Genomic DNA, 144,179 nt, shown 5'->3' with positions numbered 1-144,179 from the left:
TTTTGAAAATAAAAAGCTAAAATAAATAAAATCAAGTCAAGGTGTTGAACTAGATAATCTCTAAGATTTCTGCTGGCTTTGGTGCCTGTTAGTCCACATAATTAAGAAAGACAGTCTGCCTCCGCTAGATAGTACAGTGGAAAGAACACTGATTGTGAAGTCTGGAGAACCTGAGTTCTCAGACACTTAATACTTACTAGCTGTGTGACCTTGGACTAGCTACTTAATCTCAAGAAAGAAAGAGAATTTTGCTAATAATAAATAGCTATCATTTAAATAATGCTTTAAATTTTAAAAAGCACATTGCAAATGTTACCTCTTTTGATCTTCACAAGAACCTTGAGACATAAGTACTATTAATGTCCGAGTTTTAAAAAAGAGGAAAATGAGCCAGACATAATAAGCGACCCGAAGTAAGTCCAATATGACACGGCTGATATATCTCTAAGGCCACATTTCAATTGAGGCCTTCCTGACTCCAGGTTCAGTTTGCTCTCCACGGCACTAGCTTGCTACCTTGAGAATCTGTGACTGCATTGGCATGAGTCCTGCTTCAGTATAGATAGCAATTCCTCTTTACCTTAGTTAGTTGATTAGCATTTAAGTGCCTATAATGTGCCAGGCACAGTACTAAATCTACATACAACATACAAAGGTATAAAAAAACACCTTACCGAATTAGAAAACAAAAGCTATATACACACAAGATGTATACAGGATAAATTGTGAAGTGGGGTGGTGGTAATGTGTATGTTGTTATGCCACAGTTTCTTTTAATTGTTCTGCCTCAGTTTCCCCAAATAGTCCTGCCTCAGTTTCCCTGAATTGTTCTACCTCAGTTCCTTGAATTGTTCTGCCCCAGTCCCCCTGGTTGCAAGCCCCCTTTCTGAACATTAGGATTGATATAAATTAGGACTAGGAGGCCTGACCACTAGCATTCCATAGAGCCATAAACTGCAGATGGTTAATCTCAGATGGGGAGATATCTCCTATGTCAGACTGAGGGGCTCCTAGTTCTCCCAACTTATCAGGATTTATGCTCCTTCCTTGCCCCCAAACTGTCAGAACCGAATTATGGTCTGCTCCTGGAAGTTCCCGCTCATCAGAGCTCATTCCCACCCTGCTTTGTTCTCCTGATCACTGGAGCCCTATAAGAATCCCTGGAATTCCTCACTTGCTGCTGGATGCTTTGAGACACCAGTCCAATTCAGCTTCTGGGGGTAACATGGATCCTGTTTTGCCCCCATCCCAGACAATCTCTCCCTCTCAAATAAAATATTAAAAACTCTAATTTCTATCTTGCTTCAGTTTCTCTGGCATTATAGTGTGTGGATTCCTCCTTGAATTGCTATAGTTAAAAAGTCTTCATCCAAAAGTGGCCACAGCGTTGATGATGAAGCTTTCTGCACTTTAGCTAGGTTGGTCTTCAGAGGGAAGATATGCCTTCTCCAAGGGGGACTATCCTTGAAACCTTTCCAGCTTCATAGAACCTGCCAAAGCTAGGCTTTTTCTGGCATAAGCTTAAGAACACAGGGTCACCTCCCTAGAATGATGAAGCATTATAGTAGGACTTTAATATGAGAAAAAAAAGTAATTAATTTTAACAAATGATTGAACTTGACAGAGAATGATAGAATACTCATAAATGTGCTAATTCATAAATGTCCATACTTCAAAATCTTAAGTAAGCTAACAAATGATGGTGTTTAACATAAAATACAAAGGGGACACTAATGATTAAGTTATCAGTTCTTACTTGTTTTATATATATAATGAAATTATTTAGACACACAGTGTGTTGAGTAATTGAAGAGGAATTAAGGAATTTTTGACTTTTTAAGTAAACTAGTTTCCCCTCCCCTTCCCCCCCCCCCACCGCTTTTTTTTTTTTTCCTGAGAAAGGGAATCATGTAAGAAGAGCCAGAGAGGGAGGAGTTGTTTCTACCATTAAAGCAAATGTTCTTTGATATGAGGCATTAGATAAACAGAATGATTCTATAAAAGCTGAATTGTAGTTAGTCTCCATGCACAAACTCTTAATAAATATTCCTTTCTTCAGAAAATTGAAAGGATTGATGGTTACAAAATATTCTAGTAAAGTATTTAAAATTCTGATCACAGCTATTTAAGGGGTAGCTTCCATCTGTTAGCTCTAACAGTTCAATTTGCTTTACTTCCTTCAGTGACTCTTAATAAGGACTTTGAAGCCTCACCAAGAGAAAAAATATTTTTTATTTTCTTCCTTTTATTAAAATATCATGCTTACTTGCTTCAACATAATAAATACTGTGTCTCTCTTTCAGGATGGAAAAATGATCTGTCATACAACCTAAAGGGTATGTGACTGTTTTATTGCTATAATTTTCAAATCCTGTACCAAGAGTGACACTGGATATATATCATTGGGTTATTTGCTGGTATCATATAGTGTCATGACTTCTCTGAAGAATCTGATTCTCTGGACATGATGTTAATCTTTGAAGAATTAAAGTACTCTTACTTTTGGACAAATCGACTAGCTTAGTCAATTACCAATTCAATAAGCATTTATTTAGTGCATACTAAATGCAATCCCCAAGAAACAAGAAGAAACTGTTCCTTCAAGAAGTTTACATTCAACAACAAACAACATGTGCATATATTTCAAATCAGCTAACATAAACAAAGGGCTTTACAAACTTTAAAGTCCCTGTAAAAACCTATATAAAAACTAGCTATTTTTTTAATTGTAAAGCAACCAGGAAAACAGAAATTAGAAAAAATATATATTTGAGAATTTGAGGATTTGTTATCATATTCAATGTCCCAGAAGTCTTAGTGTAATTTTAAGTTTTAGTATCTTATAAGTAGCACAAAATATATACTAAATAAATATGAAGTATTGAGGGTTAAGGGAAAGCATTTCTTTTTTTTTTTAATTTAATTTTTTTTATAACAACTTTATATTGACAGAATCCATGCCAGGCTAATTTTTTTACAACATTATCCCTTGCATTCACTTTTGTTCCGATTTTTCCCCTCCCTCTCTCCACCCCCTCCTCTAGATGGCAAGCAGTCCTATATATGTTAGATATGTTGCAGTATATCCTAGATACAATATATGTTTGCAGAACTGAACAGTTCTCTTGTTGCACAGGGAGAATTAGATTCAGAAAGTAAAAATAAAGGGGAAAGCATTTCTAAGGGTGGGGAAGGAAATCAGGAAAGGTGTTGAGGCTAAAGTAGCATATTAAACAAATGAATACAAATAAATGTAAAGTATTGAAACAGGTTGTTTTGAACAGCTCATAAAAAGATTCTTATGATCATTACCAAAGAGGAAGTTTAAAAATGTTCTAAGCAGGGACAATACAAAGAGTAATAAGTGGACAGCTGCCCCAGGTAACCACTTTGAAAAGTAATATTCATTTGGCAACAGCAGTTCCTCCCATGTCTTTGCTAAACATGATTAGATCATTTTATTGTCAGGCCTAATACACCTGTTTTGTGTATGTAAGCTATTTACTACTTTTTTATGTGGCAATAAAATACTTTCATACTTTAAAAAAATCAGAGTTTTCATTCTCACATATCCCTAAAAAAGTTGCTAAGTTTTTGTTCTAAATAATCCATTGTGTATGTTTGCTTCATTCTCTCTTTTAAATTGCATGAGGTGGGTTTCCATTACTCCTTTTAAAATGAGAAAGTCTTATTTAAAGTTTAAAAAAACAACTGTGTGAATCAGAACAAAATGTGCCAAGTGTTCAGGGGATGGGAATACCAGATCATCTTATTTGTCTCCTGAGAAACCTGTATGCAGGTCAAAAAGCAATAGTTAGAATGGAACACAGAACAATTAATTGATTTAATATTGGAAAAAAAGAATGACACAACTGTACATAATCACGTTTTGTATTTAACTTCGCAGAGTACATCATGAGACACTAGAGGCTGGATAAATAAAAAGCTGTAATTAAGGTTTCAAGGATAAATATCAACAATCTCAGATATGCAAAACACTTATGGTAAAAGAGAAGGAAGAGTTAAAAAATCTCTTCGTGAGGGTAAAAGAGGAAAGTTTAAAAACTGTCTTGAAGATCATAGCTGTCATTTCCTGGCAAATAGAAGGAGAAGAAATAGAAGCAATGTCAACTTTTTTATATTCTTGGGCTCAAAAATCACTGCAGATAATGAATGCAATGAAGAAATTAAAAGATGCTTTCTCCTTGGAAGAAATGTTATGTCAAATCTGGGCAACATACTAAAAAGCAGAGACATCACCTTGCTGACAAAGGTTCATATAGTCAAAATTGTGGTTTTTCTAGTAGCAATATGTGGCTGTGAAAATTGGACTATAAGGAAAGATGAGTGTTGCGGCCATCAGATGAGCACTACAGAATTAATTCTTTGGAACTGTAATGCTGGAAAAGACTTTTGAGAATCCCTTAGTCAGCAAGGAGATTAAATATGTCAATACTTAAAAAAATTAATTCAAACTATTCATTGGAAAGTCAAGTGCTTAAGCTGAAGCTTACATACTTTGGCTACATAATAAGAAGACAGAATTCATTGGAAAAGATACTGTGGTTGGAAAAGATTGATGGCAAAAGAAGAGAATGGCAGAGGATAACAGTGTAAAGGAAAAAATACATATGAGTTTGAACAGACTTCAAGAGATAGTAGAGGAAAGAAAGACTATTATCTATGGGGTCACAAAGAGTCAGACATGATTGAATGACTGAACAACAACAATTTTTCAAAAGTGCCATATAAAAGCACAGGAACAGCAATACTGATTTGCTATGATTTGTTATATGACTTTGAAAAATATTCTTTTCCTATACTTAAGTAACTCTGTAAAATAATGTTTATTTGTAAGACACAATAAATTCTCAAATGAAAGATGATAATTTATATCAGTACTTTAAAAAAGAGGTGGGGGAGGATGTCACTTTTTACATGCTAATTTAGGACAATTTTTGGTGTGTACATTTAATACATAGGATTGTATTTAAAGATGAAGGGGGCCTAGGATAAATCATATGGAATTCTCTCTTTTCTGTTTTCGCTAACCCAATAGTTTCCCATTGGTGAAATTAAGAGTAGTTAAGGGGAAAATCAAGGGTAATCTTGAAGGTTTGAAGAAGCTACCAAAAAGCAAATATGTTGTTTGAGGGATTATGTATAAAGGTCTGAAACTCTTGAGGTGATGCACTTAGACAACCGAGCACTTAAGGCTAACTACTGATTGGACAATACTCTATAAGCCTATGCTTGGAAAATGGCCCTTCCCACTATCCTGTGCTGGCTCAATAATTGGTGTATACAGAGAATTGTAGGAAGGACTGGGGGTGGAATAAGACTAGCCAGGGTTACTTCTGGGCAGGAGACGAAGAGGAGAGGTCATGGAGATTCAGCTTCCATCCAATTCAATCCTACCTCTAAAGACCAAGAATAAAGACTGAGGACTTTTGCTTATCCTGACTCCAGCTGATTCTAAGGTATCCAGGGTGCTAGCTCAGTCTTCACATTTGGTGCCCAATATGTGGACCAAGGACCCTAATTTCACTGAAGAAGTCCCTGGTGACCAGGAAATAGGGTGAGTATTTAAATAGACAAACAGGGAACTTACTTTGTTAAGGGCTAAACTAGTAACCTTTTCTAGCTGAAATGGGGCAGATGTTAGGGAAAGATTCTCCCCCAGCCCCAGCCCCATGCCCACCTCCACCCCAAGGGGTCGCTATAGAAAGCATGTTTAAATTGATCAAGAGACAAGGCTTAATTATAACTTGGGAGCAGATCGCTGGACTTTTGGGTACATTAGAATGCATGTACCCTTGGTTCTTAAAGGAAGATCTAGGGGCAGATAATTAGAAGCTGGTAGGAGATCAACTATGTGAATACTACAATGATAAAGATCCTCATTCAATTTGCAAGGAAACATTCTATATATACAACATAATACAATTGGCCTTAAAAAATCCTGCAAGTTATAGAAAAAAGAAAAATTCTAAGAACAGCCAGATGAGAAAAAAGAGGAAGACAAAGGACAGATTACTAGCTGTATCACTAGAGGGCATGAGGAGTTAAGTGAGGATGAAGGGCATGGTGAAGGGCGTGGTGATTCTCCCTCTTACAAAGCAGTTTCAATCTTACCTAAACCGGAACTAGTTCTTGACACGCCCCCATCAACTTCACCTTCTGGGATGGAGGGGGGGAAGAGTAATGGGAGGGGCGGTGACACCACCAGCACCTCCCCCAGAGCAATCATCCTCTCTTATGACTAGATTACAAAAGGCACTACTTAAAGCCACAGAAGAAGGGCAGGATATAACTGATTTGAAACTAGAAATGTATCCTGTGATTCAACAGTTTAACTCTTCAAGTCAAGAAAGTAGATGATAGGCTCCTTTTGATATAGAAATCCTCAAAGACCTGAAAAAGGCTTGCACTCTTTATGGGGCTACATCAGCTTATGTTAAGATGTTACTACAGAATTTGGCTTATGAAGTCTTAACCCTTAAGGACTGGAAATCTATAGCAAAGACATGCTTAGAACCTGGATAAAACTACTTGTGGCTTTCTGAATACAGTGAGCTCTGTAGGATACAAGCCCAACAAAATCGTCATAGTGGAGTTAATCCTCCAATCACCTATGACCAACTAACAGGTGTAGGTTCTTATGCAGAAATTTCAGTACAGATTAATTACCCCTTAGCAGCATATGGGCAATCTGCTGCTGCTATCAAAGCATGGACTTTGCTTCCCAATAAAAATGACAAGGGTGAGACCTTCACAAAAATAACACAAGGGCCAAATGAACCCTTTGCTGATTTTGTGGGACGTTTGCAGATTGCTGTCATATGAACTAATGGTGAAAATGCAGTAACAGACATTATGATAAGGCAACTTGTTAAAGAAAATGCTAATGAGGTTTGTAGAAGAATTATACTTTGACTACACAAGGATGCTCCTTTAGAGGAACTCATAAGACGCTGTGCCACAGTGGGCACAAAAGCCTTTTATAGCCAGGCTACGATGCAGACTTCCCAAAATCCAAACATGGGGAGACAGGGTCCCTTTTGGCAAGGGACTTCCAGAGAGACTCGTCAATGCTTTCAATGTGGTAAAGTAGGGTATCTGAAAACTCAATGTTGGCATAGAGACAGAGTAAGAAAACAGGGTAGGAGAACAAGACCCAATACCCCATGTCCAAAATGCAACAGAGGCTTCCATTGGGCATCAGAATGTAGACAGATTCAGGGAAATGGGATGAGGGGCCCAACCCCAGGGCCCAAGGAAAAAAATACTTGGAGTATGATGGCAGCCAATGGTGCACCCATAGAATACCTAGAAGTTCAGTACCCAGACATGACCAATCATCCAGGAAGCCATATGATGGGAGAAGGGGATTATACATTCAACCAGCCAGGAAGCAACCTGATGGCAGAAGGGAATTACAATTGGGGAGAATAGAGCTGTATGCAGTTGGGATAACTGAGGTACCCCCTGGAGAGGTGAAATCTGTTCCTCTCCAGCCTATGGATCCCTTGCCTCTTGGCACAATAGGCTTGATCATTTCACTTCCTGAGTGTACTTACAAACAGTGTCCATCCACACACTGATGTGGGAAACTGGGGAATGTGTAGATAATATCCCAGTCACTAATACAGGTAAACAATGCATCACTTATCAACCAGGAGAAGTAGTAGCATCAGGTTTACTCATACAGAATCCTAATAAGCAGCCTGGTGATAGTCACCCAGATTCTGACTCCAAGCAACAAAATCCAGGCATATACTGGACAGCAGCTGTGACAGCTGACCGACCTATGCTCACAATCTATATAAATGGCCTACCATTAGGATTGGTAGAAACAGGTGCAGATCGTAGTCACTAGAGGTGCCAAGTGGCCCAGTCACTGGGCAAAGATCAAGGCAGACACCTATATGTCTGGCGTAGGAGAATCAACAGCAGCTGAAGTTAGTGCTACTCCTTTGAGAAGGATATTTGAAGGTGAAACAGGAGTTTTTATTCCTTTTATAGTTGAAAAAAATCCCCATCAATCTGTGGAGAAAAGACATTTTACAACAATTAGGATTAAAAATGAATACTTCGGTTTTTTTTAGGCAGGGCTGCTGTTGAAGGCCTGCCTGCACTTTCACCTGTTTCCATTCAATGGAAAACTGATACACCAGTGTGGATAGAACAGTGGCCCTTAGGTAGTGATATAATTCAGGTCTTATTAGATATAGTACAGGAGCAACTTGCCCAAGAACACTTACAATCTTCTCTAAGTCCTTGGAATTCCTCAGTATTTGTTGTAAGAAAAAAATCTGGAAAATGGAGGATGTTGACTGATTTAAGAAAGGTAAATGAACAGATGGAAACTACGGGAACTCTTCAGCCTGGGCTTCCATCTCCTATTCAATTGCCTAGAGAATGGCCTCTTTGGGTTATAGACATTAAGGATTGTTTCTATTCTACCCTCTAGTTAAGGAGGATATGATAAGATTTGCCTTTTCAGTGCCCAGAGTTAAATTAGCTGAGCCTTATAAAAGATATGAATGGACAGTTTTGCCACAGGGAATGAAAAACAGCCCTACTATGTGTCAAATGTATGTGGCTGCTGCTCTTACTTCAGTAAGAAAAGCATTTCCAAAAGTAATGTTATTACATTACATGAATGATATATTGGGATGTGCACCTGAGGAACAAATGTTAGAAGCATCTATACAAAAGACCATGGAAACACTAAGGAACTACAAATAGCATATAGCTCCAGGAAAAATTCAAAGACATGCTTCTTTTCAATATTTAGTGTAATAGGCTGAAGCTCGAGTTGATGTACTGAGGTCCCAAGCACGTGAGGCTAAATAGTAATTGGACCATACTCTATTAATATATATGTTTGGAGAAAGAATGGCCCTGCCCACTCTTTGTGCAAGTCCTGATGTGTTGTATAAGAAATGATGATTTTGGTGGGTGAAGGTAGAGGGGCAGATAGAGAGGTGGAAGAGACTACTGGCTGGTTCCTGTCACATCTGCTCACATTGCTAATCCCCCTTCACCTCAAAAAGAATAAAAATTGAAGATTTTCCCTTAACCTGAATTCCTGACTCTGGATGATTTTAAAATACGCAGTCATCACAATTTAGGATATAAAGTATATCCTAAGGTGCTTACAGTACAAAAACTTTCCTTAAGAACAGAGAAGCTAAACATCTTAAATGACTTTCAGAAATTGACAGAGATATCCAATGGAAGCGTCCAGTTTTAGGCTTGACTACCTATCAATTACAACCATTATATGACATTTTAAGGGGAGACAGTGCTTTAAACTCACCATGCCAGCTTACAAAAGAAGCTCAAGAGGCTTTGAGAGAAGTTGAATCGGCTTTATCCAATGTGGTTGAAAGAGTCACTCAAAAAACCCTTGGAAATAGCAGTTTTTGCTACTCAAGAGGCACCCACAGCAGTCATTCATCAAGGAGACAGTGTGATAGAGTGGGTGAACCTCCCAACACAACCAGAACAAAGCCTTACTCCTTACCCAGTGCTTGTGGCTAGAATTTTATTAAAGGCCATTAAGCAAGCAGTACAATTATCTGGGATAAGACCTGACAAGATACACAGCTTTTATACTAATGCACAAATTAATGTATGCTGTGAAACCATCCCAGAGTGGCAAATTTTATTAGTCATGACTCCAAATTTTACACATGGGTCTCCATTAAAGATAACCAGATTATTACATAATTGGCGATGGATTCTTGAAGAAAAGGTTTCTAAAGTTTTTCTTAAAGGACCAACTATCTTTACAAATGCATCCAAACATAGTATTTGCGCTGTATACTCTTGTGATTTAACTATAAAGAGAGTAGTCAGAACTCCCCAGTGGAGAGAGTCCACTTAGCAGAATGAATTGTATGCAATCATTCTAGCTCTTACTTATTATCTAGGAGTATAAATATAATATCTGATTCAGCCTATTCAGTAGGTGTAGTACTAAGAATTACGACAGCCCAAATAAAATTTGTAGCCTCTAATATATATCAGCTCTTTAAGGAACTTCAAGAGCAAGTGAGAAAGCATCCAGGTAAGATTTATATCTTACATGTCCATTCTCATAGTGAACTTCCAGGTCTAATTTTTGATGGTAATTCAAAGGCAGATAGCCTTCTAACCATGTTGGCCAATACTCCTTTATTTCAGGAAGCCCAAGAATCTAATTTTAAATATCATCAGGCTGCCCGAGCTTTATGTTTACAATTTGGAATAACAAGAGAGGAGCCTAGGAGCATAGTTAAAGCCTATACAGTTTGCCTTCCTTTCTATGTTCTTACACTGCCTCCAGGGAAGAGCATTTGTGGTTTGAGATCCAATGAAATTTGGCAAATGGATGTGACCCATTATAAATCTTTTGGTTGTCTGTCTTTTATTCATGTGTGGTAGACACCTTTTTAGGATTCACTTTTGCAATACCAGCAGCAAAAGAGACAGCCCGAGTGGTCACTGAATTCCTTATACAAGCATTTGCAATTATGGGTGTGCCACAAGAAATAAAAACAGACAATGGTCCTGCATATACTTCTAAACATTTTGCATACTTTTGTGCACAGTATAAGATTTTACACACCACTGCACCTTTTAATCCTCAAGGACAGTCAATAGTAGAGAGGAGAAACAGAGACATTAAGATGCTCTTCCAAAAACAAAAGAAAAGGGGAGCCACAGGTAATCCTAGAGAACTTCTAAATCTAGCACTTTATACTATTAACTTCTTTATTTTTGACAAAAATGCACTGGCTCCAGCAGACAGGTTTTATAACCCACTGGAAGGGCAGTGTCCAGTGAGAGTAGCTCCATTATCTTTAGATAATCACGAGGTGATGTGGAGAGATCCAGAAAGTGGTGAATGGAAGGGACCACATAGGCTAACTGATTGGGGAAGAGGATTTGCTTGTATCTCTACAGGTGGAGAAGAAATCAGATGGGTGCCAACAAGCCATATTCGCCTTGTCCATTGGAGAGAGATGGAACAGACCTTTGAAACAAAGAAGACCCAAGAAATATCGGGTAGTTCTGTTGCTGACTGTGCCCACCACTGAAAGAGCGTGGCAGTTATGGTATTTGACTCATGGACATTGAAAACTGTTAAACTTCAAAACCCTCAAGAATCATTGGAATTCCTGAAACATGATAAGATTGTTGTAGGACTTGAAACCCTCAGGAATCATTGGATTTTCTGAGAAAAGATAAGACTGTTGTAGGACTTAACCCTCAGGAATAATTGGATTCTCTGAGACATGATATAAGACTATTGTAGGACTTGAAAGCCCTCAGGAATCATTTGATTGTCTGAGAAATGATAAGACTGTTGCAGGACTTCAAAATCTGCTGGAATCATTGGATTGCCTAACACATAAAAAGACTGTTACAGGACTTCAAAAACTTGCAGGGATCATTGGAGTCCCTGACACATGAAGCAATGGACAATAGATTGGTTTTGGACTATCTTTTGGCTGCTGAATAAGGCATATGTGTGACTGTTGTTTACATATCCTCCTTCTAGGACTTCTGGAAATCTTTTTAACACCGTGTTGATTCATATTGTTTGTTATATCACTACTTGCATGTACAATTCATGTTCATTACACCACATTGAGCCTGCACCAGCTGTGGGGAGAGTCATCACTAATAGCTTGTGCGTTATTACTATGTGCTTGTGTAATACCCTCCCATGCTGATGGGTTTGTACATACTTGTTTATAATAAGACCCTTCAGCCCAGAAACCTGCTAGCAATCCCCACTTCCCTTTGGTGCTTTTCATCTCCCTTCCTGAGATTTCAGGGAGGACATGATCATCTATGTTTCTGTGGAACATTTTCTACAAAATTATGTAGCATATAATATATGCTATATTAATTGATTAATCTGATGTCATTTTCTCAGTTCTCTTCCATTTTACTTTTGTTCCAGTTTTGACCCTGTTTATCACCTGTTCTTTCTGCAATTATCAGGGTTTGCACTTGTAACAGTCTCCAACTTGACTTTCTTGTTCCAACTTGACATCTTATCTCTCTCTGATCTCTCTGCCATATAGTTGCCAAAATAATTTTCCATAAAATACAGATCTGATGACATCCCTCCCCTTATCAGCAAACTACAGTAGCTCTCTAGTATTTCTAGGACAAAACAAAACTTTCTACTTAGCCATCAAAGCCTTTCACAGTCAGGTTCCAGTCTACTTTTCCAGATGTACGTCCTATTATTCTTCCTCACACATTCTGCATTTCAGCCACACTTACTGTCATATATCCTGCTTCTCTGTGCCTTTACTCAGGTGGTCTCACATTCCTGGAATATATTCTCTTCACCTTTGCCCCTCAGAATTTCCTAACTCCATTTAAAGTTCACCTTCTGTGCCATCTGCTTAGGAATCTCTCATTGTTGATGTTAGTCTTCCTCTTCAAATTATCTTTAAATTACTTTATTTGTGTGAATGTTATGTATTCAATAAAATGCAAGATTTTGAGAACAACTACTGGCTTGCACTTTTCTTGGAATATCTTCTGCTTAGCATAGTATACCATATACATTGTATAAATATATATAGTATAAATAATTATTAAATCAAATTGACTGTGTGATCAGAAAAGGAAGTCATGTAGCAAGAATGAGTGATGAGAAATCCTTGTATTTCATTAGTATGAATGTAATAACAAATCTTCTAAAGCAACCAACATTTATTAATCTACCAAGAATTTAATGCTTACTATGTGTATTGCACTGTTCTTAACACTGGGAATACAAACAAACAGAAAAATAGATGGCTCTTATCCTCAAGGAGCTTACAACCTAACGGGAGAAGATAACACTCAAAAGGAGGCTGGAGGAGAGACAAAAATGGAGGGAAGGGGTGTTGGAGAAAGACTGGAAGGGTCTAGAGTGTTCCTAGAGAGGAATGAAGATATGAATGTCTTTGTTCTTCTTAAAAGGAAGGCTTTGGAAGTGACCAACCAATCAGAGGGAGAGGACACAATTCAGAGGATACTTTCAGTGAAATCCAGAAGTAGAGTGAACTTTCAGGATAAAGAGGTTTCTGAGGTATATAGAGAAAATCTGGAAGATCTAGGAACATAGCCAGGAAAGAAATATTCTTTCCATTTGATTTGGGTTAAGAAAGATGAAATCATTTGCCTAAAGATGAAGTCACCCAACTAGTAAAAGCATGTACTCTTTGCACTACTCTTAGAAACCTCCAAGAGTTCCTGGCCATATTCATCTATGTCTAGAGTCATTTTTTTCTCACTCAGCAGTTTTTAACATCTAACAACACTTATTTCTTAGTCTTTCCCTTTCTTGGTTAACAGGAGGAAAAAATTAGGAAAGAAAAAGATCTTCACTTTGGTTCCTTGCTCTTAATTTTCCTGCCTTGTTGTCCTTAAGAAGCAGGAAGGAGGAACATGTCTTATAATTTTCCCTATATATGTATATAATAAATATTAAATAATGTATTTCCCTAATAAGAGCTCAAAAGTCCTTATGGCTACTCTTGTTCAGTGCTCATTCATTCATTCCTAAAAAGGTACATAGGTCCTCTCTTTTGTTTTCATTTTTGAGTGAGAAACACACACATTCTCTCCCCTGACCTCTCAGAGCACTTTGAACCTGTCATGCATTTATCATAATCTACTGGATAGATTTATTTACGTCTCTGTTTTTTTCTCATTTACTAGGTTGTTAAGTCTTAACAACCTTTTAAAAATTCATCTTTGGATCTCTAGTGTGTAGGCCAATACTTCATACATAGTGGATGCCCTATAAATTTTGAAATGAAGGTGTCTAGGTGTCTTCTTCTTATTATTTTATTTTAACTAACTATGAATGCCTTAGTAACAAACAGCCTGCAACTTTTACATATTGTTTTTTGGGGGGGACTAATGAGTTTAATTTTTTTCTAAAAGAGCCAGTATCTCTTTAGGAACTAATATTTCACATTAATGTTTTTTAAAACAGAAAACTCAATAAGTTTTTAAAACAGTTGTTGTTTTTAACTATACCTAATATAAGCAGTGGGGCCAAGGATCCAAAACCAATGGAACAAAAGGGAGTTTTGCCAAAGGACAACCCTTAAGAAGGTTACAATTTGGGGGGGAGTAGGGAAGTATGGCTTCAACATATACTCAGATAAAAACAAATATTAAAAGTAAAAATGAAGTAATTTTGGTAGGTGGCCGAAAACACCAGTGTTAATTCTAAGAGCCAACTCCAAAATCTGAAACAGATTTAGAAAGAAACGAATTAGATTCTTTGGTAAAACAGGAAAATTGTAAGAAGGCTCCCTCATCAGTTTCAGAAAAGTTTACATTATAAAGGTTTTTATAGGAGTTTCACATTAAATTATATAACTAAGAATTAAACTATTTTTTAGAGGGCAGGGTTCAAAGACAAAGTCCATTTGGGTTAGGGTCTCTTTAAGAAACTGTATTTCCTATTGATCTGTGATTCCTTTCAGATTCCCAACTCCTCCTGGATAAGGCATATCCTCCCCAGACAAGTTGTCTTTCTGGGATGCCAGAGCCTTTGATTCAATTACAAATCCTGGTCAATAAGCATCCCTTTGAATTCTAATAGAAGATCAGGGCTTATCCCAGCCCCAACTGGGTCTGAGCCAATTTGGGCTCTCCCAATCCCCACTGGTTCTGATCTGCTTGGGCTGTCCGAACCCCCCACCAAGACAATAAAATAGCTTCCATCAACTAAGATCTTTTGCAGATGGACCTTGGCAGCTCCATTTTCTGCCAGGGCCTTTTATCCACTGAGAACTGCATTCTCAGTGCAAAACTCCATTTTCCAGTAGATCTGCCACTATAAAAGTCAATCTCTGGTTAAACTGATTTCTATCTAACAATAAACTTTCATTTTGCAACTAATATTTGGGAATGAGTGAATTTTTTCATTCCTAAAACCAGTGGCCTATTTAATGAGGATTCTTAATAACTCTCTTATAGCCACTAACCTCTAGACCACTCAAACAGCATCACATTGAAATATATAATAATAAGCATAAACATTCAAATTAAGGTTGATGGAGATGGAAACATTAAAATTTGAGGAATTCAAAATGCAAGCATGGGATGGGCCTAAATATTCCCTGCAGCCATCTGGTTTCCCTGAGATCAGGATGATCTTTTTTGGGATAAGCCATTTCTAGTTGCATTGAGTTGGTTCAAATAATATAATAACAAATGATAAATAATCAAATACCAGCAAATGAAAAGAATAGGAAAGATCTTGTTTAATAGGTAAAACTTGAACTGAACCTGAAGGGAGTTAGGAATTCTGAACGGCTGAGATAAGGAGGGAGAACATTCTAGGAATAGGGATAGCCAAAGCCATGACCTAGAGACAGAAAATAGGATTTGGTAATAATATACCAAATAGTAAATTTTGGCTGAAAAATAGAGTGGATAAGGAGAATGTATTGAAAGATAGTCTGAAAAGATACTATGCAACCTAATCACAAAAGCATCAAATGACAAAATCTTTTGTCCTAGAGGTAATAGGGAGGCAGAGAAGCTTCTTGGAGAGGAGAATGATAGGGTCAAAATTGTCCCTTAGGAATATAAGTAAGTGGAAATAGGATTGGAGAAGAGGGAAATTAGATATAAAAGAGATCAACTAATAATATATTCTAGAGATGAGAAGAGGATGAATTAAGATAGTGGAGAGAGAAAGGGATGAATGCTTAGATAGATAGTAAGAAAACCAGAAGACAGCAAAATCAGGAAAAATGGAGACAGTATTCACAGCAAGTGGATGATCATATTATCAAAAGCCATACAGAGATCAAGGATGAGATTTAAGAACAGATCATCAAATTTTCCAGTTAAAAGATGACTTTTCAATCTGGTGGTAGCATGAGAAATCTAATTGCAAAGGAGAGGAAGAGGATTCAATGAATATAGATGGTTCTTTCTAAGAGTTTGGTTGTAAAGGGAAGAGAAATGAAGGATGATAATTTCTGCTTATTAAGACAAATAAAGTATAATCCTTGTTCCACATGCAAATTCTTCAAATACCTCAGTCTTCTCTCCAAAGGTCAAACAACTTCAACTGATCATATCTATACCATTCCTAAAATCTAGTGCCCCAAATGTGATTCTACAAATATAATCAAATCGGGGTTTAGTAAGGTGGAAGTATCATGCCTAAATTTCATGCCTTTTAAAATTCAGCTCAAGATCACATTAATATTTTTTGATGGGCATATCATATTGTTGGCTTATGTTAATCTTGCTGTTTAATAAAACTTCTGCATATTTTTAAAGAACTGGGGTCTAGTTATATTTCTCCCATCTTGAGTTTATAAAGTTGATTTTTAGTACGCAAATATGGGACTTTATCCCTATTCTTATTTATTTTTTATTACTCTAGTTGTGCCACAATTCTCTTTTAATATCCTGACCCAGTTTCCCTAATTGTCTTATTCAGTTACTCTATCTCAGGTTATAATCATTCCGTTTTAATGTTTGTAGGCTAAAGGTCTATCCAATGAGAAGGCTCGAGTCTTTTGCCTTTTAAACCCTGGACAAGCCGGAAGCTAGCCAGATTCCAAGAGCACTTGGTAGAGTTGAGATGGCTCCCAGGTGTGTCTGGGCCTCTCCCTGCAGGGATTAAATAAATGCTTTCTCTTTTCACCTGATGATGTCTCTGATTAGTTAATTGGAAAGGGGGTCTTGCACCCAACCTGTCCCACACAATCTCTCCTGTCATCTTTATCTTTTCCAATTCTCTTTTAACTCCTTTTTAATGTGTTGTCTTTCTATAATAAAATATAAACTCACTGAGGGCAAGGACTGTACAGGCAGTTTTTACTTTATATAAGTGGACCTTTTTACAGACTTCTACATAAAGTGATTTTTGTGTAATATGAATTTCCCATGGACATGGGAAAGGGAGGAGCAGGAAGGGGACTAGAGTGAATGGAAAAAGGAGGAGGCTGCCATAGAGTTCAAGTACATAGTAGGGCCTGGAACAAAGAAGTGAAAGGGACACATAGGGTTCAGGGGCAGCCATGTGGAATCTTGATCAGAACCCAGACATGGACAGGATAGCAAAATGCAGAGCCAGTAAAGGACACATAGGACTGGAATGAAAAGGGACAAAAAACATACAGAGATAGAGGGGAAGATAGTTGGGAGGAATGAGATAGATCTCTCTAAGCTAGAAGTGTCAAGCCAAGCCATAGTTTTATTTTTCTGCTTTCATTTGGAGAGGTTTTTTTTTTTTTTTTTTTAATTTTTAATTTTGTAGGGAAATAGAACAGAATATTAAATAAGGAGCCAGGAGCAGAGAGAGAGATCACAGTACTGCACAGTAAATTAACATAGATAGTTTTTTGGGGGAATACAGATATTTTTTAGAATTCTTTACATAAAGTCAAATTTGTATAATGTAAATTTACATAAAAAAGAATCACTTGTATTTCTCTTTCCTTATATATATGTATTATTAGTACTTTAGCATAGCGCTTGGGCATATAGAAGATATTTTAATAAATGCTTGTTGATGACTTGACTTCTTTGTATGTAGTTGTTTGTATATTATCTCTCATCCATTTGATTGTGGATTCTTTTTGTTTTTGTTTTTAAATTATACTTTTTATTTTTTGCAACTTTGGGGGATTTTTGTTTTTGTTGTTTTTTAAATTTGTTTTATTTAAAAAAAAACAATAAGTTAGGCATAAAGAACGAGATCATAAATAAATTAGAGGAACATAGGATAGTTTACCTCAGACTTGTGGAGGAGGAAGGAATTTGTGACCAAAGAAGAACTAGAGATCATTATTGATCACAAAATAGAAAATTTTTATTATATCAAATTAAAAAGCCTTTGTACAAACAAAACTAATGCAAACAAGATTAGAAGGGAAGCAACAAACTGGGAAAACATTTTTACAGTTAAAGGTTCTGATAAAGGCCTCATTTCCAAAATATATAGAGAATTAACTTTCTTATTTAAGAAATCAATCCATTCTCCAATTGATAAATGGTCAAAGGATATGAACAGACAATTTTCAGATCATGAAATTGAAACTATTTCTACTCATATGAAAGGTGTTCCAAATCAGAGAAATGCAAATTAAGACAACTCTGAGATACCACTACATACATGTCAGATTGGCTAAAATGACAGGAAAAAATAATGATGAATGTTGGAGGGGATATGGGAAAACTGGGACACTGATGCATTGTTGGTGGAGTTGTGAATGAATCCAACCATTCTGGAGAGCAATCTGGAATTATGTCCAAAAAGTTATTAAACTGTGCATACCCTTTGATCCAGCAGTGTTTCTACTGGGTTTATACTCCAAAGAGATACTAAAGAAAGGAAAGGGACCTGTATGTGCCAAAATGTTTGTGGCAGCCCTGTTTGTAGGGGCTAGAAACTGGAAAATGAATGGATGCCCATCAATTGGAGAATGGTTGGGTAAATTGTGGTATATGAATGTTATGGAATATTATTGTTCTATAAGAAATGACCAGCAGGATGAATACAGAGATTTGGAAAGACTTATATGAACTGATGCTGAATGAAATGAGCAGAACCAGGAGATCATTATATACCTCAACAACAATACTATATGAGGATGTATTCTGATGGAAATGGATTTCTTTGACAAAGATTCCAATTGACCAATGATGGACAGATTCAGCTAACACCCAGATTATTTCTTGGATTATTGTGTCAAGATCCTTTCTTTGATCACAGCTTTCAGGCAATCCAATTATTCTTATTTCTTCTTGATTTGTTCTCCAGATCTGTTGTTTTTCTTATTTTTCATATTCTGTTCTATTTTTTCATTCTTTATAATCTGTTTTGTTGTGTTTTATTCTCTCATAACTTCACTGGCTTCTCCTTGCCCAATTCTAATTTTCAAAGAGTTATTATCATCTTTCAGATTTTTATCTTCTTTTCCAGTTGATTAACTTTTTTTTTGTAATCTTGTTTTTCTTGGATTTTTGTTGTTGTTGTTTGTTTTTAGTTTTACCTCAAGGTCTCATTGATTTTTAAATTGTTTTTTCAGTTCTATAAATTCTCTCTGGGCAGGGAGCCATTTTACATTATTCTTTGGAGGTAAAAGCTTTTTTTTTTAACTTCAGTATCCTGCTTTGAAGATGAATCCCAGTCTTCCCTGTTACCATAATAAGTTTCAATGATAAGGTTCTTTCTTCTTTGCCAATTCTTTTTTTTTTTTAATAAGAGGTATTGTCATGTGGGAGAAACTGAGGTAAGATAAGGATTAGAGAGTTTTAATATTTTATTTGAAAGGGAGAGATTTACTAGGACCAAATGGATCCATGGTTTGGTCCCAGGGCTGAATGAGACTATCGTCACCAAGAATCCAGCATCCAGCCACTGATGTGAGTTCTCAATGATATATATATATATATATATATATATATATATATATATATATATATATATATATTTGCATGTGGCTTCAAGCTATCAGGGGGTAGACTGAGGCAGGGGCAGAGTCAGAGCACTGAGAGCAGGAACCGTCTATCAGTCAGGTTCTGACAAGGTGGGGGGAGGCAGGGGACATTCTGATAACTTGGAATCAAGAAGAACAATGACAGAATGGAGGGAGGCACCAGACATTTTGATAAGTAGGGAAGATTTGGGGTCATGATGTCTAATCCTTAAGTCATGCAAAGTCTTGCTGATTATTTCTCTTACAAGCATCAGAATTTGGTTTATGTCTCACCATATAAGGACCTAACCTCCCATTGGAGGCACTCAGGTTAACAAGATATTAGATATAGGACTAGTTTTATTTAACCTAACAGAAAATGTAAAATGAACTCATAAAAAAACCCCTAGACAATTTCAAAAACTCTTCTTCCTTTTCTGAGAGGTGTTAAGCAATCTTTCCACCTTCCCTTGAGACTAGTACAATCCATAAGACTCATTCAGGTACTTACTATTTGATTTTCAAAAAAAATGGGCCAGAGATATTTTAAAGTAGCACTTCTGTTCATTTAGTTTCTTTTTTGGTTTTGAGCAATTTCCCCTATTAGGTTCCACCTTCTCAAGGGAATTATTCAGTACTCCTGATTCTCTCAGGTTTTAAAGATTGAATTTCAAAGAAAACAGGCTAGAAACCTTATCTTTTAAAGAAATCCTTTCATTCATTTAGTGAGATTTCTTCAGTCTAGCCTTTTATTACCATTCCTTCAGTTGACAATCCATTTTCCTAACTTCTTTCCACTTTCTTTTCCTATTAGCCTCAACTAACCTTTCCATGGTTTTATGACTTTGGAAATTCATCAGTGATATGAACCAGGGTCAGAAGATGGGCAGATTCTCAGTTGTGACAGGGACTTTGGAGAAAAAATTAAATAGATCTGGCTAATTGAATCCTATGATTCTTTAATGTCTTGCCAATGAAATGGGTAAAAGTCCTGAATAACATATGGCTATCTAAAATCTTCACTGTCACAGAGTTTTATATGCAATTATTCAGTAGGTAGATCAAGCCTTGACTATATGAACCATAACAAAAAACTCACATTTAAATAGAACTTTATGGTTTACTGGACACTTCCCTTAAAATAAGCCTATGAGGTATGTGCTTATGCAATGAGGCAAGTGATGTTATCGTTTTCAAGAAGAGAAATTGGCTTAGAGATGAAGCAACATGCTTATGCTCATACAACTAATAAGGACAACCGTTAAGTCTTGAACCTAATTTTCTCTCAATTCTTTCTTTCCAGAAAATCCCACTGAGTTTATATATGATTCTTCCCAACCCCCAAAGAACTGAAACTCTTCCAACTTCATGGAATTGACTGAAGGCTTTCTAGTGAAGGGGAAATCCAAAAGAGGTTCCACCCAGTATATTTTAGCAGAGGCTATAGAGAAAAACTGAGAAAAGAACAAAATTATAAGAACAAATATAGACTGGTGGCCAAGCATACAAGTCTTAGAACTGCAAATATGAGACATAACTATGTTTAAAGTCAGACCCTAGTCAGTAGGCAGATAAGTAATTATGATGTTAAAGTAATTATAATTCATGAACACCACTATCAACTAGGGGAACTAGGGGCCTCTATCTCCTGTCCTTAATAGTTTGAAAGACCTGAGTCACCAAGTAATTATAACAGTGATATATATTCATCCTTCCCAGTGGTATAATGAAAAGTTCCTTAAGAGGAGAGATCCTAACTCTCCTAAGATTTGTGTCTTCTCCTACACCTAGCATAATGTTTTGTATATAATAAACAGTAATGTATGTGTGTTGTATTTAGATACAAACTTTTAAAATTAAATTTTATTTTCAACTTTGAATTCTCTCCCTTCTCTCTCTTCCATTGAGAAAACTAGAAAAACAAAACAGTGTATAGTCACACAAAACAGATTCCATGTCCAAGAACAAAAACAAAATATGCTTCCATCTGCACTCTGAATCTATTTTCTTTCTTTCTGAAGGTGGAAAGCATGTTTCATTATAAATCCTCTAGAACTGTGGTTGTTTTTTGCATTGATTAAAATTCCCAACTCTTTCAAAGTTGTTTGTCTTTACAATGTTGTTGTTATTACATAAATTATTCTGGTTCTATATACTTCATTTTGTGTCAGTTCATTTAGGTCTTCCCAGGTTTTTCTGAAACTATTCCTTTCATCATTTATTACAGAATAATAGTATTCCACTTTACGATACAATCTAAAGGGATTTGGGAAAGCAATCAATGGAAGAGAGCCTCTCACACTTAGTTTGGTATGTATGCTAGAACTGAGTTGTGTTTTTTTGTTTGTTCAATATACCTGCAGCTTTCCAAAGAATCACAAACTTGTTGGGGCACAGGAGGATGGTATGACTGGTGATCTACCTCTGTGATATCTTCATTTCCTGGCATTTTCTTAGCATTCACTATTGGTCTAGGATGCTCCTCTATCATATAGCACTAATGGCTATTTTGGAGACGTGTCTATTTGAGAAGAAAGAGATAGAATTTCTGGTATACATAAAAGACCACCAGGGACTTGTTATGGAACCGAATAGAGGGGAAGCCATGTTGTAATGTTTTCCCACCTCAGAAAAATCCTTCAGTTTTAGTGGATGTTATTCTCATTTTGACTTTATACCTTCTACTCTGACATCATATCTTAATTGAGCTATTTAAACACTTCAGTCTTCCACTTGTCACTGGAGGTATAAGAAACACTTTCTGATCTTAACAACTAACTTACTCTGGACCTACAGAAACAGTTCTTAGTTCAGTATACCCAATAATATCATAAGGGCCAATCTGTCCAGTTGCACTGCCCTTCTTTCCCTTCTGGTAGTTTTTGCACATTTCCCCTGAGTTAAATACTATGCAATATGGAAGAAGAACTACCCAAAGTCAAAACCATGTTTGATATATGGGAATAACATTTTGAAAGTATATGGCCTTCCAACATTGTCTACATTGACTATAAGATCTTAGAGCACCTTTAAATTATCTGAAAACTTAATCTCTAGATTAAAAATAAAATATTATTTTATTATATTAAATTCTGCATCACTACACAAGTCACCATAATCTGTGTATTAGATGTTCTATCATGGAAAGCAGAATTTGAACACCTAAGAGATCAGCCATACTGACAAGTGATATTGCAGACCAAAAGCTTTGGCATGACATGACCTTGATTGTGTCCCTTCAATTTTATTAGCTGTAGAAATGAGATACTATGACCAGTTTCAGATGTCTTATTTGCAGATTGGTAAAATACCTATCCCAAAAGAAGTTCAATTTCCAATAAACTCATATACTTATCCTCACGTCTATACATTTTTTCAAGTGAGACTAAAAAGGCAATATTTCTAATTTGTCCTTGTCATAAGATCTCAGTTTATATCAGTAACACTCCAAGGCTGGAATACATGGATCTGCTCAAAACTTTACCAGTATATTCTTAGGACTTTTAATGTCTTTAAGTAAAATATGTCGTCTCTAGTCTTGGCAGACTGCCAGACAAATTTAGATAGATTTGCTGAATGCTTCATCTAGAGCTAATTGTAAGTATAGTCAAATACTAAAAAAACAAATTATCCAGCAAAACAGGTCAAGTCAAATCAAGTTCACAAGCATTTGTAATTGCCTATTATGTTCTAGGTATTGTGCTAAGAACTAGACATATTCCATTACATCATGATTTAGCTTCCAGAAGAGAGCTAGATAGAGTATTGCTGCCTCAGACTTTTACCATGTGATCCTAGTTAAGTCTTTTCTGTAAATTCTCTATGCCCTACTTTCCTTATTTCTAAAATAAGAAGATTGAGGCCCCTTTCAGATCAAAATCTATTCTTGTATGATCCCGTGGTATTATTTTACCATGATTCCTTATCCTTTCTGGAAGCAACAAATTTGATGATTGGTCATTCTGACCAAAGTTGGTCCTCAAAAGTCTCTTGGCCCGCTGGAAGATGCTCACTACACTTCTTAATAAGAGGTTATATCCCATAAAATAAGGATGGCCCTGTAGAAACCTAGCTTTTATCCCAGAAACCTGGGATAAAACAAAGGCATCAGTGACCTACCTTGTAGAGAATTCCTACGAATGAAAATCTTTGAATAGTTTGTAGTGAACTAGAAAAACTTGAAGACCTTCCATTAGCTGGAGATAGAATTTGAACTGCCTGTAGACAAGACTGCTGACTCTACACTCATCCAGGTGTTCTCAACTTTTTAATTTCATGGACCTCTTTGGCAGTCTGGTAAGATAGACTCCTCAGAATGATGAATTAATAATTGAAGGAAATGCTAAATTTCAGGGACAGTTTAATGAAAATAAAGATGTCATTTCCCCCCATCAAGACCTTCTAAAATCTATTCAGCGACTACTTTGGGGTCTTTGGACCTCAAGTTAAGAATTTCTGGCCTGTATTTATCAAAACAAATTTTTATTAAAGGATTTATTTAAAAATTTTTAATTAAATTAAATTAAAATAATAATAAAAGAATTTATTAAAGGATTTAATAAAAGAATATAAACTATTAGCGGTACACTTACACCCAGGGTTTCAATCTTGTTCTGGGGCAATTTTAACTCCACAAAATTAAAAAAGTTTTTGCAAAGACACAATGCAGCTTATATTAGAAGGGGAATAATTAACTGGGGAAAAAAGTCTTTACAATCTGTTTCTCTGGTAAAGTTTTCATTTCTAAGGATATGTGAAGAAACAATTCAAATATATATGGATAGGAACAACTAATGTTTGATCAATGATGAGGACATTTTTCAAAAAGATATGAATAGGATATTTTCTCTTTTTCTTTTTTTTATTAAAGCTTTTTAATTTTCAAGAGATATGCATGTATAATTTTTCAACATTAACTCTTTTTTATTATAGCTTTTTATGGACAAAACATATGCATGGGTAATTTTTCAACATTAACCCTTGCAAAAACTTCTGTTCCAACTTTTCCCCTCCTTCTCTCCACCCTCTTCCCTAGATAGCAGGTAGTCCCATACATGTTAAATATGTTAAAGTATATCAACATTAACTCTTGCAAAACCTTGTGTTCCAATTTCCCTTCCTTCTCCTCATGCCCTCCTCTAAATAGCAAGTAATTTAATATATGTTAAACATGGTAAGAATATATGTTAAGTCCAATATATGCGTACATATTCATATAATTATCTTGCTGCATAAGAAAAATCAAATCAAAAAGAAAAAAATGAGAAAGAAAATTAAATGCAAGCAAACAACAACAAAAAGAGTGAGAATGTTATATTGTGATCGACAGTCAGTTCCCACAATCCTCTCTCTGGGTGTAAATGGCTCTCTTCGTCACAAGATCATTGGAACTTATCTCATTGTTGAGAAGTGCCATGTCTATCAGAATTGATTATCATTTAATTTTACTGTTGCTGTGTACAATGATATCCTGGTTCTGCTCATTTCACTTAGCATCAGTTCATATAAGTCTCTTTAGGCCTCTCTGAATCATCCTGCTGATCATTTCTTTAAGAGCAATAATATTCCATAACATTCATACACCATAACTCATTCAGCAATTCTCCAACTGATGGACAGCCACTCAATTGAAAAGGACATTTTCTAAGGAAGAAATCCAAGTTATCTATAGCCATTGGTGGGGGGGGGAGGGAAGCTCTAAATTATTAAGAATTTAAGAAATGTAAATTATCTCTGAGGATTCTTTTCTCACCTATGAGAATAGCAGAATTGATGAAAAGGAAAGTTACAAAAGTTAGAGGGACCATAGGAAAACAAGCACATGGATACACAGTGGAGCTGTGGGTTGAATAGTCATTCTTCAAGACAATTTGAAACTGTGATTAAAAAAAAAAAAAGTTTTAAAATGTACATACCTTAGGAGGTCATATGCCAAAGAGCTCAAAAACAGAGGAAAAGCCTTATATGTACAAAATATTTTTGCCAGTCCCTTTTTTAATGTCAAAAAACTAAAAACTATGGGGAGAAGCCTTGCTTGGAAGAATTGTTGAACAAATTATTGTGTATGAATGTAAAGTTATATCTTTGTGCTGTATGGGATGATGAAAGAGATGGTCTCAGGGAAACCTGGGAAAACTTACATGAATTGTTGGAGAGTGAAATAAGCAGAACCAGTTGGACAATGTACATTGTGACACTATTGTTGTAAATATGAACAATTTGAAAAATCAATGTAATGAGTAATCTTGATTCTACAGGACTGATGATGAATAATGCTACCAACATCCTGAGAGAAAAATGATGGACTAATACAAAGAGTGAGATATGCATATCTGAACATAGCCCAATGTGGAAATTTGTTTTACTTGAAACCACCATGTTTGTTATAAGGATTTTACTTTCTTCCTTCCTTCCTTCCTTCCTTCCTTCCTTCCTTCCTTCCTTCCTTCCTTCCTTCCTTCCTTCCTTCCTTCCTTATCTCCTTCCTTCCTTCCTTATCTCCTTCCTTTCTTCCTTCCTTCCTTATCTCCTTCCTTTCTTGATAGACAGAAGTGGGAAGTTGGAAAAAATAAATACTTGACAATTGAAAAAAATAAGTTTAAAAAGAAGACATGTATATGAGCATTTGTCTCCCTGCTTTACATCTCACTTGGTGTCAATGCTCAGTAGTAATTCATTGATCAAAGTAACTCAGGTAGTCGCATCTGACAGAGTCTTCGCTAATTGTTACTTTTATTGTGAGAAGAGGGATCCTTTGTTTAGAGTAAAACCATTGAGATTGAATTTTATTAGAAGACAACATTTTTTTCAAAAATAAATAAAAAAAGCAATAAATCCTATTCAATCTCATGTGCCTTATTTATCTCAGTTTTGTGACCATAAAAATCTGTTAAAAATAAAAAACAACAAAAAACCCAAAACAATCAAAAAACAAAAAACCCTTTGGCCAAGTCCTTTCCATTCTATTTCATGGTTTCAACAGTGAGAGCATCAGTGCTTGCATAAGCTTACAACAGATTAGTCACATAATAAATAAGACTCATTAATCACTCAGCATTCTGATCTCCATCATCACATTCATTATTGTACTTAAGTGCATGTGTCAATTATTATTTGGCATTCATGACTGTACCCTTAATGGAACCTCCCATTTATTCCAGATTCAGTCTCTCACTGCCTCAATGGCCTTATTGAAGCAAATATTTCAATAAAGTTACAGCAAAATTCAGGAAATAATAAACACATGTATTACACAAGATGATGGTCCAATAACTTCCCAGTTCTAATTGTCTAACACAGAATAAAAACAAAACAAAACAAAACATGTTATGCTGGAATCTGATCTTCTACCCTTTAGCCTCTCAAATTGCAATCAGGGATTTTATTTCCTGACATTTACCCCCATTTCCTTATTTCTGCTGTAGTCAAGACAATGCAACAACAGATGGGTTCATGACACCTACTAAGGAAGCAGGTCATGATAGAGCAATTAGAGACTTAGAGTCAAGAAGGATTGGTTTCAAATCCTACCCCAGATACTTGATGTGCTCCTTAGGTAACTCACATAGTCTCTCTGCTTCTGTTTTCTCATCTGGGCATTGAACTTGATGGTCTCTTAGGCTTATTCTAGCTCTAAACCTATGATCCTATATGATGATTCTATCCTACCATGATCCTTTGCTTTTGGAAAACAAATCTAATGATTGCTCATCCTTGACCTGAGTTAATTATCGAGAGTCTTTTGCCATTTCTGGAAATGCCCATCTGTATTCCTCAGTGAAAGAGAATGTGGCCCTTACAAGGTGAAGAGAGCAGCCTGCTCTTAAAAATGAGATAAAACAAATCCCACCTAGGCTTACAGCCTGCAAAGAGTACTTAAACAATTTTCAGTGGCCTAGAAACCTGTGGGACTGGAGTCAATGGGTCCCAAAGTCCTTTCTCATTCTCAATCTATTCTCCTTTGCTTTCTGTACATCCAGGGGATCAATCTCTCCAACAATAGGCCAATGGCAGATGCAACAATGGCCTTCTCTGCCAGAGTCACTGTTGGTCCCACAGGTGCTGGAAGGTCAGGATCAGGCTACTGAGGCTTCCCCACTGCATCCTTTGTGGGGCACACCCTGGCTCAGGAGGGGTGAAACAAAGCAGCCAAAGAGTAGGCTACACAACTGGACATCCCTATGTCTGTTATCACAGCTACAATAATTCAACCAGACTGGGCTACAGTGTCAATAAGTCACCCAGAAATTGGTCTAGTACTGGAGTTCCTATGAAAACACCATCTCCAATGGGTACGTTCCCCCCAGACCATTCTTGAAAGATTATTTAGAGATAACAAAGCAAACATGGAGGGGCAGGAGCTGCTAATCCATCTTGGTCATCCCTCCTCCCCTTTTGGGGAAGAGACAAAAGTACTTACTGTGATTTTTAACGTTTTGTTTTGGGAGTAGATAATTTAAAAATCAATCCTTGAGAACCTTTATAACTTTATTATCCATATGGATAGCCCTATATCCATAGCAATATAGTACAGAAGGTCTAAAATCAATGAGAAAACCTGGGTTTGAATTCTGATTCAATCACCAAATACCTGTGGGACCTTGAGCAATCATTCAAACTCAGTTTACCTATGAAATAAAAGAATTGGAAGATAACCTCTAAGATCCCTTCTAGCTCTCAATTTATGATCCAGTGACACTTCTGTATGTATTTGAGCTAGCTAAATGTTTCTTTTGACTTTATCATCTTAAATGCTATTTCCCAGCGGCCTATATGGCACATTAGGTACAAAGGTAGCAGAGCAAAGGAGTCAAGTGTGTAGCCCACAACACTTTTGAATGAGGCCCAAACCAAAATAAAATATGGTTCCTATCTGATTTTAATGCATTGTTATATTAATTTAAAAAAAAAGAAATACATAAACATTGGTGGGTTCTCTAAATTACTATGTGGCCACAAGGTTCCTTATGTACAGTTTAGTGGCCCCCATTTCTATTTGTTATAGAGTCCAAATATGAAGGCTCCATTATTTTTAGCCCATGAAAATAGATCTTTATGAGAGTATTGGCAAGTCTTCATTTTTGAGACTGTAGTCTGAACCCAGACCACTACTCAACTTTACCTCTAAGCTATAGAATTCAAAGTCAGACTCATTCCTCAATTCCATAAAATTAGTATATCAGTGACATAAAACACCAAATCTCTATCTTTTTGCTTCTGGTTCTTTGCTAAATTCTTTTGGAATTTAGCCCACTTTAATTGGCATTACAATTTATAATAAACTTTGCCCTTCGATTTGGAGATGAGTTTGAGTTTGCAAATTCTTTTGAGACACCTCCCACACTGTTCTGGAACCCCAACCTTTTTGGGGTCTTTTTCAAACCCTAACATTCTGGCTGACATTCCTTATCTGTCAAATGAATTGGAGAAGCAAATTACAAATTACTCCAGTATCAAATGGGGTCAGGAAGAGCCAGATACATCTGAAATGACTGAAGAACAACAATCTTCTTTTTTAAATCATCCTTATAGGTTAGCATTTCCTGTGACTTTTACCTTTGCTAGCTAATTTAGATTGCATGCTAACAATGGATTCTAAAATAACTGATAAAATCTAGCTTGGTACAATGAAAAGAACACAGCCCCTGAAGTTAAATTCCACGTATTTATTACTTTTGTGATTTGGGGTAAGTTAATCAGCTTCTGTTATCTGTTAAGATAAAGTCAGTTGACATTTTTTGGAATCATGTTTGGTGCTCACCACATCTAGAATCTCTTGAATCTCATGTTAATGAAAGTATTCATGCTATATGAGTGTGAAAGTATGCTATACAAGTAACCCATAATAAGTCTTTAGACTCTTATCTCAGAATCTTGAATCACATTTTTCAAGTTCTCACCATCTATCCCAGTGCCCATTTTTATGTTGAAGTCACCAAATACTAAAGTATATTCTGACTTTTCTAGAGATTGTTTGGTAAAATTTCTCTTTTTTTTTTTTTTTTTTTCATCCCTTGCAACTATCTTCATGGTGGTTTTTTGATGACACCAAATGTGAAATGAAAAAATATTGTTTTTTTATTGATTTAGCTATTTTTCTAATTTTCTTTGTTAAGGAAAGTCAATTTTGACATGGTTTTGTTCTACTAGTAGATTATTACTTTATTGGTAATTGGAGAAAAGTAGTTAAGAGTATCAATAATTAAATAACTTTTAGATAGGCTATAAAAATTGTAATTCTTTTTTTTATTAAATCTTTTTATTTTCAAAACAGATGCATGGATAATCTTTCCACATCGACCTCTGCAAAACTAAATTGTCCCCTCCTTCTCAAAACTGTATTTCTTAAAATCTTTCACCCCATTACCACCATCATTGTGAAATCTGAAAGAACCTTTATTTTAGCTGGGTTGGGGTAGCTCAAAAATGTAATTCTTTTGGTCAACTTTCTGCCTTTCTCCTTGGACAGTAGACTCACAGTCTGTTATCAGGAATATATTTGAAATCTTTCAAGCATAGTAGAACCCACTTCAGGGGTCCTCAAACTTTTTAAATAGGGAGCTAGTTTACTGTCCCTCAGACTGTTGGAGGGCCGGACTATAGTAAAAACAAAAACTTTGTTTTGTGAGCCTTTAAATAAAGAAACTTCATAAGCCTGGGTGAGGGGGATAATCATCCTCAGCTGCTGCATCTGGCCCGCGGGCTGTAGTTTGAGGACCCCTGCGATTTTTATGCCCCATATAGTCTTTGAGAACCCTACAGTAGAACTTTTGCAGAAAATGAGTGCCCCACATTTCATTTATAATGGTGTGATCACATCTAATCATAATATTAGGATTTGACAGGAATCTCCATCAAAATGTATTCAATTATATTACAGTATTGCATAAGTGTGAGAAATAGGGTGCTAGGCAGTTACATTAAAAACATAGCAGTGTGTATATTAGATCAGTCTCTATGACTGATAGTTTTAGTAAATTGGCTTCAGTTTTTGAACCATTCAGAATACCTCATGCATAAATTCATTTCTCATGACTTAATTGAAGCATAGTCATTGTAAAAAGGAAGTGAAGCCACTGGATGGCTTATATCTTCAGGCCCATCATTCTTGCCTCTGTGTAAAGGGGTTGTTTTGGGGGCTTTTGGATGTTTGAATGGGGAGGGAGGTGTTTTTAAAAATAGGACTTACAGCTAGAATTTTGAATGTCAAAGTACCATTTATTAAATATAAATAAAGTTTTCAATATTATTTTTCCATTGGAGAATTGTTTGTTGATGTTTTGTTAAGGGACAGGTCAATTCTCCAAGAGCTTCCATAGCTGTGGATCATAACAGCTGAAGGGATTTCAGGGCAGCTTTTGCTGACACAGGTGTTGTGGACTGGGAATGAGATAAATTGGAGGCAGAGGGAAGAGGAGAGAGATCAGACAACGTAAAGGCCTGTCAGTCAGAGAGGTCAGAGAACAGCCATGGCCCCTTAGTCTCCTTGTATCATCCTCTCACAAGAGAAGACCCATTCTGCAGGTCTGGGTTGAATCTCCAGCAGCTACTGTCAGGTGGCTTCCATGTATTCCAATAGCTCCCAGTAGCAGAACAATGGATTTGTATTTACAGAGAAATAAAATTTTTACAAAAAAAAAAAAAATTAGGATTCCAGTAAATATCATACTGATGAAAGTTTTGAGAACAACACCAAAATTGCACTTTTTTTTTTGAGATGGTTAGTGCTGACTACTCTTTATAAATGAGGAAACTGATATTTAACATGGGACTTGTTGGAAGAGGCTTAGGCATATGAAAATACATCTGGTATTTGGAATCCAGAGAAAAAATTTCCAGTTAAGACTAATAGCTTCCGTCCAGAAACATTTTTTGGGGGGTAAAACTCTAGTGAGCAAAATTTGACTCTTCTTCATAAGACAAAAATGTTACTTAGTCAAACTTGCTCATTCTTTAACAAACTATATTTTTAAGACATAAACATCATAGCCATCAATCAAAACAAAATGTAAAAAGGGCTGAACTACTTCCCCATACTCCATAAAAAGGCATTTTTGGTCCTATCAAAAATCTACTACTGAGGAAACTGTGTCTCGAGTCCAGGGGCTATCTTGTATCAATGGTAGTGGTGGTGGAGGGAGAGAGCAGAAAGAATGGAGGTTGACTGTAGTTTTCTGACTAAGAAGAAATGGAATATCCACGTGGAGAGATCGAAGTGCTGCTGTACAGAAACTTGAGTAGCCTGACCTTCCCGAGACCACATAAAGCAAGAAGAAATATAAGAAGTGACCTTTCTCCATTTGATAATCATGAGTCTTGAAGATGCTTTTTCCAGATTACTATAATGGCAATTGGAAATGTCTGAGTTCATGTGGGAATTGCTGTGAAGATGTATTTCCTTATTCTTTATTAACAGCTTTAGTTTCATTTAAGTGTTTCATTTTTTAAATGTACATTCTTTTTTAGTATTCCAGAAAGGTACAAATTAAGTTTCTATGACTTTAGAGATACCAGATAAAATAGCACATGTGCCTTCTTAAACGAGGGTGGGGGAAAGGGTGGAGAGGAAGGGAGAAAATCTGGAATTCAAAGTTTTAAAAACAAATGAAAAAAATTGTTTTACATGTAACTGGGAAAAATAAAAAAAAAAAAATTAAGTGTAGAGATTCCTAGCTGAGTTGGGATGGAGGACTAAAGTCAACTGAAGTATTCTTGTTCATAATTATATTACACTGAACCCAATGGTTCTTATGAATTGAGAGCTGTCTGGAATGAGACAACAATTTATATAAGCAAACACTAAAAAAAAAAAAAAAACCACAAAATCTAAATTATGATTAGTTTAAAATGAGAATATGCAAATAATTAAAAAATAGAATGTTTTATTTCCTTTTGCTTCTAATCTCTTTTTTTCCCTCTATGTAGTTTATTGGATTGTGTTGTTATATGTGCATGTAGTATATCTATATTTATCTCTCTTTCTATTTATAAATATTGATATCTATTTATCTAGATAAACCTGAGTGTAAATATTTCCCCAGATGTTTTACTTTCTATCTACACACATATCAGTATCTATTGATGAATAAGGGTACAAAGGTACATGCAATATATTTTATATATATACATATATATAAAATATAATCAATTATACATTATTATTTTCATTCTATTTTATTCTATCTGTATCACTTTAATGTTTTCCCATTTTTTCTACCTTTAAATTTTTTTTTCTTTTGATAATACATTCATATATCATCATTTGCTTTTCAATTTCCCAATTCTTTAACATAGAGGTTTTTAATTTTTCATGATTGTATATAAAGACTTTATGAATATTTATATCCTGATTAGGCTCCTCCCCCACTTCAATAAAATACCTAGTATATAGTTCTAGTAGCAGGTTCACTGGGTCAAAGTATATGATCAGACGTAATTTTTATTGTGTTTTGTTAAGATTACTTGGCATAGGATTGCACAAATTTATAGCTTCACTAGACATCTAATAGCATACCTTTTCCCCTAAAGCCCCACTAACATTAAATTTTATTGCCATTAGCTCTTTGCCACTTTGATAGCTATGAAGTAATACTTTAAAGTTACTTTAATTTGAATTCTTATATTGGGAAGCTTAATTTAATTATTTAATTATATTTAAAATAATTATTTATTATATATAATTATTTAAATTTTATAGTTTTCCTTCTTAGAACTGCCTATTTATATTCTCCTATCATTTATCTATTGGGGAACAGATATTGCTTATTAAATTTATGTCAATTCCTTATCAATATAAATACTTGTATACAATGACAAAATTTTTTCTAATTTTTTTCTTTGTATTTTACTTGATTACTATTTCTTAAAAACCCCTTTATTTCTTGTGACAACCCATACATTTTATTACCTTTAATTATCTTCTATTTGTGAAATAGACAAGAATTTCCCTTCTCTCCACACTTGTAAATATATATATATAATTTTTTCTCATTATCTCTGGAATATTGTAAAACAAATTTATAGTATTAATTTTGAATTTATTGTAGGATATAAATTTAATATTTCTTTATCATATTGCTATTCAATTTTCCCAGTTTTGTTTGAATGATGATCTTATTTTTACAATGCAGGGTTTATTAGATCTGAATCTCCTTGAATCTAATTCTTGATTGTTTATTATAGTTCATATCATATATTTGTCATTAAAAAAATCCACTACCAAATAGTTTTATAATTATCTTTTTAAAGGATAATTTAAGGTCTAGCTGAGCAAGTCCCCTTTCCTCAGCTTATTACCCTTCCCCCATATTGTTCTTCTTGATATTCTTTTCCTTTTATTTTGTATAAAATTTTGATATCAATTTATTTAGTTCTATGAAATGTCCTTTGGTATTTTTAATGGTATTACTTTAAATCTCCAAACATTTTTTACTATATTGACTCCACTTAACAATGTACATTCAATTGATCTCTAATTACTAAATCCATCTTTGATTTTTGTTTAAGTTGTTCTTAATGTTGCTATATAGCTCTTAAAATTGTCTTGGTAGGAATGACCCCAGCATTTTGTATAGTTTTTCATTAGAGTAAATGATATTTCTAATCAGTTTATCCTGGTTGTTACTAATTGATGTAAAAATACAGATGGTTTTGAGGTAGTTCTTTTCTTTAATATTTAGAGACAGTGTGAAGAGCAAAGAGCATTCTAAGCTGAAGTTAGAAGAGACCCGGATATGAATTTTGCTTCTAGCACTTGCTGACTGGGTAAACTATAAGTGGGTCACTCACCCTTTCTGAGACTCATTTTCCTAATTCATAAAATGGGGATTCCTTTTTGATCTGATTTTTCTTGTGTAGCATGATAAATGTATATGTATAGAAGAATTGCTTATGTTTAACATATTTTGGATTACTTGCTGTCTAGGGGAAGAGGGAAGAGGGAAGGGAGGGAGAAAAATTTGGAACATAAGGCTTTGCAAGGGTGAATGCTGAAAACTATCTGCATAAATTTTGAAAATAAAAAGCCATTATTTAATAAAATGAGATAATATTAACTATAATATCTACCTCATAAGGCAAGATTGTGAAGATCAAATGAGATGATAGATGTAAAGTACTTTGTGACCGTTAAAGTACAGTAATATTATGATTTGGTGTAGCCTTATAAGCCAAGTGATATAATAGAGCAATGATCTCAGAGTCAGGAAGCCCAAGTCCCTCTGAGATAGTGTAGAACCTTTGTGTGGAATCAGCATCCTACTGTGTTTTTCCAGAGCCTAGTTAGATGCAGTTAGGTAGCCCAGTGGATAGAGTGCTAGGTCTGGCTGGAGTCAGGAGACCTGAGTTCAAATACAATCTTCAAATACTTACTGTGTGACTCTGGGAAAGTAACTTAGCCTTGGTTTCCTCAACTAGGAGATGGAGATTGTGATTAAATTCTTAGTAGGTACTCAATAAATACTTGTTTCCTTTCTTCCTGATATTTCTATAAAGTTCTGTGCATTTGTATATTGACAACCTGAAGAAAGTAAGGGAAACTTGCTGACTTTAGATAGAACAACGAAAGGCTTATTCTACCTGATTATACAAAATTTTTTATAATACCTTAACTATTAATGTGTTAGCTTTCTATGAATATTCTGGAGGAGCTTGCTATATTTCAATGATTCACTTTTAAATGTATCCATTAATTTCATGTACAATTCTATAAATTAACTAATCTCCCAAACTCTCATGCTCTGGTGTCCCTGTCTCTCATTGTTTTTTTCCTCATTATTACAAGGTTTGGGTTTGTTCTACTTATTGGGAGATTCTAGCTTTACAGAAAAAACAAAATTAGCAGTTGATCTTTACCATGTGGTAAAACAATGCCCCACTCTCCCATCCCTGCTAAGGCTCATATAAGAGAGGAGAAATGTGAAGTACATATAAGGTTTAGACATAGTACATCAAGGGCTAGCACCTGAAGAATCCAGGGAAGAATCCTGTAACTAAAAGTAGCAGTACCACATCGTCAGGGTGGTATTCACAGCCTACCATGGGGATGCTTTGCTTCCTTCTATATATTTCCCAATACAGAAAACCAGAAAAGGTTTTAATAGGCAGAATTTTGAAGGAAACTAAGGATTCTAGAAGGGTGGGAAGCACATTTTAGATATGAAGGACCAAGGATAACAAGTTCTGGGAACATGCAGCAGACCAGTGTGACTAGAACACAGAGAATGTAAGATTATAGATTGAAATTTGTCTGTGGTAATTTTCATTAGTCTTTGGAATGAATTAAAGGATTATTGTACAATAGGTTTGCCTTACTAAAAATTTTTTTAGCTTGACTAATATTAAACTTAGTTGGTGCTGCCTGTGAACAGCTCTAAATCTTGAGTTCTTCACCTATAAAATGAGGGGTCATCCATAAAGAACCTCTAAGGTCTGTTATGATTCTGAAATTGTATGAAACCAAGAAGCATCTTAGAAGATAACTAAAAAGGAAAGATGTAGGAGAAATTAAGAGGAAGACAAATGGGTAAATTTGGAGTTTATAAAAATAAGGGTTAAGAAAGCACTTAATAAGAATGTGAACCTTGACAAGTAGTTTAATGCCTCCAGCAATTTTCTAAAACCCTGACTTACAGATAAGTCAATTTGTTTAAAGCAGAAACCAACTATATCAGTAGTTCCTTATGTAGATGAAACCATAAGTCTGCATGGATATATATATATCCTTTTGTACATACCACATACACATGTAAAATATAAATGTAAGAACACATGTGTTTTAATGATCTTTTGTAATTCACTGTAGCATTTCCAGAAATATTTTTTCTTATAACACTAACTACTTGAGAAACGCAGAGTACTAGCATAATCCAAGGTTATAATTTGAACAAAATTATCTTTATGCCTATTGTTTCAGAACTTAACATTTATGGATCTAAATTAAGTGGGAGAAGTCGAGGGCTAACTTTTTTCAAGTACAGAATGTGCTGATGTGGAGTTTAAAGTTCAAGTCATGATCTAGTTTCGATTTTCTCTGAAAACCTTGGAAAGTATTTATCACACTAAAAACTTCTCAGGTGCCTATATTCATAAAAAAGAAATGTTTTGTGCTCCTAAAGGAAAGCTACCCTTTAAGAATCTTATAGTCCTCGGGGTTTAGTAATTTTTCTAGCAATCTGATTTATTGTTTAGTGAGTCAGCCAGAAAGTCAACATAAAATTGAGCCCCCATTTAATGTAAAGCACAGTACTAAAAATTACAGGATGAAGTAAGAAATACAGTCTGTCCTTTAAGTGCTTTGGAATATTTCCCTTGGGAAAGCTTATACTAGTGAAGATATAAGATTAGAAGTACAAATAATCTTTATCTCAGCAAAAAGTTTAGGAGGTATTTTCTCCTAGACAGTAAGGGCCATCATATTGCTTTCTGGAAACCCAAATTCCCTCAATCTGACTTGATTATGTTTTCTCCAGATGATGTTCCTGTTTCAGTAATTGTTTTTGCCCTCTTTTGCCCTTCTTTCCCACACTAAAATGTACTTGTTTTGTGTCTATACCATTTTCTTATACTTGCTTTAAAAAATCAGCTTCCTTTCCTCTGAGAAACTAATCTATATTATTGTGTTCATATGTCAACTATAAGTCATAATGAGCTAAGATTTATTAAACATCTATTATCTGCCAGGTACTATGCCACTTAATATTGATACAAAAATGGTAAAGAACAAACAAGTATCAACCCTTCTCCTCAAGAAGCTCACAGTCCAAGGTAGGAGACTTGGACTTCATGAAACATGAAAACAGCAGAAGATATATACAAGATAAATTAAGAATAATCTCTGAGGGGAAGCACTAAAATTAAGGAGGACTGGGAGGGCTCCTTCTTCCGTGGGAGCTAATGATATTACTCAGCAAAATAGCACTGAGAGAAGAGGGGAAAGATCAAGGATACAGGCTGGGGATTAACCATAGTTAGCAAGAATGCTGAAATGAAGAGCCATCAAAAAGAAAGAAAAGAACTACTTCAGATGTAGGAGGAAAAACAAGAAAGAGTAGTGTCATAAAAACCTAGAGAGAAGGGAATAATTAACAGTATTGAAGACTGTAGAGGGGTCAAGAAGAATGAAGATTGGGAAAGGCCATTAGCATGGCAATTAGGAGATCATTAGCTATTTTGAAGTGAGTCATTGTGGTTGAATAAAGAAGTTGAAAGTCAGACTATAAAAAATTGAGAAGATAAGTGAAAGTAAAGGAAATTTAGGCATTTATTGACCTTATCAGGGATGAACCTACTGATCTTATCAGAGATTTTAAGCACACACAAAAAAAGAAAAGATACAGAATAGGAAGATAGCTAGCAAGGATGGACTGATCAAATGAATGTTTTTTGAAGATGAAGGAGAGATAAGTATGTTTGTAGACAACAGTGAACCATCTGGGAGATGGAGAAAGATTAAAGTAGGGATGATGGGAAGAACCAGTTTGCTGGAGAAGATGGCATGGAATGGGATTACTTGTGCACATATGTATGTATAACTCTTATATAGTTATATCTAGAATCCAATTATAAATTTACCTACATCAATATGTCTATAATCATATACAAATTATAAGTTCCTTTTTAATAATTTTTCTTAAATATTGTTTAAGCAAAAAAGATATAATCACTTTCATTAAGCCAAGTTAGAGTTCTGTCTTATCTAAAATAAAACAAAAGCATTTATGCCTCTTAAGTGAAACTATGGCACCTGAAGTTTTGATCTATCCATTATTTATTTTTTGAACCTAGATTATAAGAAGTTCTTCTCACTCACATTTTAAAAACAACTGATATTAGAATAATGGAAATTATAATTTTTACGTAAATAAATATGTATTAATATGTGCATATATGCATACATATGTATTTATATGGCTTCTGGGCTGTTTATCCAATTGTGCTTTATAATCTGTTCAACGTACATTCTTTATCCATGTTTCCCAGAAAGATAGGCCAAATTCTTTTAAGTGGTTAAGATTATCACTTGGAGGCTCTGCAGTGTTTTGGGACTTATCTTCCACAATGTCACAAATGGGAGGATCCTGAGGAACTGATGATCATTTTTTGATTTATACTCTGGGCTGAATGTCTCCCTGGGAATGGGAAACACATTTCATTAGAATGCTTCTTTGTTTATATAATTAAAGGGTCATTGAACATATTTGTTTCTGTTGTTTCTTCTTTCAAGGTATTGTACATGATTTTAACATATGCAAGGGAAAAGCTTTTTGGAAAGCATTTATGATTTCATGAAGTTCAACTGCTCAAATCAGATATCATTTTAATGGCTAACACACTAAAATCTTGTACTCCCTTCACATTTTAACCATTTGTGTGACAATAAAAATATGTTCTGCTGCTGGTCCCTTTTTCTTATCCTTATCAAGGATTCCTTTAACTCATGTACAAATCATTCTTCCAGAGAGTTTATAGAAATGGGAAATTAAACAAAAGAGTTGGTAATTACTGATATTTTCTTAAATACCTTTTTCAGTAACAACGTTATCCATGTTTATTTGTTTGTTTTCTGAGCATTTGGTACCATCCCCTTTCAAGTTTCTAGAAATGCTATCCCTCAGTGCTCTCAGAATTGTACCACTTCCTGCTATTATCTTCATGATAGTCTTTTCACAAATAAATGGTCATGATAGACACTACAAGTTAAATTAACAATTTTCCTGGGAACTGATATTTCTTGTTAACTTATAGCTTCATGATTCTTTTGGAGAAGTCAAAGACCTTGGGTATAAATTTTGCCATAATATAGACTGAAAAATTTTAGCCCAGTTTGAACACATTTTTTATTTTCTTGTAGTTTCACATGGACAGCTCATCATCATAATAGACATCATCATCACTCATATTTATAGAGTTCTTTAAAGTTTGCAAAGTCCTTTACAAATATTATCTCATTTTATCCTCTCAACAACTCTGGGAGGGAGATATTATTATTATCATCCCCCTTATACAGATGAATAAGCTGAGACAGATTGTAAGCGATTACCCAGTATCACAGAACTAATAAGATACAGTGACTTACCCAGTATCATACAATTAATAAGATTTTAAGATAAATTATAAATTCATAGCAATGTATATTTAATATTTAGAAATAAAACATTTATGTAGTATTTTATAAAGCATTTTACACATATTATCTCATTTGAGGCTCAGAATAACCCTGGGAGGTAAATATCACAGGAATGTGGGATCATAGATTTAGAGTTGGAAGGGATCTTAAAAGTTCCATTTTTTTCTCTCTTCCTCTCTTTCCTAACCCCTTCTCAAGGTGGCAAGCAATGTGATATTCATTATACATGTACAACTAATATTTTATTGACTTGCCTTAATGATAATTTCCAAGGAACCAAGGAGAGAAAAACCTATTCTGGGTTTCATGTTTGCCAACAGAGAAAAATTAGCCCTTAGAATAAAAATGAAGGAAAACTTGTGGGGAAATGGCCATTCTATTTTGGAATTTGTGATACAGAAAAGGAAATCCTAGAATAGTGTTACATCAACCTTAATTTTTTGGAGAGCAGGTTTCAAAAAGTCAGAGAAAGGATAAGTAGGATTCCATGGGCTAAAATTACATATAAGTCAGGCCAAAAGAGATGAGAAACTCATGAATTAAATTCTCAACAAAGTGAAAAAGTCTGATACAAAATAAAAAGGGGATTTTTCTAAAGCAACCAATATAGATGTACAAATAATTTACCAACCAACTTAGATTTTTGAAAAGACCTAAGTAGAAAATGAAAGCAAGAGCAAGCAAAAAATAATGAAAAAAATATGGCATGATTCTGGGAGAAGTCAGTAGTGTGGCAGTTCAGAATGAGCTGAAGCTAGAAAAGTAAAGAATGGGGAGGGGGAACCAGGGCAGATGGGAAGGGGCAGTGGATAAAAGAAATTAGCAAATCAGAAAAAGGATAAAACCATTGCTCAGAATGGATGAAATAATGATAACTTATTATGGGAAGAAGACAAAGCTACTTGACTCTGACTCTGTTTTCTCTATCAAGGACAATGATTGCAGATTGACAAGGTTTGAACAAAAATGGGTAACAGAGAATTGTCTCCAATATAAGGAGGTTAAATAAGAGTGTATTTAGGTCCCTAGCTCCTTGAAACTGAAAGAACTGACATGTATGATTACTAAGCCATTATTAGGACTAGGAAGGAGTCAGAAGATAAAGAAAGTTGCCGTAGGGTCAGAAAAAAACAAAAACTGTCCCAATTTTTAAAAAGGGAAGAAAATGAATTTTTCAAACTTTAGGCCAATGATTTTGGTTTTGATTTCTTGAAAAAATCCTAGAATGTATTTTTTTTATTTTTTAAAAAAAATAATAGCTTTTTATTTTCAAAATACATGCAAAGATAGTTTTCAGCATTCACCCTTGCAAAACCTTGTGTTCCAAATTTTTCTTGCTTCTTTCCCCTCTCTCCTCCCTTAGACAGCAAGTACTCCATTATATGTTTAACATGTGCAATTCTTCTCTACATATTTCCAGATTTATCACACTGCACAAGAAAAATCAAATCAAAAAAGAAAAAAATGAGAAAAAAAAAAACCAAGCAAACAGCACAAAAAGGTGAAAATACTATATTGTATTCCATGCTCAGTACCCACAGTCCTCTCTCTGGATACAGATGGCTTTCTCCTTCACAAGTCTATTGGAATTGACCTAAATCATCCTGCTGTTGAAGAGTCATATCCATCAGAACTGATCATCACATAATCTTGTTGCTGTGTACAATGTTTTCTTGGTTCTTCCCACTTCCCTTAGCATCAGTTGGTCTAAGTCTCTCTAGGCCTCTCTGAAATCATTCTGCTGATGGTTTCTTATAGAACAATAATGTTCTATAATATCTTATACCATAACTTATTCAACTTTTCCCCAACTGATGGACATCCACTCAGTTTCCAGTTCCTTATTACCCTATAATTTTTTTTTCAAAGAGATAGTGAATATTGCTACCAATATTCAAACAATATCAATAAGCAGGGCTTGCCAAAATAGTCTTCTTTTTTTCTTTTTGACAGTATTACCAAACTGGCAGATCAGGAAAATACCAAAGAATTAATTTGGCTAGCCTTTGATTCATGTTAAATAACCATGTAATAAGGTACATTTAGAACTGACACAATTTGCTTTTCTTTTTTCAGTGATTTTTTTTTTTTTTTTGGCCAAGGCAATTGGTATTAAATGTCTGAGGCCAGATTTGAACTCAGGTTCTCCTGACTTCTATGCTCTATCCACTGCACCATCTAACTGCCCTACAATTTGCTTTTCTTAAAAAAATTAGTCATTAGTTCTTGTTTGATATTAATATAGAAGATGATTTCTAGTAGAGGAGGGATCTATGTTTAGCTCTGTGCAGTTAACATTTATCAAATGTGCAGATGACAGAGAGAAGGATAGCTAATGCACTAATAGTCAATCTGGAATCAGAAAGTCTTGATAGGCTAAAACAATAGGCCAAATCTAGTAAGATGAAATACTTCCTCCCCCACTAAATAGTATTTTATATTTTCCAATTATATGTAAAGATAGTTTTCAATATTCATTTTTATAAGATTTTGAGTTCCAATTTTTTTCCTCCCTCCTTCTCTTTCCGAACCCTTTCTCAAGATGGCAAGCAATGTGATATTCATTACACATGTACAATCAATCATATTAAACATATTTCCATATTAGTCATATTATGAAAGAAGAATCAAAACAAAAGGGAAAACCTATGAGAAACAAAAAAATAAAGATGAAAATAATTCTTTCTCTGGATGTGGATAGCATTTTCCATCATGAATCTTTTGAAATTATCTTAGATCACTGTATTGCTAAAAAGAACAAAATCTATCAAAATTGATCATCCCAGAATGTTGCTTTTACTGTGTACAATGTTCTCCTGGTGCTGGTCACTTTAATCAGCATCAGTTCATGGAAGTCTTTCCTGGTTTTTCTGAAATGCTCCTGCTCATAATTTCCTATAGCAAAAGAGTATTTCATTATATTCATATACCCACAATTTTTTTCAGCCATTCACCAATTAATGAACATCTTCTCAATTTCCAATTCTTTGCTACCACAAAAAGAGCTGCTATAAATATATTTTGTACATGTGGATCCTTTTCCCTTCTTTATAATCGTAAGATGAAATTTAATAGCAATATTTGTAAGGTCTTACACTTACTTGTACTTTCCTAGTATAGGATGAAAGAAGTGTCACTAGATAGCATGGCATCCAAAAAAGTAACTCTGGGTTTTAGTGACCTGCAAGCTAAATATGTCAATCACAAAGAAAGCAACTTGAGAGTCTATTTAGAGAGGCAAAGTGACCAATAATAGGGGAAAGGATAATTGTACATTACTCTTCTCTGGTAACATCATATTTGGAGTACTGTGTTCAATTTTAGTTATTCCATTTTAGTAAGGCTATTGACAGGCTAGAGAATGTCCAGGATAATCAGAGTGGTGAGAGACCCCAAATCTATGATATCTTAAGACTGATTGAAGAAACTGGATAGTCCAAAGAACAAAAAATGTATCAGATATATCCCAAAGAGATCATAAAAAAGTGAAAAGGATCTATGTGTGCAAAACTTTTATAGCATCCCTTTTCGTAATGGCAAGAAATTGGGAGGAGAATGGCTGAGTAAGTTATAGTATGTGAATGTTATAGAATATTTTTGTTCTATAAGAAACAATCAACAGAATGATTTCAGAGAGGCCTGGAGAGACTTATATGAAGTGATGCTAAGGAAAGTGAGTAGAACTAGGAGAATATTGTACAGAGCAACAAGAAGATTATATGATGATCAATTCTGAAGAACGTAGCTTTTTTCAACAGCGAGGTGATTCAGGCCAGTTCCAATGGTCTTGTGATAAAGAGAGCCATATGCACGCAGAGAAAGGATTATGGGGACTGAATGTGGATCACAAGATAGTATTTTCACCTTTTTTATTGTTGTTTGTTTGCATTTTGTTTTCTTTTGCATTTTTTCCCCTTTTTTGATCTGATTTTTCTTATGTACCATCATAATTGTGGAAATGTTTAACATTGGATTACTTGCCATCTAGGGGAGAAGGTGAGGGGAAGGGAAGGAAAAAAAATTGGAACACAGGTTTTTGTAAAGGTGAATGTTGAAAATGATCTGTTCATATGTTTTTAAAAAATAAACAGTTTTAATTTAAAAAAAAAGAAAATTTAGGGAAAATGTGGTAGTTTTCAAGTATTTGTAGAGCTCTCATCTGGAGAAGGAAGTAGACTTATTCTATTTGGCCCAATGTGGCAGAATTTGAAACAATGACTAAATTTCAAAGAAGCAGATTTATGTTTTACATAAGGGGAAAAAAATTTTCTTAAAAATTAGAGATATTCAAAGTGGTATGGTTTGCCTCAAGAGGAAGTAGGCTCCCCTTGATTTGAGCTTTTTAGGCAAAAACAAATGTCATAGAGGGGATTCTTGAATAGATACAAGTTAATTAGTTCTCAGAGGTCTCTTCCAACATCAAGATTCTGAACTTTGTGTTGGTTATAATCAGGAAAGGCCATTAATCCTTTAGTGACCAAAAGGAAAATGAGGGTAGGAGCTCAATTCTTTGGAATTGAGTCATCAAGCTAAAACAAGGCAAGGCTTCATGGAGGGAACAAAAGAGATATGACAACAAAGAATGCCTGGTTGAGTGCTTTAAATTTGAGAGTTTATGGATAGTGCTTAGTGTTTAGAGCTGGTAAGCTATAGATCTCTGATATATTTCTGTTATATAGTTTGTGTAGTCCTCAAATTGCTTTTCACAATCAAATCTTATATTAGACCTTGTTATGTTAGAATAATCATCTGTGAATGATGAACTACAGTGGATAGCTTGGGAAAAAGGAATAATGATAGTAAAAAGGAAGTAGAAAAGACATGGAAATAAATGACCTTTGAGTTCCTGATTTTGAGCTTCTCCTTTTCTATATTAGCATTCAGTCATGTCTGATTCTTTGTGACTTGCATTTTGTTTTCTTTTTGACCATAGTGTCAATGAGTTTTTTTTCTTTTTAAGCAAAGACATTGGAAGTATTTGTTGTCATTTCCTTTTCCAGTGTATTAAGGCAAATGGAGATAAAGTGAATTGCTAAATAAATGTTTGAGGCTGGATTTAAACCCAATCTTTCTGATTCCAGAGCCAGCATTCTATCCACTGAGCTATCTAGCTACCTTACTGCAGAAGAAGGAACCTGAAATGGGTCCTCATGCTATATTTTGTCAAGTGAGTCTAGCTTCTTCCATATAAGGAATAGGCATATGATATATTCTCTTGATCAGTATATCTTGATTCCCTCATTTAGACTCAAGAAAAGCAGTTATTTTGTCATTATTTGGTAACTAGGAAGCCCTAGGTACAAGAAGGTTTCTTAGATATTGCTTTCAGTTTGGATATAGATTGTGCTTTGTGGACAATTTTACTAATAGACTGGCTAAATAGTGTCAAAATATCACGTGAGACTGGAAAGAATTTGGAGGATAATGCCTTCTCATGTGGCAGCCAGCTCTCAATGTTGGTGGCTCATCAAGTCTGTTCTCTTAAAGCCATTCCTATCATTGCTGAAAGTACTGATTTATCTCCTGACAAGCAGTAAATCACAGTGATTATCAGGTGGAGTTTTTTGAAGTGAAGAGATTTTGATTAAAGATAAATGGAGGATAAGTATTTTGCCTCTAAAAAGGAAGAAAAGAAACAACTTTACTTAAAAAATACTTCAGCTCAGTCTTAACAACCTTGCTATTTATTTGTGGTCATCCACTTGGAAGTGACTTTTTCTAATGACTCTGAAATGACTGGAGTGGGTTTGTTCCAAAATACAGCCTTCAGCCATGGTATGTCTCCACTAAAGAGTAGAGTGTTACTATGGCAGCCCTAAAAAGAGCCAAGCAGTGTTTCTGATGACTGTGAACATGTGCATGCATAGTATCTCTCAATGACCATTACCCCAGCGGCGTGTGTTCAGGCTGTTTGTTGCATGGTGCATGAGCTGCCTTTGATTTTTATCTATCTTTGTATTCTAATAATGCCTACTACTGGGAAAAACTCAGACAGAGATCACAGCCCTATCAGCTGGGACATTGAGATACCTATCTATACCCCGATGACATTTCCATCAGGTAGCCTAAGTCTTTGATGATACTAAGTCTCTAGGCTATGGTTCTTTTTAACACTTCTGGTTAGTTGGCAATCCAATATCATAAACCAAAAGAAACTATTTTTTATTGCTGTTGCAAAACTGCCAAATGATTGTTTATAGCTTTGGTCCAGTCTGGGCACTGTTGGGTTTTATTTTGTTTTGCTTTGTTTTAATTTTGCTTGGTATTTACAGCATGTCACCTGTCAGTTGAGGTATCTAACGACAAGAGGAGGCAAGATTGGGCTATAAGATTTAATCAGTCAAGGTCTGAGAAAAATTTCATAATCTTCAGATAAAAGGTGCAATTTAGTGCAAATTCCCCATAGAGTCAAGAAGAAATGTGGAACTGGAAAACATGAGAAATCATTTACTTTAGTCTAATCTTTTTATAGAGATGGGAAATTGAGGCCCCAAAACAATAAGTGATTTGCTAGTTAGTGGCAGATCACCTGATTTCCAACCTAATATTCTGTCTATAAACTGCCTTTTTTTTTTTTTTAATAATTATAACTTTTTATTGACAGAACCCATGCCAGGGTAATTTTTTACAACATTATCTCTTGCACTCACTTCTGTTCCAATTTTCCTCCTCCCTTCCTCCACTCCCTCCCCCAGATGGCAAGCAGTCCTATACATGTTAAATATATCACAGTATATCCTAGATACAATATATATGTGCAGAACCGAACAGGTCTCTTGTTGCACAGGAAGAATTGGATTCAGAAGGTTGGAACCTGGGATGAAAAACAAAAATGCAGTTTACATTCATTTCCCAGTGTTCTTTCTTTGGATGTATCATTGATCATTTAAAACTGAGTTAGATTTTCTTTTTGTCAAAGAAATTCACTTCCATCAGAATAGATCCTCATACAGTATCGTTGTTGAAGTACATAATGATCTCCTGGTTCGGCTCATTTCACTTAGCATCAGTTCATGTAAGTCTCTCCAAGCCTCTCTGTATTCATCCTGCTGGTCATTTCTTACAGAACAATAATATTCTATAACATTCATATGCCACAATTTACTCAATCGTTCTCCAATTGATGAGCATCCATTCATTTTCCAGTTTCTAGCCACTACAAACAGGGCTGCCACAAACATTTTGGCACATACAGGTCCCTTTCCCTTCTTTAATATCTCTTTAGGGTATAAGCCCAGTAGTATCACTGCTGCATCAAAGGGTATGCACATAAACTGCTTTTCTTAAATCAATAAAAAAATCAGTTATTTTTCAAAGAAACATTCTTTGGCCTACTTTCCACATTACTAAGGTAGAGGTAATTTATGGGGGGTTCCTGACTCTGCTCACTTCACTCAGCATTAGTTCATGTAAGTCTTTTTAGGCTTCTGAGATCAACCTACTCCTTATTTCTTATAGAAAAATAATATTCCATAACATTTATATACCATAACTTATTTAACATTCTCCAATTGATGGGCATCCATTCAGTTTCCAGTTCCTTGCTACTACAAAAAGGGCTGCCACAAACATTTTTGCACATGTGGCTCCTTTTCCCCTCTTTTTATGATCTCTTTGGGATTCAGGCCCAATATGGGCATTGCTAGATCAAAGAGTATGCACAGTTTTATAATCCTGTGGTCATAGGTAAACTTTACTTTTCAAGGCAACTAATTCTATTGCTTGTTTATTAGGTACATCTTAGGTAAATGCCAGCCAAAATTTTCTTAAGGTTGCTTTTTATGCCTTCATTCAAAACATTGATAAAAATATTTTACAAGACAAGAAGGAAGAAACCACTGTGGCATGCCCTAGAAATCTCCTTTACATATTGTCTACAAGGAAATCATGGTAGAGACTTTGTGAAATGACTTCCTGGAATCCAGACATGCTGTCTACTATGTTTTCCTGATCTATCAATATAATAACCCTATCCAAAAATCATGAATTTGACATTACAAGCCCATATTGCTACTTAATGATCCTGCTTCTCTTTTAATTTTAAAAATTTTGAAGCAATATCAATATTAAACATATATGCACCAAGTGGTACAGCATCTAAATTCCTAAAGGAGAAGTTAAGAGAGCTACAAGAAGAAACAGACAGCAAAACTATAATAGTGGGAGAGCTTAACCTTGCACTCTCAAAATTAGATAAATCAAACCACAAAATATATAAGAAAGAAGTTAAGGAGGTAAATAGAATATTAGAAAAGTTAGGTATGATAGATCTTTGAAGAAAACTGAACAGAAACAGAAAGGAGTAAACTTTCTTCTCAGCAATTCATGGAACCTATACAAAAATCGAGCACATATTAGGACATAAAGACCTCAAAATCACACGCAGAAAGGCAGAAATAGTAAATGCATTCTTTTCAGATCATAATGCAATAAAACTACATTCAATTGTAGAGGGCTGAAACTCTTGAGTTCATGCACTGAGGTCTGGACAATGGAGCACTTAAGGCTAATTACTGATTGTACAATACTCTATAAGCATATACTTCGAAAATGGCCCTTCCCACTATCCTGTGCTGGCTCAATAATTGGTGTATACAGAGAATTGTAGGAGGGACTAGAGGGTGGAGTAAGACTAGCCAGGGTCACTCTGGGAGGGAGACGAAGAAGAAAGTTGTGGAGATTCTGCTTCTATCCAATTCAATCCTATCTCTAAAAATCAAGAATAAAGACTAAGGACTTTTGCTTATCCTGACTCTGGCTGATTCTAAGGTATCCAGGGTGATAACATGATCATCACATTCAATAAAAAGTCAGGGGAAAATAGACCAAAAAGTAACTAAATAATCTCATTCTAAAGAATGAATGCATGAAACAGCAAATCATAGACACAATAATTTCATCCAAGAGAATGACAATAATGAGACATTATACCAAAATTTGTGGGATGCAGCCAAAGCAGTAATAAGGGGGGAATTTTATATCTCTAGAGGCTTACTTGCATAAAATAGAGAAAGAGATTGGGCTTGCAACTAAAAAAGCTAGAAAAAGAGCAAATTAAAAATCCCCAGACAAATACTAAACTTGAAATTCTAAAAATAAAAGGAGAGATTAATAAAATTGAAAAAAACTATTGAATTAATAAATAAAACTAAGAGTTGGTTTTATGAAAAAAAAAACCCAACAAAATAGATAAACATTTGGTAAATTTGATTAGAAAAAAGAAAGAGGAAAGTTAAATTGTTAGTCTTAAAAATGAAAAGGGAGAACTTTCCACTAATGAAGAGGAAATTCGAGTAACAATCAGGAGTTACTTTGCCCAACTTTATGCCAATAAATTTTATAACCTAAGTGAAATGGAGAAATATCTACAAAAATATACATTGCCCAGATTAACAGAGGAGGAAGTAAATTGCTTAAATAATCCCATTTTAGAAAAAGAAATAGAACAAGCTATTAATCAACTCCCTAAGAAAAAATCCTCAGGATCAGGTAGATTTACATGTGAATTCTACCAAACATTTAAAGAACAATTAACTTCAATACTATATAAAATATTTGAAAAAATAGGGAATGAAGGATTGCTACTAAATTTCTTTAATGACACAGACATGATACTGATACCTAAATCAGGTAGGATGAAAACAGAGAAAGAAAATTATATGAACATTGATGCAAAAATCTTAAATAAAATATTAGCAAAGAGATTACAGAAAATCATCATCAGGGTCATACACCATGATCAAGTAGGATTTATACTAGGAATGCAAAGTTGTATCAATATTAGAAAAACTATTAGCATAATTGGCTATGTCAATAACCAAATTAACAAAAACTATATGATCATCTCGATAGATGTAGAAAAAGCATTTGATAAAATCCAATACCCATTCCTATTAAAAAAACACTTGAGAGTATAGGAATCAATGGATTCTTCCTTAAAATAATCAGTAGCATCTATCTAAAACCATCAGTAAGCATCATATGTAATAGAGATAAACTAAAACCATTCCCAATAAGATCAGGAGTGAAACAAGGTTGCCCACTATCACCATTACTATTCAATATTGTATTAGAAATGCTAGCCTTGGCAATGAGAAGAAAAAGATTAAAGGAATTAGAATAGGTAATGAGGAAACCAAATTACCACTCTTTGCAGATGATATGATGGTATACTTAGAGAACTCCAGAGAATCTACGAAAAAAAAAATCCACAACTTTAGCAAAGTTGCAGGATACAAAATAAATCCTCATAAATCATCAGCATTTTTATACATCACTAACAAAATCCAACAGCAAGAGATACAAAGAGAAATTCTACTTAAAATAACTGCCGATAGTATAAAATATTTGGGAATCTATCTGCTAAGGGAAAGTCAGGAATTATATGAGCAAAAGTACAAAACATTTTCAACACAAATAACGTCAGATTTAAACAACTGGAAAAATATTAAGTGCTCTTAGATAGGTCGAGCAAATATAATAAAGTTGATAATACTTCCTAAACTAATCTATTTATTTAGTGCTATACCAATCAAACTCCTAAAAAACTATTCTACTCACCTAGAAAATTTAACAACAAAATTCATTTGGAAGAACAAAAGGTCAAGAATTTCTAAGGAACTAATGAAAAAAAATCAAATGAAGGTGGCTTAGCTGTACCAGCTCTAAAACTATATTATAAAGCAGCAGTCACCAAAACTATTTGGTATTGGCTAAGAAATAGACTAGTTGATCAGTGGAATAGGTTAGGTTCAGAGGACAAAATAGTCAATAACTATAGCAATCTAGAGTTTGACAAACCCAAAGACCCCAGATTTTGGGATAAGAATTCACTGTTTGACAAAATCTGCTGAGAAAATTGGAAACTAGTATAGCAGAAACTAGGCACTGACCCACACTTAACACTGTATACCAAAATAAGGTCAAAATGGGTTCATGATCTAGACTTGAAGAATGAGATTATAAATAAATTAGAAGAACATAAAATAGTTTACCTCTCACACTTGTGGAGGAGGAAAGAATTTGTGAACAAAGAAGAACTAGAGTCCATTCTTGATCACAAAATAGATAATTTTGATTATATTAAGTTAAAAAAATTTTGTACAAATCAAACAATACAAATACAAAAAAAATTTATTTTACAATATACAAATAATACAAATGAATGTTACAATACAAATAAATTTAGAAGGGAAGCAATCAACTGGGAAAACATTTTTTATATTCAAAGGTTCTCATAAAGGGCTCATTTCCAAATTATATAGAGAATTGACTCAAATTTATAAGAAATCAAACCATTCTCCAATATGAACAGATGATTTTCAGATGAAGAAATTGAAACTATTTCTAGTCATATGAAAAGGTGCTCCAAGTCATTATTGATCAGAGAAATGCAAATTAAGACAACTCTGAGATACCACTACACACCTCTCAGATTGGCTAAAATGACAGAAAAAGATAATGATGAATATTGGAGGGGTTGTGGGAAAACTGGGACACTGATACATTGTTGGTGGAATTGTGAACAAATCCAACCATTCTGGAAAGTAATTTGGAACTATGCTCAAAAAGTCATCAAAATATGCATACCCTTTGATCCAGCAGTGGCTGGAAACTGAACAGATGCCCATCAATTAGAGAATGATTGGGTAAATTGTGATATATGAATGCTATGGAATATTATTGTTCTGTAAGAAATGACCAGCAGGATGAATACAGAGAAGCTTGGTGAGACATATGAACTGATGCTGAGTGAAATGAGCAGAACCAGGAGATCATTATACACAGCAACAAGAAGATTATACAATGACCAATTCTGATGGACATGGCTCTTTCCAACAATGAGATGATTCATATCAGTTCCAATTGTTTAGTAATGAAGAGAGTCAGCTACACCTAGAGAGAACTATGGGAAATGAGTGTGAACTACAACATAGCATTTCCACTCTTTCTGTTATTGTTTGCTTGCATTTTTGTTTTTCTTAGGTTTTTTTCTTTCTTTCTAGATCTTGTTATGCCACAGTTCTCTTTAACTGTCCTGACTCAGTTTCCCTGTCCCAGTTTCCTTTACTGTTCTGTCTCTTTGCTCTCGGGTTATAAATTAGCAAGATAAAAGAGTAGATCTCCTGATTCTTTTATGGATTTACAATATTCCTTTAGAATATTCCAAGATCAACCCATGATATCTTTACTTCTTTGTCTCTGGAATTTTTAGGTTTTATGGCTTCCCCTCCCTGATAAAAAAAACTTTCCCCCCTTTCTCTTCTTTGTCTCCAAAAAGGTATTTAAGAAGTTGGGGTTCTTCCATTCATTGCTGGAGAATGGCGTCTGGCAGCTGTATGCTGGACACTGGATTCTTTGGGTCCTCCAGCCCTGGGACCAATATGGATTCCTTGGTCCCAGTATACTTATCTCTGTCTGACTGGATAATCTGAGACGAGAGTCCTGTCTAGTCAATCTTACTCTCCCATTAATAAAATATTAAAACTCTCTAATCTCTCTCCTGCCTCAGTTTCTCTGGCATTACAATTTGGAGGTTCCACCGAGATAATAGAAACTGAGAACTGAGAAATTAGAGACCTCTCGGTCTCCACCTAGGCCTAAGCGGGGCTCAGGATCTGGGTCTGCTCCTTGAGAAAAGACCAGCACTCTGGCTAAGCACTCAGCCTCAGTCCGGCCTACAGTGGACAACGAAATCGATTCGGCATTTGATTCGGCATTCGGGAGAGTAAGTCTGTCTGGGTACCTTTTGGGGTACCATCTGGTTTTGGTTCTGGTCTGTTCTGTTGCTAGCAACCTGTGGTCTCAGAATAAATACCGACGGGTTTAAAAATTCTGAGACGGGTATTTTCTGGGATGCTGGAAAATATCCTCTGGGTAATGTGTTATATGTTATATGTTTGTTTAATGTTGTAACTGTGTAGTCTGTGTGATATATGTTCTATGTTCTGTGTGGTTTGTCTGTTATGTTGTTGGTTGGAAAACAACATTGCAACTGTGCATAGTAAATTGGAGCTCCATGTTTGTTTGTATCTGTGTTAAAAGTTAAAATAAGCTTGTAAAAGATAAGAATTCAGCCTCTGTGTTGCAGGCTTAGAAAATATCAAGAAGTTTGAAAAATCTTTCTCTCTCTGTCTCTGGCTGACTGCAGCAGCCTGTGAGAAAAAGGGAGAAAGGGGAAAGGAAGAAAAAAAGGAAAAAAAAATAGATTGAAAGGGATTTGAAAGTTCGGAAAGTTATAATATATATAGAAGAGCAGTGTGCTAACATTTAAAGGAAAGACATTTGAATGGAATATCTAGGCATTCTCTGTGAAGGCAGAGTAAAGCACTAAATGGGCTTGGAAGTTCACAGAAGCCCCTTTGGATTCTGGAATGGGAAAAGGGAATTCAAGGTGAAACATACCTCTCTCTGGGGGTGGAGATCCTGGAAACAGCCCCTAGTCTGTTTGCTGATTTAAGAGCTTCGTTAAGTTTTAAGAACAATGATTAAGAAATTTGGGGATTAGTTGTTTGAAAAATTTGCTAGTGATTTTAAACTTTTTTTTAAGGAAAAGCCCACTAGAGTAAAGAGCAATAAAATTCAAGCTTAGCCTGGCCTGGGCAATAAAAAGCTCTGGAGATAAGATGCTAATAGCTGTTAGAAGAAATGTGGTGGAAAAGAAAAAAAAACTTTTAAAAACAGCTGTATTAGTTTGATTCAGTTTGTTACCTTTTGAAATATATTGAGTTATTTGTTAACATAAGTTATACTTTAAATCCAGCTCTGCTGGACATGTGTGGGTTTTGTGGAGGTTTGGGTTATTCACTATAGGGTGAATCTTACAGGTTTTTGAAGGGAAAAGGAAAGAGGAATGCAGGTGATTTAGAAAGGACTGATTTGTAAGGGAAATTAAAGGTTCGCATGGTGTTAGGAAGGTGAAAGAAAGACTTTTGGGAGTAGGTGAAGAGGTGGGGGAAGGAGTCACCCACCCCCACTGCCTTCTGCTACTTTACCAAAGGAGCATCTGGGAAGGAAAGTTCTTTAAGGAGATTGTTTAAGTATGTAGTCAGGGGGAAAGAGAAAGTTGGAAATGGGTGGATTTGGGAAGAAACCTGACATTGGGAAACTGATGGGTTAAATCTTGAAAAGGATTCCCATGTAGGAAATTGAGTGGGGAACCCGAGGGAAATTTTTTTCCTAGGGGTCAGGAGTGGGGGAAGGGTGGCCACGTGGAATCCTCTCCTCCCCTCTCCTCTCTAAGTATGTTCCTGCCGCTTTTTTTCTTATCTGATTGCGGCAGTGCAGCAAAGTGTGATTTTTAAGGACATGCTTACTTTTAGGTTAATTGATTGAATATTTGTTTCTTGATACATAAATTTTTTTTGGTTAAAAGAAAATGGTCGTAAATGTGATCCATACTTTGGTACGAATATTTCTAAGAGTTTAATTGCTATGTTAAAAAAACCTTCTTGAATTCTTTTATGTGGAATTGGGTGTTTTGTATGAGTTTAAATTGATTGTATTGGGTCATCCTGAGGTTATTTAAAGGGCCTTTGAACATAACAGTTTTTTTCTTTGTCCTTTTGAAAATGTTTGTTATGGACAATATGCAATTTGGGATGTTTTTCTATGTATTGGGTATTTTAAAAGCAAACTGATTTGTATGTATAATGTTCACTCATGTAACATCTACCTAGATATGATAATTGTTCTAAGTTGTGAACTTACTGAGGAGAAATTTCTTTCTGTTATTACTGTAAGGTTATGGTAACTCTTTAAGATTTATCAGAAATTTGATTAATGACATTTGTTATTGGAGGTAAAAGTTTTTGGGCTTAGAGTTAATTAGCTAATGCTATTTGGGAGTTTTAAAGCTCCATCCTGACTGGGACAATTGATTGATAAGCTGTTAAAACTCAACTGGCTTATGTTATATTATAGTTATGTTCTTGAATTTTTCCTTCTGTAACTGATCTCTCTCTGATCAGAGCAATGGTCAATAGAACTGTTAATGCAATTCAATTATGTCATGCCTTGCTATTTTCAGTCTGGTCATATGTAATCATTGTATCCTAAATGCTTGGGCAACTATTTCGCCTGGTCATCCTTCTGTTACTGGATATTTGTGTTTTGTTTCTTTAAGGTTTCTACATAATAACTGGACAATTAACAGGGGTCTGTAAGACTGCAGCCGTTTGCTTGCCCTGTAAAGCAAACTCGTCTCATCACATAGAAAACTGCTGGCCAATTTATTTTGGCCTCCTCATGTTTTGCAACAGTCTGGTGAACTGAGTCTTTCTATCTGAGACTGATCTAATCTTTATGTGTTAGATTTGTGTTTTTGTTTTAGATTTTGGTCAAATTACAGATATTGACTTGCTTCTGGAACCTGGATCAGCTTTGATCAGCTTTGATTGTCAGCATGACGCACCCACTCTGCAAGGAATGAGAGCTTTCTATCACTTCACAGCCTGAAGCAGCAGTTTTAAAATGAGACCATGGACTGGACCCTGCATCGAGTGTACTTTGGACTGATATGAGGGACTTTGGGAATGGTTGATGACTGACTGTTAAACCTTGCCTGGATCATCTATTACTGTGTGTTTTAAGATTTGGGATGGGATTTGTTAAAACTGTGTAATTATTGCTGTTATGTTTGAGGGCTTTTTAGGCTTTTTTAGGAAATGCTACTGTATTAGTCTGTTATGTATAGGGATTTTGATTCACTCTTGGGATTTATATGGGGAATGGTCATTTGATAATTCCTTTCCGTGAGGAAAAAAAAAGGGGAGGTAGAGATAGAACATTGGGGAAACTGGTATATTTTTTTTCAAAATACCTGAAAGAATGGGAATCCCTAGCTCCTATTCACTTTGCCTTAGGCATTTCTGCCCCACCCCCTATCTCACTAGTTCAGATTGAATTTGGATGCTTTAGTTTTAGAATCCCTTATTTTGTTAAAAGTGCCCTGGCAGACTCAGTTTTTGAGATTATTTTTTTAGAAAAGTTTTAGAAATCAGACACCTGTTGTGACACTGGCAGTCTCTCTGATCTGTTTTTCCATTCCTGTAACCCCAGTTCATTAAGTATTTCAGCATTTCAAAGGACCTTGAAGTTTGGCTTGAGGCACCTAAAAAGTTTGGAGTTTGCCTGCCTTGATGGTCTAACTGTGCATAATCTGCTCAGAAATCTGTATTTTAATAGCAGTCCTGTTTCTCTGGGTGGGGATGGGTGGAGCTACTACAAGCCTCATCCTTCCCCCATGTAGAGGGCTGTCTCTCTGAATGGGCCTTGGACCCTGCTGCTCTGTAAGCAGAGACTGAGTTAAGTGCACAAATGACCACAGACCTAACTGTCCATCTCAAACTGGATTCTCTGGCTGAGGTGATGCTCGAGAACTGGAGAGGGCCTGACATGCTTGCAACAAGGGAGCCTTTGTACAGCTGTTAATTCTGGGGTTATCAGGGAGAGGTTTGCTCTTGCTATATAAGTCCTTACATTTTTCTAGTTTTATTTTTGGCTCATTTGCTTTACATAAAGTGGGTCAAAGACCTCTTGGATACCTAGAGGAAGGTGCTAAGATTCAAAGATTTGAATATTTAGGAGAAAGAGTGTGGAATGTTATGCCACAGTTCTCTTTAACTGTCCTGACTCAGTTTCCCTGTCCCAGTTTCCTTTACTGTTCTGTCTCTTTGCTCTCGGGTTATAAATTAGCAAGATAAAAGAGTAGATCTCCTGATTCTTTTATGGATTTACAATATTCCTTTAGAATATTCCAAGATCAACCCATGATATCTTTACTTCTTTGTCTCTGGAATTTTTAGGTTTTATGGCTTCCCCTCCCTGATAAAAAAAACTTTCCCTCCCTTTCTCTTCTTTGTCTCCAAAAAGGTATTTAAGAAGTTGGGGTTCTTCCATTCATTGCTGGAGAACGGCGTCTGGCAGCTGTATGCTGGACGCTGGATTCTTTGGGTCCTCCAGCCCTGGGACCAATATGGATTCCTTGGTCCCAGTATACTTATCTCTGTCTGACTGGATAATCTGAGACGAGAGTCCTGTCTAGTCAATCTTACTCTCCCATTAATAAAATATTAAAACTCTCTAATCTCTCTCCTGCCTCAGTTTCTCTGGCATTACAATCTGATTTTTCTTGTGCAGCAAAATAACTCTACAAATATGTATACATATATTGAATTTAACATATACTTTAACATATTTAATATGTAATAGACTACTTGCCATCTAGGGGAGGGCATGGGGGGAAGGATGGGAAAAGTTGGAACAGAAGGTTTTACAAGGGTCAATATTGAAAAACTACCCATGCATGCATGTGTTTTGTAAATAAAAAATTATAATTTAAAAAATTAAATTTTTTTTACCCAATTACATGTAAAACCAATTTTTAACATTTTTTTCAAGTTTCAAATTCCAAATTCTATCCCTTCTTTTCTCACCACCCCTCTCCCCAGATGATGAGGAATCTGATATAGGTTATGCTTGTGCAATCATATACATTTCCATATCAGTCATATTGTAGAAGAAAACTCAAAACAAAAGAAAGGAAAAAAGTATGCTTTAGTTTTTGTTCTAATGCCATTCCTGCTTTTCTTTCTAAAAGCTCACAAAGTGTCCATTTAAGTACCTGTTTGGGAATTTTAACTGGGAATATCAGTTATCAAAGTAGACAAAGCAGAGAGAATTTCATAACAATAGCTGGCATTTAAATAGCACTTTAAGGTACATACAGGAGATATTATCTCCATGAAATGTCACGTCCAAGAAATTTAGACTAATTGGAGTCAAATAAGTTGCCAATGATCACTCTGGGAGTAAGTGTGAATAGTGAGATTCCAATCCACATCCCTTGTCCATGTAAATATATGCTTTCCACTATAACACACTACCCACCTCTCCAGTGGACAACTTGTGCAGTGGGGAATGATCTGGGTTGAGAAGTTCATGCTACAACATCAGTAAAGATCTATCTTTAATTTCTGTTTTCTTTAGTCATTCCTTTATTCAAGGAATGTTTGTGTGTGTGTGTGTGTGTGTGTGTGTGTGTGTGTGTGTGTGTGTGTGTCCTTTCCCCTTGAAACACATGAAAAGTCTCGAAAGACTGAGTTATTAAGGTAAAGTGACTGACAATTCAAGCTTACCACTCTAGATTTTCCAAAATCCACTCCTTTTTCCTCTTCTGAAGTCAAAACTTTTGCCTATCTTAAGTGTTCCTATCCTCCCATTTTCCACAATTCCTCAGTGTCATTGATTAACCTCTCTAAGTTCTTTCAGTACTACAGTATGTAATTTATCTGGGCATGGATATTTGAACTAGAAAGGTACTCTCTTACTATCTTCTCACCTATCTTTGGCTTCATTCCTTTTTAACCATTCCTATTCTGCCCTTTTCAGGTTAAAGAGCCTTTTGTGTCCATGTCACTCTTTCGTATATACCTTTTGGTTATGTGCTTTGCTTTTATAATTATTTATAATTATTTTATAATTAGATCTTTTAGCTCACAGAAGAGCTTTCTGTGTAGTCATATAGACCTTTTCCTATGATTGTTTTTTACTTTGTCAACTGGAATAATGCACTTTTATATTATCAATATTTCTTTTTGAAGAGACTCATCCCTCTTGAGTCTTTTAAACTACTGGAACATGAGGTCATAGTATTATGTGCATTTCTTTGAACAAAATGAGGAGAATAATGTAATATAATAACAACATTGTAAAGAAATACAACTTTAAAAAACTTAACAACTCTGATCAATTCAATGATCAACCCCAATTTCAGAGGATCATTGTCCTCTACCCATCATCTGGCAGATGGGTGATGCAAGTAGCAGAATGACACATTTATTTTTGGATAACATGAGGCTTTATTTTGCTTAACTATGCTTTTTTATGCTTGATTACTTTATTATGTATACATGTCTTAACATATACAATTTTTTTTTTTTTGAGCTCACATTCTTTTTTTTAAATAGCTTTTTATTTACAAGATATATGCATGGGTAATTTTTCAGCATTGACAATTGCAAAACCTTTTGTTCCAACTTTTTCCCTCTTTCCCCCCACACCTTCCCCTAAATGGTAGGTTGACCAATACATGTTAAACATGTTAAAGCATAAGTTAAATACAATATATGTATACATGTCCATACAGTTATTTTGCAGTTACAAAAAGAATTGGACTTTGAAATATTGTACAATTAACCTGTGAAGGAAATCAAAAATACAGGCAGACAAAAATAGAGGGATTGGGAATTCTATGTAGTGGTTCATAGTCATCTCCCAGAGTTCTTTTGCTAGGTGTAGCTGGTTCAATTCATTCCTGCTCCATTGGAACTGATTTGGTTCATCTCATTGTTGAAGATGGCCACGGCCATCAGAATTGATCATCATATAGTATTGTTGTTGAAGTATATAATGGTCTTCTGGTCCTGCTCATTTCACTCAGCATCAGTTCATGTAAGTCTCTCCAGGCCTTTCTGAAATCATCCTGCTGGTCATTTCTTACAGAACAATAATATTCCATAACATTCATATCCCATAACTTATTCAGCCATTCTCCAATTGATGGGCATCTACTTAGTTTCCAGTTTCTGGCCACTACAAAGAGGGCTGGCCCAAACATTCTTGCACATACAGGTCCCTTTTCCTTCTTTAAAATCTCTTTGGGATATAAGCCCAGTAGTAACACTGCTGAATCAAAGGGTATGCACAGTTTGATAACTTTTTGAGCAGACTATGCTTATTTTTAAAAATCTTTTCCTTTTTTTTAAAATTAGGTTGAAAGAGAGAATATGAATAAAATTGCTTTAAAAAGATAAAAGAAAAGATAATCACTGAAGTGTTATAATGCACAGAAGAGAATGAAAGGAAGATCAAAAGGAACTACTAACAAGTAAGATAGTTTGAAAATGTTGGCTTGATTATATATTTAAAAAGAAAATCAAAGTATGCACATAATATTCAAAATTTCAAGTACAATTCCCCTTTTCTGTCTTCTTGTATATATGAAGGTACTCCTTTTAGTTAGTGTTTAAATTCTAGGGCAAAAAGCTTAAAAAGAAGAAGAAAAAGAAAAGGAGTCAATCAGTCAATCTATCAACAAGCTTTTATTAAGTGCTTTTGCAAACCTTTCCCTGAAGTAGTTCAAATTATAATGGTGGAGAACAGCAAATGAATAAGCATATAAAATATATATTCTGAATAGATGGAAGGGTACCTTAGAGGGAAGACACTAAAGGTAAGATGGAGGGACCAGGAAAGGCCTCCTGTAGAACTTGAGATTTGAGCTGACTTTTGAAGGAAGCAAGGTAAATTAGGTGAAAATAAAGGATAGTATTCCAAACATGGGGCCTGGCTGCTTATCAGCTACAATGTCAAAAACCTGGAGAGGAAAGGCCAAAGAAGGTCATGCTAAGAGGAAACCAAGAAGGAAAGGGTGATCAATGATGTCAAAGAGCAGAGAAGTGAAGAAGGATGAAGACTGAGAAAAGGTCATTAGATTTTACAAGTAAGAGGTTGCTGGAGAGAGTTGTTTCAGTTGAATGATGATGGTAGAAAATGAAGAGGTGAGTGGAGGAAAGGAAGTAGAAGCCCTGATTGGAGGTTGACTCCTCATGGGGTTTAGCAAAAAGAGGGAAGTTTTGAGAAGATAGTTTGGGGATTAGATAGGAATGCATAGAGATGGAATGTTGTGTATTAGGAACTACAAGTAAGCCATTATAACTGGATCATAACATGGAAGGAAGTAAAGAGTAAGAAGATTGAAAAGGTAGGAAGAGGCTAGATTGGGAAGATTTTAAATGTCAAATGGATCTTTAAGTGTCAAACATCTGATCCTGAAGGATAGGAATAGATTTAATTGAATAAATAAGACCTGATGCTTTAGGAAAATCACTTTAGCAACTGATTGGAGGATGGATTGGCGTGAGGAAAGGCCTGAGGCAGGGTCACCAATCAGAAGAATGCTGTAGTAATGCAGGGTTGAGGTGATGAGAATGGTACATGTGGGAATGAAGAGGAGGAAATACACACAAGAGTTGTTGTGAAGGGAGACATGACAAGATAGATGAGGTGAGCACTGGTGAGAAATTAAGGATGATAGCAAAGTTTGTAGCCTGAGTGATGGGGACCATGGTGACCTCAACAGTAAAAAAGGAATCGGGAAAAGAAGAAGTTTTGGAGGAAAGATAAGTTTTCCTTTGACATATCCTTGAGATATCTAATTTGAAATGGTCTAAGAAGCAACTTTGATCTGTAAGTTCAAGAGGGAAGACTGGGATGTATGGATCTGGGAATGCTCTGCTTACAGATGAATCCATTGCTGATAAGAACACCAAAAGAAAGAGAAGACCCAGGTTAGAGCTTAAGGGATATGCTAACATTCTAATCTAACATAACAATAATTCGTATTTCTATGTTGCTTTGTTTTCAAAATCTTTTTCTTCTCACAAAAAAACCCTATAGGTAGTTTAAATATTAGACCCATTTTTGTAGATGAAGAAATTGAGACTAAAAAAAATGACTTGCCTAAAATCACAAGTGTCACACTGGTATGTAATCTAGGTTGTATAACTCTAAACTTAGTACCTTTTTCATCATATAATAATGTTTGCTGCATCTGTGCCTTGCACGAGCTGTCCCAGATGTGTGGGATACATTTCTTCCTTACTTCTACCTCAGAGTACCTCAATTCCTTTAAGATGACGCTCAAGTATTATCTTCTACATTGAGATTTTTTTTCTTTCTTCCTTTCCTCCACTTCTCCACAACTGCTAGTACTCTCCCTCCAAAATTATCATGTATTTTAACCATTTTATACACATGCATATTTTACCCCTTTGTGTTTAAACAGCATTCATTTTCATATGGACTTGTGTCCCCCACTAGGATAGCAGATCATTGTGAACAGAGATTATTTCATTCTTTGAAAATATTCTCTGATATTCCTACTAGGGTCTAGCCCATAATAGGTTCTTTTTTTTTTTTAATTTTTATTTAATAATTACTTTATATTGACACTCGTTTCTGTTCCGATTTTTTTTTTCCCTCCCTCCCTCCACCCCCTCCCCTAGATGGCAAGCAGTCCGTTATATGTTGGATATGTTGCAGCCATAATAGGTTCTAAACCTAAAAGTATTTACTTGCCAATTGATTCCTCTGCCTTCTGAGTTGAAATTACTAACAAAGACAAAAAAAAAAAAGTTTTAGATATGTTTTTAACAGAATGATATTTTTAGGTATTTATCTAGGTAACTGAAGTCACCTATCACTACTTGCCCCTGTACCACTTTATCAATCTTCAACAAGAAAGCATCATTTATATCCTCTTTCTCTGTCAAACTAAGTCAAAAGGTATTTGTTAAATATTTATCGTGTGCCAGCGACTATGCTAAGTGTTAAGATACAATGAAGGGAATGGCCAACTTTGTACAAATGAAATATAGATAGATAAATTGGAGATAATCTCAGGAAAAGTTTCTTGTAGAAGGGTTTTTTTTAGCTAGGACCTGAAAAAAATCAGTGAAGCAAAGAAAAAATAAAGAGTGAAAGAATTCTAGAATAACCAGTGAAAATGCCAACACTCAGAAACAGTAATTTCAACTGTAGAGTCCAATGGAGGCACGCGAAGTATAATAATATCAGAAAAGGGTCAGGTTTGAAGAGCTTTAAATGCCAAATAGAGGATTTTATATTTGATACTGGAGGTAACAGGTAGTCACAGGGAAAGTATGGGAAAAAGTATGTATGACCATTAGAGGACAGAGAACTTGTGTGAGTGATAAACAATAGCAGTTCAGAATCCCTAGGTTGCAAGTACAGAGGATAAGGCTGGGAGTATATCTTTGAAGAATCAACTTTTTGGGATATGATGATTTTAGGCAGAGTCCTCTCAAATTGTTAAACAATGCCTATGCAGGGAATGGATGGAAGAACATATTTATTTTTCCTTTGTAGGCAGATTGGACAAGGTCTGGAGATAAAAGGAGGAAGTTCTATGGAAAGTGCAATTTCAATCCTCTTGAGGCAGATGAGAAGATTAGATTATGATGCAATGGTGTCTAGTCTTAGGGCATTAGGCAGAGATGGAAGAGGCCTGGGAGCAAGGCAAGCAGTGTGGAATTGTCAGAGCCTGGGAACTTCCTAGTCAAGGAAATATTCTGTAGAATATTTCCATTAAGAGATCATTTCTGTTTTTCTATCCATAAATACAAATTAGCAGTTTATTAATTTGCTAATGTAGGTTTATAAAATAGCATTCTAATTGGTTTCTTTGCTTTAAGTCTCTTCTCTTTAATTTATCAATCCACTCACCTCCAAAATGATTTTCCTAAAATGCAGGTCTGATCACATATGTCCTGCCTTGCCTCCCTTTCAATACCAATGTCTCCCTATTTTTTCCAGGTTCAAAGATGAAGTTCTCTGTTTGACATCTGAACATCTTTAAAACCTGACTTCTTCCTACTTTTCCAGTCTTTTTACACATCTCTTCTCACCATATAGTATAGAATCTAGCAATACAGGCCTTACTTGCTATTTCCAACATAATACTACAATGCCAGGCAACATTACCTTATTACTGGTTTTCATCTCACCTTTTTACCTCATGCCTGGAATTTTCTCTCAACTAACCTCTGCCTCTTAATTTCTCTGGCTTCATTTAAAACAGCTCAAATCACACTTCTGCAGGAGATCTTTCTTGACTGTCCAGCTGCTAGTGTCTTCCTGAGATTTTATTTTTATCTTTTACATACCTAGTTATTTAAATGTTTTCTTCCCTATTAGAATGTGTGCTCCTTAAAGTCAGGGAGCATTTTTTTTGGTCTTTCTTTGTATCTCCAGCATTTACCACAGTGTCCAGCCCATAATAAACACTTAATAAATGCTTGGTTACTGACACCATAGTTGATAATTTGAATCTAAGTGTAGAGTCAAAATAACTCTCTGTTATAAAAGAGATTATATATCATACAAAGCACTTTTCTCATAGGAGCCCTATGAAATATAGGTAGTGCATATGTCATTTAACCAAAGAGGAAAATGAAGCTCCCAAATGTTTATAGTAGAATAGATTTAAATCTGAAAGGGACTAACTAATCCAATATCTTCATTTTCCAGTTAAGGAAACAAGCCTAAAAAGGTTTTGACTTTTCTAAGATCACATAGCAGTTAAATGATAGACTACTTATTTATAATCCTAGTCCTTTTACTGTAAATGCATCTCCTTTTCCAATGTAGCATGAAATTAATAAAATAATTAAAATAAAATAAATTTGCTGAAGATTACTCAGATACTAGTTCAAGTAATTGATTGGCTCCTCTGGGACTATGCAGAGCTGACCAAGTAGTCAAAAATTTGGTGGGACAAGCCAACAAACCATCTATTTGGATAGACGATAGAAGCAGTGAACCTGGAAACGTTAATACCAATGTACAATAGATTGGTGCTCTCATAACTTGCAATTAACACCCACTGTGAATTTGATATGCATGTGTATGTGTATGTATGTATATACATATATATATGTATGTATGTATATATATGTTTTTATATTAGAATACAATGTTTGTGATCTCCCAAATCTTTGTCCTTCTAATAATGCAGATCATATTCAATCTGTCTACAAATCTTCTGTAACTATTGTCCAAGTCTTTTCATAAATTTTCCACAAGGATTCTATCATTCTTGCTCTCTCCTGAGAGGACACCAATGGAACACAGGGGCTATCCATTAGTTGTTCCTCATTCTTGTTGTGACAAGCCCATCATTTTGATCATACCTTTGATAAAATCCATTATTCTAAAAATGTCTATGTATTTACCCTCATTTTATCTGTATTTTACAAGTAGTTTGTCCCCCTTTTTGTTTTTTTCCAACTGTTTCCATATAACTGGTACCCTGGATACTGAGTTCAGATTTATTTAATTGTCTTCATAGCATCTTGAAATCTTTAATTGTATTTTGAGATGTTTTCTAAATTAGATTTAGTTATTTTAAGGGAGAAATTAGATGAATTTTTAAAAGAGATGCTTTCATGATCTGGTGGTTTCAAACTTTCATTTGTGTTTTCAAAAGCAGGAATAGAAATTTATCAAATACTTGATAAAATTTATATAGGAGAATTTGCCTTCAGAAGGGATGACTTCCTTTTATATTAATATATATACTTTATCTTTTTGAATATATATATTTTCTAATTATGGTACTGAAGAAATCTTTTAGGAGTGCCTTTCTTGGAAAATAAAGAGAAAAGACATTAACTGACTATTTATTAGAAGGCAAATACTGAAGTTGAAACTTAAATATTTTCTTCACATTATGTGAAAACAGGATTCTCCAGAAAACACTGATGCTGGGAAAAACTGAAGACAAAAGGAGAAGGGGATAGATAATGTCATGGAATAACATACATGAGTTTGGATAGACTTCGACAGATAGTGGAGGACAGAAGGGCCTGACATACTATAGTCCATGAGGACACAAAGAATCAGGCACCATTGAATGACTAAATAATATGTATTGAAAGGAAAAGTAAGTTTTACCACTTTAGCCAGTGAAAGCAGAAAACTGATAAAAAGAGGACTAGCACATATAGACTCCCTAAGAATTACTACAAAAACCACAAGTGTAATTTTAAGTTAATTTTAAATGCTGTCCAAATGGAACATGATTTTTTTTTGTGTTTTAAAATTTCTACAAAATTATAAACTATCAGGCATTTTTTGTGAAGGAAGGATTTGCTTTGTAACTTGGAAAAGCATTAAGATACTGAAAAAATTATCTCAGACTCTAAAATGCCTTCAAGATTATGAAAACTCAGAAACATTTCTTTTGATTCATCAATCAATCAATCAATCAATATATATTATGTACCTACTATGTGTCAGATACTATATGTAAAGACTGGGGATATAAAGAGGCAAAAAGTCTCTGCCCTCAAGGAGTTTACAAGCTAAGTGTAGGGGAATGGAGAGGAAAGAGAAACAGCATACAAACAAATACATACAAAGAAAGCTATATACAGAATAAACATATTATTATTATTATTTTATTATTTTAAAAACACATAATCTTCAACATTGCAAAACTTTGTGTTCCAAATTTTTTTTTCTCCCTACCATCAAGAAATCCAATATATGTTAAATATAAACATCTTATTATTATAAAAAAAAGTTTAACTTCATGGACCCCTTGAAAGGTCTCTCCCCAAATCCCCAGAGATCCTTTATATACTTTGAGGAATCAAAACTCTCTTAGATGAGAAAAGTCAGGTCAATGTTATCTGTTTAACAGTTTTAGAGGTCGTCTAAGGCATTTAAGATGTCAAGTGACTTACCCACAGATAATAGCCAGCCTGTAACAGAGATTGAATTGAAACCAAGATTTATTGTTTTTCAAGGACAGATCTCTATCATGCTATTTCTCTTTCAATCAGAAAATGAGATGAAGTGAATTTAATAATAAATACAATTAAGTTAGGGGAAAAAAAACTTTAAAATTAGATTCTGTAATTGCATTTATTTGATTGAAAAATTGTCTAAACTTGAAACAAATTATAGGAAAGACAGACTAGCTACTGTGAATCAAAATTATAATATTATGTTTTAATTCTAAATTTACTTACTTTGCTTAATGGTTTAGATTTGCAATTTACAACTTGCCCAGATGTTGATTCACTGAGTTTGGTAAGTTGGATAGTATGCTCTTGGTTTATCTAGTTGCTTGGAGTAATATTTGTTCTTCTTCTCCCAAACTCCTTTCCTCAACCTTATCCCTCAAATCTCATAATTTTGCCCCAATTCTGAGTTTTAAAGTATTTGTTTTGTTTCATAGGTTGCCATGATCAATGAATTGCCAATTTATTATATATTTGTAAATATATAAATACATATATGCATACATACATCTATTTATCTATGTACCTTTATCTATCTCTTTATTTTGGTAGGTCATCAACAGACCGGATTGCTTGGGATAGACTTGAAAACCTTTCTGTTTTGGGAGAAACTGACTCTACTTCATACTTCATACTTCCCTCTTGGTGAGGGATTGGAGAAAAACTTTTGTGCTTTTATTACATGTAAATTAGAAAAATGAATAAGTTACTAAAGAAAAATATAATTATTTCTCAGAGGAAATCGACAGGATGAAAGAAAAGCTGTTAGGAAACAAAGCAAAACAAAACAAAACACCTGTTTGGTAATGGCTAGGATGTGAAGTCAGAGGAGGAAGGAAACCATAATTGGCACCAAGATTCTATCAAACAGATAGGGGATTTACTAATACTACGAATTGCTAAGTTTTAATAAATAATATAATAAAACAGTAATGAAAAAAAAACTTTTAAAGTGTATCAAGCGACTTTTTTCATTTGTTTTATTTTTTAAATTGCGATATTCCTAGGATCCCTAATTCACTAAGAATTAAGGTAAGAATGAAAAGATGGATATAAAAAGTTTAGTCTATGTTAGGAGGAAGCTTGGACATTTTCTCTTTAAACAAAAAAGCAAATTACCTAAAACTATTTAAGGTTTTATTTTCAAGCTAATGAGTAACTGGTCTAAAGTTGAATGGCTGCAATTAAAAATTCTTACTTTTTTAAAACATATGTGTAGATCTCAAAAGAATTCCTGAGGAAAGGAAATTTGTTCTTTTTTTTCCTTTCTCCTTTGTGGCTTAAAGGAGCCACATAGCTGAAAGGATTTTATTCATTTTTTCCAAAACACTTCATATCTGAGTGGAAGCCAAAACTGGAAAGTTGGGGGGGGGGCGGGAAACCCTAAACTAAAAAACATGCTATTTGGGAAAAGTATCATGATCCTCTTAACGGGACTACTCCAGGCAGTTTAAATGCATTTCCTCATTCCTTTATTGGTTAGCTGGAGGTCCTGAAGCAAGCCCTGAAGCATCAATCCGTCCTTCTCCCCAGCTGCCCTCTGGTTTCCTCAGCTTTAGTCAAGATCTCAGGCCCATCAATTTTCCCCAATGTAAGGCTCCGAAGTCAAGAATCTTCCTTGGTGCCCACGGGGCTTCCATAGTTAAGGCTACAATCTGCAAGAATGTCAGGCGAGAGCTGGGGGGCTTATATATCATTAAGGAATCTAGGGGCACGCGAGAACTATCAGAAGACCCAAGACCCAGGCCCTCCTCCTCTTCCTACGTCAGTTTAATTCTTCATCCCCCTCTCCACCTGCCCCCCCTCGAGCACGGATACTGAGAGAAATTTGACTGTTCCATCCACCAATTAGAAGAGAAGTCTGTCCTGTGAGCCAATAAGAATTGGCGTGGCGGGCGGGTCGTCTCTCGCTTCCCGCCTCGGGGTGGGCGAGAGCGGAATGTCTCTGGCCCTCCCCTCAGCTCCGGGCCTCAGTGCAGAGCCCTCGGCGGCCGGAGAAACAGCGGCACCACCAGCAGCGGTCGCAGCAGCCCTCATCCAGGCTAGGATCCCCGCCACGCCGCCTCCCTCTTTTCATTCTCCACCCCAGCTCCGGAGCCCATAAAAACCTTCGTCACTTCTTAAGATCGACAATCTCTCTGAGGAACCGCTGACCCGCTGCATCCTTCCTCCTCTAGTCCGCCCCGTGAGAAGCCCCGCTAGGAGTGGATAGCGTGGGGGTGAGCGAAACTTAACAGCCGGCATGATGCGGCTCCGAGGCTCTGCGATGCTGCGGGAGCTGCTGCTGCTGCATCCGCCCGCCGCCGGGGCGGCCCTGAGACGGGGACAGCCTCTCACCACCTTATGCCGGCGCCCCCGAGAGGGGGGCCGAGCTGCTGCCGCTGCCAGAGAACTATTCCCCTGGCGGGGTGCAGGCACCCGCCAGCCCGATGTACCCCTGGCCCGAGGGCTGACGAGCTCCCACTCGGAAATTCTGCAGGAGCTGGGCAAGGGGAGCTCCCAGTCCCAGACAGCGCAAATGCAGCCGCCTACGTCGACCCCCCCTAAGGACGGCCCGGGCGAGGGCAACGCCTATGGCAACAGCGAAGGGAAGGAGATGGCTGGGGGAGAAAAGTGAGTCGCTTCCCTTAGCCGGGAGGCGGAGAAGGAGGAGGCCTCTCCCTTCTCTTGGACTTGGGCTGGGGAGTGGCCGAGGCCGGGATGGAGATCCAGGCTTCGTGGAGGGGAGGAGGGAAGAGGGAGGAGACGGGCGGGGGTGGAGGGGGGAGAAAGGGAGGGCGTGCAAAAATGCCGGCTCTGCTGGCTCTGCTCAGCGCTAAGTGCGCCATGTGATTAGGCCCGGGCCCCGCCCGCAATGCCGCCGGCCTCGAAGCCGCGTGCGCTCCCTCCTCTCCCCTCCCTTCTTCCTACGTGAGAGATGCCCTCGGGCCCCTCCAAGGGCCAGGGCCCCCTAGGTGCTGAGGAGGCTGAGGCTGGACTGCGTGGTGGCCACGCTGCCGGCGTGCAGAGCACAGGCCTGTTCCCCCTCCCCCTCCTTGTGCGTCCTGCTACCCGACGCCTCTACTAGGGTGATGCCCACGTGAACTTCTTCTAGTGACATGGGGAGGCGGGGAAGAAATGATGCTGGAACCTCATAGCCCATATTTTTCTGATTTGTCACACCTTTAACAGAGGTCGTCTCCCTCCTTCTCTCTTTCCCCCTTTGTCTCTTCTTTTTTATCCCTTTCCTCTCACCCCTCTCCTCTTTTCCCCTTTTTTCCTCATTATAGCTTTCCCCTCCTTTTTCTCTCACTCCCTCTTCTCCCTCCTTCTGTCTCTACCCTCTCCTTGTCTCCTCCCTTCTTTTTTCTCCCTTCCCCCTTTTATTCTCCCCTCTCCCTTGTCTCTTCTCTCCTCCCGCTTATCTCTCCTGTCCCCTTCCTCTTGTCTCTCCTCTCCTTCTCTATCTCCTTCCTCCCCCGAATCTTGCCACTACCGACGCCTGGAAACCTTGTTTTTCAAAGCAATAGTAGCATTTCTGAGGAATCTCCTTTACTTAGGTGCAGAAACACTGGGGAACAATATAAAGTAAACCAGATTCTGAGGGGAAATAGTCCTGTGGCTTGAGAAAGGCATTAAGTCTTTAACAAGTAGCCTTGGCTTGTCCTTGGATGGATTCTTTAAGGTGTACTGATATTTTAATCTTAAGCAGTCAAGAGTGGCAAACTGGAATATTTAAAAACTGTTTAATAGTGATAATTTCTGGGGCTTATGAACTTCTATGAAGAACCATTAGGAACACTTAAAACCAACATGAAGAAAACCAGATTATTAGGAAAAGAGTCCTATAGACGAGAGGATGGCATAAACTACCTATCCCCATTCAAAAGCAGCCTTGGACTATCCTCTATGTATTCTGTAGGATGTTTCCTCTTTAGAAATCAGCCAAGAAAGCCAAAATTAAATAAGACAAAACTGGTTAACAAAATTCATTTAAGGCATTTGTTAATAATAGTCATTAAAAAAAAAAAACTAAAATACGAAATGAATCTAGTTAAAAAGAAATTAATCTAACTAAATTGTACTTTATTCACATTTTGTTAGAGCTGTGAATTTTCCATATTAAATATGAGAAACCTAATAACACTTGCAAAGTCTAAATAGAATGTAGAATGGATTCTAAACTGCTATTCTGAGTGAGATTCTTCTTGTTACTGTTTGTTACTCTTGTCTGACTTGACTGAATATATGATTTCTGGAAGTCTTACTTTTGCTCCTTTCCATCCTCCACAATTGAGAGTAGTACAAGAGGAAGCTTGGGTTTTACTGTAGGAACTTGTTTTGCTACTTCTGGTAGTTAATGTTGTTAACTGAAATCTTTGCAAATGGTTCCTTGACTTGTCCATGTGTTCACTACCCTCCTGTAATTTTCTCAGAATGGAAAACATTGCAGCTATCTTTTTTATTTTAGTAAAAGATGTACAATTCTTCACCTTTATTTATTTTTAGCCATTCTCAAAGCAGGGCAAGGTGTATGTAGGTGGGTGTGTATATAGAACTACAAGTTTCATTGTAATAGCATGTTAACTTCCTATAATTGAACAGTGGTATTTTGTAACTTTGAGGCAGATTATCCAGAACTACACTGCCTGGGCTCAGTTTTTTCATCTGTAATGTTAGAGGACTGGACTAAATGACTCCAAAGTCCCTTCAAGTAGAGCTGACCTTGAAAATGATTGACACTATTCAACGTTTATTTTTTTCAGCAGAAAAAAAAAAGTGCATCATATGCTTGCATTGCATGGTGCACTCAGTTATTTGATGGTTTTAGTTGGCTCATTGCTCATTTACCACCTGTATTTTGATTCAGGGGAATCCTTTTATATAAAGTGCACATTTGATGTTTAATTACTTTATTAAAGTAATTTAATTACTTTCCCTAAAAAGTATCACCATGGTAAAGATTAGCTAGGTGTGCAATATTTCAGAGTCCTATTCTTTTTATACAGCAAAATTACAGTTTGGACATGTATACTTACTTTGTATTTAATTTATACTTTAACATATTTAACATGTATTGGTCATCCTGCCATCTAGGGGAGGGGGTGGAGGGAAGGGAGGAGGAAGAAGGAGGGAAAAAATTGGAACAAAAGGTTTGGCAATTGCCAATGCTGTAAAATCACCCATGCATATAACTTGTAAATAAAAAGCTATTAAAAATTAAAAAAAAAAAGATTAGCTAGGAAACTCCTGACGTTTCTGAAATCTTATTTCTGGGGCAAAGAACCTCTGGGAAAAGAATTCCATATTTATGCCACTTTAAGTTGCCACTTTAAAAGTTTACTCAGTTGTTTAGAGAGTAATGGTGCTAATAAGATCCAGTTAGTCCTCAATTTAATTGGCTTCACATAGAAAGTTTGCTTCTAGTCACAGACTACTATATACACTAGATTGCCATCTTACAAATGTGTGTTGTTTGGTGTCATTTGGAGGAAATAATGAGAAAATGTGAATGTTTGAAACTTGGAACTTGCTGCAAAAAGCATAATAGCTTGAACTCACTACAAAAAGAATGAAAGCTCTTCTATGCAAAGGACAGTATTCCTTTAAAATGCAGACTGGCATTCATATATACTCTAAACAACTGCATACATTATATGTTTATCAGTTTTGATCTGCTTTAATTAGGTTCCTCATTTTTTATTTGTAGCAGCCTTTTAAAGGAAAGTATTAGTCTTAATAAAAAGTAAAATTGAAAATTCAGTGTTTCAGATTTCTATTTCATAGATGTGGATCACTAATAGCATAATAGCTTGAATGCACTACAAAAAGCATGATAGCTCTTCTATGCAAAGAACAGTATTCCTTTAAAAAAATGCAGACAGGCATTTATATATACTCTAGGCAACAGCATATTTATATTATCAGTTTTGATCTGCTTTAATTAAGTTCCTCATTTACTTGTAGCAGTAGTAAGTACTACTAAGTAGTAAGTACTTAGTCTTACATCAAAGTAAAATTGGAAACAATTCAGTGTTTCAGATTTCTATGATTTCATAGATGTGGATCACTAACTTTAAAACCTATATGACTGTTTTTGTTCTTTGATATTTGCTGTGCCCAAAAAATTAATTTCCTCGTTATGACTGAGCCTTGCACAATAGGTAAGATATAGGATATAGCCTGTTCTAGGCCAGTGCTTGGAGCCTATGTAGCTGGGGGAGAAGGACCTACTAGGAACTTCTGCCTTGCTAGCATTGCTATCAGGAACTGTAATCATCTCATTAGAAAGCATTAGGACATAATTTTATTGGTAGTGTAGAACATATATGCAAAATAGAGAAAACTTGGTTTTCACATCAATTGTGCCAAATTCTATTTCAAAATTTTTTTCTTGGAGTATTTCCCTCTCCTCCCCTCCCAAGTACATTTAGGTAGAAATGTATATATAAAAGTAGCTGTGTACTTATAATTAGTGAATATACATGTGGTAATTTTGAAAATTGACCTGTGTTTGTGTTCTATTATGCTTGTACAAAAGCAGAACGTTAATGTATAGTTATTTGATATCAGTCACTATTATTTCAAAACCAATCTTAAAGTGACTCCTAAAATTGCCATTTACTTGATAGCAGCATACAGTTGCATAAGACAAGATTGGTTTGATTCTAGGCATAGTCAAAAAAATTACTATGGATTAGTAAATAATACTGCATTGTTGTAGTGGGCAGTGAGCTACTATATCACTGGTGGCAATGGTGACCTTAGGTTGTCAAACTGCATCTGAGTTTGTTAAAGCCTTGTTTTTTAAGTTGAAATCTTTTCTGGTTTCATCCCCCTGAGCTTGATAAAGTTCCAGATTAAAAAGGAAATATTGAGGATTGGTCTTCTAGCATTCTAAGAACTATGTTTATTAAATCCTAATCTTTGTCCTGGAATTGTGAGTGTAAATATTTTTTGGTTTTGAAGATATAAAGGACTGTGACAGCGTGTGTGTGTGTGTGTGTGTGTGTGTGTGTGTGTGTGTGTGTGTGTGTGTATTTAAGTTTTGTTGAAATATCCCTGGAAAAGATCTTTTTTTGATTTTGATTTTTTTTCTCATATATCAATAGAAAAATGGCATCTAAGATTTACACATCTTCAGAGTTTGGAGTAAGTAGTTTTTAGTGGTTCTTAAAAATATTATTCCAGAAGTTGTTTAACTTCTATAAAGGGCATATATAGGATTAGATAGTCTTAAAATACTGTTGTGGATTTTGTAGTTCTAATAATAATGGGAAATCCAGTGGGAGGGAAGGGGTAGAGGGACTATACAAAATCTTGATACTGGGAAATATTGCAAATTGATATTAAGTGATTTTTCTTAAGTGTTAACTATCTTTTCCCATATTGTTTTACATTTTACAGTTCAGTAAACATTAAATTAGATTCTTGGTAATGATAGTGCAAATAATGTAATAATTGACCACTGAAAAATGTGTTTTTAGAATCTTTCAATATTGAGTAATCTACTAATTTTGGTGCTAAATTCATTTTTGTTTCAGAGGTTTTTGATTCGACCTAACAGGTTTCAATATAGCTTGAAAATTGAATATTTTATATTTTTCTGTTGCTTCTGAAAAGAATACAGTTACTGTATTTGATAACATTAGTTTAACAGTGACTTGGCTTTAAGGGTATTTCTTAAATATATTCTCCATAATGTAAAAGAAGCTTCTTTGCCTTTTTTCCAGGCAGAACTGGCTACCTCAAAACTAGCTAACTCAGGAAAGGATTATCAAATGGAATTTGACCTTTTATTTATTTTTCTGTGATTTGCTTGTTTTTAAAAAATTTAATAAATGTGCTACTTTTAGCAGAAATAAGCATGAATTTGCTCACTAGTGAAATTTATTTTAAATACTTGTCTCTTTTCAGTAGTTTTGAGTAGAGTTGAGATTTAATTTAAGATTTTTATAAGGACATTGCCAGCTAGAATTAAAGAAATCTAGAAACAGAAAATGAAATTCCTGTAGTTAATTTTTATTTTCTTAATGGTTCAGTAGCACGAAATTCTTTATAAGGCTGTATAGTTGCCTCTGATTTCTGGATTAGACTAACTCTACTCAAATGATTTTCTGATACATAAAATACTTAAGACATAGAAGGTGTAACTGATACATTGGAAAATTTAAGTAGTGTTGCCAAGACAAAAGACCAATTATATTGTCTCCAAGTGAGAATCCAATAGTTAATGTGGTATAATGCTGCTGCCTGAAAAATTCTGTTACAAAAATTCAATGCTATTTGTTAAAATTAATTGTATATACCCCAAACCAGCATTTAGCTAATTTTATGAACCTGTAAAACTTAAAGCGTAAATTTTAAGGCAATTGCCATTTTTTGACTGTCCAACAGAAATTATTTGGTGATGGTCATTATCATTTGTTGGTGGATAAAGAAGCAAGACATTTTAAAATGAAAGTATCCTTTTTAAACCAACTGATAATGTATACTAATCTAGAATTATAGTTTTCAAGATTGGATATGTTTGTAGTCTGCTTACTTGTAGTATAAATGTATAATAAAATAGATTCTTTAAGTGACCAGCTTAAAAAGCTACCAGCCCAATTCCCTAGAAGTAATTAAATCTGAGAGAAATTAGCTTTATTACTCCTAAAATATTAAATTATGGATTTCCGTGATAAGATTGGGAATGAGATTATCCAATGTGAATTTTGCAAGTGGCTGAAACTTAATTCATTTAAGTAGCAAAATTTTTGATTTAATATTTTTTTATGTAAATGACTTCAAAATGTACTAAACATCTTCCTATCTTATATATTTAACATTTTGTTGATTTTGTATGATCTTGACCACATCACTTACCTATTGGGATCTTCAGTTTTTTCATCTGCAAAATGATATGCTTGCACTTGAATATTTTAATTTTTTGTGTATCATAATAACAATAGCTTGTACTATGTAGTGCTTTAAGGTTTACAAAGTGCTCTACAAACATCCCATTTTATTTTCAAGACAACCCTATCATGGAAGTGGGTGCTGTTGTTATCCTCATTTTACAGATGAGAAAACTAAGGCAGAGGAGTAGAATGATAGGTCCTGGGTTACATAGCTAGTAAATATCTAAGAAGGTTTTTGAACTCAATTCTTCCTGAGCATTAGTCCAGTGATATAATCCACTTAGACCACCTAAATGTATATGAATCTTTTTGACAATCTAAAACTTAATCCCTCTCAAAAAATTATACTTAAACCTATAAAATGCAAGGTATTGCCATGAGGAAGCTAAGGCTGGTAGATTTCTTGAGCTTGGGAATTCTGGACTATAATAGAGCTAAACCTAAGGGGTATCTGCACTGTCTGACTACCAGTATTACGTATCTCTGGAAGTAGAGGATCATCAGTTTTCCTAAGGAGAAATAGCAAGTCTGAAATAGCATGTGAGAAATTCGATCAATAGTAGGATTGCCTATGCCATATATAGAGTCACACTTCCAGACAATAGGAGATAGAGACCAAGTCTCAAAAACAAATTTAAAAACTCAATTTAAGATTATATAGGAAACCAGTTATATGAGTACAATTATCAAGGTATTATTAAAAAAAAAAAAAAATAAGTTCATAGCTCTCAGATTAAGAAAGCACTAAATTAGAGGTCTCTTCCAACTCTAAATCCCATGCTTTTTAATTGCTCCTCATTAAATGACCTCAGGCTGTGCTTTTTCATGACTTGTTTTTTTTTTTCTTTTTCTTTCATTGTTACTTTTTTGACCTTTTGTCTTTCTAGTCCATAATCTCCTGTAGGTTAGAAAGCCAAATAAGTAGCGCTTTTAGAATTATCTAAAGTAAACTCCTGTGAACCCGTTAATAAAAAACAGGAACATTATTGCATGAACTTTATGGCATCTGTATTTTAGCTGCTCATAATCTTAGAAATTTAAGGTTTGGGAAATTTAAGGTTTATCTCTTGGGAACTCTAGAAATCATCTTTCCAAACTTCTTATTTTATAGTTTGAAAATTGAGGTAAGAGAGAGTTAAAAAATATATCCTGCTGTAAAGGAAAAAGCCTTTTTTGCTTAGTTCTGTATTCTTAGAAATGTAGATTGTTGAAATTGTTAAACAAGTGATCTTAATAAGAGAGAGTGATGTTGTTTATCTTTCAAAAGATGCAAGTGTAAGCATTCTTACCTCGCTTGACTCAATAGTTGTATCCATAAAGCAGAACTTTTGATGATGGAAATTTTGATGACCCAATTGGTCCTCAGAAACTAGGCATTCAGATAAGATAGTCTTTTGGCAAGGCTTGTAATCAAAGCTGTTCCAGCTATTAAATCCTGGCACTTTGCTGTTGTATAATCTGCAAAAGATCCAAAGTTATTTTCATGCTAAGATGAGATAATTGGACTAGGACTTAGTTGAGGACTTAAAACATAAAGTTTTTGAAGCTAGGAGTGTATCTTACAGATCAGCTAGTCTAACTCTGATTTTATATATGAAGAAAACTGCCAGTAAGTAGTCTGGTGCCATTTAGTACTAATCTGTTTCTTTCATGTAATTGCTGATATAATTGAATTAAAACAACATAGAAGTTTATTTTTAATTGCATCCTTTTATTAATGGAAAATTTTTTAAATGTCTAATTTGAGCACTTAAAAATATTGTTTTCAAGTAGGTGTTTCTAAAATAAGACTAGATAATCTGTGGCTGGTTATCTAATAAATGTATATGCAAATATACATCTTGTATATATAAAACATAGAAAAGATATACGTACACACATACATATTCTAAATTGTCTAGATAAGGCAAAGATTCACCTGGCATAAGCAAATAGATTATATCTGTGTTATTATTTCAGTTCCAATTTTAATCATTTAATGGATGTCTCATTAAGAAGTCTTAGCAGATGAAAAGAGGTTGTTTTTTTATTACCGGTAATTATCCTTGTCAACAAAAAGTTGAGGTACATAAGCAGACTTTATTGCCATGTGAAGTTCAGTTTCTTCTGTTTTAACATCTCATGTGGACAAAAGATAATTCATTAGATTGAGAGCAAGAGTACAAATTTAATAATTAAATTTTTAAGTTGGTATTCATTGACCATATGATATGTAGTACATATACGCCCCAATAAGTAATGATAAAAGAACAAAAAGAGGTAACTTATAAAAGATTGTGACATTTATTATTCATTATCAATTTGTAGAATCTCAGAGCTGGGGGAAAAAAGGCCCTAGAGGCTACCTAGTGTACTCTGTACCTAAACAGGAATCCTTCTTTAAAATACCTATCCCTCAGAATTGTTATGAGGATCAAATGAGATAGTATTTAGCCTGGTGCCTGGCACGTAGTATATATTATGTTAAAAATGATGTAGTTGGCTTCCGCACCTCACATTTGCTGTCTTCCACTCAGCTATCAAAGTGATTTTCCTAAAGTATAGGCCTGATCAGGTTTGATTCAGCCAACTCCAGTGATTACCTACTACTTCAGGTTCAGATATAAAATCTTAATGTCTTTTCAAATTTTCAGTAGCTTGGCTTTTTCCTTACTTTGAAATCATACCTTACTCCATTCTACATACTTTACAACTCCTGATTGTATTGTTTACTGTTGCTTGAATAAGCCACTCTATCTCCAGACTTCTTGTATTTTGACTGGCTCTCCCCATGCCTGGAATTTTCTGTGTCCCTACATTTTTTACCTTCTGTTTTCCCCTGATCATAGCTATAAAATCCCATCTTCTGACAGAAGCCTTTCCCAGGATTCTTTAATGCCAAGTAACCGAGGCAAATAGGTTTTGTGGATAGAGCCTGCTCTTTAAGACTGATTTGTCCCCAAATCAGAGACAAGCTGTTAATACTCTATATTTAAAATACCAACTCCGGTTAAAGTTTGGTGCTAAGGCTTAATGAAAGAGCCTTGTTCTTTGCTTTCTAGACTGGCAAGATATAAGGATTTTCCTGATCCAAAGAGTGATTGATATGTTTGTGTAAACTATGATGTTATAGAGAGAAGATCATAAGTTCATCTTACAGATAAGGGGGAAAAAAGTATTTTTAGGATGAGAGTCATGGGGGATGTGGCATCTTTGCACAGAACATAGCATTGCCTGCCTTTCTTTTTCTCTCAGGAAAATTATAAGGGGGAATTCTGGAATATATTGTTGTCAGTCTTTATGGGAAAGTCCAGGTTTTCAGGGTAGACAGTTCCCATTAGAAATAAAAATCACACTACTGTGGAAGTTGACTTGCCTTCTAGTTCCACCTACTACAAGTTTTTACTTTGTGACTTTGAGGTGGAAAGAGACAAGATGACTTGTCCACGTTTATTAGCCAATGATGAGGATTATATTTTATCTCTAAGACCCCCTGTAAATGTACAAGACTGAATTTAAGTAGGGATGCCATGGAGATCCATGATTTATACGGTAGAATTCATAATAAAGGGTCATGAATCATTTTACACTATCATAAGCTGCATCAGGCTATTAAAAGTTCTATTTTAGGAACATTTTAGTTCATTTATTAGGCAGTGCTAAATTCCGAGAGCCATCTTCTGTGGGACTCTGTCATAAGTCTTCAAAGTTTTAATCTAAAAGTGGTGGTGCTTTAAGTAAGTCACATTTGTCAATTGTGAGGGGCAATGCTACATGTGAATATTAGCATTTAATGAGTTAGGCACTTAGCTAAATTAAGACAGTTCTACCTCTCAATGCATTTAAATTTTAATCAGGGAGTAGTGGCCTAGGTACCTTATTTTGGATTAGGCAGTCACTGCGATGATGAGTAACCTAGAACAATTGATGCATGTTTCTTTTTTGTTGTATTAATTTGATTGCTGCTCCCAGGGCAAGAGATGGAAGGACTGAGGAATTGGGATGGGGAGGGGGAGGTATTTAGGTGGGAAACATATAGCAACAAGGCTGGAAAGATGATCAAAGTGCTTTGTGGTGGATCTGGGGATTCTAATTTATATGAGAGTTGGTTTTGTTGAATGTCGTGTATATAGAACATACATATAACTGCAACTATTTCCTCTTCATGTAATCTAGAGGTCAGGGACTGTTGTCAGTTTTGTCTCATACATGCTGGGTATTTAATGCTTTTAGCTGCTGTTGTCTCTGCATAACATTAATCCAATAAGTACTGTGATACTTTCTGTGTTTTTTTAATTGATTTTTTTTTTTATTCCTCTCATTAGAATGATTGTCTCTTGTGCTTCTTTCCTAAGGCCTTCCTTAGCATCCTTTCCTCTCATTCTTTCAGTTGAGGATCTTGCCAAGTATGTTTTATTGAGAAAATTGAGGTCAGTCATTGAGAGTTCCATATTCATCTTCTAACCCAGCCCTGAATATTAGATATACTAAAATCCATTTGTCTTTTTTTCTGTACTCTTTCACTTAGTTACTTCATCACCTCAAGTCTAGCTTTAGTATTTCTCATGCAACCTGGTCCCTCATATTACCAATTGCCTATTGGATATTTCAAACTGGATGTCTCATTCAACACATTCAAAATAATTCATTATCTTTCCTCTCTCCAACCAGTACCTTTACTAAGCAAAATTCATTTATCTTTTCCCCAAAACCTACCTCTCTTATCAAAGATATCACTTTTCTCTCATCTAGGTTCTTAATTTTAATGTCATCCTTCATTCCTTACTCTCTCCAAATATTTTGCCAAATCTATTGCTTTCTTTATCCATTATGTGTCCGCTCTCTGCTGCCCTCTCCCTCACATTCAGTAAACTCCAGTGGTGTTCTCTGTTACCCACATCTAATCCTAACTATTGTATTTAATATTTAAAGTTTTTCACAGCCTGGCCCCATCCTACTTTTCCAATTTATTATACAAAATTTCCTTCCACATACTCTACAGTCCAGCCAAATTGGCCTATCTGTTTCTCACACATGAAACTTCATTGCCTCTCTTTGTATAATAGGTTATTTCTTTTCACTTCCATTTCTTGGAATCCTTGGTTTCATTAGTCAGCTCAAGTGCCACCTTCTACAGAAAGACTCTCCTGATTTTGCCCTTGGTTATTTCCTTTTCTTTTAATTCTGTCCTACGGGTCTACTCCTTCCCCTTTTAGTATTCCATAGTTCTTTATATAGGTTCCTTTATTTTGTATTTATAAGTTTAAGTTCATGCTATTTCTCTCTTAAGAATGTTAATTAATGCTTTGAGGGCAGATAAGTTCCTCTTGCACATTGTGGATCATATTATGGTCCATATTCTATACAAACTTATACTCTAATTAAAGAGTAATGATGGTATTTTAATTGATGTGACCAACATATTTATTAAATATGTAGCCAACCATCTGGTTCTAAGCCTCTTCTCATGTATTAATCTGCCCTTATGCTCCATTGCCAGATTCACACTAGTTGAACCTGAGAGCACATTGTTGTTTTCCATTGTTTCATAGACTTTATGATTCCAAGGCTACACCTTCACCATTGATATAGAATTATCTAATGTGGCCAATAAGATTGAGGCTATGTGATGACAAAAAAATTGTCCATTTTATAGTTTCTAGTCAGGCCAAGCTCACTCAACTGTTTGGCTAAAATTGGCTAAAAGATAATTTTTGATCTGACCTCTTTTCCAAGTGATTCCCACTTGGGAGACTATTAAAACTTGTAAGTCCATTGACAGCTTTTGAGAATCCTGCGTCATATCTATGTCAAAATGAAATAAAGAAAGGATTGATTTCTGAAGGTATGCTAGGTTAGTGTTGGATCCTACCTTTATCTGTTGACACCCATTTCAGGGTTCTTTCAACTCCACACACTGCAAGAATAGGTGGGTATGATTTTCCCAAGAGCAAAGACTCTATGTATGCTAGTTATTGTATCTTCCTCATCATCTAGTGCAGGTCTCTATGTACTAGCTTCTTAAAAAATGTTCATTGAGTATTGATTTTGTCATTTCCAGTCAATACATTCTTCCAAAAGCCACCTGCCTTTTCAAGCCCCCATTTCTTCCATGAAATGTTTTTTTTTTTTGACCACCTCTTCTCAAATCTATAAATTTGAAATCTGTTACCAGCAGTATCAGTTATTCAGTTCCTTATTATGTTCTTTTTAGTCTTTTGCTTTATAGGTCTTTATTGTGTCCTGATTTGGCCCTTCTTTCACTAGAAATTATTTTATGTTTACTCTGCATATGTTTTGTAATTATTTATCTGTATACAGAATATAAACTCTTGTATTCAGTTATTGCTATATTATTCCAAGGTCTCTCTCTTTTTTGTTTTCCTTTGTGCTACCAGTGTTGGCATATATTAATTGCTTGTTGAATGAATGATGGAATATTCCATCATGGAGGACCAAGTTGAAACATTAACTGGATTTTGAAGGTTAGTTTGAATTTGCTTAGGCAGAATTTAAGGGCATTAATGATCGTAGGATCATCTGACAGAAAGAAAGCTTTAATCAATGATTTTGTGACCATCGTTCCCATCTCTTTGCCATTTTGCCATTGAAGTACAACAGAATGCTGCATTTATCTATAGCTGTTAAAAACTCAACAGGAAGTGTCACCAAATCAGTTGCAATTTAAGAAAGAATTTTTCTAATCCTAATGCTATAAGTTACACAAGTGTATATATGAGCAATGCACAGTCTTTTTTAGGGAGCTAAAAATAAGAAAAAAATTTCTCTGTCCTTACCAAAATAAAAAAAAAAGCAAAATATTATAAAGTGAGTAAATGTTTATTCTCCCCCCCCCCCCCCCCCCCCCTCCGTAGTATTAGGACCTTAATTATTTTTCACTGTGGCAAAAGCCTGAAGAATCATATGAAAAAGTTAATTGTATGTTTTATGTATTTACTTTGCTTGTAGGCAAAGTAAACACCATTCACTGGCATGATAAATAGAGAGAAGGCTTATTCTGCAAGTTTTTTTCAAGCAACAAACTTCATCTAAGGGTAGTTCATTTGACAAAATCATTTTCTGTTAATAATTTGAATGTTACTGTCTATTTGCTTTGACAGATGGTGCAGTTTTTTTCTTCATATTAGGACATTAGAATTATTCAATCTAATTTTACAGTATCAGATGTGAATTGAAATAGGGAAGGTAAATTTTTTCCTTTCCTGTTAAAGGGAATAACTAAATACCTGTCTACATATATACTTAAAGACTGTCAGCCAAAATATAAATTTTCTTTTAAAAGTTGTCAAACAGTGGAAGAATTCACACTAATTAGGAAGAAATACAATATCTAATATATTCTAGCATAAAATGTTTTATCTTAAAGATTGCAGACTTTTAAAATAGTTCATCCTAAAGTTCATATATTTGCAAATTTCTAAAAAAGCCAAATTTATAACTAACTTAAAGAGCAAATACATAAACTGAAAACTAAATTATAGGAAAGAGAATATTAGGAAGCAACTTTATACATGTAGCATTTGTTAAAATGAATTATTGCATAATTTTTTCATAATCTAATAAATGTTTAGATATTTAGAAATGGTTCTTTCAGACAGTCTAACAGTGCTGTTAACATAGACTTTGCTGCGTGGCAGTTTCTACAGAGGGACTGTGTTCTATAATTTTCCTGTCTTAGTTGCCAGCATACCTGTGAGTCTTCCAGTATTTTGTTAATTTGATTCCTAAATTCAGTAATGGAAAATAAACTTTTTTTGTAGTTGTTATTGATGGAGAATGTGGACTCAGAATTGTTTTTGGTGAAAGTTTGATATTTATTACTGGTATAAGAGTTCAGATATAACAAAAGTGTAAAAATATATAGATAAAATTAAATTTCAATGAACTTGAGTAGTCTTAAATTTTATAAATAAATATTGGTAGAGCAAGATGATGACTCAATGTCTTTTGCTATTTTCTTAACAAGGAAGTGATGGCTGGTGCTTTGAGGGAGCAATATTCTATATTGTCTATGTTTCTAGTACTTTGTAGTGATATTGAGAATGAAAACCTGAAGACTCAATATAATCTAAGATAGAATGTCTATTTGTAAAAGACTTCTAACAATGGTTAGAAAGATCTAATTACTAATTAAGACTACTTGACCATATCATCTTATTCCCTCAACATTCTAATGGGAGTCTCTAGTTGAGACTATAGTGATTTTATTATTAAAATCACATTTGTATTTATGGTTCTTGGAGTTTAAATCTGTGTATTTAGATACTTAAGTGGAATCTGTAGTCTTACTCACGGCCAAGTCTCTTAATCTTTTCTGTTTTGTTTTCCTTAAATAGAAGTCTTTTAAGAGAGTTAGGTGGCCTACAAGATCTTTACCAGCACAGTATGTAATCCCATGTTAAACTATGTAGGCTGGAGTAAACTCCTATCTTTTGTAATTTTTATTTGATTTTTTCATTTGTTCTCTATAGAAAAGCCACTTGATTCCCTTTGAAGCCTTCAACTAGTTCTTTTGGTATTTTGACAGTTTCCCAGGTAGTAAAATGCTCATTGTTTACCTATTTTCTTTCAGTCTTTGCTACATGAGTGTTTTCTTTCTTGTTCATGCAGATCTTTAAAGATTTATTTTCCTTCATCCAAGTTCTGGGCTGGGCTTGGTTCAGGCTTATGCGTGGTAAATTAGTTTCAATCCTTCAAAAAAGAGATTTACTTAGCCATAACAGAGGAAGAATATTAATTATGCTAAGTATTTCAAGCTGATTCACTTCATGAAGCTGTCCTTCATTATCCATCAGGTAGGCTTCTGAGAGCCTCTGGACCTCCACTGGCTGCTTTAAGTCTCAAGGATGGTCCTTGATGCCTTTTAAGGGATCAATACCAAGGATTATACCAATATTAAAACCCTAGGAGACTAGGATAATGTTGGTGTTCCTTGAGCCTGTGGCACTGGTCTTATTATTCCTTGGACAAGATACTCTTATATCCTGACTATTTTCACCAAATATTCTTCGTGAAATGCTGTCCTTCAACCTTGCTTCTTGATTTCTCTGAATTTCTTCAAGTCCTATTAAATCTTTTGTACAAGAAACCTTTTTTGATCCTTCTTAATTCTAATGCCTTATTTCTGTTAATTTATTTTCAATTTATCCTGTATATAGCTTCTCTGTACGTAGTTATTTACTTTCCCCCATTAGAGTATGAACTTCTTAGGAACTTATACCTTTCTTTGTATCCCCAGTGCTTAATGAGGTGCTTAGGAAATAATTGATTCACTGATTGGTGCCTTTGATAAAAATAGTTTATGTTCTGAAAAGAGAGCTGATGTTGGACTGGAAAGGAGAAGCTTGGAGACAGGAGAGAGAGATACGTTCTACTATAGGTTGAGTTTGAGATGTCTTTGGAGTATCCATTTTGAAATGTCCACTTTTCCTATTTGGTTTTAAGTCCAACTCTGTGTTCAAATCCCCTACCATTTCCCACCTTCTCAAAGTCTTCCAAAATGTTAGAATTAACTTTATTGATAAAATAGCATTTTATTTGTTATCTTTAGAAATGCCTACCTGAATATTTGCTCAGTAGTTTTATAAATGATGCTATCAGTATGACTCTGTGCTTTAGCTGGTGGTTGAATTAAAATAGAATAAAAACTCCAATTTAAAAAATAAACATCATATTGTACATTAATAGAACATGGTATGAATGATATAGTTCACTTTAGTGTTTGATTACTTATTTAATTTTTGGGTATTGTTATTCTTTATAAAAATATCCATGATGAATAGCTGATATATAGATTGGTTCATAGTGATTTTCATGGCCAAAGTCTAGTTTTTGGTACTATAAACATGTCATATTTAACAAACTGCAAATAGTAATTCATACTCCCTTCCCCTTCCCCTTTATTTTCAGTAAGATCAAACAGGGTCTTCTACCTAGCTTGGAGGATTTGCTGTTCTATACCATTGCAGAAGGGCAAGAAAAAATACCAGTTCATAAATTCATTACTGTAAGTTATCTTTTTCTTCTCCACATTTTGTATATTTCATTGGTAGCCCTAGGTCTTGTAATTGAAATGTTTTAATGATTATCTACATGTTAATTCTCACAATTTCTATTACATTTTTGTTTTCATGAATTTTTTTTTACCTTTTTAAAATAACCAATAAAGCACAAATTAAATAATGAAAAATTGTATGGAAATTTCATAACAGTGATATTAATTATTTTGTAAAAACAATTTTTAAACAAATGAAGACATTTTTATATATTGATAAAAATGAATGTGCAAATTATCTGAGATATGTATTTACAGGTTCTCTCTCTGTGTCTCTCACTCACTTTTAATAGGCACTGAAATCTACAGGATTGCGAACTTCTGATCCCAGGTTGAAAGAGTGTATGGATATGTTGAGATTAACTCTTCAGACAACATCAGATGGTGTCATGCTAGACAAAGATCTTTTTAAAAAGTAAAAACTTGGTCAAAATTTTAATGAACAATTTATTGTGTTACATATGATTATATAAAAATTTTAAGTTGCATTTGTTTTGAAGATTAATGCTTTTGTGTAATTAAAAGAGATATTTCATGAAATCTCATTTTAATGAAATTGCAAGTGACAAAAGCATAAAAAATTTGTAGTATTTGGAAAATGAATTTATTTAGAACACAGAACAGTCTTATTCTTCCTGTCCCCCTATACTCAGATGTGTTGATATATTTTTTTAACCTTATAATCTTAACTTATAGGAATAGCCAGATTTCAGCAAAGATCCATTCTTTACATATATAGCCTATACCTGATTGTTTGAATATGTGTAGCTATATTGTAAAGAAAATACTGTTTTCATTTAATTTTTGAAAATTATATACTTTTAATTATATGTAATTTTAATTATATACTTTAATTCAGATTAGTTTGTATGAATGCTTGATTAACAATAATATATCTTGTACATTTTGATTATTCCTAGCTTTAAGTACTGCTTATATGTTTTTAGTTCAGTTTTGTTATGAAATTACTTTTACTAGATAATATATTCCCTAGGAGGCACAAAATGTTGTAAGATACAGAAAGTATAAGGGGGTGTGATAACAATCTGACATCTCTTGAGGACTATTCAAAATTCTTTGTGAATGATTATAAACTCCATTCCCTAAAAAATCTGTTAGGATCTAGGTAAGGCCTAAGGAATCTATTCTTTACCTGTTTTTACAAAATCATTGGTCATTTTTGATTTCTTTGTAGAAACTTAAAAATTTTGAGATGAATTGTTCTGGTTACCATGTGGGGATAATCTTAAACCATTTAGGCAGAGACTGTTTTTGGTTTGTTTTTATGTCCTCAGTTACTTAGTACAGCTCTTGGCCCATAGTAGATATTCATAAATATCCATTATTGAATAATTGGTTTGTGAGTAACTACATTGAACTGAAATCAAATAGAGTTTGCCAGGAATGATGTATTTGGGATAGTCATAGAATCCATTTTAGTCTGGAGATTTCTCTATTTTGTTGATGTTATATGAGATTGTGTGTCTTGTCCCATATGTGGAAACTAATTCTAAAGGATATTTGCAATGCCAACCCTTTGAGTGCCACTTGGAATTTTGAGAACTTAGTACAGTTATGGATTCAGGCAACATATTTTCTTTAGTATAACTGAGTGCCAGAAATGTGCTTTTACATTTATATGTGTAATACTTCTGAGATATTGTAGCTTCTGAGAAACTTGAGTAATGTAATAGGACTTTACAACATATATTTAATTCTCATAGTTATCCTTATCTGTGCAGATAAGGAAAGGCTGATTTTTCCTTTTTAAAAGATAAGTAAGAAAACTATGTCCAGAGACACCTGGAGAGCTTAGTGTTGTGCTTAATTCTTCTAAAAATTCTTTAAATCGTATTCCAATCTTGTGCTATATACAATTTTCAGTTTTAATTTTATATAGACAGAATAATTGTATGTATTTTGATCAGGGTTTCAAGAAGAGGAGTTAACATTTTTTGTGGATAGAAGTCAGATTTCTTAAGTATGTGGAGCTGTATTTAATACATGTTCTTGTATGAAAGTTTTCTTAAGGCAGATTATTTTAGCATTACCAACTAACATTTTGTTAAGAGGATAAAAACAGTATTTGACTGGCTATTTAAGAATATTAGTTATTAGTAGTCTGTCCTTTCTTCTCCCCCCAAGAAAAACTGATTAATTTAAAAATGCCAAATCGGTCAGTAGTTTATTATAGAAAGTTATTTTTGGTGTCACTTGTGGTAGAACTTTTTGAAAAATAAGGTAAAGTAGATTTTATAGATTTATATCATGAAGAATATGTAAATTTCATTTTTGGAAGAAAGTAATATATTTTTAAATTAATATGGTTATTTGGTATTCCTCATTATGCAACAACTGAATATTTTATTTACTAAATATAATTGAAATAAATATTTTGACCTATTAGGAGATAGTTAAACTCAGGATGTTTGGGAGAATAGCTAAAACATCATTAATTTTTGCAACTTTGGTACTGACTGTAAGAAGTAATGGTGAAAAAATGATCAGGGGATCATGTACAACAAACTGACCTATTTATAAAACTTTTTAAAAGGTTATTTGAATATGTTGTCTTAAATATGCTAATTAGAAGATGTACTTATTACATGACACCTCAGCACTACCTTGTTTTTAAAATCATCAGTGAATTTTTCTCTACAAGCATTTTAGTAAAATTCAAGTTAAATCCTTAAAAAAAAAAAAAGAAAAGAACTTGATCATTAAGTTTTTATCTTCTATATTGTAATTTAATTTTTTGTTAGAAATTGAAACTTTCAGATTTTGAAAATTTGCAGTTTAATGGAATATTAATCTCATTTAAGCCACAAGTCTATTTGTTAAAAATACTTATTATTCTAGATTTCTGAAATATTGGTGACTTTTTAAAATAAAGAAGTGTAAGGTCCACCTTTTCAAAGTCATCTAGCTAAAATAAACTGAATCTAGATGTGAAAGTGTAAGAATGTTTCCCCTCTCCCAAACGAGCAACCGTTAAATGTTATTCTGATATGCTAAATGCTTTGTTTTGAATAGCACTGTCATTTTTGTCATCTTGTATAATTCTCAATCTTTACTACCGTTTTATTTAAAATGTATTTTTTCATGTGAGTACATAAGGTGACAATATGCATGGAAAAATATGTGTTAAAATATTTCATTTTTATTAATATTTCAGTAGGACCTAGCATTGCTAATTTTTTTCTCCTGTTTCACAGATGTGTTCAAAGCAACATTGTGCTACTTACACAGGCCTTTAGGAGAAAGTTTGTCATTCCAGACTTTATGTCATTTACCTCCCACATTGATGAATTGTATGAAAGTGCTAAAAAACAGTCTGGAGGAAAGGTAAGCTCTTATATGACTTTACTTGGATGTCATTTATAAAAATCTAAACTGCAGGTAAAACACAAATGAAAAATTATTCAGTTCTATGGTTTATTACAAAGTCCAAAAGTTAGAAGATAGTACTTATACTTTATATTATCATATTACATTATTATATACTTTATATATATGTTATTATATTTATGTTAAACTTTTAAAAAATTCAGATGGAGGTCTACCTAACTTGACGCCAACTTTTATCACATTACTTCTTACTCTCAGCTTTTCCAAATGGTTCCCAACTAATCAGGACAATGACTTTTCTTTTAGTTTGATATTTTAAATTAGTTTGTTATTACAAATTTCTAAAAATCATTATCATAATTGATTTCTCAAACTGTTCATGTTTTGAACAAATGAATAAGTTTTTTTTTTTTTTTTTAATACTGGGTTAAAAATGTATAATTACAAAAAAAAACCTCTTTCAAGTAATGTCAGGACAGCCCCTTTTTGTTTAGGACACTGATAGTTTAAATTAATAAATCTAGAATTTATCAGAGGTAGTAGGACTTGAATCTACATCTTTTTTTTAGGACTTGCTTTTTATTCACTATGCTTAGGCTGCCTTTAAATTTTAATTAACTTCCTCATTTTTAATGGTAGCTCTGAAATGTTCAGTATTTGTCTTAATAATGCTTATAATGCAGAGTAATGCAATAGATTCTTATTGCAGTCAATCCTATTGAGAAACCTAGTTTTGTTTTGGTTGTAGATTATGGCCAAGTGATAATTTTAGGATATGTTCTTAATACATATGTTCCTGTCAATTCTCACCCTCTGAAGTCACCTGTGTAGCTGATCTTTCTACTGTCTTCCATCTTTATTTGTATCCTTTAATGCAGTGCTTCACATGTAGTAGGCATTTAATGTTTATTATATTATATTCTTTCTCTTGGAGATGTGGGGAAGAATAAGCCTCTGTTTATTAAAAACTTGGTAGCTTTGAAAGATAAGGAAAGAATAAACCTGAGGGAATGCTTAGGGAGTTTAGAGATTGCTTATAGCTCAAGTTGTAGAGTTATTTTTATTTTTTGGCTTTTTCAGTTGAATTTTTTTTTACTTCTACCCCTGATTGAGAAGGAAAAACATTTATAATGAGCAAAAAAATTTTCCTGCATTGGTCATGACATTTTCCCCACCCCAACCCTCATTCCCTATCAAAAAATCTTTTTAATTCTTTCATGATTCTGTCAGGAACGGGGAGAAGAAGTTTCAATAATGAAACTCTGAAATCATGATTGATAATGCTTTTTCAAAGCTGATTGCCTTTTCATTGTTGTCCTATAAATGGTATTCCTGGTTCTGCTCACTTCATTCTGTATTTCATATAAGTCTTCCCAGGTTTCTCTGAAACCATTGCCTTCATAATTTCTTACAACACAGTAATTCTTCTTACGGTAAAATTTTTTCACATTTACATACCAAAACTTGTTCAGCCATTTCTATACCCAGTTTATAATTTTTTGCTACTACAGAAAGAAAAGTTTGCTTTTTTTTTTTTTTTTTTTTAAAGAATCACTTCTCTTTTATTTTCTCTTCTTCAGTCTTTATTTTTCCTTCTGTATCCCTGTTGGGTGAAATGTATTTCTGATTTCTGGTGTGGTTGTGGAGGTGTGTGTAGGGGTGATCTCCTTTCCTTTTAACCAGTTCAAATGATTCACTTTATTCTTTTTTTATATAGATTTCTTTTTGAATAATTTGATTATATGAGATAAATTTCCTTACTCTTTATCTCCTTACCCTTCAGTAATTCTCCAATTCTATTTGCATTCTTTTAAGATCATCAGGGCTTAATGAAACCATTCCCAGGCTTTCTGTCCTAATTCAACTCCCTCTGTGACTTCAAGTGATTATAGAGTTTAGAAGAGACACATATCATCTTACCGTATTAGAATGGAAAAATCCTTGTTTAGTTTCTCATGTTTACCTTTTTGTGTTTCTATTGATGCCTAACCCCTATATTTGTGCTGTAGAGTTTCTATGCAGCAATCATCAGGAATTCTAGGAAATCCTCTTTTTTATTAAAGGCCCATTTTTTTCCCCTCTGTAGGATCCATTCTGGATCTATGATTGGGAATTCAATAACAGAGCTGTCATTTGGTATTTACTCCTGTATTCTGTACAAATTTAGACCCTTTTCTGCTGCATGTGAGACCAGGATAAGACCTGGTGTCTGCCTTCTCCATTTGTTAAAACATTCTGTTAATGGGCTCCTGGCCAAATGTTGTATCCCTTGTGTTGCCAGACTTCTGTCTCTTTATACTGATCTGGGCTATAAAAATTAACTGCTGAGGGCAGCTAAGTGGCACAGTGGGTAGAGCACCAGCCCTGAAGTCAGGAGGACCCGAGTTCAAATTTGGCCTCAGACTTAACACTTCCTAGATGTGTGACCCTGGGCAAGTCACTTAACCCCAATTGCCTCAGTTTAAAAAAAAAAATACCTACTGTGAGTTTTTTTCCCCTTTGGGTTTAGTTTGACATGTATCTAGGTCATTTTGGAGTTTGAGGAGGAAGGGATTGTAAGGAGATGGAGCTCACTTCTTCCTGCTATTCTGTTATTGTGGGTCCATCTTAGAGGTATTTTCAAAATACAGATATTCTACAAAATGACATTAACATCTAGTAAAGTATGCATCCTGGAATAGAGAGTTTCTATTAAAATAAAAAGTGTTAATTGTTGCAGAGTATGCATATTATTTGCCTGCATTAGAACTTTACATTCCTGGGTCTATATTAAACCTCTTATTCCTTGCCAATGTATTGGTTTAGGTTGCTGATTACATCCCTCAACTGGCCAAGTTCAGTCCAGATTTATGGGGAGTGTCAGTGTGTACAGTGGATGGACAGAGGTGAGCCATATCTTGTAAATGTTTAAAATATTGTGGATATTTTGAAAGTATAATTTGTTGTAATATTTGTTTTTTAGATTGTGAATGATGGCTTTAGATAATCTTACTTCAATATAACTTTTAATATAGGATACCTTAAAAGTATATTGGTGTTTAAAATAGAAAAAAGAAAAGGACTATTTGACTGAATTTCTCAAAAGTGGTCACTAGTGTGTGTTTGTTTTTGAATGTTGTGAAAATAAAATTTTTAATACTGATAATTTTGTTATTTTTCTTCTGATTCAAAAGATTCTGTTTCTTTATTAAATATTTGCATAAATGTAGCTTAGAAACTTTTAATTTGCTCTTAAAAAAGTAAATCTTGTATGTTTAAGTTGTATATATATGTGCTGGTGATTCTAATTGGATGTGTTTGTGTAGCAAAACCAATGTTTTATGTATTCATTACCTTTATACATGTTAAACATTGTTGTTTGATGTTGAAGTGTTTTCAAGTTAAAATTACATAGATTATTAAATTAGAAATATTCTATCAGTGATTATTGAGAAAACATGAAGTAATCTCTGATATAGTTCATTTTTTTAAAAAGTCTTAAGTAAAACTAAATTTTCTGTAACTTAATGACATGATATGTAGTTAAAGGAACCTTTTAAATGTTAGAATAATGAAGTCAATTTCTGCTTTTTAAAAAGTAAAATCTTGCATATCTCAAGTTTCTTTACTAAAAAACTTAATCTGGAACAGTAAACACACCTTGTATTGGTTTGTATGTAGCTTTCTTTTTTTTTAAAGCCACATTTTATAGAAACCTACTCATATATATGACATATTTCTATATTTAAAATGTGTTATTCAGACCTTGTTGAAGGTGTCTGATAGAATTTAAGGAATCCCTATTCATACTATTAATTATATTTTTAAAGAAACCAATGCTTTTACTGTGTATATGTAATGAAAGCTTTATTCACTACTAGCCAAGCTGAGGATTTCATACATTTTTAGGAAGTTTCCTTTGGGAATTCGGGAAATTAAAACCAAGGTCTTAGTATCTGGAGGGTCTTTATATTCTACATGGTGTGTGAGGCTATGAAAAATTTTATTTCAAAAATGACATCATTGCTTTTTTGAAATTTTCTGATAGTTCATTGATTAGCATTCATTTTTAGTCTCCTAGTTGATTTTTTTGGGATGCTGAATTTAACAGTATTATACATCTGAGTAATCTTGAGTGAATCATAGAGCACACAGAGAATTGTGTTCTCTGCGGTGATTTTGTTCTTTCAGTAGTTTGGAGCTGAATGTATCAATATGATATTGCTTATAAGTCAGTTGCTCTTATTAAACATTGATTTTATCTTTTTTTTTTTTCTTTTGTGGGAAGGATTATTTTTTGTGACAGAGAATTTTGAGAATTTTTGAAAAGTTTAGCAGTCAGTCTAATAAAATACAGTCTTTTAAAGCTTAAACAGATAATTTCAGATAATTTTCCCCTTTGGTGACTGCTTCATTAGGAATGCTTCCAGGAAATCCTTAACCATTCTTCACTTAACCTTCTCTAACATGATTTCCTGACCTCATTACCGATCTCAGGCTCACGTTCATTCCTCTCTCTCTCTCCCTCTCTCTCTTTCTCTCTCTCTTCTTCAACCTTCCCTCCCTTGAACATAGGGAACATGAACCATGTATCAGATTTCCCATTGTTCTTAAAAGGAGTGTTAGTCTGTTCCCTCCTCTCAGCCTCATCATCAACATAATTTAACATTCTAGACCCTTCACTGAATACCACTTCCTACTGTGTGTGTTTGTGTTGTTTCTTCCATTAGAAAATAAGCCACTTGAAGGCAGGACTGTCTTAGCTTTTATTTGTATCTTGATGTTTGTTTTTTTTGTGATTTTTTTTTTTTTTTTTTTAAATTCATTATACTATATGTGCATGTTCTTTCCCCCAATAGAAGGCAAACTTTTTAAGGGTAAGAACTACTTCATTTTTGTCTTTGTCAGTAACATGAGACCTGTCACAAAGGTGTTTAGTAAATGCTTACTGACTGAGATATTGCTTTTGAATAGTTTATAAATCTTTGGTCTCCTATAAACCATTTTTTAAGTCATGAGTCCTATTCGCTAATATTTTTTATCTTCTCCTTTGCCCATCTTTATATTGAAAGTCTATATTTTGGGTTGGTTTGTTAAGTTTTTCCTAATATTTCTGTACTTCTCTTCCATCTTTGCAACAAAAGTGATCATAGAAGTCATGATTTTATCTTCATGGTTGTCTTGTTGTTCATAACATTATGAACACCGAAAATATCTGAAAAATGGTTCTTTGTTGGCTTTTGCTATAAAATGAACCAACTCTGCTTCTATCTGTCCTCTAAGGACATTGTTGGTGGAGATGTGAATTAGTAGAGTTGTATTGGAATACAATTTTAAATCAGGGCAAATAAAATGGCTAATAGGCTTTGATCTAGAGATTCTGCTGCTAAGCATATACTACAAGGAGGTCATTGATAAGAATTCCTTGGATACACCAAATTTATGACAGCATTTTTTTTTTTTTGTGGCATTTAAAGAACTGAAAGTATATGTCCATCAATTATAGAATGATTAAATTGTGTTACATTAATGTAATATGATATTATTGTGCTTTAAGAAAGCAAATGTGGTGCAGAGAGGCTATGAAAAATGAAGTAAAGTGAAGAAAACAATACATATTGACAACAATGTAAATAAATATCAAAGCTCAATCACCACAAACAATTGAAAACAAATATTATAAAATTTCAAAGTACAGAATTGGCCTCAAAGAACAGATATAAGAAAATATTTCTTTCTCCTTCTTCCTTGCCTTTCCCCCCTTACCCCCCAATTCCCTTCCTTTGCAGAAGTGGTGGATCCATGCATATAGAGCAGCACTTAAATTATCAGATTTTTTTTTTTTTTTTTTTTGAGATATTTATCCTTTTTCCTCATATTTTTTTCCTGGGAAAAAATGTTATGGAATGATTTTCAGGGAAGTGAGTAGGGAAAAATGTAATGGGAAAATTTAGATTACATAAAAACAAAACATAGTAATGATATATCTTTTAAATTGTGAGGTTCTATGCAAATACAAATTGTTGGTTTTTGTTTTAAACCTTTCGGACTTTATTTTTCAAAATTAATAATTTTATTTTGGAACAAAATTAATCACTCATACTTTTTTTTTTTGGTCATAGTTAAAAACTACTTTGATAGAATGACCAGAATTTTTTATTTTAGAATGTACTCTCCATTTTCTTTACCCCTACTTTCACAACATAATCCCCATTCCTTCTACTGTTTTTTTCCATGGAAAATGCATGAAGGCATATATAGCTCATCTTTTGGTATAGTCACTTCTTGGGTACTTAGTACAAATTCTGGAGTCATATGGTACTGTTTTCCTTTTATTGATGTGTTCCTCTCAGAGCTTTATAATTCTCAAGCAGTGTTTAACCATTACTTCTTTAGACTTCTTCACCTAAGTCATGGCAGTTGGTCTAGTTAAATGTTAAAAAAAAAAAAAAAAAAAAAGTCTGCTCAAATATGAAAGTTACTGAAACTTGCTATGTGATCCAGTTGTGAATCATGCTTCCCTTTCTTGAGTAGATAAGATTTTCCCTATGTACATTACTTCTGAAAATGAATTTGTTTCTTAGTTATTTCCTAAAATTAATAATTGTAACAAAGGGAAAGCATGGTTTTTTAAATAAGAATTAATATTGTATTAGCAATAATTAGGCTATTGCATTTTCTATAAGTTAATATTTCTTTTTATTTGCTTTTAAAAAGGCATTCTATTGGAGATACCAAAGTCCCCTTTTGTCTTCAGTCCTGTGTAAAGCCCTTGAAATATGCCATTGCTGTAAATGACCTTGGAACAGAATATGTACATCGATATGTTGGAAAAGAGCCCAGTGGATTAAGATTCAACAAACTCTTCCTGAATGAAGATGGTAAGAATCAGATAATAAAAGATAAGAAGTTTTATTTTCCTGCATGATTCCAAGTAGTCATTACCTACCTTTTAAAATGAATTCAAAGTTATTATATCCTAAACACCTCTAAAGTAGTAAGAGTAAATTGAATCATTGACTCTGGTTTTTCTTCATATTGAGTTTATAAACCACTAAAACCTCATTTCTTGGTCAGGTGATTTGCTATCCAGCCATACTTTCCCTAGTTTTTACTTACTTTTATACTTCACATCAACTTCACATGTGCAAAGTGGGAGAGATACTAGGTAGCTCATTTGGGAAAGATCTAGTTTTTTAGCGACAACTGCAAGTTGAATATAAATCAGTATGTTATTGTAATTAAGAAAGCTACTACAATCCTAGGTTGCATTAGGAGACAAAAGTGTTTAGGCTAAAAGAATAAATGTTCTTTCTGTGTTATGCCTTGTCAGATTTTGTAATTTTGTAATCTTGTAATCTTTAATTCTGGATGCCACAATATAGGACCAACATTGAGAAACTGAGGAATTTTTAGTGGAAGACAACAAAAATGGTAAAAAGGCCTTGAGATCATGACATAGGGGGATTTGTTAAAAGATTTGGATTCTTCTTATCCTGAAAAAGGACAAGTTTAGGGGGAAAATAATAACTTGTATTTATGAATGAAAAAGGGAAATAGTCTTATTCTTTTTGGCCATCTAAGGCCTACATAGGAAAAATGAGTAGAAATTGCCATAGTGGTGAATTTAGACTTTCTAGGAAATAATATTCCATAATATTCATAGAACACAATTTATTCAGCTATTCTCCAATTGATGGGCATCCACTCTGTTTCCAGTTTCTGGACACTACAAAGAGGGCTGCCCCAAACATTCTTGCACATACAGGTCTCTTTCCCTTCTTTCAAATCTCTTTGGGATATAGGTCCAATAGAAACACTGCTGGATCAAAGGGTATGTACAGTTTGATAACTTTTTGAGCATAATTCCAAATCATTCTCCAGAATGGCTGGATTTGTTAAATGGTCTTTTTCATTAAGAGCTAACACTTATATAAGTAGATTTAAGATTTCAGGTATAATCGGGAGCCAAAGGATATTATTACTAGAGAGTTTTGAAGCCTATGTTTCTAATTTTCATTGTAATAAACTATCAAGGGGAGGTGAAATTTCAACTTAACCTGCTGTTCTAGACTTGTAACCCTGTAATTTGTTTATTTTGGTATCAATTTAATTGAAAGAATGCTCTGTTTCATAGGAAAAAAAAAAAAAGAAAAAGAAAAAACATTGCCTGAATTGACAAATGACTTTCCCCATGGTCACACAGTTTTGATATATATAAGAGACAGGGCTTGAACCTTTATCTTCCTGACTCCAAAGCTAGTCTTTTATCCTCTGTCATGCTAGTTGAATATCAGGGGAGTTTGTTTCTGGGTTGATCGGTTCATATTACAATGGAATTTGAAAAGGGTTCAGATATATCATGGTTTACTACAAAAAAAGACTGATGTTGGAGTCAGAAGATTTTGGTTCAAGTACCGTTTTAAGACTTAACAGTTGTGTGACACCCTAGGTAAGTCAGACAAAAGCTCCCTCATCTTCAGGTTATTTATCCAGAAAAAGCAGATCCTAATGCTCAAATTTCTTCATCATGGCTGTTAATGAAGTACTTTATAAGCCTAAAAGTACACCATAAATGTGAGTTGATTTTCAAAGAAAGGGAATGGGTAGTAGTATCAAGTGAGGACTAATAGGTTTTTAGGGACATGTAATTGGTTATTTTCCGTGTTCTAGAAGTTAATGTTGATGTCTTCCTGATTTGTACTGTTCAGAAAGTAAATGAAGAATCCTAGCAATTTAGGTTTTGCTTAAATTTAGGTCAACCTGACTGATTTAAGGAAAGACAATATGTCATAGGATCATATAATTGGCATCTCTTACACCTTGCATTTTTACATATTGAGGAAACTGAGGTTCATAGAGATTAAATTGCCCTGATGGTAAGGAGTAAGTGGCAGAACTGAGTTCAAATCAGATCCTCTAACTCTTTATCCATATATACTTGTATGTGCTTGCATTTTTCAACTAATAATTTCCTTCCTGTGGTTAGTGTTTTCAAATCTAGTCTATCTTGCTATATGGCCCTGGGCAAGTCACTTAGCCCTGTTTAGCTCAGTTCATCTATAAAATGAACTGGAGATCTTTGCCAAGAAAATTCCAAATGAAATCATGGATAGTCATATATAACTGAACAACAAGAGATATTACCAGACCAAGTTTCTGATATATAAAATGCAGGTTCCCTCCAAGAATCTTGTTTTTTAGTTTGGAACTCAAGGTTACTGAGAAGGGAACAAAAACCTTATATTCTAAGAATTTCTGAAATAGCAGCTTTTAAAATTCAGATCCCTTTGCATCCAAAGAACAACAAAATATACTGTTTTGGAAAAGTATATGCATGTCTGCATTAAAGATTTGTCCTCATAGTATCAGTCATTTTAGATAATACTGTATTTTATATTTCACAGATAGGCCTCATAATCCTATGGTGAATGCTGGAGCAATTGTTGTAACTTCATTAATAAAGGTAAAATGTTGACATTTCTTTTTCCTTTTTTATTTGTTTTCCTTTATTTTCAGTGATAGCTTATTGAAAAGAACCCTGCATTGTTTTTCATAGCTGTGAAATCAAATAGTCTTGTAATTTTTTTCTTTGATATTTTAAAAGTAAGTATTTGAGTATTAGTTTTCTGTTTAAGTATAAATATTACAGAAATGTCAAAAGGAAAAATTTTTTTAAAGGAACCTTTTTAAAAAAGTTTCCTCTTGGGTTCCTTCAGCATATAATACTAAGAGATCTAGTTTGAAATGTTTTTTTCTTAATGTTCTGGCATGTATTTTTGTTTCCATTTGGATTTTATATAGAAGGAACAGTTTTGGATAGGGTTTAAGTTCTTTACTAATGATGTTTTGTCATAAGTTTATATGTGACAAATAGTCTTGTCATTTCCATTATTGCCCAAAAATATCTATTTAGTAGGGTTCTCAATGTTCCTAGTTTTGTAAGTTTGAATTATACTTGTGATTAAATGCTTTTCATTTATTTCACTTTTCCATGGCATATTCTAATTATGAATATGTATTTTTAAAGTTTTAAATGTAAAAAAATCACATTTTTTGAAGTTTTGAGTTATATAATTGTAAGCCACATCATTATTTTGATAAAGATATTTAAAATTGATTTTCATTTATAATTTTGTAAAAGTTTGAATTTCCTTTTATATCAAATTCCTGTCATTTAACTTTGAAACTTTTTCATCAGCAAACTTATTTGTATATTTGAACTTGAAATAAGTCATACCACATGACTCAATGTTAGATGAATTACTATAAATGAGTATAGAATCATTTTGCTTTGTTTACATAAGAAAATGTTTTAGCATAAGTTAATGCCCTTTCCTACAAGTTATAAAAAACCCAATATAATCATTTTTAGGTTAACCATTAGAAATATGCCGTTTTTTCATTTTTAATTGTCTTTCCTCTGGAGGGAAAAAGACCCCTTGTAACAGATTTAGCTTTATGCAATTATTCTTAGTTATCTTACTAAAAATTGTGCATGTGACCACTCACTGTTATAAAGCTATTTTGTGTGACATAAAAATTGCCTTCAGAATAAAATAAGTCTTTAATATTTTAGATTCTCTTCTCCAAAATGAGGCTTGATCATAAGTTAAACTAATGTTTTCTTAAAGTTAGAGCTAGTAACCTAAATATTAGATATTAGAAATTATACCATACTCGATGATACCTTTATGCTTTGATGACAGAATCATTGGAGATACTAACATAGTACCCTAAGGTATACTTTATGCAAGTTTAACTGCCTAAATTTACTTTTTTTTTTTTATAATAATTTTTGGGTTTTATTTTACTGCTTCAAAATCTTGCATGTAGAAATTGCATGTTTGATTATCATATTTACACTATCACTTCATTACTTGTTTTTAGTGACAGTGAACCTGTCCTCAATCCTCAATCAATTAAACTATTTCTAACATGGATACTTAAAAACATAAGATAGAGATAATTGTATGTAGTATGAAAAAACCTTAGTTCTAAAATTCTTAAAACAAACTTGCTTAAGAGTTTGTAATAGCAAATGCACCACAAAAAAATAAGGATTTGGACTATGCTTTTACATTCAAGGCAACTTTCCTGTTTTAATTAATTTGATCTATTTTTCAACATGATAGCATATTTTAGAGAAAAATTCTACTTTAAAATAACTTTATGGTAAAATTAGTATCTAAGAATTTAGTAATATTTTCATGATGCCTGTTTGAGGACTTCGGAGTTTTTATAGAAAAATTAAGTATGTTATACCTGTAGGATGACCTGTTAGAGGTGACATTTTCAAGTCGAAGTCAGTCATAAGACAAAAATGTTTGAGGTTCTTAACTTTATAATCCTATGATTTAAATCAGAATCAATCTCTCTCTCTTTCTCTCTTTGTCTCTCTCTCTCTCTCTCTCTCTCTCTCTCTCTCTCTTTCTCTATATATGAAAATACAGGTCATACAAATTTAAGTGCTTTTAATTAGCTAATTTCATAGGGAACAAGGGCCTGGGCATTTATTTTGCTTCATAATTATGTTTACTTTTTCTGAAGATGAGGAACTTTAATCTTACCAACTTAATTTTTTTATGTGAATTTGGGAGATGTTTTTCTAAAAGAGAAAATAAAATTTTTAAAGTTAAGAATATTCAGAGTACACCAGCTCATTAGAATTTAAAAGTATGTGGACAAATTTAAGAATTATAATTTATTCAAATGTGACAATCAGGACCATTAATAATGATAAATGTGCTTCAAAGTTAATTTTTCTGTGTATATAGTCTATAAGAGAAGCATTTTGACACAAAATGCTTCAGAATTTGCTATTAGCATGACTTGTGAACTAGAATCACTCTTTTAAAGATAATATATTAAAAAAAGTTAAAGCCTTAATTTGTGATGTCTTGTTAATTTCAGGCTTTCTTGTAGTGCTCTTTGCTCCATATTCCCTTATGTTGCTTCAAAAATTTTAAGGTGGAGTCTTACATATGACTCTTTAGATTACACTTTTGTAGTATTGATATTTTTTCCTTGTAGGATTGGTGGTGATCTCAGGAAATGGGGGAAGAGGCAAAGGAATTGTTCAAAAGGATTAGCAGATTGTGGAAAGAGGAGAATTTGGACAGAAGGAACCTGTTGCATATATACTTTACTAAGCTTATAGGAAAACTCCAATTTTTAAAAATTTAAAACAAAGCTTACCTAGGTAAATACCTTTTTAAAAACAAATGTAATCTTGCACTTAAAATTCACATCATTTAAGTTTTTAAAGGTGTTATAGTTACTTTTCTTGGGTGGGGGACAGCAGTTGGTCACTATGGACATTACACTTAAATATAGTCTCTTTCATTTGATCTCACATGTCTTTTGCCTGTTTAAATGAAATGGAAAAGCAAGAGAGTTTGAAAGAAGATGCTCCTATATTTGTGACACTTAACATTTTTAAAAGATAGTTTATACTCCTTTCCTTTTCAGTAATAAGAAATCTTTATGACCTAGTTTGAATTTTCAAAAATGTAACTATGGAAATAACTTGGTGGGAATGGGATAGCGTTATCAAAGAAACATAGAACACAGTTGTCAACTTCTCCTGCTTTTCCTAATAAAAGTTAAAAAGGAATTGCCTAATCTTGTTATGTCACTTTCTACTTGAAGTCTCAAGATTTTTTTTTTAATTATTATTTCTTATGTTGACTTATTTAAATGCTGATTTAGCTTATTAAAAGAAACCATAAGATAAATAGTTTGGAATTAACCAAAAACATTGGAGTTTTCCTTAATTTAAAGACCACGTTAAAAATTACAGCTTATTTTGCAGGTGCCCTTAAGCGTATCACAAAAATTGAACTAGGATTTTTGTCATGTACCAGTATCCTTTTAGGCTTGCTTATGTTACCTAGTTTTAAGGTCAATTGTACCTTCAAAACATAATTGTAGTATATTGGATTTGGTAAAGAGATAATTGTTTAGTCTGTTTCATTTTGTGCTCCTTGATATTAGTATATATCAGATAGGAACAGAATTTATTATCAAAAATAATTTTTCTCTTTTTTTCATTTTCATATGACTTAATAATTTTCTTATTGGTGATTGTAATATCTAGTTTAACTTTCCCAGTAATCTTTGGTTTCAAGGCATTCTCAATGAGAGAGCTAAATTGATAATATGGGAATTTTTATTAAACCATTTCAGTATAATTCTTCCATCCTTCTTGCTTGAATGCCTCTTTTCCCTCTGTCTTCTTGGATAAGTTTTTAAATCCTAGTATATAGGCTGGCTTGCTATATTAGGTGACAAAATCAGGTACCTCATTTAGAGAAGAAAACAAATTAGCTAAATCCTTTTTAGTTATCTTATTTTGTAAATGGACCTGTATCATACTCACCTAATAGTATTTTTCACCTCAATATATAGTAGAAAATCACCCTTGTGACATACTTACAAAGAAGTACATAGCTATATTATAGGTTGGATTTTGTTTCCCAGAATAAATACTAAAATAAACAGTTGATTCAGCAACATGCCAGTTTCCATAAATGGGTTCTACCCTGCTTTATAGCATATCTTTGCTTTTTGAAATTGAAATCTCTCTCTAATATTTTTTTTTTTACCATAATAAATGATCTTTATGCATTTCTGTGCAGTTGCAAAGTACTTCTTTCTCCATGCATGATATTCATAGTAACTCTCTAAAGTAGGTAGTACAAGTGTAACTAACTACCCCCATTTTACAGGGGAGAAAAGTGGGAATCCGAGAGCTGTAACATGGCTAATGAAAGGCAGGGAAAAATCTCAAAATGAAGTCTTCTGACTGACTGACTACGTTTCCAGTGACCCTTCTGCTATGCTGCGCTATTTGTAGTTGATTTTTATATTTCTGGAGGCGTGAATCTGGATAATGTGGTACTACTGTGTGTTTGAGGTTATGACGAGAGTGTAATATGTCAGTTGTGTGTAAATTAGAAAACATTTTGTGTATTCTATGCTTGAGAAATTAATTAGAAAGTTGGTTCGGTTTTTTTTTTTTTTTGAATTTCTTTTGTCCAGTTCATTTTTTTCCTCAAGTACTTATATATGCTTTAGTATACTTGATTAAGAATTGCTTAATCGAGACAGTAAATTTAAACTGGCATCTTTTTAAGAATACTGTAAAGAATAAGACTTTATTTTAATGAAAATGTCAGATTCATATAGGACAATAAAATTTCCTTAACCATTGTAGTTTTTCAAGTTATCAGAGATGAGGAAATTTAGAGTTGATCATATACACACACACACACACACACACACACACACACATACATATATGTGTATATGTATATATGTAGGCATCCCATGTATCATTTTAGACATAATACTTAACAGATAAATTCACTTTGTATTCATTTAGAAACATTTTTTTCATGTTTATATGAGTGGGTATATATATCTAACAAAGGAATGATACATGTATGTATGTATGCATGTACAACAGCATGTACACAGTCTGGTCTATATACACAAGCATGTATATCATGAATGTAAAAATGTATTATTTCGGTATATCTCATATACTAGTATGAGTATACACATGAATACATATGTTAGGATGAAATCTGCACACATTTTTCCAAGTGTCCAAACTTTAATCTGAAACATAAGAATGTTAACCATTTTGTCCTCCTCTATTCCAAAAAAAAAGACATCTAAAATTTAAGCTGTAGTTTGAAAATCTGTTACAATTTAATTGAATGGTTATTAAGTTATTATTGGGAAAATATAAATAGCAAATAAATTTAATCATTAAATTTTAATGATGGGATTTTCTATGATTTACCAGTTAAAAGATATTTCTAATACTTTTAAACTGAGATGGAATTTGTGGTCAAGATACTTAGTTCAAGGACATTTCAATGTCTTCCTTTTCTCCATTATATATAACTACAGCATATGGAGTTAAATTGATTTTCTTAACATATTTTAGATAACATAATTGAGATACTATACAAGGAAGACATACAGTTTTTCAAATGTTCAGTAGAAGCAAAATGAAAACTTTTCCCCCTTCATTTGCCAATTTATTATGTAACTTAGACATATGCCTATATAGGTAGTTTAAGAACTTTTTATATTTGTCATGTTAAGTAATGACTAAAAGAACCAAAATAAAGCCAGACATCAAAAGCTTATACTTGTACAGAACCATAGTGTAAGTTGTTTTATTTTTACATTTATTAAATGTATAACCAAGTGATTCTTCCTATGACATCCCATGACTAATGCTGACATACCTTTCCAAAGAGATGTTCTTTTTTTTTTTTTTAAGGTTTTTGTGGTTTAAATGTTGTTACATATTTTACAGCATTAGGATCTATGGAATATTTTGACAACTGCAACAGTTCAATGAAGTTGGTAATTTCTTCTTTTAATTATTTTTCATTGAACAGCTGGGGCATTACATTTCTACATTTTGTATTTTCTGCTATATTTTAGAAACAACATTTTGATGAAATGTTCATGATGGAGGCCTTGTAGGGAAAATAGCTAGATCTGCCTACAATATGATTATTACTTAATTGCCTTTATTTTGTACTCATTAAGTTTGATCAGTGCTCACTTTTTATGCAACAAATGTATAATGTTCGTTACAGCTAGTGATTGTACGTGTATGATTGCACATACTCATTTCTGATGGATAAAATTTAATTACATGGGAATTTACAGATATCAGCAAATACCCCAATTTACTGTAAAGGGAAAAATTAACCTGGCTTTATGCATTTCACCAAATAAAATATTGATGCATTGTCCTTCACTTTGTAATAAAAATGATTTTTTAAGGATAAATTTTACATATTATATAAAGTAGCTGAATTTTCTGTAACGTTGAAAAAAATTAAAGATGTATTGTTTCTGTTGTGGTGCTGCATATCACCAATTAATACGTTTGATTTCAGATCTACAACTTACTGCTATGTAAACTTCTCTGAGGTAAAATGAAACCATTTGGTTACTTGAAAACAAAGTGAGTTTAGTAGGGTTTTTGTCTTTAAATTTGCAGTAACTCAAATGTTAGAATTAGTAAGATGAAACAATACATCTTCTATAAACTGAACTTGGTTCAATGCCACGTTTTGTTGTAGCCAATTTTCTACAAAATGGACTCTGGAATAGAATTGATAGCCAAGGTATTGGTGTAGTAAATGACATTAAGTGTAGACTTTTCTCTACACCAGTAGTTTACACACCTAGATTTTTTTAGTTCTATAACAATAAAATACTAGTTAGCTTTGAAAAATAACTTATTTTTCTAACTCTAGCACTGATTAAAGTTGATTAAAATTAGTTATTGAAAATAATGATGAAAATGTAATTGTTCCTGTGCCTAAGGGTTAAACTTTATTTTAAGTCTTCAATATTAATTAAATTGATAGCACTAATCCTAGCAAAATTGAACTTGGAGCAAAATGTGCTAATTAAAAAGATGGGAGGAATCTTTTTTTTTTTTACTTAAATAGTTAGCATCTGTTGTTGTATTTTTAAAATACTTAAAATAAAGCATTCCCTTCCTCCTTCAAATCCATTCTCAACATACAGGTGTTTGATGAAAGAACTTATATGTAGTAAAAACAGTTTATCTAAATACTAAATTATTTGAATAGTATTTTCTTAAATTTAAAAGTACTAATGTACCTATTATAATGGTAGAAATTTTAAAAGTATGTAGTTTAAAAGTTTATGGTAATTAATATGTTTACACTTTCTTATCTCTCATTTTTCTTTGCAGCAAGGAGTAAATAATGCTGAAAAATTTGACTATGTAAGTGAACTGTATTTTTTTTTACTTTGCATTCAATATTTTTCTACTGATCATCATGTTATAACTTTTAAAAAATATAAATTTTATTTTATAGGTGATGCAGTTTTTGAATAAGATGGCTGGTAATGAATATGTTGGATTCAGTAATGCCACGTGAGTATTTACTATTGGGTTTACTCAGTGTATGAGAGTTTTTATGTGGGATGAGAAGGGAAAATTAAAATTAGTCCAAATTATAAAAATTTAAAATGTATTTTTATTTACTGGTATTTAGAATTTGGAACTGGATTCTAGTTGTATCTTGAAAGCCATAGGGGAAGAACTTTCAAATAATTAGCAATAATGTGTTAGCAGAATAGAAGGAGTTGAAAATTTTTTTCATAAATAGTTTTGCTGATCTATTGACTTTCATTAAAAAGGAATATTTTTAGGAAACATTTTAGTCATAAACTGGTAAAGATACACTGTTTACCACAGATTTCATTAGTGATACTTTTATTGAATGCTCTTATCCAATACAGTGGAATCCTTTTGTTTCCAAATGGTTTCTTACAAAAGTAGTTTAAAACAAAAAGCATAAATTCTTATTAATTTTTAATCATTGTGTATATTGTTTTTCTGACTTTGCATTACTTTCCATCAGTTTGTGTCTTCTCAATATTTGTCAATATTCTTACAGCATGATAATATTTCATTTCCTTCTTGTATCATAAGTTGTTTACACATTCCTATAATTAATTGGTATCTACTTTATTTTCAAGTCTTTGCTACCATGTAAAATGCTGCTGCTAAAATATTTTGGTGTATATTGAACCTTTCTTTTTGTCAGTGACCTACCTGGAATGATACATCTTGGAGTAGAATGTCTGGGTCCAATGTTCTGAGCATTTTAGCCATGTTATTTGCAAAATTCTAAATTCCTTTACATATCTCTACTAAAAGTGGATATATTAAATTCTTCCCTTTCCATAATACCTCCAGTATCGAGTATTTCCATCCTTTTGTCATTTTTACCAATTCACTGGATGTGAAGTGATCAGGATTGTATTGATTTGTATTTCTCTTATCATTTATTTGGATAATTTTTTATAAGGTTGTTAATAGTTTTGCATTAATCTTGAGACGTGTTTGCTCGTGTCTTTTTAAAATTTATGAATTAGGGAATGTCTTTTTTGTCTTATGTTAGTGTTAAAATAAAGGGTGTATCTTTTTTTCTGCCTTTTAATTCCTAAAGTAAATAGCTAGCCCCTTTTAAGATTTTCTAGATTTATGCTGCTCCAACTCTTAAGGATTACTCAAGCAGCAAAATTAGTAAACGAGGGAAATTTCTAGAAGTCTCAAGTCTTCATTAAAAAGTATTTCCTAATATTAGCAGGCCAGGAGTAGGTAAAGATCAAAAAGGTCTTGTTACAATAGTAATTTCTGAACTCGACAGAGTTTTCAGGCAGCTAGCTAGTATGGTGGTTGGAGCCATGAATTCTTGAGTTATCCTGTCTCAGACCTTTAACTAGTTGAGTAACCCAGGGCAAGTTACTTAATCCCTCTTTGCCTTAGTTTCCTTATCTAAAATGGGGATAATAAAAGCACCTACCAAAGGCTTTTGTGAGGAAAAATTAAGATTAGTAAAGTCAATTGCAAACAAAATTTACAATTTAAATACTAACATACTTCTCTGTACCAGTATATAATTACTCCTCCTGCTACCACTATACTACTGTATTGTTATCATCATCATAATCATACCTATATCTCTCTGATTCATGGGTCTGGTCAGGTCTCCTTCTTTAAGAACTAGTGACTCTCTCTTTGTTCATTCATTGACTAAATCAGTATATATATATTTATTTATTTTGTATGATGCACAAGACCCTCCTCACTTTTTTTTTCTTTCTGGCTATGTGTAGAAAACTACTCAACAATTCCAAAGGGAAAAAAAGGCTATGCTGTATGCAGGACAGATTGTGTTTTAAGAATCTCACTTAAATCATAATTCTTTGACAGTTTTTTTTTTAAATTTTATTTATTTATTTGCATATCTGCTTTAAACATATTGAACTCTGAAATTGCTTACTCTGACTTTGTCATTCTTTTTGCCACAACTTTCATTCATCCAGCTTAGGAATCTGTATAACTCATTTAGAAACTGTTCCTTTTTGAACCCTCTCTGTTTCTAAGTCTGTCATCTTTTTTTTCTGGTTTCCAGGCATGGTGGCAAATAATTATGATCCTGGAAACCAAAGTGGTTAGCGGTTGGTGGTAAAACTGTTATAGTGGGATAACTATAGGGTATTTACAAAAAGTTCAGTGTCAGTATGGTGATCCCCTCAGAAGTGAAGGTTGATCAAGTTGCCTGAGGTGGGTTAAACTATTCTCATGCCAACAAGTAATGAGATCTAGCCTGAGTATGGACTCTTTATTTCCAATTTGGGAGAGATGGGACTATCCAGTATTAAAAAAACAAAACAGCAAACCAACAAACAAAACAAAAAAAACCTCTTTGTATTATTCAACTCTGGTGTCCCCTTATTACCTTGACCTTTAGTTGTTCTTTTCCCTGGCAGTCCCTGACTTTTGGCCATCCTCATCCATCCTTTTGGAACCACAAAATACTATTGAAGGAAGTGAGTTAGAAAACTTAATTCCACTACAGATTTATACTTCAAGTGGACTCTTACTACTGCTTGGCTGTCCTTTGATTTCTATTTTAGTGATTTTTTTACTGTGTTTTTTGCACCAGCCATTTCATCCATGTTTCTTTATCCATTAATTTAGGTTTTCACTAGTCAGAATATTCTGTTACTCAGATTTTGCATATTTTTGATTAATAGAATATCTTAAATGTTTAAGAAAAATTATTCTGGCAGTTTTATTTATACACATACACGTATACACACATATGAATTAGAGCTAGAAGATCAGTGACGGCTATTAAAGAAGACTTAGAAATAATGAGTGCCTAGTTGAACTAGGATGATAACTGTAAAAATGGAAAGGAAGAGATGAATTTGAGAGCTGCAAAATTTAGGCCATATCCTAAGCAGGAAGCTATAATTTTGGCAACCTGTCTTTGGGTCTCCTTTGTAGTGACTTACACATGGTTTGTGCTCTATGGCACTTAGTTTTTCCTCTTATAAATTAAAATTGGTGATGCAGAACATTCAAAAATAGCAATTTTTTTATTTTAAAGTATATCAAGCATTTGAGATACAATTGATATGTAATTTCCTTACATTTAGCTTTTAGTCTAAAGAAAAAAACAGGCAGCAGTTTTAGTTTTTCTAAGCCTTTATGATATTAGAAATGGACATCAGATTATGTCTACATGTAGATTTATATAAGAGTAAAGCTGAGTAAATGGAGTGTTGCTAAGCAAGAGAAATAACTCTGTTAAAATACATTGAAAGCAGCTCTATAAATGTTTAAGGAAACAATTTTATCTCTATCTTTGATTGCTAAATCATGTTGATGTGACTTGTTATTTTTGAAACATTTGCAGTGACAGATGGAGTTGTGAGTTTTCATGTGTTTCAGAACCTGAACTATAGTTCTAATGGCATATGTAGTGTAAACATTTAATTTAGTGACTTAGTTAATAACTAACCTGAATTTTTTTTAATAGTTAATGGCTTCTGTTCTTACTATCACATCTGAATTCTAAAGACGTATTTATAACTAAATGAATCAGCTTCATCCTAGAATAAGATTGTCCTGTTTTCTGGAGATTTCAAATTTTTATAATAATGTATTTCAGTATTGCATACTGAAAACAAATAGAATATATGGGAGAACAAATGGCTTGGGTTCAGACACTCAGAGCTGGATTGGATGGACTGGAATAAAAAAAAAAATCGATAAATATTTATTATTTGTCAAGGGCTGTGCTAAGCCTTTCTTGGACACAAATAGAAATGCAAGACAGTTTTTAACTCTCAAGGAGCTCCCATCATAATTAGGGAATACAACACATAGGATAGTTTAGATTCAGGGAAGATATAAAAGGCTAGTAGTGGTCTGAAGACTGGGAGTTCTTGGGGAGAAATGGCAAGACAAGTAGTAAGGATTAAATGTTCCATCATCTTACTGAAGTATTGTAGTTATTTACCACGTTGTCAATGATCATGTTCCTGATCGATATTATTATGAAGGGGTTGACTATCCCTGAGGATCAGAATAGAGCAAGACCTCGGAGATTAGCATTCTAGTTAGTAAGCATCTATCATTGGTGAGTACTGGCCATGGGGTTGAGAGGGAAGAGAAGATTCAACTTTTTCTTTTTGGGCCTTATGACTAAGCTGGCAGGAGAGCACAGTGAACCCTCCCCTGCCAGAGTCTTTGCTAAGTCTAGCTTAATAGCTACTTGAGAGAACCATTATTTGACTCTATTTCTTAACTTTTAAAAATTTCCTTCTATACTACACTTTGAAGATGTAATATTATTTTATGGAAATATATTTGAGATATTAAGCTTTTAGAATGCTGCAGTTTTACAGAATTACTATGCTTTATTCTCTAGACTGAATCTATTTTGTTTTCCAGATTTCAATCTGAACGGGAAAGTGGAGATCGGAATTTTGCAATAGGATATTACTTAAAGGAGAAAAAGGTTTATCAGTCTTTTTTTTTTTTTTTCAATTACAAATTATGCTTTTATGTTCTTGTTTTGTCTCAGCATAGATTAGTTTTTTAGCCCTTGAAAAATTATTATTCCAACTCAGCACTTGGTATTTTAAGGTGCATAACATATTGAATATGGCAAATATAGATTTAAAAGTTATAGTTCACTAATCTTTTTAAAAACTACATGATAATCACATTTTAAACACTTGTTATTAATAATCTTTCCTAATTCCTTCTAAATTATTTTCATTTTTCATTGCTATAATATGCCTATAGTACCATAAAGTTTTGTGGATTAAATAGTAATACTTTTTCAGTTGTGATCCAAAATAACTTTAAAAGTTTCCATCATTATGTTACAAACAGCATCTAGAAATGGATATCAAATGCTGTGACTTAAACAATATGTTGCCTTCTTTTTGTTTTATTTATTTTCCTTCTTTGTCAGACTAAATAATTACTTAAATATCTTTATTTGATTTTCTTCTTTTTTTAGTGTTTTCCAGAAGGCACAGACATGGTTGGGATATTAGACTTCTACTTCCAGGTGATTTGCTATGATTTTACTATACAAAATATGTATGCCATTATTCCTCAAGTCATAGAATGTTGTTGTTTCAGAAAAGATGACTTAAGCTAATGTATATATACAAATTTTCCCTTAGCTTCCATTATAAATGTGAAAGCATCGTCCCCAATAAATAAGCACTTTGTCTTTTTTAAATAAACATTTTGCCCAAGGACAAAAGGATTTGTAGCCTTTTATTATACTTCAAAATTGAATAAGCATTTAAAAATTGTAAAAGTAAGGAAAAATAATTTTCTGTTAGTATTGCTACTTTGAAGTATCTAAGTATCTTTGATCCATAATTTCATCAGTATAGGGATTTTAACATAGGTAACTGCAGCTCCATATTTTATGTTGCTTAAGCCACAAATTTTATTATCTGAAGGCCAGACTTGTTAGGAAGTTTTCTTTGCATGGCAATAATGCATTGGAGTGTCAGATCTTTATAAGAGAGGTATACAAATCAAAGATTTATTGATAATAATATATATCATAATCTTGCAACCCATGCATTCATTTGTACAACCCACAGTTTAAAAAGCTCTGAGGTAGAAGAGCTAAGAGGGAACAAGTTGGGGAAAATGACTTTTTATTTTTTGTAATTCTCAGATATGTCCTAAATATCTTGACAAATACTTGTTTCAGTGAAGGAGTAGGTTCCTAAGTTTCATATGTCAAATAGACATTTTCTTCTTAAGTTAGAAGAGTTAAGTTAAGTTACTCTAGTTCTGATATGTTTCTTAACTTTTAAAATATAGCATGCTTCAATTTATCTATTATTGAAATAAAAATAAATCCTTTACATTGAGTATTCCTATTTAAGTAACAAAGTGTTTGAATGAATGAAAAGACAGTTAGTTATTCAGTGTTCACTATGTGTCAAACATATCCCATTCTAATGAGGGAAAACACATTGGGAAAGGGGAGTGATCAAAGAAGTATAATTTAGTTTTAAAAGTTACAGAGATGATCAGTAGAGCCATAGAGGAAGGAGTAGAGTGATAAAAGCAGTGGCAGAATTGATTTGATAATGGTTCCAAAATGAGGCCTAGGGGAAGAAGGAGTGCAACTAAGTATGTGTCCAGTAGAGTTGGCAAGAGGACAAAAGGATAGTTTGCGTGGGGCCCTGTCAGGCACTTAGCAGGCAGGCAAGTGAGTCTTGGCATAACTTGTATAAGAAGGATGACTGGGGAGAGCAATTACATTAATTTAGGGAACCATAAATAAGGAAACACCCTTTTCCAATTAGGCATTCTAGCGTGTGTCTGAACTGAGATGAAACTTGAAACAAGTCCTCTGTGGAGCTCATTTATATTGTAAATTTGAGGACTGTGTTTCTAGTGCTGTTTGCTACTTGGGGGACAAATCATTTCATTTATCAGGGTTTTATTCATTATTTAATTATTTTTAAATAAAGCAAGGTTTATTAAATGTCACCTAATAGAACCATATTATCCCCCAGAAAGAGAATTCTCAAATGTCCATAAAATAAGAATCCAGATAACCCAACCTGGAGTTAGCTTAAAATTTCTTAAAGGGGGCAGCTAGGTGATGCAGGAGATAAGAGACCTGACTTCAAATCTAGCCTCAGACACTTAATATTTCCTAGCTGTGTGACCCTGGACAAATCGCTTAACCCCAGTTTTCTCAGCAAAAAATAAATAAATAAATGGGGAAAAAATTCTTACAGGAAATTAGAATTTACATTTTCAAAATTCTTCTTTATTCTCGTAGTTGTGTTCCATTGAAGTGACTTGTGAATCAGCCAGTGTGATGGCTTCTACATTAGCTAATGGTGGTTTCTGTCCAATCACTGGTGAAAGAGTACTGAGCCCAGAAGCAGTTCGAAATACACTAAGTCTGATGCATTCTTGTGGCATGTATGACTTCTCAGGTCAATTTGCTTTTCATGTAAGTAATTACATATTTATTTTCTCTAGCAAGAAACTTAGTCTGGACTGATTTTTAAGATATGTTCTAAAAACATTTATATTTTACATTTACACTGTATACATATACACTGTATGAGAGTCTTGAAAAGTTTATTACAGAATTGTTAAGTAACACAGCTAAGCGTTATCTTTACTGCTCTTAAAAATTCTAGAATTAGTTTATAGAAATATTTCATACCTATTTGTATTTTCAGTAGAGACATATTTATAGCTGTTAATATTTAGCACTAGAGTTATTAATGCTTCAAGAATTCCAAAAATTTAAAAATAATAAACCTATGATTTAGTAAACTCATAGCATACATGATTTTAAAACCTGTTATTATTTAGTTTCTTTTACATTATTTTGCCCTTGTAAGTATTGAAGAGAACGTGGCTTCTTTAAGAAAACAAGCCTTTATGTTTCAAGTTTTGTTTGTATTGGGGGAGGAGAGAAGAAATTTTTTATTTTACCTTCTTCCCCTCCCCCCATGGTCATATATTCTTAGACACTTAATTGCCTATTAATTTATGTAATTGGTTATTTTGAAGAGGAAAGTGAATTTGAATAGAATATCTCTCCTTTTTCATATTTCTATGTCATATAGCAAGCATGTAGGGACAGGTAATTTTTAAAAAGTTATTCCATCAACACACATTTCCAAGTCCTAGGTCATAGTGGCATAATAGATTGAGTTCTAGACTTAGAAAAGAAGAAAAGAATTCTGTTTCTGTCAGTTTAATAGATTTGTTAACCTTCAATTGACTGTATAAAAATCAGCTTTTGTTATTATTTTTTTATCATGTTAACTTAAATGACATTTTTCTTTAATGCTTTTGTAGGTTGGTCTCCCTGCAAAATCTGGAGTTGCTGGGGGCATTCTTTTAGTTGTTCCTAATGTTATGGGAATGATGTGCTGGTCTCCTCCATTAGATAAGATGGGCAACAGTGTTAAGGGAATTCACTTCTGTCATGTAAGTAAAATTTCTTAATGATAGTAATCAGAGAGTCCTTATTTTAAGAAATAATAATATCAGATCAAAGTTGTTAGAAATGAATACATTTTTTGCCTATGGCTAATAGACTTTTTCCTAATTTACGGTTGACAGCCAAGATAAATAGAGAGCATCTAATAGCCATTAATGAGTTCCACTGTCCTGGATGAGTTGGAATCATCACTGGGACCACATGAGCCATATCTTAAGACACTGAAGAACTAGCAGGGTGATTCCTGAGCCATTATTGGTGATTGAAAACTCATGTACTACAGGAGAGGTATACCACAGGATTGGAGAAAGGAACATTGTCCCAGTTTCCAGATAGGTTAAGATAATGGAAATCTGCAAACTAGAGAGTTCAGTCAACTTGATTTTGATTTCTGATCAGAAAAAAATCTGAACATTAGACAGTAAATTTTTATATTAGTGAGTATCTATAGTCCAAAAAAGCAGCTTCAATAAAAAAGTCTTTTTTTTGACAGAGTTATTAAATTGATAGATCCAAAGGTGGTGTAGATAAAATTTATCTAGGTTTTTATCCAAGCATTTGTCAAAGCCTGGTAATATTTGTGGGAAAGATGAAGAGGTGCAAACAGATTTATTAACCCTTTTCTCTCATAAACCTCTTTGACAGTTTGGTGAAATCTACGGACCCCCCTGTTCAGGATAATGTTTTTAAATGCCTAGAATAAAATACAAAAGATTATAGAGGAAAACCAGTTATATTGAAATACAACATTAAACAAAAAACAAGTTCATGGACCCCAACTTAATATAATGTTATAGTCAGTATAGTATAATTAGAACTGGTTGAATAGCCAGGTACAGAATAATAATGTTAGTGGCATTATGTTAATGTGGAAGGGTAGTATTCAGTATGGTATCCTAGGAGTCTTGCTTGTTTGGTAATATAATATTTTAACATTTTAATAAATTTATCAAGTGTACAGGTGACATAAATCTAAGTAGAATAACACAATAATTAAGTTAAGATTCAGAAAACTCTGTAAAGATTCTGAATAGGTTAGAGCTTTGAGCTGAATGCTTAATGAAATTTAATAGAACTAAATTTTAAAATTTATATTTAGTTTAATAAAAATAATTTCCCAATTACAAGCTGAGTGAGGCATAGCTGTGTTAAAGTTTGAAAAGAATGCAGGAGTGAGAGAATAAAGATGAGTACACTTAAAATACAATATGTGTCAATAGTATGGTAGAGCAGCCAAGAAAACTAATGCAGCAATCTGGAGTAAGAGGGACCTACTATAAGAACAATGGAAGCATGGCTTTATACTATATCCTGTCTTAGTCAGAGCTTCCTTTTCTAGAGGATTCTGTTCAATTTGTGAAACTATTTTCAGGAAGGACATCAGTGAGTAAAGGTGGAAAATGTGTTCAAGTATTTAGCATGGTGAGGAGGACCTCAAATTCATGTCATAAGAGAGTGTTGAAAGAATTAGAGATTTAGACAGAACTTTTCCAGGTGTTTAGAGATCTTCTGTATAAAAGAAGCTCCAAATGATTGGCTCCAGAGGGCATAAGTAGGAAGAGTAGATAGAAGTAGTTTTTCATCTTTTCAGAATGCTATTTGAAGTGTTTATTGGCAGAGATACTGGAGAAGTTTGTTATTTCCCCTTCCTGTTCATGTGACAGATGAGGAAACTGAGACAAATAGAGATAAGTGTTTGAGTCTCGATTTGTACTTGGATTCTTCTGATATCAGAGTTGGCAGTGTCTTAGCTGCCCTCAGGCACAGAATTTTTAAAAAGTTAAATTTAGATTTGATAAAAAGATAAAAGTAAAACTGACTTCATTTTCTAAAAAAATTATTTTGTATTGGGATATTCATGATGAATTATTAAAAATAAGTGAATTTCTTATAGCATCTCTTTAATTTGCAGGATCTTGTTTCTTTGTGCAATTTCCATAACTATGATAATTTGAGACACTTTGCAAAAAAACTTGATCCTCGAAGAGAAGGTGGTGATCAGAGGGTAAGCTAAAACTTTTATTTTATACTACACTGTACTTTTTGTAGTAAAAATAAAAAATGAGATGTACCTTTCATTGATAATGTCAGTATTTAATATAGATTTTTAGTTCAGTTTTTTTTAATAATTATGAATGAATCTAAATTATTGGAAGGTTTTGTGGAAATTACCTTGAATTCATATATATACACAATGAGCATTTTCCTTTGTGTTTTTAAAAATTGTCGTAACTTAATAAGTTTACTGTCTTCTATACTAGTTACTGAATAGGAAATTTGGGATTAATTCTATGTAGAGATGTAGATAGATATTGGTAGTACTGCAAACAAATATGCCTTGTTCTCAATGATTGTTAGTTTAAAAAAGCAAGTTATGCTTTGAAATGAACCTTTTCTCCTGACTAGAATTTTGGTGGATATGTTAAAAAGGAAGAAGCTATAGGGTTAGTAGTAGAGGTTACCAAGTTGAGAAAGAAAATTTCCTAGTTCATGGTAAGTTAAAATATTTTTTATTAAAAACAAAACACTTTTTAATTTTGTGTGCATTTTCAACCAGTAATCTCAGTTGAAAGTTGTGTTTTTATTTTATCAGTGAGTAAGGTTTTTGAAGTATTGGCAGTGCTTATCATTCCCTTGTTTTGAGATTAGCTTCAATGAGAGGCAAATTTGCATGAATGTTTAAAAATATTGGGTTGGTTATTGGGGTGGTGTTGACTTTTCATGAAAAATGGCATAGTAGAAATTTGAACCTTTCTATAACTAGAAAAAGATCTGGTAAATGCTTTTATGTTCTTGCTGTTCTCCCTTGGAATAATAAGTGGTAATAGCTAATATTTATAGGAGCGCTGCAAGGCTTACAAAGCACTTTGTATAAATTCTGGTCTTTTTTGATTAGTTTTATTTAAGTACATAAGAGTAATGCAAGACAAGATAAAACCTTCCATAAGAGGTATCCTAAATTATATGAAATACAATATTAGGTGTTGGTGGTGGTGGTGGTGGGTGTACGCTAATGGATTTTAATAACATTCATTGAAAAATACCATTTTATAGCTTGGACCTTTCTTCACTCAAGTGCACTAATAAAATTATGTATGTTGCTTGAACAACTAGCATGCCTTTGGACCCTTGGATTATGAAAGTCTCCAACAAGAACTTGCTCTAAAAGATACAGTATGGAAAAAAGTGTCACCTGAGGCAAATGAGGACATCTCCACAACTGTAGTGTATAGAATGGAAAGTCTGGGAGAGAAAAGCTAAACGAAATGGGATTTCTAGTGTCAGAATTTTCTTTATTGAAGCTCATAATGTCTTTTGTTTTATGCATACTCTTATTATTTATTTGTTTTTTTCCCTCAACTTTTGAGGCAATTTGTGGACTTGTCACTTGTGTAAAATTATCAGAAATCAAAAAGTAGGTTCATTGTCCTTTTAAAGGCTGCAAAATAGGCATTAAAGGAAATTTACTTTAAAGAAAACTATAGAAAGGAAATACATCATTTGGTTTAAAAATTTCCTCTAAAAGTATTTTGTTAACAGTATTAAAGATACATTGTCATATTGGAAAAATAGAAATTATTAATTTCAAATCTCTTATTAAACCTTTATTTTTCAGTTCTATAAACTGACTGACATGGTGTCTATATTATCACTTTCTAAGCCAAATGCAATGGACAAAATGTAATTGTCACTATTAAAAAGTTAAAGTGATAGTCAGATTTATTTCAATATTAATCATTGACACCATACCAGAATAGTTCCAAAATACAAAGTAATTTCAAGTTAAGTTCAGAAATATTTTGTAGCACTTTTTAGTATTTTTTTTTTATTACTTTAAATATTAGCAATTTTTTGAGGTCTGGTAGTGAATATATTAAGTACCTATTCTTTGTAACTCCAGTGTTGTAGTAAATGATGAAATTTCAGTGGGTGAGGAATAACTTGTATTACTCCTAAATATTCCAGCCAAAATAACTTAAGGAATAAAATTAATGCTCAAGTTGCTAGTAAACTAGAAGAAACAAAAGCAAGAGAAATTGTTTCTGATTATTGGCAATTTTCATTTTCCAACTTAATTTTTTCTAGGGGATAATTACATAAAAAGAATTTCTTTTTCTTTAATTTTTCATGAAGGTTACCTCCCCACTTCTCCTCACATACAATAAGATTGGAATACATCTGTTAACTTTAAAAGAGGTTTTATTTGAACTGTTTAAGTGTAGCGACATAGGAATGGACTGAAGAACTTGTTGGAATTTAATACATCAAGACATTTACTTTTATATTCTAAGTCCTTGAGGTTAGATTTCTAGTAACTTAAAGTGTGTATTGAGAATAATGTGTCCAGTTGATTACTTTGTATTCTTTTTAAAAACTGGCATCTATGTTAACTCAAAACTTTTGACAAATGATATTTTGAAATTCGACAGAACACAATTCTTCCTTCAATTTTACCTGCTCACTTCACCAAAGTTCCATCATAAGCTAGTTCCTTATTCTTGTCTAAAGCTATAATCATTTCCTTTGAGAGGGGTAGAGCATGTAGACTTTGTAATTGTAGATTATACATGTCAAGGTAAAGATTACTAAAGGATAATAAGACATAAAAGAAAAGTTAGTTGTTTTGATTGTAATGACTAGCCAAAATGAAGAGATGTTGTTAAGGACAAGACAGTGTGGCAGTACCAGGTCAACCTTGAAGCCAAGAAGACTTTGGTTTGATATCTACCCCAAATGCATACTGGCTTTTTGACCTTATTAAGCAAGTCATTTAACCCTCAGTTCTAAGTTATTTTTTTCTGAGTCATATCGTTACTTAAAATCATGTCATACATTTAATTTTTAAAGTAAGGTGGCTCTTTTGAAGAGCATTTTCACTATTGTAACCTTAAACCTGATTCAGACTCATATAATAATCCTCATATAACTTGCCATTGAAAGTTTGACCAGGTTGAATGCCCAAAGCAGTCAATATGAAGAAGGGTTCTCTTCTCTTAATGCTCCAATTCAAATCCTTCTACTATTCATTTTGTCATAGGTTTTATTTTTTTAGAGTTGACATTTAATAAAGTTTAATTTTGTTACTAAAACTGGAAATAATTATGAAAATATTATAAAAAGGAAATGTATTTTCGTGCATTGGTATATATTTATAATCAAATTGTTTATTTGTAGAATTTTTCCTGTCTTTGTAAAACTTAAATTTTCATTTAGAAGTAGAATAACCACAAGTTTACTCCAATAAGTTTATAGAACAAGAGCTAAAAGTAATTAAGAAAATATTCCCTCAATAAAGAAAAAAGCAATTGAAATGAGAGGAAAGATAGTTTATGAATAGGACCCAAAACATTTATATTTAAAATAAAATAAAACAAAACCACAACATTTTGCTAAGAGCTTAAAGGCTTTATCTTGCATTATTCAGTATTACCTAATACTTTTTTTCCCCAAGATAATCCTTTAAGAATGCCTATGATTGTTGGGTTTCATTTGTTTCATACAGTTACTGATTCTTGATATTCAAGCATTTTAGGCGTTAGAATATGTTTTTTTCTTTGTTGGCATCATTGACATTTCATTTGAAATGTACGTTTCTTTAAATATTTTGTTTTTCAGCATAAATGTTGTGCATTTTGCTTGAGTATTTAGATTTAAAACATTTGTCTTATAGCCTCTTCTTTCATTGCTTTGTATATTTAATGTACCTTTTGTTTCCAGCATGCATATTTTTGTATTGTTTAATAAATTTATTTTAAGCTGATTTTATTGTTTTGAAAGTGTTTTTGGTGAAAACAACTCCAACTATTTATACAAATCATGTTGGAGATTTTTAATTTAGAAAAAATTTAACTGCTATAAAAATACCATCAAACGTGTTAAATATTTTTACTTATAAGACTGGTTATGAAGAAAAACTGGAAATACTTAAAGGTGCATCAGTTGCTTTTTTTCCTTTTTAACTGTGCAGTGGGGTATGGGGAATGGTTTGTTTGTTTTTGGTTTGTTTCATTTTGTTTTGTTTTGTTTTTTTTATTGTTTGTACCAGAAGCATTTAAATAAAGATTTTTTCTTTGAGGTTTTTTTTTTTTTTCTTCATTTAGCACTAATTCCCTCCTCTACCTAAAAAACAACAATCATTCCTTGAGAAGTAAACATTCAATTAAGTTACTTTCAGCTGTCTGAGAAGACTATTATTCTGACATAATCCTAGATTTGTATTTATGATTACATAACCCTGAATTTATTCATTTATAATCTTATAGAATAGGGAAAATCTGTTGCTTGATTCATTGAAGAATGAGTTTATATTCTTGGATCTGACACACTGTACTACAGAAGCATAATATTATACCCTGTGCATGAGAATTTTATTTTTGGAATTAACTCATTTTGATAGTTTCACAGTATGTGAATTTAAAAGCTTTCCCTTTCCAACGAATTAACATTTCATGGGTTTTTAAATTGTTTTATGAAATTTTCACCTTGTACTATTTTTGTTTTCCCTTAAAGATCATCTTGAGAAAGTCTGCCCAAGGCCATCCTCAGTGGGATTTTAATACATGAAATGTATGAATAGGTTAAGGAACACCTAGATTATATCAGGATACCAATATAAATTAACAGGATACAAGAACACATTACAGTTTAAAAATAAATTGGTTTAAATAGTGTGCACATCCTTGACTAAACACAGTTTTATTTTTAATAACCCATTTTACTTCATTAGTCAATTAATTGTACATTGATTTGTTTTACCTTCTTGATGAGCTTGGAAACCTTCAAGTGTTTTTAAAAGGTAACATTTTTTGTTTCTTCTCAGAGAAATGAATTTATTTGCAATTTGTGCATCCCTTACTTTATCTGAGTATCCTTAATCCTTTATCAACTATTTTCAGTATTTTCAAAGTTTTCCATTTATAATAAAACTCAAGTTGGCAAAACTTTGTTGAAGAGAGCATAACTTGAAATTGGTATACTACAATAGACTATTTTGCACTATCATTTAGATCAAGTTTCCAATATAATTCGAAATCACTTTACCTAAAAACAATGTAAATTTTGTATACATATACAATTAGAAACCATATCAAGAAGTTTTTATTTGTGTCATTTGTTTCTTTATTACTTGTTTGCAAGACAGTAGAAATGTTCATTTCTTCTGTTATAGAAAAATAGAAGATTCTTTTGTTTTGCCAATTAGGTGATTACTGTGAATTCTGTATTATGAAATACATTAATTTGAAGAAATAAGATTTTGTTGTCAGTTTTTCCCCCCTGAGGTAATTGGGGTTAAGTGACTTACTCAAGGTCACACAGCTAGGAAGTGTTAAGTGTCTGAGAGCAGATTTGAACTCAGGCCCTTCTGACTTCAGGGCTGATGCTCTATCCACTGCACCATCTAGCTGCCCCATTGTCACATTTTTATAAACCATTGTCAAGGTTTGTATTATTAATTTAAAAAACTGATATTTTTCAGGACTACTGTTTTGCCAAAGTTTTAGTTTATATTATTTCATAAGCAAAGGGGCAACTTTTTCCCATATACTATATTTTGAATAAAAATTTCCTAATGTGCTATGATCCATTCAAATATACATGATCTAAATGGGCACTTGTCTATATTTTAGATTGTTCATTACACTTTCCATATAAATTATCATAACACTATCAGTATACTAAAGGGAATCGGCTTCTTTCAAAACTTAAATCTTTAATAATAACTGTGCTTAATATAAAAACTGCAGAAATGATACCTGCATTATATAGTGGGTGAATCTAAAGGATACTATGAAAAGAAAAATTCTGATTTTTTTTTTAATTTTTACATAGCATATCAATATTTTCAGTAATTAAAAATGTCTATAAACAGCTCAACTTGGAAATTTAATTTATGCCCCCAGACAGCCAAATATAATAATTTTCTTTAAGTCAGTTTATGGCAACATTTCTATACTGCTGTTTATTTTTAGAATCTCAGAAATTTGAACTAGAGACTTGAACCCACCAAAAGTTTATAGTTACTTGATCATATTCAGTAGAAATTAACCAGTTAAACAAAAACAAAATTGAAAACACTTAACAGGTTCAATAAATTGCTTTATTTTCTTTTTATGTGTTTTTTTAAAAGATTGTTTTCCATTAAAAGGAGGCACAATGGAAAGAAACCAATTTAAAGGCAAATCAATTGGGGGGTGTGATCAACTTTTGAGATTACGAAATTTTGAGATTTTCCACAATTATAAAAGTTAATTTTTCATTCATTATGGAAGCAATCACATAATTTACAGTGGTTCCAAAAGTGAAGTATCAATTTGAGCCTTTGATAATCCATTTTGGGACATTATAACTCAAAAAATAAATATTATACCAACAGTTTTAAAAATAATCATTTTGAAGTTGGGAGAAGGTACACAAAAGATAGTAACTAAGGAAATGGATAAGTAAAAGGTTCTCACAAATTGGAAAAAAAAATGTTTTCTATGTTTATTTTATTTATCAAGCTCTCCAAAAATCTCTGCCACATTGTTAGGGTTTCTTATTTTATTAGAATTGCTTGGCTTCAAAATAGTGATATTAGCAGTTAATATTTAACAAATGTTTTAATGTTTTCTTTTAAATTCTCATTTATCCTTTTAAGTTTGGTAAATCACAAGCTTAATATGTTTTAAAATGCTGGAGAGCTAGTGTACACTAAAATTTAATAAATTGAGTCTATCTGAAAGCATATGGAAATCAGTATTCAGTTAAAAAATACTCTTAGTAACGTACTAAAATTGGAATTGTCACAAAGACTAAGCAAATTTGAAGTATTTCATTATAGAATTAATACTAAAGTCATTAATATTTAGCCCCTCCTTGACCTTTTATTCTAGGAATTATTACAAATGCTTTTTGTTCTGATTTTAGTGTGATCTGCTTGAAGTGTTTTGCATATAATATCATTTATTAAGTATCTATGTATTTTTGACTAAAAAAAAAATGGCCTTCTATTTTGAATATCCCCATTGTGTACAATGGTAATGGGGGGCAGTTAGTGCAATGGATATAGTGTGCTAGCACTGGAGACAGGAGGACCCAAGTTCAAATGTGACCTCAGTCATTTAATTAGCTGGGTAGCCTCAGATGAGTCACTTAACTCTGCCTCCTCTCCTCAAAATGATCTCAAATTTAAATAAATTTTGGTTCAAGCTCTGAGTAGTTTTATTCCTACATGTTCTCATATAACACTGTCTTAATTCAAAATATCTTACCTTTATTATTTTTACATGTGAAATTTAGAATTTGGGAGCAAAGTAAACTATTAAATTATATAGCTTACCCACCAAAAGTTTTTCCTTTAATGTGTTTTTATTTTAGAAACCCAGAAATTTAAGATAATTTTTTATTCCATAATAGCTGTATTTTTAAAAATACACTTAATGTTAATAAAGACAAATGGTTCTTTTCTAACTTTTCATCAAAACTTCTTGATATAGTCTTGAGCACATTTGGATTTGGCCATGTGTCCAAGTCTATATGCACTGACTGTATTTTAAATAAAAGAATGAAATAAGTGGTTTGCTATTGTTGATTATAATTAGTATTAATTAGAGGTGAACTGAAATAAAAATATAAAGTATTTCAATTAATGTATACCCTCCATGTTTTCTGCAACATCAAAATGTGCAAGACAACTAAAATAATTCTTAGTTAAATTAATTACACCAATAAAGCCTCTTTGTGTTCTTCCAATCTGTTTGGTGGAAAGATAAAATGGGCTTTTCACTTAATTGTTTGAAAAATTGTTCTTTTGGAGAGAAACAGTATCTTCCATCCAATAATATGGCATATTACATGAAGGAAAATGGCAAAGGTGACAGGATTGTATCAACTCCTTAATGTTTTAATTTTAGCTTTTTAAAGTAGCCAATTTTGTACTCCATGGTTTTTACTATATTTCCACGAGCAGCATCCATAAGTACTAGTATAATATATAATACTGACATTTCTTTATCTATTCTAATTTTCCCATTTCCCCAACCCCCTACTCTTCTCTACCCTACTCATTGACTTGGCTTTTCAGTTTAGTATTTCACTTTTTATGTACATAGATATAATTTGTCATTATGCAGAGTTTAAGAAGCAGCTATTGTGGATGAAATTTTATTTGTGTGTCCTATATTTTTACTTTACAAATCAAATGCTAGTTTTACTCAATACCTCATTAATTAAGATAAATTGTCCTAATGAACTTTAAAACTTGAATCAGCACTAAGCTTAATTAGTTTTGAAAGCTTTAGTTTATTCTTTAAAGTTCATTGACCTTGGGGCAACTAGGTGGCATAGTTGAGAACCCTGAGTCGAGGATTTGAGTTGAAATGCCGCCTCAGACACTAGCTATGTGACTAATCAAGTCACTTAACTCTGGCCTCCGTAAAAGAAATTCCATTAACCTTAACACAAATTTTATGTGATCTTACATAATCTTAAATTTCTGTAGTTTGAAAGTAGAAGAGGGTTTTACAAATTGTTTGTTTTTAAGCCATTATTGTGGGTTTGGAACCCTCATCATAGATTGTCTAGCACCGAGAAGAATTTATCCAAACATAAGTATTCCTTTCCCGCTTTCTATCATAGACCCCTTTGTTTCGTGGAAAAGCATCCAGTTATCCATAAAGTTCTTTTTGTTCCTTGCTATTATTATTTCTGGGTTTTAATTAACTATACAGCAAGATGGATGTGCTGAAAGTACTAATTAAAGCCACTCTAGAGAATCAAGACATTAATCATAGTTTTCATAATTGATAATTCCACAATACATTTGCTCTATGCCTAGTACAACATATTGTTGAATATATTCAATTGAACTTAAGTATTCATTCCCTCCTCTAGGTGAAATGGATGTCTTCCTATAAGAAATTGTCATTATCTATTTTCTGTGACATTAATGACATTCCTGTATAAAATGGATTGTCTCTAAAGGACAATTTTATACACACACACACACACTTATAGAAACAAGTTTGTTAAGTAATATCAAACTATTAATTCTTGGAACTTGTAATTTGTGGTTAGGTCAAATGGTAGCTGATAAATTTTTTTCTTGATAGCGATTGTTTAATTTAGTTTAATAGGGAGTGCTTTCCTAGTGATAAACTGGGAAAGGACACAGTAGGAATCCACAGGAGACAGTGCACTGCAGTGTAAAGAACATTAGGTGTTCCTATTTCCCTGATGCTACATGTGTGACCTTCTTATGTCACAACCTCTCTGAGCTGCAGTTGCCAAATTTGTGATAGGAAAGTTTTGAAGTAGACAACAAATGAGATTTGTTCTAGCTCTAGGTCTATAATCCTGCCTTTTTTTGGTCATGACTGGAGTCATGATTTTTAGGGATCTATAGTTAGAGAAGATCTGGAAAATCAGGTTAGGTCTTTCACGTGACTCAGTAAAGTGCACTTAAATGGACAGGACTAAACTGGGCAGATTCTTTAGTTTATTCCTTGTGGCAACAAATACTGATTGCAGATGCACCCTTACTTATCCCTTTGCTCTATGCAAGGATAACATTAATAGACCTTCCAAGAATGTTCTATGGGTACGGTTTAGGGCGGATAGGGAATGGGTAGAGGCATAATCTTAAGGTACCTAGGAACTACAGTGATCCTCACTTGGTTTCTAAACCAAGTTTTTTTTTTTTTTTTTTTTTTAAGTAGGATTTTCTTTGCTTTTTTTAAGTTAAAAATTTCTATTCCTACATCAGTTCACATCTTAAAAGTCATCATCCTTTCATGAGTTATTTATTCATTGATGGCTAAAGAATCCATCCTCTTGCTGCAAGCAGCTACTGGTGGTGCTACTTTGGTGACTTATGAGAGCTCAAGGCCATTAGAACCTGTAACAGATAGTTCCTTGCTACACAACACTAAGAAACATCAGAGGAGGGTTGATCCTTGCTGAATGCCTATCTGTATACTGACCTTAAAGACAATTTTAAGGGCAATTGCTTAGTACCTGAATTAATCTTTCCCTCAGTAAAAATGAGAATTTTAAAAGACTTTAGTTTAGAAGGAATTCTGATTTTTGTAGGCATTCTATCTGCACAACTTAAAACCATTGTATATATCCATAAACCTTATTCATGTAGAACCACTTCAAAAACACCAGGGTTGGGAGGAGAGGCATCACTCAGTAGCCAATTGCCTGGTAAAAAACCTCTGAAGGCAGGCTTGCTAGGACCTGCGCTTAAGTTTTTACTGTTTGTCTAACAACAGATTGGTGCCCATAGCTTTTAAGAAAATCCAAAGTAGCTTGTACACCATGTCAAGAAATCAAAGTACAAATTGAAGGAGGAAAAACACTACAAATATGGTCATCTTTTCTACTTTTCCCTCTCTCCTCTCCCATTTGTTGGATGAGGTTTACAATTTAAATTCTATAAACCATGACACATCTTTCCATAGAACTAAAAATAAGTTTTTGTGTTTTCATTACCTTATAATCTGCCTATATTGTGTGTGCCTTTGGAAACCATCTCTAGCTATTAAAAATGCAGTTGCAAAAATTAATGTATAATCCTGTAGAAGAATGAAACAAGGAAAAAGTGACTTTCTTTTAAAGGGAATGAATCCAGTGAATATAAGAGGAAGTACTAGGATTGGAATTCTCACGGAACATGAGATTTTTTAAATCAGTACTTGGAACCTGTGAGGAGGCATATTCTTAATAAATTAGATCCCTGAAATTACAGGCTTAAAACAATTCTCCAAGTGTAGACATCTACATATTTTTCCATTGATTTGCTTCCAGTAGTTTCTCTGAGTTAAGAATTATTTGCATCTTAATTCCTAGTTTTGAGAATTGACATGTAATGATTTCTTGTCATAAATCACCCTTGAATTTCTATTCGAATAATCATTTTGTTTAGTGGCATTCACAGCGGTTGAGGTAAGAGCAGGACTCGGGACAAAGAGGAGAGGGAAAGCTAGATATGTTGAAACTGTTTTTAGACAATTACTATGATTTTTTGAAAAATGTTTTCTCTTGGCAAGTTTTGTATCTGAAGTTCTATTTTTTTCCTCTTTTATTTGGGTCTAACACTAAGTGTATAAATTTGGTGAAATATTTTGAGAGACGCAATACCAAATAAATATGTAATAGTTAACTTTTGTAATCAGTACTAAAAGGAGGAATAGTTATGTTGCCAGTATGCTTTTAAACTATTTGTTAGAAGTCTGGTAGCATAATAAGAGTCACTAAAAGATAAGAAGAGATGTTTACCTCTGCTGATGTTTCAACAGCTATCTTTGCTGTCATCAATAGGAACTCAAAATATAACTTTAAAGGCAAATAAATAAAGAATAAAAGCTTATTTGTTTCCAACATTTCATCTGTTCTTTAGCACATAAATGTATCAAAACCAATCATTTGTATTTCTCTTGCCTTCTTTTTGATCTTTATACACACACACACACACACACACACACACACACCCCATTCTATCACTACCCCCAAAAGGCTTTGATTACTTCCTCAATTTAAAATGAAAGTATTTTTTTAAACCAATAAGATTTCTTAGGTGCTTTTTCTATGGTACTTACATTTCACATTGATACTATGAAGTGGTGAGATCTTCAGATTTTGTTTTGGGAAACTACTGAACAGAGTAAATCTGCTCAGGCATCTTCATAGGAATTTATGCTAGATAAAATGTTAGTTCTAGGTCAACCCTTTTAATTTAGATTTCCAGAAACAAACCTAGAAGATCACTTAGAAAGTGGTTGGGATCTGCTCTGCCATGTTTATACTCATAGCACCAATTTTCTTAAAACTGTAGTTTAAATGATAAGCTAAACCTAAATCCTTGTGTTTGTGAAAGGTCATCCAGATTTCCTTTGTTCTGAATCTGATCTTTGTGGTTTAATGGTAGACCAACTGTTAGCAATTTAAGGTATTTTAAAATTGAATACTTTTAAAAAACCTAAACAGCTCAGTGTGGTGTATTAGGGGAGGCTATTTCAACAAGTACCTTTTTCTGAAATAAACAGTCAAACATGAGCATTTTCTGGTTCAAGCACATTCACTTGATTGCTTCAGAGATTGCAAATTCATCCATAGAAAAATACAGTTAAAGAATTTGCCTCCATTTCAGGATCTGATCATGAATTTGCAGAACTGTATTCCCATAAAAGATATTTTCTAATTAAGTGATCTAATTTGGAATTCAGTTTTATGCTTTTATATGATATGATCTGTAATGAATACCTTTCATAGAAGTTGCTGATCTGCATTTAGTAGAGAATTTCCTTTCTCAGGAGTTCCCTATATATTAATGAAACACAAATCCAGCTGCTATTCCTACAGAATATGTTGCAGTGTCTAGAAAATTTAGAAATTTATAGTAGTCTTAGTTCATCTCAACTGACTTTGCTATGATTTGCTTTTTAGAAGCACGTTTACATGACTATTAACAAGTAGTAAATAGAAGAAATTCTAAATTATTTTTGGATTTATATAAACTTCCCAACAATATAAAGGCATGCATAGCATTTTAAGATTTCACTAAATATTTTGCTCATGATTAACCCTGTAAAGCAGACAGTAGAAGTATATTTATTTTTTGGTCCAGGCCTACAATTTTAGTGTAAGGTACTGCCTGCATGGAAATTTATTAGTCTTAGTTGATAAAGTCATTAAAAGGTTATAGAAATGATATGCATCAGTGGCAGGGCTTGAAGATTCTTAGACTGATCTCCTGTGCACAATGCTCAAGCCATCTTATTTTCATCTTACAGGAGAAAACAGACTTAAGCTTATCTCAGTGATAAATAAAATACCTATAAAAGCAATGGGTTTTCTACTTAAAATTATAGCTATTTTAAATTTTAATTTAAAAAAATTGTATCCCCCCCAAGAATTTTCATGTATATATATGTATATGTATATATGTATATATATATATATATATATATATATATATTAGAAAAATCCTAATTAATTGATAAGCTGCTTGGGAACTGAGGGAGCATGGAGAGAAAGGGAAGGCCCTAAGACTTAAAAGCTAGAAAACAGAAACAGTGGAGATTTAAACCTTAGTTTTTTCACATTGAATAACCAGTGCCTTTTTACATACATACTTTTACATACCATCTTTAAAAAATCTTGTCAGAAGGGGCAATTGCGTTATTTAACCATATTAATAAAATGACATTTTCCCATCACTTTTATTTAACACATGCAATAATGGAGGAGCCGGAGATTAAATGGAGCTTTATAAACCAAGTACATGCATGGTCTCATTCCGTAGAATCTGTCTGAAAATACTTCATTTATATTCAAGACATCTGGTTTTATAGTGACTCAGACAAATCTTACTTGGGGAGTGATGGTTTATTTAACACAAAGAATGAGAATATATTTGTTCCATGTCCACAGATCTCACTGTAAGCCTGAAATGAGAGCGGAGTTTATGTAAAAGCCGAAACTGTAGGGGCCGGAAGATGACATTTCAGTTAACTACCTTTTTGGTTAGTCATTTCCTTCCTTAAAGGCCCTATTTTCCCAAAGCTCAAAGCCTGAATTAGCCTTTTATGTGTGAACTGGAACCAAAAATGAGTAAAAGAAGCTGTAGGAATAATGTTTTTTCACGTTGGGATGTTAGGAGGAGTGTGGGATTAAAGGCAATGTGACTATATTATCATCATCATCATTATTATTTTAGGCTTTCCATAAATGCCTACTGGGACTGAAGCTCAATTAATGTTTAATCCCATAGTTTCCTTTTATCCCTTGGATAAAGCTTTTGAGACTGTATTAAAAAGAGGCTTCATGCTGTACTGCAGGACTGGGAGGATCAAGAAACCTGGGTTCTCTTCCCAGCTGTACCATTAATGCCCTTTCTTCTCTGACCTGACCTTGAGCAGATTCTTAATCTCAGAGATAAATAAAATACCTATAAAAGCAATAAACCTTCCTATTTAACATTTATAACTTTTAAATTCTAATTTTAAAAAAGTTGCATCCCTAGCATTATAGATAAGTACTAGCATTACTTATAAATTAGAAAAATTAAGTCTAATTAATTGATAAACTGCTTGGGAATGAGGGGAGAAAGGGAAGGCCACAAAATGTCTTTATGGACACATTTCTTTCTAAAAACAAACTCCAAGTTGGAGTTGGAAATATAAAACAAACAGTGAAAAGGAAGTGATACCATGTTTATGACTTGCAAATCAGATGGAAACTCCAGTTTCCAGCCCCACCCAGTGTTTATGGAAGAAAAAAAAGTTGGTTGGGAGGCGGGTGCCACACATTGACAAAGTTCGGAAAAGAGTTAAATGATCTTGTGACCTGGAACATTGTTTTCTACTCTTGTAACTTTGTATAAATACAACCCTGATAAAGATTACTGGTTTTGACAAGTTCTGAACAAATTTGATTAAATTCATCTGGTGTAGCCATTCAAGTAACTCCAAGTAAAACCTTTCACAATTAGGTTTATGAATTCATCTATCTGCACCTGGAAAATTTGTCTGAAGCACTTATGGAATGTATAGTTTTATACATTTTTTTCCTACAAGAATCATAAACATTAGAGCTCATAATCTTTGGAGGACACTACCCTTGCAGGAGTTTGTATTCCAGAATACTGAGTAATGTTTCAAGTGATTGATCAAATAAATTCTAGCTCCAGGCACTGTTGTTAACGCTTTATCTACTAGACCTTGGCATTTAAGTTACTTTAAAAGCTAAAATATGAGAGTCTCTTTAGTATTAACTTGTATAGGTGACAGAGGGTTGAACTCCCATTTGGCCAACCCTACTGACATGAACAGTGGTTGCAGAAATTGAGGATCGATGTATAGCTCCAAAGTTCTTCTCTTCCCCTTTTTGACGGTCACAGCAGCTATTCCAAAGGATGTTAGTTTATTTGGAAGCCATTAATAGATGAAAAACATGGAAAAGGGCTTGATACCCTATACAACATAACAAAGTCTGTGATGTAGCTACAAGTTTTAGTTTAAATTAACCAAATGACTAACCCACCAATTACTTTATAGCTCTTAGAATCGGCACACTTTTATTTCTTTTCAGTGACAAGTCAGTTCATTTCATGCTGTATGTAAATTTTGGAAGTGCAGTAGCTTCTTGAAGAATTTAGTTTGCTGTGGATTTTTGTTTTTATTGGCCTCCTTTACCCCACTTTTAATGAGGAAGTTCCAAGGGATCGTGATTACTTTGCTAATACTGCCTCCTACTGTTTCCGTTTGTGTGCTAGAGACAGAATTGCAGGATTCAATTTTAGTCAGCCTTCTGTTTTCTAACATAGGCCTTAATTCATTCCTTCTTGCAGAGAATCTTAGGAAATAAGGAAGAGCATCTGTTTGGCTACTGTCTTATGCAATTTTGTTATTTGGAGAAGAAAGAAGACTTTAAAAGTAAAATATGTATTTGTATGCACACACAATTATATGTTTATACATGTTTGTAAATTTTACTTAGAAGATTTTATTGACATTGCCTATTACATTCATACAACTGTTATTCATATACATAATTTGATTAGGGCTTAATAGCCTATTAAATACCCTCAGTAACGAATCTTACTGTTTAGCAAGCCCCTTATTTACTAAGAGGTTTCTTTGGGTCTTACCTATAATTTATAAATGAAGAAAATAATTTACCTGATAATATTGTTGTGAGACTTCAGAATAATTTATTAGGAAGCAGATGCCTAGATGCTGTAAAGAAAGCGCCTTAACAGTTTTTTTTTTAAATAACTTTATTGACAGAACCCATGCCAGGGTAATTTTTTACAACATTATCCCTTGCATTCACTTCTGTTCTGATTTTTCCCCTCCCTCCCTCCACCCCCTCCCTCAGATGGCAAGCAGTCCTTTACATGTTAAATAGGTTACAGTATATTCTAGATACAATATATGTGTGCAGAACTGGACAGTTCTCTTGTTGCACAGGGAGAATTGGATTCAGAAGGTATAAATAACCCGGGAAGAAAAACCAAAATGCAAACAGTTTATATTCATTTCCCAGTGTTCTTTCTTTGGGTGTAGCTGCTTCTGTCCATCCTTGATCAATTGAAAAACTGAATTAGCTCTCTTTATCGAAGAGATCCACTTCCATCAGAATACATCCTCAAACAGTATCGTTGTTGAGGTATATAATGATCTCCTCGTTCTGCTCATTTCACTTAGCATCAGTTCATGTAAATCTCGCCAGTCCTCTCTGTATTCATCCTGCTGGTCATTTCTTACAGAACAATAATATCCCATAACATTCATATACCATAATTTACTCAACCATTCTCCAATTGATGGACATCCTTTCATTTTCCAGCTTCTAGCCATTACAAACAGGGCTGCCACAAACGTTTTGGCACATACAGGTCCCTTTCCCTTCTTTAGTATCTCTTTGGGGTATAAGCCCAGTAGAAACACTGCTGGATCAAAGAGTATGCACAGTTTGATAACTTTTGGGCATAATTCCAGATTGCTCTCCAGAATGGTTAAATTCATTCACAGTTCCACCAACAATGCATCAGTGTCCCAGTTTTCCCATACTCCCTCCAATATTCATCACTAACTTTTCCTGTCATCTTAGCCAATCTGACAGGTGCGTAGTGGTATCTCAGAGTTGTCTTAATTTGCATTTCTCTGACTAATAATGATTTGGAGCATATTTTCATATGGATATAAATGGTTTTAATTTCTTTGTCTAAGAATTCTCTGTTCATATCCTTTGACTATTTATCAATTGGAGAATGGCTTGATTTTTTTATAGAGTCAGTTCTCTATATATTTTGGAAATGAGGCCTTTATCAGAACCTTTGACTGTAAAAATGTTTTCCCAGTTTATTGTTGCCCTTCTAATCTTGTCTGCATTTGTTTTGTTTGTACAAAAACTTTTCAATTTGATATAATCAAAATTTTCTATTTTGTGGTCAATAGTGATCTCTAGTTCTTCTTTGGTCATAAATTCCTCCCTCTTCCACAGGTCTGAGAGGTAAACTATCCTATGTTCTTCCAATTTATTTATCATCTCATTCTTTATGCCTAGGTCATGAACCCATTTTGACCTTATCTTGGTGTTAACAGTGTTAAGTGTGGGTCAATGCCTAGTTTCTGCCATACTAATTTCCAATTTTCCCAGCAATTTTTGTCAAATACTGCATTCTTATCCCCAAAACTGGGGTCTTTGGGTTTGTCAAACACTAGATTATTAAAGTTATTGGCTGTTTTGTCCTTTGAACCTAACCTATTCCATTGATCAACTAGTCTGTTTCTTAGCCAATACCAGATGGTTTTAGTAACTGCTGCTTTATAATATAATTTTAGATCTGGTACAGCTAAGCCACCTTCATTTGATTTTTTTTTTTTCATTAATTCCCTTGAAATTCTTGACCTTTTGTTTTTCCATATGAACTTTGTTGTTATTTTTTCTAGGTCACCAAAATAGTTTTTTGGGAATCTGATTGGTATAGCGCTAAATAAATAGATTAGTTTAGGTAGCATGGTCATCTTTATTATATTTGCTCACCCAATCCAAGAGCATTTAATATTTTTCCAGTTGGTTAGATCAGACTTAATTTGTGTGGAAAGTGTTTTGTAGTTTTGCTCATAAAGTTTCTGATTTTCCCTTGGCAGATAGATTCCTAAATATTTTATACAATCAGTAGTTACTTTAAATGGAATTTCTCTTTGTAACTCTAATTGTTGGGTTTTGTTATGATATATAAGAATGCTGATGACTTGTGTGGGTTTATTTTGTATCCTGCAACTTGCACCTTAACAGTTAAATACCAGCTGATTTGGATAGTAGGAAGGAACCAAATATAAAGGCCTTTTTTCTTTCTTTTTTTTCCTTTTAAGGGCCTTTTTTTCAAAGGCATACGTCAGAAATAACCTAGGCCAACAAAACAGTGGACTTATTTTCATGGTTATAGTAGAATGCTATTTAGTTAACAGTTGTATACTACTTTTAGACACTTCCTTCAGTGTTTGAATTCTGTCTTTGCACAAGTGGTCCCTCAAGTCTGGAAGTGTCTCTTGCAGAATCATTTCTTCATTCATATCTTGACTCTTCATAAGTGTAGACCAATACTGTCAATGGGATTTTCTTGGCAAAGATAATGGGGCGCTTTGCCACTTCTTTTTCTAGTGGATTCAAGTAAATTTAGGTGAAGTGATATACCCAAGATCACACAGGGAGGAAGGGTCTGAGGCTGGATTTTAACTGGGGTCTCTCTATGGAGCTGTGTCCATCAAGGTCTAGTACAAGCACTATCTTTTTTATGAAGCCATTTTTTTTTTTTTTTTTTTTTTAGCTTTTTATTTACAAGATATATGCATGGGTAATTTTTCAGCATTGACAATTACAAAACCTTTTGTTCCAACTTTTCCCCTCCTTTCCCCCACCCCTTCGCCCAGATGGCAGGTTGACCAATACATGTTAAATATGTTAAAGTATAAATTAAATACAATATATGTATACATGTCCAAACAGTTATTTTGCTGTACAAAAAGAGTCAGACTCTGAAATAGTGTACAATTAGCCTGTGAAGGAGATCAAAAATGCAGGCGGACAAAAATAGAGGGACTGGGAATTCTATGTAGTGGTTCACACTCATTTCCCAGAGTTCTTTCGCTGGGTGTAGCTGGTTCAATTCATTACTGCTCCAGTGGAACTGGTTTGGTTCATCTCATTGCTGAAGATGGCCAGGGCCATCAGAATTGATCATCTTATAGTATTGTTGTTGAAGTATATAATGATCTCTTGCATGAAGCCATTCTTCTTCAGTGATGAGTGAAGTATGGCCAGAAAGCAAGAAGATTTGTGTTCAAGCCTTGTTTCTCATTTACTGGATGTGTGATTGTGAGCAAATTACTTGTGCTTCAGTGTTTTTCAAATGAAAATGCAGGTCCAGTCTAGTCTTTATTCTTTATGGAATTTACTTTTGTCGGTTCACAAGCGTGGTTAATAAAAATCAATAACCATAACAAGTGCTTACTGTGTGCCAGGTACAAACAGAACCTGCCCTCAATGAACTTCTATTCCCATGTATTTACCTCATTCCTAATTTTGTTAAGCCAGAAGTGAATTTAAGGGATCACCTAGGCTAAACTCCAAGTTTTACAGATGAAGAAGCTGAGGTTCAAAAGCATTTCTAAGTGCTAAAGGGATGAAAAATTGAATTAGATGTGATCTGAGCCTTTTCATGGTTCCCTTTGGGGTTTTCTTGGCTGAGGTACTAGAGCAGTTTGCTCTTTCCTTCTTCAGCTCGTTTCACAGATGAGGAAACTGAGACAAACAGGGTTAAGTGACACAGCTACTAAGTATTTAAGGCCAGAAGTGAAATTCCTGACTTTCAGAACTGGCACTCTTATTTACTGGCTGCCTTAATAAAATTTTTTTAAAAAATAATTTTAGTCTTGCTGTTAGGTTGTAAGAGTTTTAAAGGCAGTGAGCATTTTGTGCTTTGCTTTAAATTCCTGTCCTTTAACACACTGTGCCTTGCTGTCTATAGTAAGTAGATGATTGATTCTTGTTTATTGAACTGAAATAATTTGTTCCCCCTAATGCAAATTTTATAACTCAATAATAAGTTAGAAGTTAAAGTTGAGTCTGGTCACTGTATGGTCAAAAATTATACAAATGGAGTCTAAATCCCTAAATTGAAGTGCTGAAAATTAGTTGGTCAGGAAACATAAATTCACACAAACATAATTTTAAAAGTGTGGGAGATGGAAAGAAATCGGAGACTCTTAAGATATTCTCAAGATTGTCTAATCACAAATTCCTACAGTGTTTGGTTGTAAGGAATTTCCACTGTTTCAAACCTATTTCATGCCTCCTTCATATTAAAAGTAGAGAGCCCAATGGTTTTGACTCTGGGTCACATAGCTTGTCAGTGGTATAGCTAGTAACTAAAATCCATTTCTTTTGTCTGCTCAAAAAATATTTATCATAGATTTAGACCCAGGAGTAAATTTAAGTTCTCTGAGAAAACTGAGTGGATGCAAAGTCAAATCAGACATGGCCCCTACCCTTTCTTTCTGGAGAATGGGAAATTGAGATAGATTTTGTGGATAAGTGTTAGATAATATTCCCATGGGGTACCTTCCTTTTTCAGAACTCCATTGAAATATAAGCTCCCCTTTTTATCCCCAGAGCTTAGCATAGTGCCTAACATGGTATGTTTAATAAAGACTTATTTGACTTGGTCATAATTTTTAGTTGGAAGGGAACTTTTGAGAGTACCATCTTTTACAGATGAAAACTTTCATGACTTTCCCAAAGTTACAAGGCCAACAATGAGCAGAACTAGGATTTTGGACCCAACTCTTTTGATGTTACAATATTCTAAACATCATATCATACTTACTTCCTTAATCTGTTAGTAAGAACAAGGGAAGATAGTCCAGAAAGAAAAGAATTACATCATGAGCAGAGGTAGGAAGAGCAAAAAAATCACAGTTCAGGGAATAACAGACCAATTTGACCATAACAGCTGGAATGGGGGTTCATGGTGATTCATTTCATGTAAGGGGGGCTGGTGAGAATGAAACACTTTTTAGGATAGAAAAAAAGAAGATGTAGATATTTAAATTGGAACAGAGAAAACTTTCATGTAATTTTAGATTCAATAAAGTTGAGGTTAAGATAATCAGCAGAGAATGCTAGTATTAAAGTCAGAAGGCCTGGGTTCAAATCTTGACCCTGTTACTACCTCTGTGACCTCTTCTTGGTGGTTCTTTTTGAGGACTTTTTAAGGTCCCTTCTTAAAGGTCTCTAAATCTTTAATCTTTTGATCCAGTGGATAGAGAGTAGAGAAGGGAATAAGCAGAAATAAATGAAAGACAATAGCAGCTGAGGATTCAGTTTATTAGCCAGAATGAAATTTCTCATGAATCAGAGTAGCAAAGTAATCAATGACTTAGCACAATGTCTGGCACATAGTAGGTGCTTAAATATTTATTGAATGAGTGAATTGATTTTTTAACCACTGCTTCTGGCCTGAAATTCAGGAGTGGACAAAGAACATGGGAATGATCAGGGTAATGGTAGGGTTGAAGTTAAGGTGGTGAGACATTCTTAGCATCTTTGTGAAAGTGGACTATGAAATTAGGGTTAGACAGAATCACAGAGAGTCTGGAGAAACTTGCATTTTAGATGTATATTTACTTCTGGTTCCTTCCTGCCTCCCTTTCCCCCATCCTAACTAATAGGCCTGGATGAACTGAGAAAGCACAGTGACTATTTGTGAAGGGAAGAAATTGCTTCAGTGGTTAGCCCAAGTGAGAGATAACAGATAAAGAAACTGGTTGGAGGAGGATCATTAAATCTGAGATATGAGTAATGGAAGATTGGTGACTATTCATTTCCTATGCTCATGTCACAATAATTTAAAAGGACAAGTTTGACCATATCACTCCTTGAAGTGGCTTTGCATTTTCAGAGGCAGCCTGCAGGCACAGGGTACTGGGTTGGAGGAGGCTTGAATGAAGAGCACTAGAGTTCAAATGTGGCCTTGGATATATACTAGCTCTCTTCCTTAACCACTGTCTGCCCACTTTCTTCAACTGAAATGCGGATAATAATAACATTTAACTTTTAGGAAAATTGTGAGGATCAAATAAAATAATATTTGTAGAATTCTTAGCATCATTCCCAGCACAAAGTAGGTACTTAATAAATATTTATTATTTTTCTTTTCCGTTCCCATCACTCTTTTTAAGCATTTAAACCCCTTCATAATTTGGCTCCAACCTATCTTTCCAGACTGATCTTTTATCACATTATCAACATTTCCACTTGCTAATTCCTGGACAATGTTTTCATCTCCCGTTTACGTACCCTTTGCCACCTGTCCTATATGTGGAATGCTCTCCCTTTTCTGTGAATCTCTCGCTTGCTTGGATTCAGCCTCTTACAGAATTCTCCATACTCCTAACTCCCATTGTTAGGGCCTCCTCCCTATTTTTAATATATTTTGTGGTGATCTCTGTCTACATTGTTTCCCCTTTCCCCACTACTAGAATGGAAAGGCCCAATGGGCAAGACCTGTTTCATTTTTGTCATTTTATATCCCCCAATACTTGGCACAATAGCTGGCATGGCTTTTGGTTTCCTTAGAATGTATGCTTCTCTGAACAAGTGAACATGGCACTAAAGGTCAGTTAGAGTTGAGAGAGGGGCAGAATGGGGGGTTTAGATGGGTTGGTAACATGGATGCTAAATTCACCGAGAACCATTGATTGATAAAGTTTTTTTTTTTTTTTAAATACTATACAACTATTGTATATAACTGCTAAACATATGCTCCACTATCAAGACTGAACTGGTGTTTCACATTTTTCTTGGAGTTGATATAGGAGTAGTGATGGTGGAATACTTTGCCCCTAATAATCTTAAACCAGACATTATCCATTTGTCAGGGTTCTGCTCCTGGTACTTGGGAAGCCCCCTCACCAAAGATAGCCCTACATCCTAAACCCAGAACCAAACATATTTTCTTTCAGCCAAATCCCATTTGCTATGTTTGAGAGAATAGTTAAAGGTGGATACTATTTTTTTTTTTTGATTACGATTCCAAATGGAGCTAATGGCTCTAGTGGTGATGATGATTGCTGGCAGGGTGTTCAGCATACTTTTTTAATATGAGGTGGTAAGCCATTTTCTTCCAACAGTTTTCTGAGTTGTTAAGTATTTAAGAGGTACCATGATGTACAAAATAGCCCAAACTATATTTTCTTCCTCTTTCATCATATCATATTTTTATAACAGGAGGAGTTCCATGATTCTTTTTATTTTTTTAATCCTTGTAATTTGTTGCCAATTGTTTCCATCTTCTTTTTCCTTTTGGTTCTTAGTGTGTTGATTGACCTTTCTTACTCTTCAAAGAGAAAGAATTGGTAGCACAGACGTGTATTCTGTTATTTCTAATTAGCACAAAATGGTGGGGATGAGGCAAATAATTCCTTTTTAGTCAGTATGACTGTTATATATTTAAAATATGTGTAATAATTTACATATAGCATCTTTTATACCCTGCATCTTTTCTTTAACTCCTGAAATTTGTCTTCTTCACAGGTGAAATCAGTGATAAACCTCTTGTTTGCTGCATATACTGGAGATGTGTCAGCCCTTAGAAGGTCAGTTAAAAGGGTAGGAGTGACTGGCTAGAGAAAGTCTCCTTGCCACACATATGGACCTTATTTCTTAATAAGTGGTCAAAGTCAATTCTTAATTTTTCTCACTTTAGATAAAAAGACCCCCCCCCCCCCACAAAATTTCACAGGTGACAAAGCTGCTGTTAAATATACTTTTCCAATGTCCCACTTAAGAATGCTGTCTCTAGTGGTACCTACTTGTACTCTTAGGCTTTTTCCATCCTTTTTTGATCATAAAAACTTATGTAGTTTATTTTTTTCCCTCTGGAGACCTGATCTTTGTATACAGAGGCTAATCTAATAAATTACATTTATGGATAGTGATGGACCAATCATGAAAATTCCTCATCCTAAATTTCCCAACCAAATCAGGTTTTAGCAATCCCTTTCTAAAATGAATGAATGAAACAGAGATGAATCTGTTTTCCTTTGTCCATCAAGGAATAATTCTTATAATTAAATAGTGGCAGAAGTATGTAAAGTACTTTTTATATAAATAGAGCCTTTTGGTGCCCCTAAAATGCTATATAAGTGGCTAACTACTCCAGCTTTATATACCGTTCTTAGAAAGATATTAATAATAGAAATTTAGAGCTGGAAGGGAAGTTATATGGTCATCAAGTTTAACCCCGCTAGGTGAAATCATTTGTCCATGGCCATACAAGTGGTAAAATAGCAGTGTCTTCGGATGTGAACTATTTTTCTTTGGACTACAAATTCATTGGATCTCATTGCCATTGTCTCTCTAGGTCTTTGGAATGGAAAGATCCTAATATTTAATTTTCACAGATGTTCTTGAAATATCTTATTCTCTACTGTTTGGATTGAAGATTTTTAAATGTAGGGCTATCAGGATTTTTGTTTTTGTTTTTTTGTTTTGTGAACACGAGGGATTTTTTTGGTGTTGGTTTCTTGTCCTCTAGAGACTTGAAGTTGCCTGTTGTGCTTCCATTCTTCAGATCTCTGAGTATTTATCATAATGAAGTGTAATTGTCTTGTGAGGTGCTCAGTGTTTATATCCCTATGCCAGTCCAGCAAGCTAACAGAGAGAAGCAAGGTAATTCCCCCAATATGCATGTGAACTAGTTGTCCAGTATCTTGGTTTCCATGAATCTCATTATAGAAGGCATCTGCTCAATTTAGCTATCTAATAGAATTAAAGAGAAAAGTTTGGTTGAGAGGTTTTTAAGGTGATTTGTAGGTAGGGCAGGAAGCACTTGTTGATGTACTAGACTACCTTTGTAAATGTCATGAGTGGATTAATTTTAGAGTACCTATATTTAATGAGTGATTGTGCTTGTGAATTTTCAGATTTGCTTTGTCAGCAATGGATATGGAACAACGGGACTATGATTCTCGAACTGCATTACATGTTGCAGCTGCAGAAGGTAATAGTTGAAACCTTTAATTTATTCATCTTCATGTTAGCTTTCTAGTAGATATGAAGGCCTAACTGTTACTATTTTGGGATTACAGGTCATGTGGAAGTAGTTAAATTTTTGCTGGAAGCCTGCAAAGTGAATCCTTTCCCCAAGGACAGGTGAGCAGTTATTTCGGCTTCTCCCCTGTAAATATGGAGTTTCTTACTGGTTCCTTTGATCATATTGGTGGTGTTTTATTGCCATTTGGAAGGGGGTGGTGCTTTTTAAATGAACACTCATACCTGAAACCATGATGTATTTTCCAGCTGGTCTCATAGTCGACAAGTTCCTTGTTTTTGATGTGTAGTGTCTACTTTCAATTTTTCTTTGCTTTCCTCCCCCTCACCCCCCACTGCCAGCACCCAGATTCTTGTCTAGGGAGATAACATAGATAATTTGGATTTTTCAGACTGTTTGGCTAGTCAGTGTTTAGCATCCTCTTTGTGTAGAACACTATAGTGAGAATTGTAGGAACAGAAGACTGGTTCCTTGATCTCAAGGACTTTACAACCTAATGAGGGAAAAAAGATAAACATGTGAACATTTACATAATTGCATTTAGAATAGATGCATATGAGCAAATGCACAAACAATTAATGGTGCAGAACTATATAAATGAGTCCTTGAAGGCTCTTGGAAGTCTTGAAGCTGGATTAGTGGGATGCTGAGAACACCTGTTTGGAAGAGTTAGATTTTGAGCAAAGGGATAAGTATGATTTGTAGCAAAGAAAGAAAGAAGGCATTTTAAAATTTGGCCAGAATGGAGGCCAGGAACCACTGGGTGATAAGTAAGATGGCAGGCTTAAGTGGTGAAGTGGTTTTCCAAAGGTTTCAATAATTAGTTTATCACAAAGCTGATTCTCTTGTCCCTTTTGGCCAGATCTATTTCCAAAATGCTATCTTGTTTGAGTTAGCAGTCAAGGTAATACATGTAAAATTAACTGTTAGCTGCTATCATCATCATCATCATCATTATTATTCTATATTTAGTTTATTTGAGTAGCCTTACCATTTAGTACCATTCTTTAAGATGCAAATTATCCAGTTAGGAACAAGGTTATCTTTGATCTTAAGTCCTAAAATGTATTCTTTAAAATTAAAAAAAAAAAACAAACCCTTCAGAATCTTTGAATGGTAGTTGCAGGTCATTGAAGAGAATGGAAAATGTAGTAAATCTTTAGGGTGAAGTGGTCAATGGAGGAAATTAGATTGATAGTCAATGACTTGAGCTTCCACTTCTTTATTAGGAGATTAAAAATTGAGTTCTATAGTTAACACTATTATCTAGCTGCGTGTATATACCCCAATTGTAATTTGGGATAAGGAGGAAATGTGGAGGGAAACAGTGTCTTTGAATGGAACTTGTGTGTGTGTGTGTGTGTACATTTATACACACACTATATTAAGATATATATATGTGTGTATACACACACACATAAACTATTACATATATATATGCATATGACCCCATATATAACTACGTATATATGATCAGTCTATATAAGCTTTGTTAATCATCTTTAAATATAATTGAAAAAAGATGCCTTGTTTTTTTTTTTCACTCAGCTTTTTAGATTGTTAAAGTCTTCATTATACCATCTCCCTTTAGCAACATTTTCTTTAAAGTCTACTTTTCAGACTGACTTGGAAAAATAAATTGATTGCAGAATGAAAATTCATCTTCAAGCTTCACATTTTGAATTTAAAGACTTTTTCTGAATTTCCCCTGTTAAATTCCCTCTACAAGAAGTCACTGAAATAAATTAAATGCAGAGCCCATGGTTTTCCAAAGTGTAATAGGGGAGAGCACTAGACCAAGTCAGAAGATTGTGGGTTCAAGAACTGGTCCCACCACTTGATGGGCAAGCCCCTTCCCTCCTTGATCTCAGTGAGCCACCTTACAGAAGAAGGCAGGGATAAAAGCATATATGGACTATATACCTCACAGAGTTGTGAGATGAAAGGGTCTTATCATTTTGGGTAGCAGATGGCTTATCTACAAAGCAGATGACTGACAAGTGTTTCCATTCATTGAACATTCCAGTCATAATTGTGCTATTTATTACAGGTGGAATAACACTCCCATGGATGAAGCTCTACACTTTGGACACCATGATGTGTTTAAAATCCTTCAGGAATACCAAGTCCAGTATACACCTCCAGGAGATTCCAATGATGGTAAAGAAAACCAGACAGTCCATAAGAATCTAGATGGATTGTTGTAATAGGGTCTCAAGCTTGATCCTAAGAATCAAATCATTTAGCTATTTAATTGTGAAAAATGATTATGAAGAGCGTGTGTACTTCCCTGGTAGTGATGTATATTTTACAGAGTTTGTCTGTTATCTCAGTGTTACTGGAGTTTTTCTTCATTGTATGCAGAAGACAAATCTGATCTCTCTGGAAAAAAAAAAAGAAAAAAATAGAAACAAAGCAGGATCTCCCTTCATAATGTGAGCGATATTACCTCGTGCTGTGGATAATTTGATGTAAAAAACAAAAATCACCATTGCTCGCTTTTCTGTGGTCTTTACAATTTCTTTCTGTGTTGTGTGCATTTGTGATACTTGTTCTTTCTTCTGAATATGCATTTTTAAACTGAAAACTTGTTTGTACAGTTGGCCCAAATGAACAAGGCTGCCTCCAGGAGCAAATGGAAGTGTTTTGTTTTTTTGTTTTTTTCAAGATATCAGATTTGAAATGTTGGAATAGTTTGGGTGTTTTTCAAACACTCTATGCACTTAAGGTTGTATGTTTTTTCCAATGTTTCCCTGTACCTATTTGTGAGAATATTAATGACTGTCAATAAATAGTAAAGACTAATTTTGATTCGACTTTATCAGGGATTTTAAAGTTTGGTGACCAAAAGATCTAAGTATGAATGTAACTTTGGACCCTTTCAGAGGATTCTTTTTTTCATATCTTCCCTAGTCCAGCCTTTCTTTCCTTTTCTACATTTAGCTATCTTTGCTTCTTCTCTTGAACTTGGCAGTGGTGCTTCTATACTATGCAGTTTTGATCTTTGCTACATTAATCAGGAGGGTTCTCAACCTTGGCCTTTTGCACAGTAGCTACAACTAAGCCCATTTTCTAGAAAAACAAACCAGAGACAGAATGAACTACCAAGCAAGTCAACATTGGTGGAACTTAACAGACTTGACAACAAAACAGATTGCTGCAATGCTGCTGCTCAGAGGGTATATTTTTCTGCTTTTCACCTAAATTAAGTTCAGAAAACTACCAAGTCATTTTGACAGTGTGTGATCTGCCATAAAGTGATATGTTTATTATTTAAGCTTGTCACCATAAATCTGAATCAAGATAGCTGTTCAGTTTGGGGGACCACTAGCAAAAACTCCATTTTTCTTCTCTTTTGCCATTGTGTGAGATTTCTGGTGGTACCAACATTTCCTTATGAAAGAAAAAAGAAACAAAAAAAGAAGCTTCTGTGTCAAACAAACAAAAACAAACATCTGCTTCGTTTTATTTTAAGCTGATGCCCATCCATATTTATGTTTGGAAAGTAAATAAAAAGGTCTTCCCAAGATGAGCGGATATACTTTTGGTATGTACCTTCACCCTATCACCTAAATGAATGAGTATCTTAGGTTAGATCAGGGAGAAGTAAAATGAAGAACTTTGATATTAAGTACAAAGTAAAGGCCACTTCATTGAATGTGCTCTTTGAAGTTGGTTTTAATCTAATGAGTGAAATCCTCAGCTACAGAAATAGCAATCAATAAAAACATTAGCAGCCCTTTTCTCAGTCCAATACAGCTTTCAAGCTTTATATAACCCATGTTGCTTTCCCCCACCTTCTTCAGTCATCCTTCAGGTGCTCACATTTTGGACTTCTGATCTAAAGCAGCCTAGTTCACCTGTCATTCTCCCAGTCCCTTGAGTGACCAGTGGTCCTCACTGCTGCTGCTTCATAATTGGGCTGTTGAAGTCTTTCTTCCTGATACGTAAGCCTCTTATAACCAGTTCTAGTACTTTTCCTGTCTTTAAGTCAGAGAATGACCGACCACATTCAGAGGTATTACTTGCATAGTTTTCCATAAGAGCCCTTTGTTAGCCAAGAGGAAGTCTTGTCTGCAAATTTTATTAAATTTGTGTATATTATAATGTCTTTTGGGGATAGAAGAAATTCACTGGTTTATATATTAAAATAACTATGAACCTACTTTTCTCAAACAGCAGTATGGTTTAGCTGTATTAAAACGTTTCACATTTGGGTTGAACTAGTTGGCGAGCTACCTAATGCTAATTCTGTGACTCAGATTTAAAATGACAGCAATTTAACTCCAGGAAGCAAAGATCATCCCTGAAACTCAGGTTTTCCTCCAGGAAACAATACTCCTAACTGGTGTTTGAGGACAAGAATTAGTTTTAGTATTTTCTCCAATGTTTAGAAGGTTTTGTAAAGCTTTCATGTTCATTTAGAGCACT

The 144,179-nt window shown here is 33.9% G+C and overlaps 1 protein-coding gene and 1 long non-coding RNA gene across 4 annotated transcripts in view; both read left to right on the top strand.

The window, feature by feature from the left end:
- Nucleotides 1–4,844, top strand: part of LOC127558003 (uncharacterized) — a 5,581-nt gene extending 737 nt beyond the window's left edge. Inside the window, exons 2-3 of the long non-coding RNA XR_007952690.1 lie at nucleotides 2,304–2,336; nucleotides 3,908–4,844. This is a non-coding gene — a long non-coding RNA (uncharacterized LOC127558003). The remainder of the gene's footprint in view (nucleotides 1–2,303; nucleotides 2,337–3,907) is intronic.
- A 60,847-nt stretch (nucleotides 4,845–65,691) lies between these two features.
- GLS (glutaminase) lies at nucleotides 65,692–142,553 on the top strand. 3 transcript variants are annotated; one of them, XM_051985991.1, is made up of 18 exons: nucleotides 65,697–68,594; nucleotides 84,773–84,869; nucleotides 85,211–85,332; nucleotides 88,133–88,262; nucleotides 91,071–91,150; nucleotides 94,962–95,125; nucleotides 97,652–97,710; nucleotides 105,007–105,039; nucleotides 105,134–105,192; nucleotides 109,576–109,642; nucleotides 110,153–110,203; nucleotides 111,959–112,135; nucleotides 112,999–113,130; nucleotides 115,056–115,148; nucleotides 138,230–138,291; nucleotides 139,621–139,697; nucleotides 139,786–139,849; nucleotides 141,799–142,553. In XM_051985991.1, exons 1-18 carry the CDS (start codon nucleotides 68,224–68,226, stop codon nucleotides 141,953–141,955), a joined length of 1,995 nt encoding a protein of 664 aa, XP_051841951.1. In that variant the 5' UTR covers nucleotides 65,697–68,223; the 3' UTR covers nucleotides 141,956–142,553. The 3 variants fall into 3 exon arrangements, with proteins under 3 accessions (XP_051841953.1, XP_051841951.1, XP_051841954.1); XM_051985993.1 differs by lacking the exons at nucleotides 138,230–138,291; nucleotides 139,621–139,697; nucleotides 139,786–139,849; nucleotides 141,799–142,553 and adding an exon at nucleotides 116,258–119,218 and having other exon boundaries at nucleotides 65,692–68,594; XM_051985994.1 differs by lacking the exons at nucleotides 65,697–68,594; nucleotides 84,773–84,869; nucleotides 85,211–85,332; ... (2 more) ...; nucleotides 94,962–95,125; nucleotides 97,652–97,710 and adding an exon at nucleotides 102,596–103,631.
- Nucleotides 142,554–144,179: the final 1,626 nt, after the last annotated feature.

This window comes from Antechinus flavipes, chromosome 3, assembly GCF_016432865.1.
Source record: "Antechinus flavipes isolate AdamAnt ecotype Samford, QLD, Australia chromosome 3, AdamAnt_v2, whole genome shotgun sequence".
In the NCBI taxonomy this organism is placed as follows: Eukaryota; Metazoa; Chordata; class Mammalia; order Dasyuromorphia; family Dasyuridae; genus Antechinus; species Antechinus flavipes.
Note: the sequence above shows the minus strand (reverse complement) of the source record. Positions and strands in the feature narration are given on the sequence as shown.

Coding starts and splice junctions, on each gene's coding strand:
- GLS (XM_051985991.1), top strand. CDS start 68,224: ATGATGCGGCTCCGAGGCTCTGCGATGCTGCGGGAGCTGCTGCTGCTG. Junction 105,193..109,575: donor GTTGGATTCAGTAATGCCAC/GTGAGTATTTAC, acceptor TTTGTTTTCCAG/ATTTCAATCTGAACGGGAAA. Junction 113,131..115,055: donor AGGGAATTCACTTCTGTCAT/GTAAGTAAAATT, acceptor TTTAATTTGCAG/GATCTTGTTTCTTTGTGCAA.